The sequence below is a fragment of the Apus apus genome, chromosome 2 (assembly GCF_020740795.1).
Source record: "Apus apus isolate bApuApu2 chromosome 2, bApuApu2.pri.cur, whole genome shotgun sequence".
Taxonomy (NCBI): domain Eukaryota; kingdom Metazoa; phylum Chordata; class Aves; order Apodiformes; family Apodidae; genus Apus; species Apus apus.
The window spans coordinates 131282933-131427111 of record NC_067283.1 but is presented as its reverse complement, the minus strand read 5'-3'; the positions used below and the strand labels follow the sequence as shown (position 1 = coordinate 131427111).

The 144179-nt window shown below is 38.9% G+C and overlaps 2 protein-coding genes and 1 long non-coding RNA gene across 4 annotated transcripts; 1 reads left to right on the top strand and 2 right to left on the bottom strand.

Moving 5' to 3' along the window:
* Positions 1 to 37643: 37643 nt before the first annotated feature.
* SLC26A7 (solute carrier family 26 member 7) lies at positions 37644 to 105016 on the bottom strand. Its single transcript, XM_051610959.1, has 18 exons — positions 104827 to 105016; positions 91791 to 91901; positions 87323 to 87495; positions 78845 to 79009; positions 70606 to 70758; positions 69488 to 69570; positions 67709 to 67856; positions 65511 to 65624; positions 62442 to 62519; positions 60894 to 60989; positions 54284 to 54390; positions 52163 to 52229; positions 46884 to 47000; positions 45050 to 45098; positions 42357 to 42457; positions 40496 to 40550; positions 40306 to 40409; positions 37644 to 37679 (listed from the first exon to the last, which is right to left on the bottom strand). Exons 1-18 carry the CDS (start codon positions 105014 to 105016, stop codon positions 37644 to 37646), a joined length of 1947 nt encoding a protein of 648 aa, XP_051466919.1.
* Positions 105017 to 128651: 23635 nt separating this feature from the next.
* OTUD6B (OTU deubiquitinase 6B) lies at positions 128652 to 141976 on the bottom strand. Of its 2 annotated transcripts, none has more exons than XM_051611677.1 (7): positions 141829 to 141976; positions 139678 to 139832; positions 135342 to 135437; positions 133623 to 133935; positions 131999 to 132060; positions 131271 to 131377; positions 128652 to 130741 (listed from the first exon to the last, which is right to left on the bottom strand). In XM_051611677.1, exons 1-7 carry the CDS (start codon positions 141917 to 141919, stop codon positions 130657 to 130659), a joined length of 909 nt encoding a protein of 302 aa, XP_051467637.1. In that variant the 5' UTR covers positions 141920 to 141976; the 3' UTR covers positions 128652 to 130656. The 2 variants fall into 2 exon arrangements, with proteins under 2 accessions (XP_051467637.1, XP_051467638.1); XM_051611678.1 differs by lacking the exon at positions 128652 to 130741 and adding an exon at positions 130748 to 131146 and having other exon boundaries at positions 141829 to 141939.
* Positions 141977 to 142042: 66 nt separating this feature from the next.
* On the top strand, positions 142043 to 143552 carry LOC127381043 (uncharacterized). The gene is made up of 2 exons (XR_007888641.1): positions 142043 to 142380; positions 142618 to 143552. It is a non-coding gene; the product is annotated as an uncharacterized LOC127381043 (long non-coding RNA).
* The last annotated feature ends 627 nt before the right edge of the window (positions 143553 to 144179 follow it).

The window sequence follows — 144179 nt, the reverse complement described above, 5'->3', positions numbered from 1 at the left end:
CCAACATGCCATCAGTGCCAGACAAAATTTCTGTCTCTGAAGTTCTGGCAGAACTCCCCAGAGAGGCAGCAATCAAGCACCTGTGGCCTCCAAGGGTTAGTACCACTGCTTCAGGCACACAAAAGGGGGTTTGGACTTCCAATTTCTACATTAAATCCTTCTTCCAGTTGTCATTCTCAGCTAGACTGTGTGAAATTTAGGATTTTCCATCCAAGCCCTTAATATGTTTCACCACCAGAACAATATGTAAATGACATGGAAAGCACTATGTGCAGGCCTCCAGATACTCCCTTACTGATGAAGACCTCACATCTACTATTGTCTGAGCCTCCAGAGAGATACATGACACAGCTGGGCACAGATCTGTGCTGGAATCTGCTAGTGCAGCCATAACACATAAAAAAACCCCGTAATAATTGTGCCTTCAAGTCAGAACAGCTCTACATAAACCCCTGATTACCAAACCCAGGACTCATGATATCTGAAAGCATTCAAAGTGTCCATCTGCCCAAATTTGGAGAAATTTTGAATGTTACACCTCAGTTTTGGCTGAAGGTGTTTCTGTCTGGACAACAGAATACTGGGAAGATATTAAAGGCAACAGTCCTATATATAAAAGGTAATACTTCAAAAACACCTTATTTCTGCTGGAAGCCAAGTACATTTCCTCCACAGTTATCTCCAGTGAGAAATACTCTGGATTTTTTTCTCCCCTGAAATGCAAACTTATCTGTTGTAAGAGAAAGCCCAGTTCACTTTGAAGTGGCAAGTGTGCTTAAATTTGCTGCAGGCTTCAGTATCACTGAGGGTCCTAAAGCCTACAAATTATTTTTATTCATTTAAAGTGAAATAGAAATTAGAAAAAAAAAATAATTCAATGCAGCTAAAAAGAAGACACTGGAGAGCTTTGTAACCTCCTCACTCTCCTTGTGGTGTTCTATCTAATAGGTTCTTCCCCATCTTTTCTGGAGAAAGTTCTCCTTTCATTCAGATCACAGTAAAATTTGACACCTGGTCTGGAAAAGGCAAAAAATATTGCTGCCATAACTCCACTGTCTGGTGTGAATTAGGGCTGTTGGTGTGTATTCCCCAAAAGAGTGGAAATTTTTCTAGGAAATGCTTGTCACCACACATTTGGCTGAAGTACTTGTGCTACAAACCCTTATTAATTTCCACACATTTGTCTCACTTTTTAAGGACATTCTAATGGCAACAAGGATGACATTGTCATGCGGAAGCTCAATAGCATTCATAATTCCACTTTAAAGTCCAGTTATTAAATAGAGAGTAATTTATACTAGGGTTTGTTTAAAAAAATAAAGTATTTATCAGCCAGGTTTGGATCTGCTGATGTGGGTGGGAATTTTGCTAGTGTCTTCAGTTGCATCCAGTATGGTCCTTATGCTGCACACCATATGTCTTGCTAACCAGCACACAGTCCCTCACCTCAAATTGCTAACACCTCTCTTTTTGGAAGGAGAACTAGTGAGACTGATTCATGCAAAGTACCCTCATTGTTTATAATGAAGATTAAAAACATAATTATTTTTAGGAGCTCCTCAGCAATAGGAAATTTTAGACTTCAGAGAGAGGTGCCAGATGATCTAGACCTTGACTTCAGAAAAAAAGATTTCCACAGGTACTGCACTCTCTTCTGCTTCATGTCACTGCACTTGCCTCTCACTGACTCCTGGCTGCCATTTTAAAGAATATTGAGGAGATTATTTCAGACATGCAGAAGATGGGGTGTGATTCAGTTTGAGATCTCAGCGGGTTGTAGGGACGAAATTGGCGATCGTGAAAAATCTTCCTACACATTTTCCATATATTTCACATGTCATCCCACAAAAGGAATTAAAATAGAAAAGTATCTTTTACTGAAGCTGTGAGAAGTAGAGGATAGAAATCAGAGAGGTGAGTGAAGTGTGCCAGAATACCTCCATTTTACACAAGTGATTCCAGAAAAAGCAGGGAGCAGTTGTCTCCCACACACAATATTCCTTAAAACCTATGCCCTTAGACTTCAGAGTATGATAAAAACTTATGACACTAATACAACACTTTCATTATTTATCATGTGCAAACAGTGTGCTCAGGATAGAAAAAAAAATCAGAAATAACAAGACCACTCCCCAAGAAAGCCCAGGAAAACTAAAAGTGGAAACAACAGCCAACAGTAAAATAATAATAATTAATAATAAAAATAATAAACAGCATTTTGGTTTGTGTGAACTGGCACATCATTATTACTGGAGTTTTGGACAAGGTAGGAGCAAATATGAACAGGAAGGAGATTTGGAAAGACTCAGGAGTTTGCCCATGTACTGCCACGAGGAAAGAATTTCATGTGTAAAAGGAAGCATCAAGATGACCATGTGAAAATGACTTTATTCTGCAGTGCCTTTGAATACTCCTGAAAAATAGAGCCTGAACCACACCAACCTCCTAAAACATCCCTAAGTTAGTTTACAGTATCACACTGGAGCATCTAGGATGGGCAACCCTATGTATGGAGGCAACCAAAGATCTCGTAGAGGGATCATATTAAATCTCAAGCAGCAGCATGTGTTTGTCAAGATCCAGCTTTGTGGTAGCAAAAGGTGCTAAATTTTAGAAATTCAGTGCTAAATAGGGAAGGCTACAAGAAGTTTTAATGTCTTACATTAACTTTCTCTTGAACTCTATTCAGCTCTGCCTGACTCTTTATGCAATATGGGACATATTGATATGTGTCAGTTCTGTCTGGAGGGATGTACCAAAAATATATCAATCTTGGTACATTATGGGACTGAATTGAATATTAAATTGTTATTCTACATAGGCAACACATTGCCTAGGTTGACTCACACATACAAAAAGAAACGTCTGACTTAATTTCTGTGCTTTTTGTGTCAGTTCTGCACATTTCTGTCATTTTAAGAAGAATCTGGTCTGCTTTCACATCTGAAGCTTGATTCTTGTGAAAGGGAAACAGTGACATCCTGTGGTTCAACTGTAGGAAAAGTGTATATTTTATCATTACCCTGTCTTGAACGGAATTTTTCTTTTTCTCCATAACTTAACAAAAGCAATCTAAATTTTGGCTCTGAAAAAAAGTATTTATTAGATAGTCCCAAACAGCACTGCACAAGTGCAATAAGCTTTCTGTATTTGTAGGATTACATGTATCAGGAAATTGAAGACATTTAATAAATGTGACATTTGATTTTTATTTTAATGCTAATCAAAAGAGACTATTGTAAAATAAATAATTATTATAACAGAAAATAATTTAGACTATGATAATTTAAAAATAGATGTGAAAAATGGCTTTTGAAAAATGAAGTCACATCAGGGCTAGTATCTGGCCCTTTCTTTCATAACACCTTTAGGACTTAAAATCTTTGGAAATACTTTGATTACTGCTGTTACCAGAATGTATTTGAAGGAATAGACCTTAATCAGGATATGATGGCATATCTCCAAGGTAAGTGGAAAGCACCAGCAAATGTAATAATTGAGTGAAGAACGGTGATATTCATGAAGAAAATAAAAAAAGAAGTAAATTATTCTGATATATTGATTTAAAAGGTAATTGCCTCACAAGACCCTTTAAAACTATATTACTTTGATCATTACAGAGCTTCAGATGACCCTGTGCTGATAGAAATAGTATTACTAGACAGAGCTGCAACAATTTAAGGTAATGTATCAAAAATTATGCCAACTGACCCCCCCAAAGACCTTAAAATAGTATGAAAAACATATTTCTATAGGAGAAAACTGCAGAATTTCTTCTCCTTGGCATAAATTTAATGTCATATACTAGTGACAGCCTTAAGAACTCGTCTTAAGACTATTTTTTTTTTTCAGATGTCTAAATGAGAAAGATTACTTCTGCAGTTTTCCTCATACCCAATTCACACTCTGGATTTTCTTCCCAATATATTTCGTGTTATTTGCATCTTTCTCAACTGTTATGTTGTCCCTCACTTAAATTTAGTTTTGTTTCTATTAAGATTCCTAGAGACACACAGTCACTGGAACTGTTACATCATGGCTCTGTAGTTTCTGCTACAGCTCTTGGTGGCAGGAATACAAAGAGCAAATGTTCTCTTGTCCCCTGACTTTCCAAATACAAATGGCCCAGTGGATGGGTGACAGTGATGAAGAATGAAGTTGGGAAAGAAAACAAACCTCTTCAGACAGAAAGGTTGAAATGTGTTTCTTGAGCATAAGTGATTTTCTCCAGGGCTTCGATTTCATGACTTTTTTCCCCTTCAATGCAAATAACCTCCAAAGGCAAAAGCACATTTATAGAAAAGGGGACACCTCGACTTGATGTCAATGCCATGCAGGATGCAGACATCCCCGATGGAAGGTGAAAATGCCAAAGCATAAGCTATAAAGAAAGCATTGTTACCAGTGGATTATTTGTAACCTTTTTATAATTCAAAAAGCACACACTCGGATAGGTGCTTTTTTCCTAATTTAAAGCTAAATAAATAAGTAAATCCCTCCACACAGCATGGAGAGTGTTCACTGAGATTGCTAATTTTGGAGACAAAAGAATATGCCATCTAACATTTGCATGTATTTCATTATGTTTGAGTGGCATATGGTGATCCATAAGCTTGCTGCTAATATAGAGCCTGTGTTTTTTAATTAACTTGATGGTCTCAAAAAAGGTACCCATTCTCCTGAGTAAGGTATAATCTCTTCAATTTTGAATATTACCTGGTCTCACACCAGCACTGCAGTAGTCCTAAAATTACTTCAGACTCTAGAAGTTACTTCAGAATAATTTTTAAATGTAGGCTTGTAAAATTATTGTAAAGAACAAAATAAAACTATAACCAAGGATTTCCCCAAAGAAAAATGAAACAAAGAACATTGCAAGCTAATAATTCAAATTGTCAATTAGATTTGACTCAGAGGAGTTTGAAAATTAAGTTTTTAATTTCTATATATTCCTTCCACTAATCTGTTTGTGAACTTTAGACTATCAGCTGAGAAACAAAAAAGAAGAAAAACTAGGCTCTTTTGAACCAGAGATTTAATAACTCCCCCAGGTCACAGTGCTCATTATAAAGGGAATGAAGTGCTGGTTCTTGGGCAACAGAGCAAACATCTGCATCCTGCAACAAGCCAGGTGCTCTAAATCAGGGCAAAACCAAAGCAGCCCAAGCAGCAAAATCTGAGCATGTCCTCTGTCTCTCCAGCCTGCCTGGGTCCCTGCTATGATTGTGTCTGCAGCTGGAGCGACCTCCCAACCGAATAAGCACACCTGGAAACACTGATGGGCAGCAGCTGTTTGGCACCCACAGCAAAATTCCCAGCAGGCGTCAGGTGTTTGCCTGACTTTTCCTAGGGGAGCTGGATGCATGTGCACTGTGCAAGCTTTAAAATGTCATTGTTAGTTTGCGTGTCAGTGAATAACATTTAGGTCTTGAATTGAAATGACAAGAAAAAGGAGAGTTCTGTAAGAGGTTCTGTTATTGGCAAAAGTGCTCACTGCATTTTTATTGTGAATTTCCTTTCTGTAAATCTTTCGAGCATCTCCCCTTGTGCACAATAAAACTTAAACTTATACACAGCTGAAAACTGAGCAATGTATAATCTCCATTATATTCTCTCTCCTGAACAGTGCCTTACCAGAGTACAGAATTGATTTTCACACATTTCTTCAAATAATTCTGTATAATAGCAGTCATATGAACTGTTTATCTGCTCTGTTCTTCCAGCTCTGCATTTGCTCATCAAATCCATATAGAGTCTGCTTCCTGACTCCCAAAACGAAGAGAAGCATTCAAGACAGTCACTGTAGTAGATTTCTGTTTACACAAAGTTTTGCATACCTAAATACTTTTTAATACCAGTAGAGTACATCTAGGACATAGCCCTGAAGATATCTTCATGAACAAAAGCTTTAACACGTGAATGTTTGCAAGTCAAAGGCAGAGAAAATGCCACCAAAGGCTGCTTTTATGAATGGGGATCATGTGGTTCTATTTTACTCCAGAGGTTTATGCATCTGGGAGCTATGTTGCATTGCTTGAACAGTACATTTTTGCTTTGATATTATTTTATTCTCAGCTTGGTCCAGGAGTCATGTTACTTTCTTTCACTGAATGAACAAAGCATTGGTTTTGCTCATGCTGTCTATGTCCCAGTCCCTAAATGCACAACAGGTATCTTTCAGCTTCCTACAAAAACACCCTTTGGGTAAATCGCATGTAAGAAAGAATGTTCCAGATTTGTCTGGGTTGTCTCAGTCGTGTCCTCTTTTTACCCCCACACTGAATCTTAGGATGCAGGAAGTCCATAATCAACCAGAAATCCTACACTGTGTACATATGCCATATGCCTGGTTCCCCAGTAGTTTATAGACTGTAAAGATGACAGTGTAAGTGCAATGTGCACTGAATCCATCTGACTGGCTGTGTGTGCACAGCTGCATAGCACATGCACTGTACATCAGACATGCTGAGGTTGGGATGCACTTCCAGTCCATGTGTAGGCCATCTGAGTGGTGCATGCACACATAACTCTGGCCAGGAAACCCTTGTCACAAATACGGCAGTTCTAATCTAATCCAGGAGCAGATTTGGAAACAAGTGCCAATCACTAAAACTCTTCCACTTCCTCCCTTAGGCATGTCTTTGGCACTGCAGATCAGAGATGTACTGCCTGTCCACATCCCACTGTAGAGAACCATTATGTTTATCTTTCTTCTAATGTTGCTATCCAAGAGGTTTCTCTCTTTTTCCTATTTTTAATTTATAGTGACTTCACAATTTATTAGCTCTAGATCATATTTTAAAACTGTCTTTATGAAAGGAAATACTTAATGTATTTATTTGCAAGACTGTATTCAGCATTCTCAGGGGGCTTTTCCAACTCCATGTTCCTAACCATTTGAGTGATGGCAGCAGCCAAAAATGTAATGCTTTTATGCAGGGAAACATGGCCACTACTTCTCTTGCAGTACCGAGACCAAGATCAGTCATTGAGAATCAGTTACATGCCACGTCTCCAACAGAGCTTAGCTGTGTATTGGCAAAGCCACTCTGAAACCCTCTGTCACACTGAAAGCCTCCTGTGAATGATTTGCCTTGTCTTGGACCATTTGACTGGATCTCATGATATGAACACTGAGCATTTGTTGCTTACTGTCACGCAGTGCTCTCCAATTAGTCATCCACAAATTAGTGGTAAAACTAATGTTTTACCAATCTTTTCTGCTTCTCTGGTTTTGTTTTCACTGACGAGAAGGACCTGCTTGTTATGGATGGTTGAGTTTTTCTCAGAATTTCTGCTTTTTCTCAGCATGTTGTCTACAGAACTGGATTGTGGTTTTAATGTGATCTCAGCTCTGCTTCTCTGTGCTGTGAAAGAGATTTAGATTTGATTTAACCTTTGCCTACACTTACATGTGACTTTTGGATGAGACAACTTTTTTCTTAAAAAGTATTTAGCACTACAGATTATAAAGATGGCTTTCAGCCTTAGTGTGACCTAAGAAAAAATGTATTTGCCACAGTTACAATTATCCATCAGCCTTTCCAGGAAGTAAGTGCCAGCAAAGAGTGTGGCACCTAGATTCATGTCACCTGGCCATCTTACAAATTTAATTTTTAAAAACTTTATATGCACACACAACTACATATAAATATGCAACATATTTCAAGAACAGTCAAGTAGTTTGGTGTAACTTAATGAGCACTAAGCTGATGTTACAGTTGTTGCTATAACATTGCTATAACCCATCCTACAAATTCAAAACCATTGAGAAGCTAGAGCTGCTAAGACACTTTGGACTGTCATCCCTATCTCCTTAAGTCACCTGGCTGTATTGCAATAGGCCATCTGATCACTCTTAATAAGTTAAAGGTTTGTACTAAAGAGGCGTTGATTTGCTTTCAGAGATGGTACATTGTCTCTCAGCATGTGCCACAACCGTAGTAAGTCAAGGGATAAAAACCAAGATGCTTGTTTTCTCCTTTTGGCAGCAGAGCTTTGGTAATGTTATTTCAGTGTTAAGAGTAGTCTCAATAGCTCTATATCTTTGGATTTTTGTTATTGTAAGAGTATTTTGAAAAATGATATGCACATTTTCTGAAAAATGTTGATCTGGTGTAGCAGGAGATATCTTAAGATAATGATGCTAACAGTGCTGTTGTTGGATACATATGCAGTAAGTGTTGATCAAAGAAAATAATTACTCTCTTAAAATTATCTACTATATTTTAATGCAATTTGTGTCTGTCCAGCAAAGATTATTATCTGGTAACACCTAGTTTTATGAGGAAGTTCTCATGAAGTTCAGCAAAGTCCTGCACCTGGGAAGGAGCAAGCCCATGCACCACTATATCCTGGGAGCCATGTAGCTAGAAAAGAGCATTTCAGAGAGGCACTTGAGGGTCCTGAATGTGACACAATGATGTGCCCCTGTGACAAAGAAGGCTAATGGTATCTTGAACTGTATTAGACAAAACATTACCAGCAAGTGAAGGGAAGTGATCCTTCCCCTCTACCCACACCTGGAGTCCTGCATCCAGCTCTAGGCTCCCCTGTACAAGAGAGTCATGGAAATGCTGGAGAGAGGCCAACAATGGGGCACAAATATGAGTAAGGTACTGGAGCACCTCTCCTACAAGGAAGGTCTGAGAGAACATTTTAGCCTGGAGAAGAAAAAAATCAGGGGGAACTTCTTGATGTGTACAAGTACCTGAGAGTGCAAAGATGATGGACAAAGGCTCTTTAAGCAGTGCCCAGGGACAGGACCAGAATCAATAGACACAAATTGAATCACGGGAGGTTTCCTTTGAACAATAGGAAACACTTTTTTACCAAGCACTGGCACAGATTGCCAAGAGAGATTGTGGAGTCTCCATCTTTGGAGATATTCAAAAGTCTTCTAGACATGGCCCTGGGCAACTGGTTTTAGGTGGCAAAGCGGTCTCTAGAGGTCCCTGCCAACTTCAGCCAATCTGTGATTCTGCAATTCTGAAAAAAAGGTCGCTTTTTCAGCAGGTAAACTTTGCCATTTTTAGCATCCCACACCATCCACTTTAATCGAGTGGGGCTGTTCGCAACAGCTGTAGTTTCAGGAAGGGACAAGTCAACTGAGGACAATTGTCTTTTTGTGGCCTCAGCATGGCCTGATTATCTCATTGCCGCAGCCAGCACTGAAAGGGGGTAAAACTGAGCACCATGTGGGAAGTCAACAGAAACAGTCACCATGTCTGTGTAAGAGAGCTCAGGTCTCTAGATCACTGTAGCAGTTAGTCAGGCGCACACAAGGACCACTTCAGTGTTTTTTTCATTGTTGCTTCTAGCCCTCACATTGCTGGCATGTCTGCTTGCTCAGAGAAAAGAGCAACACTTATGTGCTGTGAGCATGATGCAAGTAATCTGAGGGAATGGGACCCCAGCATAGAGAACATGCTGTTTTACTTATATATTTTTTCATAAAAATGAAAAAACCTTACAACATCATGTATGCCACTGATGCAGTTTCCCTTGGATTAAAAACAGAACATTAGACACGTATTTAATCACTTTTGCTGTCCCTGGGGATGTTAATATTTGGCACTCTTCCACTTTTAATTAAGAGTTGGTTCTTTAGTTCTTAAATAAAACTAGTCAGGAAATTTCCATGAATAGTTTGACACAGAAAACACATTTTCTGCAAAGCTGAACTTTACTGCCAGGAAATGTTAATAATATTCCTTGAAGTTTCTGAGTCTTCACTGGGCAACATTGACTCCAAGGGAAACATTTTAGATAGTTAAAGCACTTCAGACCAGATCATTTAAATTTTACTTCATGGTCACAAAAGTCACAGCAATGCCTCACAGGAGTTTAGTGCAGATAATGCATGCCCCAGTTCTTTCTGCAAAACCTTTCTTCACTGAGCTACACCACAGACATTCCTAAAGCTGAAACATCAGACAAGATCCAGTTCAGCTAAAGAGCCCAAATCAGAGTGGAAAAATGAGAACACTGCATTTGAACTGCAGCTCCCATGAGGAATCAGAGTCCCTCTGTCTCCTGAACCAAACTGTTCAAGTCAACAAGCCAAAATTAGACGTTTTTATTTGGAAATGTTCAACCATTTAACTTTGATCAAAAGAACTGAAAGGATCTGCTGAAATGTATTTTAACTGGTTCTGTAAAAAGATTGATATTAATTGTTTTCCCCCTTTTAAAAGTAAAGACAAATTTCCCCTCAGGACTGTTTTTCAGCCTCTGTGTATGAAGCAAAGGGTGACAGAAACCTGGCCTGACCCAGAAAGTCATCTCCTGGATTGCTAAAGTTTAAGGCCAGGGTGGACCAATATCTCCTTAGTCTGTTCTTCTGCACATCCCAGAGTACTAAAGTAAAACTTGTCTTCCAGAAAAACATTCAGACTTGTTTAAGCAATACCACTGGGGTTTTTTTGGTATTGTGTTGCAGCAGTTACTTGCCCTCACAGCTCAGAGTATGTTTCATGTTTTCTTCTGACTTCATCTGGCCAGAGCTTCCAGATATTTCTCTTGCTGTGGCCATATCTGTTTGATTAAGGATTACTTCAACATCCATCTTTTCACTCGAATAAACGCACCAAGCTTCCAGTTTGTGAAGAGAATGTAACTTCCCTAGTTCTCAGATAATTTTGGTGGGTTTTTCCCCCCCTCTTTCTTCTAGTCCCTTTTTTCAGTTGCTCAACATCTTAAAAAAGCTGACTGTAGAATCATGGTCTGTGTTCTCATATTAGTCTTACAGTGCACACACAGAAGGAAAGAAACTCCTCATTTCTACTTATTGCTGCCCTGCTTGTATACCTGAGGACTTTGTAAGTCATTTGGCCTCAACATCACAGCAGTAAGTTGTCATGAACTTTAATGAGTTTCCATGTTCTATGTCTTATGTTCCCTGCCTTATAGCTACAGTTCCTTTCCATAAACTTCATAAACTCTACTAGGGCACTAACTTTTTATAGAGCACTACAATTCTCCCTTGACGAATTTAACATACAGGAATAAACTTCATATATTTGAACCTCCAAAAAGTAACGTGAACTTTGGCCTCTTTTTCCATGAAATATACAATTCTCTTGAGAGAAGGATTTTTATGAGGAAGTGCTGATGTGCCCATTCTTTCTTCCCTCTCCTCCCCACTTTTTTTTCACAGAACAATGCAAATCAGCCAGATTTTTTATTTTTTTTTCCCCTAGTTCATTATTATTATTTTTTTATTTTATTATTTTATTATTTTATTTTATTATTTCGACAAGATAATATGATATGCAGCTATGATCAACTCTAGAAGAAATTAGAAGAAAAAAAGGCTGGAAGGATTTGCCATAGGGAAAGTAGAAGAGAAGAGAGGAGAGCCTGCAGAAAGACAGAATAAGAAGGAATAAGTATAAAAGATACAGGAGCTCACCAAGAGAATTAGATTGGGGAGAAAAAGAAGAAGCAGATATCTGTAAAGTCAGAGCTACTCAGATGAACAAAACTCCCATGTATCTACTCGGAAATAACTGCATTGCAGTCAGTGAAGGCAGAGGAGTGGGATGCACTGGGGTTCCTGGTCTGATGTTTCAGATGGAGGTGGGAGTAGAAGGCAGCATTTTGAATTCCTTCCAGATGGAGACCAGAGCAGCTAGCAAGAGGCCTGGAATCCAGGCTGGACTACCCCTGGAAAAATAAATGCCAGAGGTTAGGCTTACAGAGTTTTGGTTTTGTGTGTGTGATTTTTTTTTTCTGGAAAGAGGCTTTAAAACCTCTGATTACATCTCAGTGGCCTCCAGGGCAACTCTGACTTAGGTTACTGACAGCAATAACTCCTTCCATGCCAACCTTAGCAATCCAAGCTGCTTCTAAACCTCACACCTTGAAGCTTTTGCTCTAATAAAGCTGCCAAAAAAATTCCCACTTAAATACAAAATTTCACTAAATACTAAATATCACTAAATACAAAACTTCACTTCCCATTCATTTGTGCTCTACCACTGTTAATAAAAGCTCTATAAGCACATCGAGTTACAGGTGAAAAGAACCCAGTTCCCCTCCATTGCCCTTTGTTCTGCATCTGATAGGGGTGAAAACCAGCAGCACTGTGTAGCAAGTTTGGGGACAACCAAATACTGTGTGATGAAATATACAGAGGCAAAATATTGTTTTTATATACCTGCTTTTCAGCTGAAGTGACACAACATTGATAGAAAGCTAAGAGTGACACTCCTGAGCTCTCAGTAGTCAGAGTATTTAAAGGACACACAAATAAAAGATGGTGTTGGAAATTTTTTCATGCTATGCACATACAAGGAGCTCTCTCTGCCACTTCACTTGCTGTAGCCAGGAAGTGGCTCTCCAGAGTTTATTACATCAGATCTTCTTTAATGTTAAAGGAGCAGTGTACTGTTTATATGTTGACTTCGTGTGTGTGCCTGTGTCTGTGTGTAAATCTATACATAAAAGGTTAGTGTAAAGCTTGGGATAATAATTTGAATATTAGGCAACAGAAGAAAACAAACAATCCACTCTGTTCACTTAAGGTGCAGAAGAGCATGACAAGGAGCAAGACCCAAAGCCATACTTGACACCGGTTTCTGGATGCTGGCTCTGAACAGTCAGAGGCCATTATTACATCAGATAAGCCATGAGCTTAAATAAAAGTCTAAGAGTTAAAAGGTCAGAAAGGTAAAGAGAATCAGGGCCACTGCATGCTTTATAAGTCAGTAAAAGAATTTTAAAGCCATATGCTGCTTAACAGGCACCAGGGTAGAGGGAACATGAGACTGGAGAAATATGATCTGTAGATCAAGTCCTAGTAACAATTCTGGCAGCAGCAACATTCAAAACCATCTGCAGCCAGTTTAGCAAACAATCTGGAACACCACCAGGAACAAATTAAAATAGTCAATCCTGGAAGTCATGAAAGCCTGTATTAACAAGAGCCTGAGCAAATGAAATGGTGTTTTCTTGGGAGTATCTTGCAATACTCTTAAACACATCAAAAGAATTTTTTTGCTCTCACTTTCATGTAAAGACAAAAAAGCTAAAAGGAGGGTCATATGCGTAAGCAGAAAGAAACACATTTCAGCACTGGAGCTCCAAAATAATCAAAATGCCACAGATTTCACTGGCAGCAATATTAATACAAGTCAGGAAGAGTCCTCCTGTACAGTACAGGGCCTCAGACCCGGATATTTCACTACATTTTGCACCACATGTTGAGTGCAGGAGCTGGGAAGCAAGTGTGCTGAGAAATCCCACGGAGAGGGGTGTGGGTGAGAAAACTGGCTAGCATATGTGGTGCTCTGACATATAGCAACTGAACTCTCACTACATGGATCTCATTGTGCAGCACCTCCCAGCAAGTGAAAAAAAATGTGCATGTGTGTAAGAGGTTAGGAGTTTAGGATGCAGTGCCAACAGGAAACAGAAAGGGAGAGAGAAGTAGAAAACCAGACGGTTGCTGAAACTGCAAGGGAATGCACCTCCACCAAAGCTATCCTGCCAGGAGCACTGCCTTGGCATTTGTCTGGGATGGCAAATTGTCAGAGAAGAACATGAGAAAAAGTGTCTTCCCAAAGGCCCACACACTGGACACAGCACAGTCAGGGATCTCTGTTGTGAGCTAGATTAGCTCTTTTGGAGGAGTTGGGCCTGCTACATTTCACTCCAGGCATGAGAGGCAGTTCCCACTCCAACTGCTCTAGCACCAGCTACCGGCTCCAGTCCAGCACCAAGGGCAAAGCTCTTCCTGGTTACTGCTTCAGCTCACCTGGGGAAGGAGGAGAAAGTTTTCAGTTGTGTGTTTTCCTGGATTTTTTTTAATCTAAAGGAAAGCTGAGTTAAATCCAAATTCCTGGCACTTCACATTCTTGACGGTTTAGCTGAATATGAGGAGTTATGGGAGAGCTGTTTTCACAGAGCAGTTTGACCCACCAGCACAGATGGAGACACAGAATGTATACGATCTGGGCCAGGTTCTCATTCAGACGTTGCAGAATGTGAACAGGCAAGCTGCATGCAGTGTGTATGACAAGGAACAGTATCATAGTATTAGCTTCTTTTTTTCTTTTTTTTTTTCTTTTTTTTTTTTTTTATAACAGCCGGGAGGGCAACATGAGAACAAAAAATTAACTTCAGATTAATCCTGCTGTGACTCTCTTGTTTTAGTCACTCTCGTCTCATCTTTCTTACTCTGGAATTAATAGATACTAAAACAGAGTTTTGCCAAGTTTAATTGCAGATATAAGTCCTATCTTCTTTGCCTTTGACTGCCAAAGGCGAGACTGAACCTTGGGTCCTCATACTGAGGAGGGGTTGTGTGTAGTGGTTCCCATTGCAGTAGCAGAGCTGTGATGAATCTGTTTCAATCTCAAACCCTGCTGCTCCTTTACTTTGACCACAAGAAGGATGTCAGACTCCCAGCTCAGCCAGAGCTGGTCTTATACCAGCTGGGAAGAGCCACACAGCTCCTGCTGGGTGATTGTTTCATTGTCTTTCTCTCTGTTGGTTATGTCATGGCCACTCTTATTTCAGCCTTAAATCTGCAGTCAGAACAAAATAAAGTAAAATAAAAGATCGATTTATAGCTAAGAAGGCACTTTCTGACAGGCTAGGGCAGAGGAGGGGAAGAAAAGCTGGCACCTATAAAACATTATTTCAATTTGTGTATCGAGACTTTTATTAGCAGAGCGGATGGCAAGCGGCACTCCAGGCTGATGAAGTTCACAATAAAAAAACCATAGAGACTGTTCTCTGGCTTTTTGATTGTCCTTTCTAAATCACCCATGGTATGGATTTTGGAATTAAGTGGTTTAATAGCTGACTCAACTGAATGGTTTTGATGATGGTTTTATTCAAATTAAGGACAAGCTGCGCCTGCAGTGTGAGCGGCAGAGAGGCTGGGGAGGGAGAGGCAGCCTCCCCGGCAGCAGCGGCGCCAATGGAGACGGGAACAACAGGCTGCCAGGGAATATTTGTGCCCCCACTCAGAGTCCAGCAACCCCCCAGAGCTGGCCTGGCTGCCAGACACCAGGCAAGAGCCTCTGCAGGCCCCTTGCTGCTCCTGGCTGGCCATGCAGGAGGTGGTGGAAGCAGCAAGGGCTGATGAGTGGGAAGGGGGGTCACCTTCACCATCCCCCAAGGACACAGAGTTGTCTGCTTTGCCTTTCCCCCATGGATGAAGGGAGCAGGACAGGGCTGTGGTTGTGGGATTTCAGGGAACAGGCAACTGCCCAAGCCCCGTCGCAGCATCTTCAGCCATGCTGCAGGGGAGAGACCCTGGTGAGCTGGACAAAGGGGAAGGTAAGACATGCATCTCTCTGAGGCTCTGAAACACCAAGGTTGCTCAATCCTACTAAGTAAGAAAACAAAGATAGGGTTAAATATATAAGGGGGGTTCTGTATCCATTCTCAGTTGTATCCCAGCTCCTAATTTCGTGCTTAAACTTCAATACATTCTGATAGGTCACTATAGCATAGTTAGTATGTGACAACAGAAGCCCACAGTCACTGGGGTCCATACCAGAGCAGACACAGAGAGCAAGAAGTGTGCCAAGAAAATGCCTGTTGAAAGACAAGACTCCAGTTCATACACCCTGTCCCTGTTCTTGTCCTTCTGTCCTTACTGCAGGAGCAGGAGGAATGCAATATTTGGTCAAAAGGGTCACCAAAGACATACACCTAAACTTTACCATTGTTTGCTAAAGCATTATCCTGTATAATCAACAGGAAACCCTAAATTCCTTTTAAGGCCCCCAGAGCAGACTCTGTCTCTTGCCAGAGAAAAATATTTTTCTGGAGATCTTCAAAGCCCCTTACCTCTCTTGGTCATGTGTTTAGGGAACGCAAGCACTGAGTTTAGCAGGACTGTTTCATTAGGCACTCACAGCATGGATCTAGGTTTGGCAAACAGTGACAGACCTGTTAAGCCAAATATTTTGCAAAATATTGTTTTCAAACTTAAAAATTATTTATACATATTTTTTTCTAGATCTATTTTTATTTAAAACTATGGAGGACTTGAAGACAACAAAATAATCTTGTGAAAATAGAGATGAGTACCATTTCTCGTTTTTGCTGTAAGGCTCACAACCCACCATAATGTCAAACAGGCTATAGGAAGCAAACATTTTTCCACAGCTGCTAAAACCTGAATAAATTGATTAAAGGAGTAGAAACAGAGATAAAAATGCTTAAGCACTTCTACCCAATGTAATTGTATTGTTGTGTTCAGGGCAGAAAGGCCCACAAAAATTTGGAAAACTAATAAACCACAATATTTAGGGCAGATTCAGTGGTTTGTGAGTTACACCAAGTCCTCAGGAACAAGACATAAAATAAATTGGGAAAAAAAAAAAAAGAAAAGAAAGAAAGGGAAACCATAGCTAGAGAATTTACCATTATTCTTGAAAAGGATATCCTGTCTACGGCTTTTAGCACAAAACAGTCAGCATAAAAAAAACCTGATTTTTTCCTACCTGTATTTAAAGAGAAAAATTTTCATGTACTTTCTCTATAGGTTGAGAAAGGATGAATGTACTGTGGATGTTTTTAAGGGGGAAATGGATGACCTAAGTAAGATTTGACAGGGCTGTGCCCCACGTGTTGACCAGGAGAGAGTGTCTCCTCCCACCTCAGAGGAACACAATTCCTCAGTTATCTTAAGAGATAATTGAGATTCTCACACCCCTGGGAGAAGGGCACCAGAAACTTCAGTAGGAAATTCGTGGGCAAAAGTTTTAAATTATTGTGATTCAGAATTTATAAGCTCTCTGGTTAAGAAATATCCTAATCATGTGGTATTTTAAATGGAAAATTTGTTCCATGGAGGAAATATCCACTACTTTCTAAACCTTACATAGTTTTCTGATCCGTAGAAGGGGCAATTATAATTTGAACTATTCAGAGGTTTGCTGTCAAGTAACTGCACTAAATCCCTCTCTCCTGTGTACTGACATCCATCACTCAAAATAATTGGATCACCATCAATCACCCGGTAAAAGAAATAGTACTGCTATTGCAATAACGTATGATCAATATCTTCTGCTTTGAAGATAAATCTCATTTCAGTAAATGCTTTGCCTCTCTGACAGCAGGAGAGTGTTACTCTATGAAAATACTCTGTTTCATTAAGATTATCTATTCATTACAAGTTTATGGCTGTTCTAAGAATGGTATGGTCAGGAAGGCAATTTCTTCTGTAAAGCTGAAGCCAACTAGCTCTGTGGTAGAAAGGGGAGGAAGACAGAAAAGCTGCTTTCCCCTGTCCCTGGCTTCAGGTGCTGCCTCCTGTTTATACAACTCCTCACACTTCCATTCCCATCAACTCTTCACACTGGGTATCTAAGAGGGTTACAGATACATTCTGACCTGTACTTATATCTCACAGGCATATACATCTTTAAAAATGGATTTTTTTCCCCCAACCTTACTTTGCTTCAATATAAACTAAAACAATTAAAGTTGTATCTCAGAAATTGCTGCAAATAAAGTCTTTTGTAATTAATTTGGAATATTTTGTATGTGTGTAGAATCCTTACTATTTTTACTAGAAAACAGAGAACAACTTGGAAGAAAAAAGTAATTTTAGAATCAGGAACAAGCTTATCTTAAAATAATAATTTGGAAGACATTTCCATTTTATTCTTTTCTCAGATGCTCTAAAGATTCCTCTGTCAAGAGAGAATTCTCACCACCTGAACAGAATGAAATCCTACCCAGCCCAAAAAACAGTGGCTAAAGCTTCATTGACTGGATGGGGTAAGCACTATTCTCCAACAATTTTAATTTCCATCATTTTAATAATTTCCCTGGCAAATACTTCCCAGATTAATACCATAGCTTTTCTGTTTTCTTATAAAATCTTTTTTGTTGTAAAATGTTCTCCATAATATTATAGAGTAGAAATATTTTCTATAAGACAAGCCTCAGTTAAAACCTAAAATACATTTTTTCCCCATAGTTCTTTCTTCCTTGGCAGGAGATCTGTATAAAGCTTTAAAAAAAAAAAAAAAAAAAAAAGATTAACACCATAAAATCAAAATAATTTATACAAATGGAGGTGTCCAGAGAAGCTGCAGTTTTGAAAATTTACAGCAAGTGAAAAGCTGTGGATCTGGTATCCCAGCTCTCCTTCCAGATCATGAAATGGGGGTGATTCATCATTCCATTAGACAATTCACGATATATCTCCAATTACTTCCAAGATATAAATGAATATAAACCTTAGGGTACTCTGTGAGATTTCAAGACAGCTTTAATTGATTTCAGTGGGAATTGCATTTTTGTATCTAAGGGAAAAAATCAGCTGTTCATATTTAGAATGCAGAAACTCAACACACTTAACATTATTTGTTTCAAGAATCTGAAAGAATGGTCAGCATAGGTTTTTTCCTCAAGAGACATGAGGATGCTGCAGCTTACATGGGATATAGAACAATAATTTTAAAAGGTGAGTATTCACATCAACAAGAATTTTTCAGTGCAGATGAACTCCATATAGTAGGCCTGCATTTCAGATCAGAAAGTGTTCCTGAGTTTACTCTGGTTTAATTTTGGGCATATTCTGAAAGAAATAATAAAGCATGTTGGAAGAATTAATAGTAAAGGGCTGCTGCATATTTATACTTATTTGGAGCAGTTTGGTAGGCTGACTTGTCGTGCCTTCATGGCCCTCTGCAAGGAATGGCAATGCATATGTGGTAATGAGCACCCTTAAGGGTTGAGGGATTTCAGCTGTCTCTGGGGTGAGCACTGTGTTATCCAGCTGTTTTGTATTTAATTCAGTCAGGGAATGAAGAACCTGCATGTCATTCAGTTCAAAATACTCTCCCAACTTTTTTTCAGGATGGGGAGCAGCAGCAGCAGCAGCAGCAGCAGCAGCAGCAGCGTTGGAGACCCCTCTCAAGAATTTACTAAGCCATGCATTTTTGGCTATGGCAGGACAGCTGCAGGTCATGCACAGAAATGTGTGTGTAGGGAAATGCTAAAGGGGTAAACTGTACAATAGCTAGGGAGATTAGCACTTTTTAGCATATGTATTTGTGTATTTTCTTCTCAGAAGATGCCAAGTCAGTGGGCACCAGGATGGCAAACAGTTTTTATTTCCTGCTGAAATGTTTTTCTCAGCATATAGTACAGTCAGTAGAATTATTCATTGATGTCAGTATGGTTAGAGTCTGTTGGATATTACCTGAAACAAGTGCACCCTGTTTAATTTCAGGCCAAGAAACTATTTCATTCTATGTTCTTCTTGCAAGAAAATCCAAACAATATTTTAGAAGGAAACTTTGTCTGTCTCATTTTATTCTCTTGCATTTAGTCACTTGACTCTCTTTAGCTCACTGCTGTCTCACAAAATCTCCTTTGGGCAGTGTTAGCATAGTTAAAAGCTCAAAGATTTATGACTCAATTGTTTAGCTCACTGGCAGTAATGCGTCATGACAGAAGCAATTGTTGGAACAGGCAGCTATGATACCATTCTTTTATGAAAAACTGTAGTTGGAGATAAGGAGGGCAAAAGAAGTCTCTTGTGAATATTATTATCCTCTGGAAATTATCCCAAAAAGATTTGCACTTTCTCTATAGACTATGGCTACAGTTCATTGATCCACAGACTATCATCCTGAATAGCAGATTAAAAACAGATGGCCATAGATCTGCTCTTGGCTACAAATCTCAAAAGAAATGAGAGGGAGTAGAGTGGTGACTGACCACAAATGAAAACATAGAAGGGATTTTTCTTTCTTTCCTTTAATTCCCTGTTTGGCCCCTCTGTAGTTTTACACAAAGCCAGTTGTAGTTAAAACTCAAATAATATCAACACAGAAAAGGTATGTGAAGTATACTGAAGTAGATCAAAATTATACAAAGTAACCTAAAAATACACTACAAAGTCATTTATGTGAGGCCTTTGTGAGGTCATTGTGCTGCAGCACTGCATTGTCAGTGAAAAAAGTCTTTATATAAACCAAATTGAACTGATGGTAATCCTGTTGCTTTAGTGGCTCAGGTCAAGTGAAGAGTAGGTATAAATTATGTGTCCTATTAAAAGTGATAAATATATACTACAAGGTAAGGATGAACCCCTGAATATTTTAACTGTCATATCAAAATCCCTGTTCTCATTTAATGTATGCACACACCAAAATTTTTAAATATAGGAAGTAATGCCAGTCCTTGTGCATATAAGTGCAACCTCACAGACCAAGATTTAAAAAATATTTTTAATTTCCATTTATTGTGCAGTGCTATTCAATTTTGACCAGTATTTTCCTTTTTCTATGCTCTAATTTAACTGAAATAGTGAGCTGAAGTTCAAAAATTTCTAATGGAATAAAAAATCCAGAAAATTTTAGCACATACTCATTGAAGTAGTCTATTGCAGCAATCTATCTAGTCTTACTTTATTCTGACCACAATAACATCATCCTAGCAACGTACAACTCCCTCAACTTAAAACTAAACATTCTGAGTTTCCAGTTATGATTTTAGATATTTTGTTTGCAACTTTTGTTATATTAAAATGTTCCTTAGACATAATAAAATATTAAATACATTTGAATAGGATAGGAAACTGAACCAATTTTAAAAGCTATATATATATATATATATTACATTTTTCATGGTACATTTTCTCAAAATCAATAAAATAAATATTTACAAAATAAAAAAATTGCATTTTTATGAGGAAGCTGTTCTAAAAATATTTTTCAGGCAGTGTTGCTGTCAGATGGTAAGTGAATTCCCATACAGTTGCTTATTTGGTTTTAGCTCAGCTTTTTTGTACTCATTTTCAAACACAAATCAAATGCAAACAGTTTTCAGCAGTAGTCTACTTAATACAAATAAATTAATGGAATCAATAATATTAATTACAATCGTATAATTATGCATGAATTTTATAATCAATATTATTGTTAGAAGCATCTAGTGTAAATGGTCAGAGCAATCAAATGGCTTTGCTTCTGTTCTTAAATTAAAAATATTTTTATTTTTCACATCATTCTTAGAAATTACATTAAAAATGAGCATAACTATGCATACTTAAACTCACTATTAATGTAGTGCGTCTGTACAAGTCTATTTTTCAAATGTTAGTAAACATTAGATGCAAAATAGTGCAAAACTTATCTTTTTTCAATATTGGATGTCCATAAAATACATGGATTAATTAACTGGGTTTCCTGTTTATCATGGTTGGAAGATGAAAAAAAAAAAAAAGAAAAAAAATTGTCAGTTAATGTTTGTGGACCAGCATCAAAATATTGAAGGTGTCATCCCTTCACAATCTGCCTGTGTTAGTATCTCCTAGAATGGGTAACAGCTTGGAAAAATGAAACCACAGAAGTTTTGGTCAAGACAGCTCTTTCTTCTGAATTAAAATCTGGAACTCATAAGCAGCTAAAACATCGGATGCAACTCAGACTGAGTCTTTGGAAGGATGTTAAGGATTTTCAGCTGAACAGCCACTTAGGCTCTTGCCTCCCATAAATTAAACTTACTTTTCCCCAGTACATTATAATTTCATTTACATTATTGTTATTCTCCTACCAACATGGAAGGGTTTAATTCTAATTTACATCAGGCTAAATAGACATTTTTCTATAAATATATTTTCTCCTATAGAAAATGATTTTGCAATTAACATGAAGCCTTACTAAAATAATTCAACAATATTGATCTTTTAAATTAATGATACAAACATTCAAATGCAAAAGTTTAAATATATTTTCTCTCACTGGTGTACAAAAAGCACTTAATGTTTTATGCACCAAATAATTTTAACTGGTGGAACAAGGATTTGGTTTGGTTTTGTTTTTGTTTTTAATCAGAACTGCTTCTTTTCCCTCCCGAATCCATCCTAAAAGGAAGAAAATAAAAGGGTTTTTTTCAGAATAAAATATAAGAATTAATTTGTTCTGACTTACTTATCCTCTCTTTAATCATTTCTGTTTGAGAATGCTACCTTCTAGACAGGGCAGGGAATATCTCAGATGTACCAGCTCTTCTTCAGGGGTAAATTCCTGAATCCAGCACTTCTCCAACTATATTTTTTGATTACCAATAAACTGATCCTTGGTGTCTCAGGGATGCTCTGCATTTTCTGCCACTGCAAGGACTAGCTCCCTTCAAATTTCAGATGTGACTCCACAAACCCACTTTTAAAAATTCTTAAAATTAAATAAAACATTAACCTGCTGTCCTGGCTTGAACCAGGATGAAGATAATTTTCTTTTTAATGATTTTTTTTTTCTTCAGTGAACTTTCTTTTAATCAGCACACAAGTTTTCCAGCTAGTGGACCGATAATGCCTGGATGTTTTTAGTTAGTGCTGAGAGACCAAGGACACTTCACTCTACTTGTCAGATTTGCTGCAGCCCTCCTGTAGGAAGGAGCAGACTGGATGGATAACAAAATTGGCCAGAGATATTCCATCTATAAACATATGTAATATCTGGTATAAAATCAGGGATCATGGAAGTCAAGCCCTTCTTCTCTTCTTATGTCCATGGCTGACCCTCAGCTTCTGTGATCTGCCGATACCTCTGGAAGTGGTCTGGGACATTTTGGAACTGTTCACAGCTAAGGATAATACCATGGAGGTTGCTGGGGGTGGGGGGAGTTGATAGGGGTTTTATACATTCCTGCACATAGTTGTATATATTTGTATGTATTTTCTTTATCATTAGTATTTAATTAAAGCTGTCTACTTTAGTTTTCAATCCAAAAAGTCTCTCTCCTTGTTCTCTCTCTCTTTTTCCTACCTGGATGGGAGGGAATCAAGAGCATTGTTGTAATTGATTTAATTGCCAATCTTGAGTCAAAATCTGACACCTGCATAATGAATAATCACTATTTTCTCTCTGTTGGGACTGGATTTTGGTGTAATTTACACTAACAAAAATTTTCAAGGAGTCCTGGTGGAAAGGTATATCACTTTCAACATTATAATCCAGCACGTAACGTAGTTTTTGGAATAGAGGAGACTAAGAGACTGCCCCTTTTTTGGACTACTGCTTAGCACATGTGTACATGAAAATTATTACTTAGATGGGATGATGTTAAGCTCTCAAAAACCATAGGCTGCTCCAAAATCTGGAGAGAATTCTGACTCATTAATCCTATAAAAAAAAAGAAATATTTTCTCATCTTCATGAACTAAATTAGATCTACAAGTTTAGGGGCGTAAGCAAAGAGGTTAGCCACACTTGCTGGACAGAGTTTGGAAGATGGGTACCCATAATCCATTGATTCATCTGTTGGCAAAAGAAGTCCAGTCCTTTGACTCAAAATACTACACAATTTGGAGTTTAGCTACACAGTTTTGAACTCTGCGGAGGAGCTGGACAGTAATGAAAGTCTTTCATTAAAGCAAATGTCAGCCAAGTTTGCAATACGTCTTTGATTAGTAAAAATGGCTTTGCATGTTATGCCTTAGAGTGCTTCCTCAAGGTCCCAGTTCCCTAATTTTCTAAATGTTGGGCTATTAACTCTCTATGTACTGGCTCGTTGTCCATGGTGCAGTAATGAGCACTCCTCCTCCCTGACTGTGCTGCTTGCCAGATGCAAAAAAACATTCATGACTATCAGTTGCCAAGGCCCTGGTGAGACCTGGAACACTGCATCCAGCTCTGGTGTCCCCAGCACAAGAAAGGTGTGGACCTGTTGGAACGTGTCCAGAGAAGGGCCACAAAAATGATCCGAGGGCTGGAGCACCTCTCTTATGAGGACAGGCTGAGGGAGTTGGGGTTGTTTAGCCTGAAGAAGAGAAGGCTGCAGGGGGACCTCATAGTGGCTTTACAGTACCTAAAGGGGGCCTACAGGAAAGATGGGGAAGAACTTGTTACAGGGGCTTGCAGAAACTGAAAGAAGAGAGATTTAGGTTAGATATCAGGCATAAATTTTCAGTGTAAGGGTGGTGAGACACTGGAACGCTGCCCAGAGATGTTGTGGGGGCTTCAACCCTGAGGTGTTCAAGGGCAGGTTGGGTGGGGCTTATGCCTAGGCATGATATGAGATCAGTCTTTCCTTTGGACGATGATACTATTTCCAATGGACAAGATATATACTGTATTTTGTGGAAGTTTTTACCCAATTTTATATCCAGGCTCATGTAGGGTAGCATATGAAATTCACATGGAAACCTTGGGTGGGATTCTGAATAATCCTGCCAAGCCTTCAGACCTTTCTGAGCCAATGTCTGGCTCTTAACAATTGATCCAATTGTTAAGAATGGAACCAAAAAAACCCTCTCCAATAACCCAGACTCAAATCCAGAGTGTTCATTATATGAACAATGAATGTGAGCAATTAATCAAATGATCCTGTTGTTAATATAATTTTGTATCACCACATTGCTAAAGATAGCCATTATTTTTCCATAATTTACAGTGTCTGACACCCTGCAAGGCCAGGCAACTCTTCAGCCAAGAGTGGCAAGGAAGGTTAACTAGCAGTTCCAGTCTCCAGACATCAGCTGATATCATTGATTACGCTGTTGTTTAAAGAAGAAAATGAGGAAGCCACATTAGTTTTAGTTTTGTTGAATACTCATCATAGCGAAGTGGCAAAGAAAAAACAATGTCTATTGAAAACAAGTGGAAACACTGGAAAGGAATAATTATTCACAATGATTAGAATGAAAAAAGTACTAAGGAGGTTGGGTATTTTTGTGTGCTGTAAAAGATGTGTAGACTGCTAAGTCCAGGGAGGAGTGAGACATATTCAGGCTACATTTTTTGGTCTATAATACAGACATGGATGCTTAGAATTACACCTACCTTCCAAAAAACAGAATCCATCTTACTAGCCAGAGCCAGTAAGTCATAGCTATGCTTTCAATGCCAATGACATGCTGGTAAATCTAAACTGTCTGAAGAGGGCTCCTGTGTCATTCTATAGACAGCCCAGAGAGTCAGACAGCCTTTGCTTCACACACAAACTGTTCCCTTGCACTTAAACATCTGATAGGATTGCCAGTCCATTTTAAACACTATAGTAGCTGGTCAAAATACGTCTTGTTTCTTTGGGAATGGGTTGTGTGACCAACTTCAAGGAGAAGTGTCTACACTGCAGAGTCTATCAACAAAGCCAGTGAAAAGTAACCCACTGCAATCTCTGCATGCAGATCAAGGCCTGGCCAGGGATAATACATTAATTCTCTCTGGGACTGAGACAAATGACAAAGCAGAGAGAGGTTTGCACTAGGTTGTTTTTTTTGCTGTGTTTTTTTAGGAGGCAGAATGGCTGTGGACAGATCTGCAGTAGCCGTTGAATTTATACTTAAGCAACTGCCCTTTTTGAGATAATGCAAAAAAGCTCAGCCTGGTGAATTTATAATATTTTTTGTATTTATTGTATTTATGGAAGAACAAATGAAATAATGAGAGAGTCCTAAACAAGGATTTTTAGGAATAGAAGTATTTTCAACACTAGGACATTTATTTAAAGGCTTTTAGAAAAACCTCTCCCCTCTTCTTTTGGCTTTAGATCTGTTTTGAAACATAACATGACTATTTTGCCTTTCAACCCTCCCACTGTCACTGTTTTTATCTGGAACAATCTTTCCTAGGATAGGAGTGTCCTGTACAACAGGCAAAGAAAACATTTTAACTTGTTAAAAAAAAAAATAATCCAAAGGTTTCACTGTGGAATGAGAAAGGGTCTGATGACATTTTCTAGCAGCCAGCAAATCATGCTGTCATGCATAGGGAAAAAGCCACTAAAATATCCCCAACTAAAATATCGCAGAATTATGTAGAGCTCAATGCTAGGGAGCCATCTGCCATGTGAAAGCTCCACTGATTTCTAAAGGCATTCATTGCAGGCAGGCTTGCAGGACTGGACGCATAATTTGTCCCTTTTAGAAACTGTAGCTGTCAAAAAGAAGCCTTCATCAAAAACGCTTGAGTGACAGAGGCTGCCTGAAAAAATGTCTGTGAATTCAATTGGGCAAAAAACCCCACCACACACCCGCTAAAGGAGCTTGTGTGCTGGCTGAAAATGCACCACAACTACAGGTAGAGCTGAGCTACCCGTGAAAGGTCTGATCCTGCCATGTGTTTGCATGGAAGTCTGCGTGCTGTCAGGGAGTCTTCTGTTCATAAAGTGTGCAGATAAGTTTCCTCCTCAGTAATTGTCCTTTTCTGAATTGTAGGCCCTTTAAAACTAAAGGTAAACAATGCCAGAGCACATGGAGGAAATTTTGACATATGCTACACATATATGGAGAAATGTGTGTGAATATATATAAATTTTATATATAGAGAGATATATATGTGCATAATATTTTAGCATTACCTCTCATTTTATTAACAAATACCTGCTGGGAATGATTTACTGGGTCCTGCCATGGGACAGGGGGACAGTCAAACAGCTTCTCAGGGCTCTTGTTTTAACTCTGTGTTTCTGGAAGCACTAAACCTCCCTGTAGAGGAAACAATCTGCAGAGAGGCAGAAGGGGATGTGTTTTACAAATTGCAGCCTGATGAGCTCTGCAACAACATTAAACACCCATGGAGAGTTCCTATAATATAAATACTAAATGAAAAATCTTTTATGGCAGTAGTGAAAGCAAAGCTTTTGATATATATATATAAACTAGATAAAATGCCATTAATTTTCAGCTTGGGACAGACGGTATATTTGAATTTACAGACATGCCAAATGGTAATTTTGGCTTCCAATCTTTGAGATGTGGCTGATCTATTATGGGTGATAACAGCATATGCTACTTTCTGAGTCAGTTTCTGTTATGTCATGAGAAGCACCACCACTAGTAACGGAAAGCATTTTTACATTAGCTAAATTACCAAATGAGGTTCATAACCTAGAAGACAGGTGGGCTCCAAAGGTAGATTAAAGGTTTCACACAGATGTCAAGTTCAATACTTAGTAAATAAATCAATGAAAGCAAATCTCACATGACAAATCAACACGGCTTGTAGTTTGTTCAGATTTTTTGCTTTAGTGATGTCAAAGGGTTGTGTAAAGTGACAACTTTCTGTAGCTGGTTACACCTGAGAGCATTAACAAAGACATTTGGCCTTTGTGGTTCTGTGTCCAAACTTGCACGTCCCAGAGAGGTTAGGAGCTGCTTGAGACGCGTGGAGCAGTGACAAACAGCCGAGGGACCGGAGCATCTGAGTGCAATTTGATGGAGCAGATGTTGCATCCCGGCAATCCACAGCTGCCTCGAGGCTTTGTCTGGTGTCAGCCCTTTCCTGAATGAGTTTTCATAATGAATTTATCTGTTAATTGACACATAAAAATCTATGCTAATACAACATTAAGGTCCTATCTTAAATTTACAAATGCCAGAAAACTTGAGGGAAAAAACAACACCACCTAAGCTTGACTCTTACCAAAACTTACCTACTGTTTTCAACTGGGACAAAACCACTGATGCAGATGCAGTTTACATACAACAGAATTGAGATTACTTTTTTTTTTTCTTTGTTTTTGGGTTTTTTTGCAGGTACTCTCCAGAGAAAATGGTATTTCTGTAAAAAGATCCTTTTTGACAATTGCACAGCAGCACCTCCAAAGCTTGGTAAAGGTTTTGACAGTTACTGCTGACTTTGGGTATTAGAACACTTAGGTTGCTTTTATCTGGTGCCCAGACTTGTGGCTGTGGTGGCACCAAAGTTGTCTCACCAGTGACCAGGTAAAGCAGTGAGGCATTTCCCTTAATCCCTGCAGAAATATAAAGATGGTCCCATCGATCTTTCAGTGTTTTCACTGTTTCAACAGCTTAGAGTTAACAAAACATAGTCATGGTTCTCATTTCAGATATAAATTAGGGCAGCTCCTTCAACATGAGAAATCCAGACACAACCTCCTTCTAAGGTTGTTAAGATTCAAATACACCTTTTTACCTCCAGGGGAATACTCACTGCACTGATGTGAGTATACCTCCCACCAAAGCTATACCAAGAAGAATTCAAGCCTGAATTGTGCTGTCTGGGGAAAGGAGAGACTCTGGTTGTAGTGCCTGGGGAAATCATGTAGTAGGGAGCTCCTGGGCACCAGTCCCTCTTCCTGGGACAATTTAAATATTCAATGTTAAACCATCATTACAAAGAACAGACCCCAGGATTTTCATCTTTGATCATCAGCCCATGCCCTCTGTTGCCTTTGCCCTTGGCCCCACTGAATCTTGTTGCCTTTCCAACTCAAACCATTCTATGATTCTATGTTTTAGTGGGATTTATGGTACTTCAGTTTGTTCCTATTGATTCTTCTCCTGTTCCTGGACACCATTGAGAAAGGTCTGACTCTGCCCTTTATACACCCCCAATCATGTATTTATACACCTGGATAAGATTCTGCTGAGCCTTGTATTCTCCAAACTGATCAGCCCCAGCTCTGTCAGCCTCTCTTCCCATGTCAGGCTTCATGGCTTTTCATGGACTCCCTTCAATACCATCAAGTCCTCTACTGGAAAGCCCAGACCAGGACACAGTAAATCTCATTGATCTGGCAATGCTCAGTTTAAGCTCTCAGACATGCAGCCCAGGCAGGCAGGGTGTTGCTTCTCTAAGCTGAGGAAAATGGGGAAGACAGATTCAGCAGCTGTCTAAACTCACATAGATGTCCCTCATAAACACTGCAATAATGCCCCTGGCTACATTAACGTTTGGTTGCTCTGTGCTAAATGGGTCACCATAGTCCCCTGTGTGGTGTCCACACAGCTCCAGGGGTACCCCAGTGCAGCTGTGGGGGTGCAGGGAGGGTAACAGAGACATCTTTCTACTGCACTGGCTGCTTTGGCACTTCCCTGGTGGGCAGAGTTGAGGCGCACACCAAGGCACAGGGTGCCATGTGCCCATGAAACTCTATCAACATTGTTCACAGCGAACCATAGACCAGCCCTAACTGGTTATTCTATAATATTTTTCTAGCTTCAAATTAAACTTTTGACTGAAATTTTTCCCCTTCACCTTTCTCTCTTTTGGTTGACACACTTCTAGTCCTATTCTAAATGTTCTTGGACACCTGCCACAAATGGAGCTGCCACTACCCCTGCTGGTTCTTGATGAAGTATCTGAGTGGTGACATTGATGGAGAAATGACTGAAGTGCTTTGAGTGCAATGTTTTCAACGACTGTCCATAACATGGAGGTGGTAATGCTCAGGATACACCTGTTCCTCCTTATGGACCACCTGTCTCTCTTGAAAGGTGTAATCTGTGAGGTTGAAAAGAGGCAGATGTGAGCTTACTTATACATGTACTTCCTGGTTATATGGATGAAACACTTACAAATGCTGTGTTTTGTCTGAAAAAAGTCTTATTCTAGGAAAAAAAAACACACCTCACCCTTTTATCACTAAGAAGTAATTGAAATGCTGTTAGAACCACGTTAGCAGGATCAATGGCAGTGTGAGAAAACTATCCCTGTGTGAGACAAACTGCACTTCTGAAGAAAATGACCTCGCATGCTGATCAAGGGCCTGCCAATAGCAATTGGTTCAAGTTACTATGGTCTACCTCTCCTTCATCCACCACCCCCAAGCAGCCTGACATCCCAGCTATACCACGTGCTTTTTCAGCTTTTTCGTCCATGCACAATATTGTGCAGTCTCATTCCCTTGACCCCCCCCCTGTACTCTCTTCCCACTCCCCATCGCCCGCCCCAGTGCCCTTGCCCTCCCAGTCCCACACACGACAGCCTCAAAGCCCACCAGCATCTTAACCCTGGTCTCCAGCTCCGCATCTGCACAATCTCACATGTAGATTGGTTACTACTACACTCACCAGCACTTGTGCTATGCAGTCTGTAGGGCAGACTGTCTGCCAGTATGAGAGATAGAAAGGGGAAGGAGCAAACTAAGAAATCCACTGGACTGCAGAGCATCATGAGTCTCCTACAGGTCACCAACTCTGTTTCATGGGATTGGGAACTGAAGAGAAGAGGCATCCTGCAGGAATGTGAAATGAAGGCAACAGTGGAGGCAGGCTAGCACTGAACTTGAGCTTATGATTGGCAGATTTAAACACATTTTTACTACTGAAAATATAATTAAAATGATCACAAATTGTAGAATGCAAATATTCTAAAACCTGTTTAAAATCTGGAAACCCTCCAAGACCAAAAAAGTACATTTTTTTTTTTTCCTTATCAGTTAGGATTGCTCTCATTCTTTCAAAACATGTCTTTCTTTATGGAAGTACTCTGAATTAAGAATTTGGCTATAAGAACCATGCTAAAACAGAATGGAATGAAGCTCCAGAGATTTAAAATCAGTCACAGAGAGACTAAAGTGAAAAAGGAATTTGAAGCAAAATGCTGAGAGTGTTTGAAATTAACAATTTTTACTAATGTATAAACTAACTACACTGGAGTATCAACTAACAATTCCAGTACTGTGGCCAGTAAACCCTCTTGGATAGGTAATGTCATTATTCCATTTTAAAATATATTCTAAAAGGACTTTTGTAACAGAGATCTAAACACAGCAGGTCCACAGAGGCAGAATGAGAAACCAGTTAATAGATGTTACAGCAAAAATCTCTAATAGCACTGATAACACAGATGGGCTGGATCCTCAGGCAGACATGATGTTCACTGTCTGATGTGTGATGTATAGAAATAAACACTCCTCAAAACTGCAGGACTGACAAAACACTACACTTCTCCCTCCTTCATAGAGAGTGTGCAGGATGGATGTGATCTGCCAGTTACCTTATTCCCAAAATTGAATTACCAAGTATCATCTGCTTCTGTTCAGGAGAAAAAAAATATAGGGATCTTGTTCCCCCCAGCCCATAGGGGATTTTACAATCTATCCCAGCAGTTTATAGATTGAAGAGGTTTAATGAGGAACATGTTTGTGTGCAAGTCATCAGGAATAAGGCAGGTAATTGCTAGTGGAGGTATGTGAAGTACAGTGGGGCTGTACAATTGCTCTTTGGGTAATAATACTTTCCATTTCTGAAAACTCTCTCCATATGCGGACTACCAGAGATGAATTGTTCCTTCAGTTGCTATGGCCTGTTCAGGCTTCAAATGTTTGAAACAGCAAGTGAAGTCCCAGGCAATCATGAGTTTGGTTTAGAGGTCATTCTTTGAGATTATAAAGCACAGCTACCCAGATTGCACAGAAAATACAGTTCAGTGATGAAACAGGTCTGTTCCAGTCCTCTGTTTTTAAAATCACATACTTTTTCTTTTAGTTTAGTGGCTCAATCACCCCAGAAGCTGCATGTGGTTCAAGTTTGAAGTCATCCAAGGGATATTATGTATCACATGTTATGTGACCTCAGTGCCAGGGAGAGTTATGGAGCAGATCATCTGGAGTGCCATTATGCAGAACATGCAGGACAACCAGGTGATCAGGTCCATTCAGCATGGGTTCATGAAAGGCAGGTCCTGCTTGGCTAAACTCATTTCCTTCTGTGACAAGGTGACCCACTTAGTGGATGTGGGAATGCTGTGGACATTGTTTAGCCAGACTTTAGTAAATCGCTTGACATTTTCCCACAGAATTCTCATGGAAAAACTGGTTACATATGACCTAGACCAGTGTATTCTTCTCTGGGTAAAAAACTGGCTGGATGGCCAGGTTCAGAGAGTTGTGCTGAATGGAGTTAAACTCAGTTGGTGGCCAGTCACAAGTGGTGCTCCCTGGGACTCAATACTGAGGCCAGTTCTCTTTACTATCTTCATCAATGATCTGGACAAGGGGATTGAGTGCATCCTCAGTAAGTTTGCAGATACCAGCAAGTTGGGAGGGAGCATTGATCTGCCTGAGGATAGGAAGGCTATACAGTGGGATCTGGACAGATTGGATTAACGGGCCATGGCCAATTGTATGAGATTCAACAAGGCCAAGTGCCAGGTCCTGCACTTGGGTCACAACGACCCCAGGCAGTGTTACAGGCCTGGGGAGCAGTGGCTGGAAACCTGTCCAGCAGAAAAGGACCTGGGGGTATTGTTCAACAGCCAGCTAATTATGAGCCAGCAGTGTGCCCAGGTGGCCAAGAAGGCCAACAGCATCCTGACTTGTATCAGAAATAGTGTGGCCAGCAAGACTAGGGAAGTGCTTGTGCCCCTGCAACCTTCACACTGGTGAGGCTGCACCTCAAGTACTGTGTTCAGTTCTGGGCCCCTCACTACAGAAAAGACATTGAGGTGCTGGAGCAAGTGAAACAAAGGGCAATTAAGCCAGTGAAGGGTCTGGGGAACAAGGCTTATAAGAGCGTCTGAGAGAAGTAAGTCTGTTTAGTCTGTAGGAAGCTGAGGTGAGACCTTTTTGCTTTCTACAACTACCTGAAAGGATGCTGGGTATCTTCTCCCTAGTAACAAGTGACAGGATGAGAGGAAATGGCCACCATCTGTGACAGGGGAGGATTAGATTGGATATTAGGAGAAATTTCTTCTACCAGAAGGGTTGTCAGGCACTGGAACAGGCTGCCTAGGGAGGTGGTTGAATCACCATCCCTGGAAGTGTTTAAAAGATATGTAGACGTGGTGCTTAGGAATATGGTTTAACACTGGACTCAGTAAAATCAAAGTAATGGTTGGAATTGATGATCTCAAAGGTCTTTTCCAACCAAAATGATTCTGTGATTTTAAGATCATTGAGTCTGTTAACCTAGCACTGCCAATTCCACCACTAAGCTATGTCCCTAAACACCACATTTTTTCCTAATATCCAAGTTAAACCTCCCATTGGTGCAACTTGATGCCATTTCCTCTTGTCCTAACACTATAATGCCACTTTACCTGTGGACTAGGAGAGATCTGGCTGCATTTATCCCCATACAATGGGGATAAAAAGTATTTACCATCACCAAGTCAGTCAAAGCAACAGCAGGTAAGACAACTTGTGCAGCACTGTGAGCCATCCCATTGGCTCTTCTCGACCACTTGAATGTATCATGCACAAAAAGTCTCTTTATTATAGGAATGAACATTAAAAATAAAATTAACCAGTCATTTATCTGCTTTTGCATGTCATACTCTACTGAAATGCCATGGAGCCTTATGGCAGAGGATTCCCCTTATGGAAAGAGTTGCTCCCCAAACTGCTTTTCAAGTCCCTGGTGAGAGCTGATCTTGGACTTCGATGCTCCAGATCAGGGAAGGAAAAGAAAGAGGTTGCTCAGTCATCTCTCTCCAAAGTGGTTTCCTCACCATTGTGTGAGTGCAGTTGAGAAGCACAGCTCTAAGAAACAGCCTTTATCATTAAGAATATCATCAAGGATAGTTAGCTGTATAGTAATGAGGAGTTTATGACACTGAAAATTGTTTATATTTTTGCAAACCACTGTAAAATAAAAAAAAGTAGAGGTTGCATTAATTTTGGTAGAGACAAATGATTTCATAAATGAATAGGCTTGGAAAATTAAGCTGCTACTTTCAAGGCCAAATTTTTAAAGATAACTCAAGCTATTTTCCATCAATGCCATCAGTTATTGGGGAGGGGGGGGACAGGGGGGAGGGTTTGTCCATAATTTCCTCTCTACTGGGGAAAGCCACAGACTTTATATAAGCAATACCATCAGTACGTGCAAACTGGATATGAGGTGCACCACCTGTAGATAGAAATAACAACTAAAAAAGATGTATTCAAATAACTGTGCATGCAAAAAGGCAATATTGAGAAAATTCGCCTGAGATTTCTGTATCTCTTACAGAGGTAAAAACATCTCTTAGATGCCATACTTCACTAAGAATTGTGAGGAAGTCAAACTTCTGAATGTAATGCGATTTCTCTTCTTTCATTATTAAGATTTAATACATCTTGAGGTTGGAGAAGGCAACATATCTTATTACAGACTGGTTAATACAGAATGTAAAAAAGAAAAGCTGCTAAGTATTGAAATGATGAGGACATTTTCTTCCTGCTACATGTAAATTGTCTCATATTCCAATTTATTCTTCTGTAAATTTATTGTTGCATATGGTAATATACAGAATTGAAACAAGAAAAAATATTAAATGCATTGTAAAACATATGGAAACATACAGATTATGTGATCTTTACTAAAAATCCATCTTAATGATGAAAGCACCATTTAGCATCCACTCTGGAACTGCACTCCTTCATTTATTTATGAGGCAGTACTTTCTGCAGACAAGGAAAGTGTCTTCCAAAAATAGGAGTGCCATATTTTCAAGGCATACTGTGTATTTTATTTTTGCAACTAGTAAATGTCAAACAGTATTCATGCACAGTATTGACGCATTGATGTTTTCATTCAACAGTGAAGATACCTTTCCTTGTTGCATTATATATTTATGACACACAGAACTGTCAAATAAATTTTATCAAAGCAGCTAAAGTCAGACCTTGTGACACTTGAATCATCGAATCAGGGCAAGTAACCTTTAAAATGAAAGACATAAGATGAGAACTAGAAACATTTAATTTGCATAAATATAATGTTAACAGTCTTTTCCTTATTACATATTTTATGCCTAATTTGTAATTGTCACTATATTCATTTCTTAACATCAGTTTGCACTCTATCTTTTTCCTCATTGCGCGCTTTGTTTTGAAACGTGTGAAACACAAATTCTGTAGGAAACATATGATCGGATCCTCATTTTTTCATACTCCAATTAGCACATCTCACATTTTTCAGAAAACTTTTCATTCACATAATGTACTACCTAACATTTAGAATTAATTCCTAAAGATAGTGAAAAATTCTTAAACACATCAAGGAGCTGCAACATCTCCAAAAATCTGGGGCCATCTCTTGAAAATAATCCTATATTAAGGCTTTCCTATTAAGTGCAGAATAAACCAAAGTGTGCAAAATTGAAACATTGATTGTCATAAGCTAGATGATTTGTTTGGAATTTAGGAATTTAAAATCTGAGCACCTACGTGTACATAGAGGAATTGAAGTGAGTGGCTAGATTTTCAGAATTGCTTGCTACTCAGATTGGTAAACACATTCTTTTCATTAGTTGAAACTTTGTAGTGAATGAGACACTTCCTTGAGCCTCTGCGAGGGTGCAGTCTCTCTCACACCTTTAGACACCAATAGGAACAAAATGAAAGAGCTCAGCACTTTGCAGGACTCTGCCCTTGTTAATACTTCACGAGCTTATGTATAAGCACAATTAATAAAACTTTGCATTGCTCTGAAAACTCCATATGGATGTGCAGGTAAATAAGACTGGAAGGTACTATGATGAATGCTTTCCTCAGGAAGGTACAATAACACAAACTTTTACCGGCTGTAATTCACCTCCATGTGGATGGTGGGAACCTTATTTTATAATAACAGGAGTTGGACTAGATGATCATTGTAGGTCTCTTTCAACTGAAAGCTGTTATTTGATAGGACGTAGGGTAACAGTTTCAAACTGAAAGAGGGTAGATTTAGGTTAGACATTAGGAAAAATTTATTTCCTGTGAGGGTGGTGACACAATGGAACAGATTACCCAGGGATGCTGTGGATGCTCCCTCCCTGGAAGTGTTCAAGGCCGGGTTGGATGGGGCTTTGAGCAACCTGGTCCAGTGGGGAAGGGACTCTACAGTCCATTCCAACCCAAACCATTCTGTGATTCTATTCTAGTCTAGTCTAGTTAAGATAAATTGGGAAGTTTTTTGTTAAGCTCCTGTATATTTACATAGTAATTCTTCCTGAGAGTCAGAGGGAAGCCAGTGGACAGCCTATACAAAGATACTGATAGTATCAGTATCAAAGATACTGATAGTAAAATTTAATCTAGAAGGTTTAGGGTGTTTCCTGAAATCTTCACCAAAGAACTGAGCAGTTTGACAGTTGACTCTGCAAGAGAAGCACAGCAGTGCCAACTTCGCAGACAGGAACTCAAGCAAGACACTAAGCAGTGTCCAGTCCAGCAGCAGAGTGACCAGTGAACTCCTAGCACTTGGTCACCAGTGCATGACATCTGATGGCATGTCATCCTAGTCACTTGAAGACAGGCAATATGCAGTATGACATCACTAGTTTTAGTAAACATCAATAGCTCAGAGGGGTGGTGGTGAAGAAGCAGAAACTGCACAAGTGCTGAAGTAATTTTCACTCCTAGGCCAGTGGTAAAAAATAAATTACTCTCCCTCACCCACTAACCATGGATCTGTGACACAGTTCTGGTCTGACAGAACTTAAATTCAGCACAGGCATTTTAGAAGCAATTGAAAGGGCAGGTGTCATCATGCATCCCTTGAATGCTCTCTTCTGCTGAGAAACAGCTGTCCTAAGTGGTGCCACTTGCTGGAAAGGTAATCTAATTAACAATGTATATCTACAGAAAAAGAGACATGCTGGCAAATTATAGAAGGTAAAATACATTACAGGAATAAGTATTCCAAAGCCTAGTGTTGGAAGGTTCAGAAATTTAGAGTTATGATTAAATATTTTAAGGGAAGAAATGTATTTCATTCCCAATTCAGCCCTGAGAAACAATCAAGCTGTAATCACAACATTAAGACATTTTGAATTTGTAATCTTACTTAATGAAATACTTTTTAAATGACACCGAAATTCTTTGAGCTAATGGGAGACAAATGTCCATCTCAAAACATCCATTTAGCTGTGGAAAAGTTACTCCTATTAAAAGCAGCGGAAAGTGGAAGCCATTTTGATTAGCACTACAGAATTGTTAATTTGATGCAGACAAAGAGGATTCTATCAAGGGCTAACACTACAAAGAATTTTAAAAACATCTGTGTTATTCCATTTGCAAGATCATTCAGAACAAACCCAAAAGTCTCATGGTAGATACTATCTTTGCTAAAGGCCTGCAACTTACCTGTCAATTTTCAGAAAAAAACCAACACGCTAAAAAAAACAACAAACCCCAAACCAACAAAAAAAAAACCAACCTAAACAACGCCAAACCCAAAACATTTATCTGTCAAAGAATAAATACTGAACTTAGTAGAAAATCTACCATTTATTCATTTACTCAGTTTGCAGTTAAGTAGAGATCTCCATTCAGCTGTGACATATACAATTGATGCCTCTACAATTAAAGTACAATGTAAATAGCTTCCAAAGTGTTAATAAATTACTAAAACTGTTTGAGGAAAGTAGTAATCAAATGTTATAGCCTTCTCTGAATATATAGCACTCCCACTAGCCTTGGCAGGCATTAAAAAGCACACAAAACCAAGTTCAAGAAATGATAGAACATGTTAGCTGTGATATGATTCTGTTATTGCAAAAGGCTGTCTTGAGCAGAAGAAGGGATAAGTAAAGCCATTGGAAACAATATATACTGATATTTGGCTTCCTGCATATACTGTGTCAATTGCAACATACTGGTTTTAAGAATTCATAATGTTTCATTATTACATGCACAAAACTACAGATGCATGTTACAATTAATGTTACAATAGAAGATACCTAAAAGAATATACCTTTACTGGTAAACACAGTCAGTGCCTCCTGTCTGCTTTCTAATAATCTGTACCTAAATTTATATAAAAATATTATATAAAGCCACCATAGAACAATTGTATCAACATACTCTGAGTGGTGGCAGCTGAAAGATTTTTTTTTTCCTGAATGGCAGATCTGTCATTACTGAATGTAGCAAACATACATGCCACACAAAAGATCATCTATGAGATCCTCTGTGGAAAAAAGCTAAGAAGAAGCTGTGATGTATTTCATTCTGAATACGAGCAGATCAAACTAGCCATACTCAGTGGGTTGACATCACACTTCACTCTGTTCATTGAACTTGCTGTAATTCTATATTAGGAGAAACAGAAAAAATATATTAGAATGGTTTCCTAGAATACAATGTAAACTTAGCAGAAGAAGCATTGCTAGCATTGAAAATATCACTATTATGAAGACTAATAAATAAATTTAAAAAGTTATTTATTATGAGGATTAACTACATAAAGCAACAGATTAGTCTTATATCAATTTATCAATGTAAAATAAGAATTGTAAGCCATTATCCTTGGAGGATGTAGATAAGAGCACCTTTGCCTATCCAAACAGCAGCAGAGACTAAAAGGAACCACAAAGCCCTCTTGTCTCTACCTTTCTGCAAGTGAAAGCCTATTTGCTGCTACAGGAGGGAAGCTAAAATGTGAATCAGAATGAATCACTTTCCAAAAATCTAAAACTCCTTCATCTTGTTCATTTCTGTCCTATCCTATCTCATTCCATCCTGCCATTTTTCCTTCAGGTAAACACTCAAAATTCTTGCTGACCTCATTTAGAATCATAGAATGGCTTGGGTTAGAAGGGACCTTTAAGATCACCTCGTTCAAACCCCCCTGCATGGGGACGCCTCCCACTAGACCAGGTTGCTCAAGGCCCCATCCAACCTGGCCTTGAATACTTCCATGGAGGGGGCATCCAAAACCTCCCTGGGCAATCTGTGCCAGTGTCTTACCACCCTCACAGTAAAGAATCTCTTCTTAATGTCTAATCATTATCTTAAAATGGCACAGGAAGAACACAGACTGTATTAGTTGCAGTGTGGTGCAGCTACTGCTGCCACATTGCCCTTTCACTCCTGTCTAGCTTCTCTTATCTTCAGGTGTTAAAAGCAAGCAACACATAAAAAACCCCAAATCACATGCTTTGAATACTCTGAAGAGGCATCAGCATACATTTAAAATTTGAGGCTGATTGCAAGCCTTTCACACTAATCTGCTAAGCCATTGTTCAGTGTTTTGATTTGCCTAGCAGCTCTGGTAGAAACATGGGACCAGTTCCTAGAAAAATGGGCTTCTGAGCTCTACCTCCCCCTTTTCACTTTGGACATCTGTCCTGTTATTTCCGTGTTCCTGCTTCATAAAATGGGAATGCTAGTACCTAACTATCTTACAAGAATGTTAGGAAGGTTAATTAATGTCTATAAAGAACGCAGACATTTTATAACACTATAATCTTCCTCATTCAGCTAACCAGACCCAGACAAAATACACAAGTCATCCTCACTATTTTCACCCTGCAGTTACTCTTTCATTAAATTATTTTTTGCAAAAAAATAAAACATAATGTAAAGCTCTGAAAAGAAGATATTTTTCTGGTCAATCCACTAGATCTACAGTGCCAGCTCAACTTACCTGAGTAAATCAATGGAAAGTAAATAAATGGAAGCAACTTTCCAGTATCTGAAGGGGGCCTACAAGAAAGCTGGGGTAGGGCTTTTTACATGGCTGTATAGTGAGAGGACAAGGGGCAATGGTTTGAAGCTTAAAGAGGGGAGATTCAGGCTGGATATTAGGAAAAAAGTTCTTTCCTCAGAGGATGGTGAGATGCTGGCATAGGTTGCCCAGGGAGGTTGTGGGTGCCCCATCCCTGGAAGTGCTCACAGACAGGTTGGATGGGGCCTTGAGCAACCTGATCTAGTCGGAGGTATCCCTGCCCATGCAGGGGGGTTGGAACCTGATGAGCTTTAAGGTTCCTTCCAATCCAAACCATTCTGTGATTATATGATTCTATGAATGTCATTTTGTCCATAGGCAACTCTAATTGAATTAGTAATATATGAAATGGAGGAAAAATAAACCCAAACCACAGACAGTGATGAATTTAATGCCTCTTGGAGAATGCTCTGAGCCAAGCTCATGTTTGAAATCATAAATAAAACAATGTGAAAGAACACTACTTGTAACACACAGCCTGTTACTCTGGGATTACAGCAGGGCAGGCTCACACTGTTTATGAGGAAAGCCCAGGCTTACAGCCTTTAACAGGGATTGCAAGAATTATCACTGAGCAAGGAGTAAATACATGTTCAAACCTCAGTTTCTGTGCCAAGCTTTTTTCTTCCTTCTCCTTCTAGCTCTCTCTCCCTCCTTCTGCAATTATTCTCCCTTCTTTCCATCTGTGAGCCAACACAGCACACTACAGTGCAGGTGGAGGCAAGTTTCTAGCTAGAAAAAACGTGGTAAGCATCCAGAAGTGTTTTGATCAGAGCAGTGCGGTGCTGCGTGTAGTAGCTTCAAGCAACCCAGGCTGAGGAGCAGAGGAGCAGAGTTTCAGAAAAGGAGAACTGGATGTGAGTTAATTTGCCTCACCAAGAAGCTATGTTAAGTGTTTCTAGATGATGATATGCTTTCCAGAGGAGAATGCAGCCAGATTAATGCACCAGAACAGAGTGCCACTGGATCTAGTGTAGAAAACTGAGGAGTTGTTGCCAGAGGAGAGACTGTGATGGGAAAAGAGTGAGAGCAGTAAAAACTCAGTAACTGCAGTCCAGAGGTTGAAGACAAGTCATAGAAAATAGGCAGATCAAAGATTTCTACACAAAAGGTCCAATGGGTAAATAAGATTTCCCCAGACTTTAGCAAATTGCTGTGAACATCCGAGGATCCCTCCAGACTTCACCTACCCCTGCTGATAGTCTCACCCTGTGAATTTGAATGGCATCAATTGCTGAAGAAATAGATTCAAAGAAGACAGGGTTTTCAGAGTCAAGATTTCCACCGTACTGCATTGCCTTTATCAGGGAAGCTGCAATAAAACAAACATGAGCACTGATAAGATAGTGAGGAAACATAAACCATAATGTTAAAAATTTGCTGTAAGCTGATACTTGCCTTTGCAGTGTGCTAGCAGCACATCGATGTGGCTGTTTTTACAGTCCATGTAGATCTATAGGTGTGAAAACATGGAATTAAAAAAACTGTTAAAAATACCAACAGAGACTAAAACATGTAAAAAGAACATATTCAGATCAGGTAGAGAGCATGGAGTGCTGCAGTTGAAGCTATACTGCCAGCAGCCACCAGAGCGAGCCCTCCTATAAGTCAAACACAACAAACACACACCAATTTCTCCCCCACACCTTCAAAGTACCTGAGAAACAAATCTGAAATTAATTAACAGTTATGCATTTTTACTATGTTTTTAGGTGGCTTTTTTCAATTCTCTTTTTTCAGTAAGTTTCTCCATCTGCTCTCTACATGATTACCTACCAGCCCTTAAAGGCATAAGTCTGACCTAGGAAAGGTTGTTCTTTATTCTTCAGGTTTTCTTTAGTCTTTCATTGCAAATGTCTTTGAAAATAACTTCACAGAGGCTAAATATCCAGTAAAGTAGAAAATAAATTTTTAAAAAATAATTAAAAAAAATTAAAAAGTGAAAATAACTAGAAGCAGAGAAGGGCCTTTTTCTGGCAGATGAGGATCATCCAAAGCAGTCCCTTCTTCAAAAAATGTTTAAACAATCCATGTAAGGTGGAATAATTCTGAAAGAATTCTGAGAACCACATGAGAATACTTATTTTTAAAAATAAACCAAAACCCTGACTCCGTCCTAAAATGCCCCCCAACTCCAGCAACAGTGGTGATATTTTGGGAAGGAGTGTAACAGTGAGGACACATTGAGGGTGTTTCTCCTCTGGCTAATTCAATTTTGGACAAGACCTTCACTTAGATGCTGCACTCCTGACCTGAGCACTCCACAGTCTGTGCTGGAATTACCTCTCACAAATTTGACAAACACTTCTTTGATGTAATTTGTAGTTCTGAGGCCTCTCAGGTCTTTTGGAAATCAGTTTCATGGTATTTTTTTTTTTAATTAATGTTTTATTGAATGCCGCATATTTTGAGGGGAGACATAATAAATAATAACTCCCACTAACCTTATTTTTCCAGTTTCTTTTTCACTACATCCTCACCTATATACCTGGTTTTAATGTAACATTTTTAAGGCAACATCTACTTCACTGCTAATCACTGCAGTAAATTGAGAAAATGGTTGGCACAAGAAAAGGCCTGAGCTGAGACACAAGTTCAAATTTAGTCTTCTTTCTTACTCTGAAAAACTGCATGAGCCAAGCCTTACACACCCACTTAAACCTGTACCCACTGCACAACTATTAAATGGAAACAAAAGAAATAGCTTTTGAACATAATTTGTCACCCACTGTATAGAACTGTTCATTATGCAGTTATTTGTTTTAGTCTTCTGAGAGCTCCTTGGAGCTCCTGCAATGCCTGAGGAACCCAGCCTGCTAGGTACATAATCCACAGGAGAAAACATGGAGATCATTAAAACCTGTGGCTTAGCAGAAAGCAGGACATACAGATAAAATCACAGAATTAAAAGGAGAATTTTAAAGGGGTGAATCCACACATGGCTCCCCTGTGACTGACATAACTGAGTCAAATATGACCTAACACAGGTTTAAAATTAAAAAAAAAAAAAGTTCAGAAACTAATCTCCATTATATACAGATTCTTACATTAGCATTGAATGTTACCCAAAATCTTTAGAATTATTTTTATATAATTCTATATATAAACACAGTGCAGTTTAATACCAAATCTGTCTTTGTCTTTTCCATGAGTGACAGGTTTACCCACTGATATAGGTGGGTTGACTAGAAGCTGGCCCAAATAACTTGCATGTGTAATTATGTTTCTATGTACAGAATTTGCCAGATGTCATGAATACCTGAAGCAGCACTGAGACTCCAGTGTAGTCAAAGAAATTCAGTCCACTGCAGTCTAATATCAAAATACATCGCTCACTGTGACATGACTGCAACGACTCACCTATACATTTGATAAATGAAAAACTTTAATTAAAAGGGTAAATAGTTAAGAAAAGCATAGAAGAATAATGATATTTCAACAAAATAAACACAAACTATTGCAATAAAATGTTTACTACTATGTACTGGGATATCAGTCAAATAAATGGCATATTTTAGAGGAGGATATGAAGGACTTTCAGAGCAAAGGGATGAAGTGACAACAGACAGAACATACTATTAGTGAGATGTTTTAGACAGGAAGAGTCTCTCAAGAATTAAAAACTGCTTCTTCTGAGTTGAATTTCTAAATGAGTGAGGATAATATCTTGGCTTGTTTGGATGAGTTTAGATGGGATACACAGAAACTGTATCTCTCTCTTTGAAGTTTTGATATGACATTCATTTCTGTAGTATCTAAATGCTTCCCTGTGGCTTAACTAGTATCTGCCCATAAGAAGGAAAAAGGTGTAAAGTGGAATGTTTCATTGTTCTAAGGTTTTACTGTGGTGCTTTTTGTTTGGTTATTTTTCTGTATATTGTCATGCATTGCTGCTGGAGAAAAAATATTTTTGTAAGATTTGCAAAGGTCTTATACTCATTCTTCAACCTCAGGCCACCTTGTTCTTAAACTAAACACACTCTGTATTAAATACATCCTGAAGTGCCACAAAGGTAAGTAATTCCTGGCTTTCACAAAGGGAAGAGCAATATATGCATATCTTATTTGCATTGTTCTGTCAACAAATGTTAGTTATCATAATGCACAAAACTAAAAAAAAAAAAAAAAAGAACAAAAGGAATTATGAATATAAAGGCAGGTTAAGCTAAATGGTTCTGACATGGTGTAAATTTATAATGGCGCTAATTCCTTTCTGATGGTAGTCTGAGAGCCAAAGCCTTTTGGACTTGCTCCTCCAGAAATTTACTGGAGTCTTTGTACTGTCCAATGTACATTATTAGAAACATACCAAACAAAACCACACAATTTAAAAGGAAACCTCCTGCCTGGCATTACTATGATGGAAACTCAGAAAGGAACCATGAGATCTGCTAGGCTGCTCACTGTAATAATTTCTATGCATCTCCTCTGCCCCTGAAACAAAGTAACTTAGTCTTTCTCCCTATTACTTGTGCTACCTTCCTACCCAGCTGGCATCCTGCAGAGCAGTACAGGCTGCCTGGCTGCTGGATTATGGGTACAGACCTGCTCCATCTCTGAACCAATGGTGAGGGCACCAGAAGCTGTTTAATTTGGTGCTGATACAGACCAACAGCAAATTGGTATTCCCCAGAAGGACAAAGGAAAGATTTTGAAAAAGATGTAAGTTGCCATGCTTTCCAGGATGACTGCCATAAGGATTAACGATTATGTCCTCCTGCTCCTCTCCTTCCTGAAAATTTAAGCAAGTCCAATATTTTGTTTTTCTTTTTACAAGCATTTTTCATTTTTCTCTCTGTTTTTTATTACAAAGCCCTCATGAAGAGTCACCGTAGACTCCTTGGTAGAAGGAACAACAGAACATTAAAGTCCTCAAGGCATGACCTAAGTGACCAGAAAAGAGAGTTTAGTGCTGTCTGTCACTTCTGTAACATAAGAAACCACTCATCCAAAAGACAACTGAAATATGTACTGTCAAGTTCTTCTCACAATAGAGTGCTGTGAACTCTTCTAGTATTTTACAATATAGTGCTGTAAAGTCTTTGGTAGCAGTTATCAGTAAATTGCTGCAAGTTACAGCAAAGCACTCTGTCACCCCTAAGTAAACGAAACACTGTAGTATCATAAAAATGTCAGGAGTCTAGTTAATAAATGTAAACATTCAGACAACAGCCTCCAAATCAGATTCTCTACTGTGGTCTTAATGCTTTTGTGTGTTAAAGTATTTTAAATGAACACAGTGCTTCAATTCCATCCACAGTGAAGTCATCTGTATAAAGTATCTTCTGCAAAAGGTTGCTGCAGCTCTGCCTGGGGAATGTATGTGTTCTGGTTTGATTTAAGTGTCATAAAATGTGGGAAGAGTGGAATATCCCGCTTAATCCTTAATTGAAAGCAAACCCTGAGGTTTTTTTCTTTATTCTATAGTGTATTGATATACTGTACAATATTGGTTGCCACCGTGTCACTGATAATTCAGTTGACATATTCTGAGATTTTCTCCAAAGTTGCTTTAAAGATCACAAAGATTTACCATGGCTTTAATCTGATCCTATTTTTACTCTTGTATATTAACATGCATATCCTCCATGAATGCAAAAAAACCCCTAAGAGCTTAGCAAGAGCTCTTAGCCCTTTGTGGGAAGACCAATCCAGGCAGTAAAGTCCCCATATGCCCACACTGGTTCCTGTGAACTAAGAAAGGACTCCTGCAGAAAGGGTACTTCCATGGGTTCCCCAGTTTTGAAATCTCAAAAGCTCAGTCAAGAACAGAATAAAAATAGGACCCATTAGGCCAAGGCTAACAAAGTTTAGCACTGTTCATGCTTCAGTGAATGTTTGGTCTAACAGAAAATATTGGTTTCCAGACAACTTGGTTTCATTTAGAGATAAAAAGAAAAGTGTGGAGCCATTTTGCACACTTACATCCATTTTTATCATTTATAAACTCACCATGGCAATTTCCATTGGAAAATGAAGAGAGCAATGTGTTCTGCTCACACTGAAATCAAAGCAACAACCTGTTAACATACCAAGGAAAACTAGTCCAATGCATAGTAACCAGAGAAAATGAATGCAATATACAATAATTCTGTTTCTCAATATCAAAGTTAACTTCTCTCCAAAATAATGTTCTGTGTAACAGCCTTTTGGATAGATAGTATTTGCTGAGTATGTCTCTCAGTATCCTTCTACAGTTATACCAAACTGGTATTTCACTTTGGTTTTTAGATGATTCAAGTTATGTCATGTTGGGATCCACTAGAAAGCAGATTATGAACATCATGATTTTGGGAGAAGTAGAGGTTGTGTAAGAAGTGTTCCTGAAAGATGTTCTTGAAAAGATAAACTTTAGCCAGTGATTTTATCAGATTAATTTTCGATTAATTTTCTACTTGCTGCAATCTCATCTGCCACACTAATATTTTAGTGAGAGCATTTTTACATATATATTTATTAAGGAAGTAATTTTATGTGGAGAATTTTTTTAATAATTATTTCAATATGAATGTTAAGTTCTCAGAAGAAATATGCATTAAAACCAGAAATACAGTACAGAAAGAAAAGCAAAAATGAATTTTTTCTTAATTCCCACTATGGGCTACAGAAAGATCTTTATTCCACTAAAAAAAAGTTTAAAATATGCACAGTATTATAGGGAGCTGTACTGCCAAGTACCTTATAGAAGAGACAAAGGATAAAATCTCCTTCCTAAGTAACTTATAAATTAACTAATTAAATTACCGTATTAAATTATCACACTTATTACATTAATTCATAAATTAATTCCATGCAAATCCTAAGTAATTTGGGGGGTTTGTTATCATAGTAATCCAAATCAGTTCGCCTAGCAGAACCAAGGAAAAAAAAGCAGCACAATTTCTGAGCTGAATTTCTGGACAAGGAGAGGCCAGTCATTGAAGTAGGTATGGGTAGCAGAGCTCTTTGGCAAGAGACAGCAGATGTGATAGGCACAGGTTGCTGAACAGTCTCTTAACATCCCATCTAAGAAACAGCTGTGAGTTTCTCAGCCCAGTTTGCCAAAGTGGATGAAATTACCTACAGTAAGCATTGTATGGCATTGGAATACCTTCATCAGAATGACAGAAAAAATAGAAATTTCTTTTTTTTCCCTTTTTGGGGAGAGTTGTAGGAATTTGCAATAGTTAGGTGCAGATAAACTCAAAAAATTCTATACTTATAGAGATTTTCTCCAAAACCAGGATATACATAATTTGTATACTGTTTATTTTCCAATACAGTCAATGTAGGAAACAAAAAAGCAACGCTACCTTTTAGAAAAACTTTAGCCAGTTTGTACCTTCCTCCTAATTCACCTAGAAGTATGTATAGTTAGAAGTAGAAATGAAGTGTCTCTCTCAAGGACTCATTTCCAGAAAAAAAGTGACTTGTTATTCAAGTAGGCTTGTAGCTACTCATAGTCCTTTTAAACTCACAACCTTATATTAGCTGAGGTAATGTAAGTTCTGCCAGAAATCTTAAACAGTTTTCAATCAGTGCCTTAATGTCTCTTACAGGATATTATGAAGAAATACTAGAGACATTATTTCCAAGTGATAATTAGAAAATAATCCATATTGAATTTGATTACAATCAAGATTAACTTAATTCTAAAATAATAATTTGCAATATTGTCTTTTTATATCTGTTTCAGTATCTGATTCATTCTCTAAGAAATGCAAGGAAAGTAATCATGATCTTCAATACTGTCACCATGATTACTGCAGCACATGGCACATCCTACCTTGTTTGCATCTTCACATGCCTGGCTGCTCGTGCTCTCCTTCTGGATTATCTTTAGCAGGTCAGCATGAAATTTCCTGGCATTCAGAAAGACTAATGGGTTGTTGACTGAAACTATCTTTACTTGTTTTAGTGATTCCTGTGGAATGAAATAAATATAATGCTGAAAAAATTATCATGGTTTTGCAGAATAAAAAACAAACTAATTTCTTAAAAAATCCTGAAAATTCCTGTAAATCAGCCTAGAAGGGGATTTGAATTGCAAGAATTATTAGACAGATAAATGTCTTGATCAATCTTCACATACAACTAAAGTAAAAAAAGGAAATATAAGTAAGCCATAAGAAAAATTATTCTTTATTCAAATTAGCATGAAAGAAAAATAATATTCCTTCTTCCTTATCTAATAGTAAGAACTATTTTCTGGTGAATAATAGTAGCACTGTTTCAGTTGGTATGCTCCTCAAACATAGGCAAGACTAGAGTTACAGACAGGGAATATCTTAGATAAACACATGTTGGGAAAGGTACACAAGGGTTTGGGGCAACAAATCCTGAAGGTGGTTTGGAGAATGCTGAAAACATTCATCTTGGTCAACTGAAGCTGTCTTCAACACAACAGGAATATTTCTCCATAGAAATACTTAGTAGATTCAGATCAAGCTTGAGTGACACATTTAAAACTTTGCCAGCCCATACCTACAACCAGCACAACAAACAGTCTCCATTAGAACCATCAGCTGCCTCCAATCCTGTCTCTGCACCTCCTTGAATAAGTATCAAACAGTTCAGCAGGTAACTTCAACAACACTGTGTAGCTCAAAACACAGATGTTATAGAGCAGGAGATTTCTGAAGGACATCAAATAAACCTCATAAACCCCCAGGCATCAGTGGGAAACATTTCCCACAAAACAAGCCTTACACTTCTCATTCTCAAGGTGAACTTATAAAACACTTTCTTGAAGGAATTTTATTTTAAAATATCTGATTTTATGGGAGGATCAGGTCTCAAAAATTAATTATGTGTGACAGGGGGTAACAGGAAGTACAAACCAAAAATTTGCAAGAGAATATAGGTTCAAAAAGCCTCTATTCTTCATAACAGAAGTCAGAGACATGTATCAAGGTCACACTCAAATGCAAGTGGAGCAGACACAGACCATTTTTAAGTAGTTCAAAAGTGTATGGGATTGCATTAAGATATGCAGTTTTCTCAACAGCCCTTCAAGCAAAGCAGGGATGGAAATCTTCACCACAAACCACACAAACTGCCTCCTTATTGTAGACTGCTATTCAGACTATCCAGACAATCTCTTGGACACCACCAAAAAAACAATCATACAGACTAAGGAAACATTCCAAACACCCAAAACTGAGGCAATGAACCCCAGACTATGTATAGGGACTTTGCGCAATTTACCGACTAATGTGACTGTGGTAAACATCACATCACCAACAAACCCTGGTCAGTCAAGGGGCAAAGCCTAACTGGCAATTCAACTGGCTAAGTTCATATGCAAGAAAGCTCTAATATAAGGTCAAAATAGAGGGCAATATATGCTTGAAGGGAGAAATACACCAACATCCCACAGATTCCAGTAAAACCAATGCTATACGCAGCACGGTATGCAGACAAGTGGGCACTTAGGTGCCACACCAGACTGCAAAGATGAAAACTAAAAGAACCCAATAGAACTGATGTGCAGGTATCAAAGCCTGTGGTGATCAAGAAGTTAATAAGCTTCCAAAAATACAAGCTGAAAAACCTGAAAGGCTCAAATCATAAGGCCAAATCAAGCAGATGGCAGACTTAGGTACAACATTTGTCCAGGATGGGAAAGGACAACTGTGCCGAATTTGGTTCAGTTATTCCTCGTTCTGGTTTGGTTCTAGTTCCTTTCTTAATAAAAACTGTTCTGAGAAGAATGGACATCCTCTTTGTTGAGATCTCAGTAGGAAAGAAGGAATATTATCACAGGTGACTGATCCCCGATGCTCCTTTAGAACGATACAGGCGATTGCCCCGTGGTCTCTGCACAGCACTGTCTGTGCTCAGGTAACAGTTCAGTTCAGTGAATGCCTGTGATGCAATGTGTTTCACATAAACATCTAAGTACCCTCTTGATTTTTTCCACATTAAAATGTCTTTCCTCCTATTGATGAACTAACCCCTACAAATCCACAGACTTTAATGGCAGGGTAGATCATTAAGCTTGCATATTTTCATGTTTAAAGGTCCTGTTGTTTATGTCTAAGCTGTTATTTACCAGAAGAACATGGATCAGTCTAACATTCATACATTAAAAATTACCCTAAATGCCTGCTGCAACCCAGTGACTCTAAATTCAATTAAATGCATTTTTCTAAATCTTAAAAATATTTTCCTTATTTGTTTTGTGTAATAAGTTCTTGTGTAATTTGCTTTCTTAACAAAACATCATTTCCCCCACTGTCTGCAGACACTAGTTTGTTATTACTTGGTTACTGGCATTAACCTTAATGATTCAGAAAAAAAGCGCAGGGAAACAGTTAGTCTGAAAAAAAGACACAAAGGGATTTGTGCAAAATATTTTATTAACTGATAAAAGAAGAGCAGGCAAATCAAATTTTGATTACCCATCTCTGACAAAGTTAGTCCAACATTCTTCTTAAGAATAAGAAGTGATACAATAACTGACAGCTGGGCCAGCCTCAACAACAATGCTTTTAATTCAGATTTCAGAGTCCTCCCCATTCTCATGTACCTTTCACATTCCAGCATTTTTTAGCATGCCAAAACAGTAAAAGCCCCTGAGCCAAGTACAGATTTTGAGGCCAAGATAACTCCGATAAAAAACATTTGCCAGAAAAAGTAAATTCTTTAGAGGAGAGCTCTTAAAAGTGAGGTAATAACTGCTGAGCATGTTGCTTACTGATGCATAAGACCCTTCATAAGCATTAGGAAAGGAAATAAGACAATAGTAGAAGCTGCCATGGTAGAGAAAGCAGGATGTCCTATTGATGGGATTCTGTGCTGGAAGGACACATGGTTCTATTTCTCTCTTGGCTGCTGACCTACCATTTCATCTCAGAGTAGGGAGTTCACCTCTCTGGGTCATTACCTGACGCTTCTTACCATAGGCCTGACCACAAGCAACTTTGATGGTAATTGCAATGAAAGAAGCCAAAATAATTTGGGTAGGTTTAAATTTGTGAGAAGCCAAATTTTAAAAGCACAGACTTTCAGAAAGATTCTTCCATCCATTTTTCATGTGAGGGTACCCTTGTTTGAGGATAGGGTGGTGAGATGAGTGAAGTAGCCTGTGACAACTTCATGGTGCTGTCCCTCCTTCCCCAGTCACACAGTGTCCTCTGGGACAGTTCAATCACAAGAGGTTGGTGGCAGAAATATGGTCAGAAAAGAGATTGTGGATGATGAGAGTATCAAAGGACATTCAGGAAATTAGGAAATATGATAAGAATATAGGGATCATAGAATCACAAAATCTTAGTAGTTGGAAGAGACCTCAAAAGATCATTTAGTCCTACCCCCCTGCCAGAGCAGGATCACCTAGAGCACACCACACAGGAACTTGTCCAGGCGGGTTTTGAATGTCTCCAGCAAAGGAGACTCCACAACCTCTCTGGGCAGCCTGTTCCAGTGCTCTGTCAACCTCACAGTAAAGAAGCTTTTTCTGATGTTTACATGGAGCCTCCTATGTTCCGGTTTGCATCCATTGCCCGTTGTCCTATCACTAGACATCACTGAAAAAAGCCTGGGTCCATCCTCCTGACACTTGCCCTTAATGTATTTGTAAACTTTGATGAGGTCGCTGCTCAGTCTCCTCTTCTCCAAACTAAAGAGACCCAGCTCCCTCAGCCTTTCCTCAGAAGGGAGATGTTCCCCTCCCTTAATCGTCTTTGTGGCTCTGCACTAGACTCTTTCAAGCAGTTCCCTGTCCTTCTTGAACTGAGGGGCCCAGAACTGGACACAATATTCCAGATGCAGCCTCACCAATGCACAATAGAGGGGGAGGAGAACCTCTCTTGACCTACTAACCACACCCTTTCTAATACACCCCAGGATGCCATTGGCCTTCTTGGCCACAAGGGCACATTGCTGGCTCATGGTCAGGCTCATGGTCCTGTCCACCAGGACCCCCAGGTCCCTTTCTCCTACACTGCTCTCCAGCAGGTCAACCCCCAACCTGTACCAGTACATGGGGTTGTTCTTCCCCAGATGCAAGACTCTACACTTGCCCTTGTTGAATTTCATCGTTTCTCTCCAGCCTGTCCAGGTCTCACTGAATGGCAGCACAGCCTTCTGGTGTGTCAGCCACTCCTTCCAGTTTAGTGTCATCAGCAAACTTGCTGAGGGCACACTCTGTTCCCTCATCCAGGTCATTGATGAAAATACTGAATAGTACCAGTCCCAGTACCAACCCCTGAGGGACTCCACTAGTCACAGACCTCCAACTAGATTCTGTCCCATTGATCACAACTCTCTGATTTCTTCCTTTCAACCTTTCCTTTCATGATCCATCTCACTACCTGACCATCAAGACCACACTTCCTCAATTAATCTACGAGGATGCTGTGGGAGACAGTGTCAAGTACTTTACTTAAATCAAGATAAACCACATCTACTGCCCTACCATCATCTATCCACCTAGTTACTTCCTCATAGAAGGCTATAAGGTTGGTCAAACATGACTTCCCCTTGGTAAAACCATGTTGACTGCTCTTAATGACCCCCTCATCCTTGATATGCCTAGAGATAGTGCCAAGAACAAGTTGTTCCATCACCCTTCCAGGGATGGAGGTGAGGCTGACCAATCAGTCTATAGTTACCTGGGTCTTCCTCCTTGCCCTTCTTGTAAACTAGAGTGATATTTGCTATCCTGCAGTCCTTAGGCACCTCTCCTGTTCTCCTGATGGCTATTGTCTGCTCAGATGGCCCTTGCCCTTGCTGCCATGTCATTTGCTTAGAAAAGAAACTTTTACAAAGAGCAATTCCTAATTTAAAAGTAACAAATCAACTAAGATAAACAGATCTGAGAGGACTTGCCTAACTTTGCAAACCTGCAGGAAAATATTTCCATTTGTGATGCCCAGACTAGTTTTGTATTTACTGTCATACTGGCTTTAGATTTCAAGCAGTCATTTCATAAAAATGTTCCCTTGACTCACTGATTACAATCCAATAAGCAACTAGAGAAAATAAACAAATCTGAATTAGCACAGCAAAAACCAAAGCAAAACAAACAAACAAACAAACAACCCTCTAACAACTAAAAGAAAATTAGATAATTTAACTTACACAATTTTCTTCTGTTTTGTATTTGTGTTCCGTTTCTTTCACACTTTTCAAATTCAGTGTCTTTGCTCTGTAATCAATACACAGAGAAAATGTGTAAGGCATATCAGTAGTTTTGAATAGAAACAGGAAGAGATACACACCTAAATTGCAGTGTAAAAGCTAAGGGAAATTTCTGCTAAATAAAATCTTGATTTTAAGTTTTGTTACTCTTGAATAGCTGGCCAGAGAGCTATTCTCAAGTCCAGATAGCTAATATATAAACTACAAGTTCAAAAGTACAGGAGATTACTTTATATTTTTTTACCTGCAAAATCATAATGTAAGGAAGCAGAAAAGAAGATACTGAATAGCTCTGGGTCATGAAAACTAAGGGTGTTTCATTTTTCATTAATTTTGACTTATCTCTCTATGATGAAACAGAACATTGCACTCTAGCTTTCAAACTGAGAAACTTAACTGGAAAAGTCAGTATCCCTCTGTTCTCTACATGGTCATTGGAAAGAGGAAGTTTCCTTGAAAATACAGCTCAGTGTACAACCTTCTCACATCATTTTCAGGAAAGTATGTAACTGCAGAACAAGAAGACTGTGAAACTAGCTGTCATCTGAGCTCTGTGCCTTAAACTAGGCAATGGAAATAATCCCAGAATACAAGTATTTAATAGATGCACCAATGTGTAGGGAGTATTTGTAGGTACTGGGGGGTGGCTAAATGAGGCTTGCAAAAGTCAGCTGTCCTCTCCTATTTGCATAAATCAAGCTGTAGCTGCTGCTGGTTTCAATACACTCTGATACATAATGTGTACCATGTCTGACACTCAAGCATCAGAACAGAAACTTCCCAATAAATCATCTACAATATTTTTCTTGCTTCACTTTTGCTGACAGTTTTACCCACAACTTCATGTTGTCTTGCTAACCTCACCTGCACAGCACAGATTTTAAGGCTGTTAGCTCGTTCAGTGCCTTTACACTGCATGGACAATCAAGTGCAACCTGATGAAGAGCACAGAAATCCCTGGGAAAAATCTTATCTACTTTAATTAGTGCAGGTCCAGAATGAGGTCTCTGTCAGGTATCTCACCCTGAATGCTGTGGCAGAACCTCAGACACCCAGGCACAGGGTGTAAACAATGTGAAAACTTGCCTTTTCCTTTACTAGCAGAATTTACCAAAATTTTAGCTTGCTCAGTAGCAGAAGGTTACTAAAAAAAGTACTGAATGATTCAAGAAGAAACCATCTTCCATAATTTGTAATTGCTTTGCAATTTTGAGCTGTTTTCATGATGGTTCTGCAACTTAGTCTATGAGAACAGAACTATGCACAAATGGTTAACATCATTGACTTTAACAAGCACTAAATGAAGCTGTCTATATTCTACTTAATTTCAGTGAGATTCATTGTTCATGCAAACAACTGCTTGCAAGCACCAAGTAATTTGTAGGACTGGTGACCTATGTATTAATTTTGTAGCACAAAATGATCATGAACCCCAACTGGTATTTTCCTTTACACACAATCCAAAGTAGCAACTGAAATATTTGAAAAAGAATATATGAACTTGTGCTAGCTCTAGTTTCTTTGTCCTAGCTTTTCCAACTCATACATAGAACTTATAACGTACTTTTCATTAGAATACTTGTGCAGTTACGCCTCATTAATATGTATTAGCAGTGCAAATGGCAACTATCAGCTCTTGTGCAATATATGATCTAGGAGTTTATAAAGGTGTTTAGTTACTAAGGCTTTGCCAGATGCTCTTTCTCCTTAAGGAGTAAATAAGTCTTTAATGGGAAAAAAAAATATATATAAAAAATTGTAAGTTATAGATCTTCCTGTTGATCTTATGCTATCGTCATGTAAAGAATGAGTCATAGACATTAAAGAAACCACAGAATAATGGCATAGTGCAAAATGTTTTAGAGATCCTTAGCCTACAGTAAATGCACAGGTGTGACTTTTCCTCTTGAATTGCCTCATCTCGTAATTTTCTGAAACTAAAAACCTGAAGTTTCATTGTGAAATTTAGTGTCCTGTATGGCTATCCTGATGATGAAGCGATGTGCCAGAAAGAAAATATAACAGTGTGCTGCTAGAACATTTCAATAAATGACTTCTCACCTGGCAAAGCGGAAAGTCACAATTACTACAGTGCAGACAACGCCATACAACAGTCCCACGTTAGCAGCAAAGCATATTGTAAACACGTAGGTACTAACCCATATGCTCTTTGAGGAGAGAAACAGAAAAGGTTATTAGTTCTAATTTTTGTAGCAATATACATTCTATCAATCAGAAATAAAGATTTCTTAAATGATAATAGTTTCTCAGAAGTGAACATTTGGATCTTTGAACTGGCAAATACAGAAGACTGACTTAGCAATTAAAATAATGTCAATCCATGGGAGAACACACCTAACATGACAGTACTCAACCCAGTGTTCAGAGAGGTTCCTTTCAGAATTACTAAAAATAGAATGTGTAGTTGCACTAACATAATTCAGCATTAACTTAATTGTTTGGTAAAACATATCTTTCATTTTTCACATTGCAATTATTTGTCAGCTTCTTCACTGCACACATTTATGAGGTACTTTAAAGGTCACATATAGAGAGCTCTTCTGTTAATTGTAAAAGTGGGAATTACAATTTGCAAGGAGGTTAATTAAAAATGGTATTTATCAGAGCACAGCTGTCTAAACCAAACCTATAACAAATAACAATTACTGAAGAATCGATTTCTTCACATGGAAATTGTGAGATTTCAGAGTATTTCCCCAATACTTAATTAATAACATTTTTATTTCATTTTAAACACAATATTAAAAAATATAAAGAAGCATATCTGAAACAAGTGACTTTGAAAAATAATTTTAAATATTAAAAAAACTCAAACATTTCAAATTTTATTCTTAAATATTTTCTGAACAGAAACAATGACTTATATTCACATACTAAAATTAGATATATGGCTGAGAGATACCTGGATTTTACAAGGCAGAGAAGAAAAGTACAAATTACATTATTTTTTTACAGCAACCTAATGTCAGAATGTATTTCTTTCCTTGAGGGAGCCTTAAGCAAAGGCTGCCACCTAATCTTTGTATAAAAAGTGCTAAAGAATGGAAAGTATTTACACTTCTCTGGATATACTGATCTCCAGAGGTGCCCATTTCAACAACCACGGTGTTTCTTGTTAATGTTTGCAGAGGAACAGGTCACATTACAGTGGCACAATCAGTGTTCAAATTATCCTTTCTGATGCTCTCACTTAGGTCAGGAAAGTCAGAGACAATAGAACACCCTTAGACTGACCACAGGAATTTTTCTCGAGCAGATTTCAGAACTGTTATTTTATGAATTATAAAATGTAAGTCATACCACACTGATTTGTACTTCACAGAGTGTTGCATGACACTACCAAGAAACATTTTCCTCCCTCATCCTCAAGATTTTAAACTTCTGCAAAAGGTTTTGGTGTCTCTTCAATGGCACAGCTGCTCAGCCTCCAATTACATTTTATGATATCTTGTAAAAATTGTTGCGTATGTATTGGCAAGGAATGCCTTTACAAGTAACAAACATTCAGTTCTGACTAACCAGTGAGAAAGTAATTCTAAGATTTACAAATCCAATTTATTTATGAAGGTGTTCACTAGACATGAAAGCACTAAGAGAAGTACCACAGATCTGAAAATCAGGTGAGATCAAGAATTAGCCCATCCTGATTTGGCTGAACCATTGACAATGCCTGAGATCAAGAAATCCACTTTAACTGCAGACCTGAGCCTCAAAACGTTTAACTAAATCACTGCTGCAAAACCTGCAAAATTCTTCTATCTCAAAAAAGAAAACAGAAAGCATGAAAACCCAATGCAAAGTCTACACAGGAAGAATCGAAGCCACATATGTTTGGGTACTGCTGAGTACTAAGCAGCCTAGTATCTCACATCTTAACAGTAACCAGACACTTCCATTGCTGTGGGGCATGAGCCAAAACAATCATATTCTCATCTGTCAATCACTATTTCAGTGCTTTGTATTGGCCTGGAGTCAGTATTTTTTTGGTAGGTTAGCATCAAAGTTGTAGAAAGAAGTTATGTCGATTTGATAGACTTTTTATTTAATTTATGGGTTGTTGCAAGGTTCAGCAAAGAAGTCATAAAAATATCCAAGTTTTCTTTGGCAACTTATTTGAAGATGGTTATTACATACTCCAGAACAGACAGAATCTAATAATTCTTCAGATCTCAGCAAGAATATATTACAGGTACATGTTATTCTCAAAAGCCAAAACAAGATAAGTTTAAATTATGCTTGTACTATATTAATTTAAAAAAAAAAAAAAAAAAAAAAAAAAAAGAGGGAGAAAAGAAAGAAGTAGGAGATATGGATTTATGCTGAATCCTGCATATATCAGAAAGTATGGGAAGAACTGAGAGGTACTGTGACTGTATATACAGCAGCTGCATCCAAAACCCTGTGGACAGAGTGTTTCCACATGGACCTCTTAATTTCATAAGGTCTACACATCCACCATTGTGGGGAGTGTGCAATGGGAAATTGGTGGGGGGAAAAACAACACAGGTGAATTGAAAAAATAATAGGTGAAGTGGGAGAATACTCTCTGAGCCTATGGCTAAACAATGCAACACTAAAATACTATCATACTAAATGTTTCTGTAGCACTTTGAAACCAGATTAAAAACTTCCTTTCTTGTTGCAAACTGAGGAGATGATCAGCTATTGCCTGCATGTGTACAGTTCATTTCACTTGGCATTAACTTCACAGGTGTTTCCAGCTGGGTGAGCTGTCAGCATTCCCACCACAATCAATAGAGACCTGGTTATCAGAGTGAGGGGAATTCAGGATGTAGTTCACCTGACTCCTGCCTGATTATGTTGTGGCCTACTCAGGAAGAGGTGAACCATGTCCTCACATGACTTGACTGTCCAGCTCAGGAGGTCCATGCTGCAGTCACCAGCGTATAGCCAACAGAAGAATCTTATAAAAGTCCTGTTTATTCTGGGGGTGCCTTGTCAGAGAAGATGCGGGAGCCCAGGAGGAGGCTCTGGCTCCAGGAAAGCTATGTAGCATGCCCATGCTCCCACATCCTTCTGCAAATCACTGGTGTGTGCACGCATCCTCAGGGCACCCTACATCAAAACTTACAATTCAAGTCCTGAAGTGAACACCACTACAGCCACAAAGCAGGAACTGCTAAATAGTAGAGTGATATGGTAGTTCTTTAATACCACTTTTCACAAGCATTCCCTACACAATGGTTAAAAGGTGTTTGTTTGTACAGACTGTGCTGGTCACAGATGGACTGATACAAATATTAATCTTTTGAAAGAATGTACATGGTGGTCACACTTTCAATGGATTAAGCATTTCTAAATTCCTTCCCACCCCACAGAGATTAACTACAGCAAAGCTAATATAACTCAGGGTAGCACAGTCACTTGTGCTGGAAGGACAGAAAATCTCTGCAGCATGTCATCAGCTGGAAGCATGAATGTAAACTTATTATCATAGAAGAGATGGCTTCCTCCTCTTTGGAAAATTGTTTAAATAGCAAAGCTCTCTCATGAATCAGGGCCCCTGTGCGATGAATACCTGAACAAATCTAGAATTTTGTCTCCTTCTTGAGGATGATGTTAAAAAGTTCTAAAAATACAAGAAATTGCACCAGTAAGCTCAAAAATTCCATGGGAAACCCTGGGTACCCTACTCCAGTCTATTTTGACAAAGTAGATTGAAAGGGTGGTGGCTCTGTGTCTTAGAAACTCACACTGGCAAGATCCTGGAGGACAATTATCAAAAGTGAGACCCTTCTTGTTGGATCTACTTTAGTTGCTGAATTAGTAGCATTTTTTACATCCTTATATACTAATATATGTGCATATACTTACAATTCATACATCCCTAACTACCTCTCCTGTCACATCACCATGCAGGGAATGCATCATTTTCCCCATAAATTGTTGCCATTCTTTCTACTTCACAAGGCAGGCATACAACTTAGCTCTGCCTCATCTGTGGTCATTTCCTGGTGAGGTCATTTGTACAACTTAATTTTTTTTTAATTCTCTTGAAATGCCATATTTCTCTGTTGAATACCCCAAATCCCAGTTATATAATTAACTTGTGAAAATTATCGGTTCTCTATTGTCACTTTTCACTTAGAAAGTGTAGCTCATCTGGGATGCAGAGAGAGGACAAATAGTATTATCCACACAGTTATTACATTTAACATAAATAGTGGAATAGAGCAATTATTGATCTGAAATAGCTGAAGTAATCCAAGATGTAGAGACTGACCAGACCTTAACTGAAGCAAGAGACGTTTGAAGTCCTGTGAATGGCAGGAAAGGGCTCCCTGGAGTAAGGGCAGTGGGGTTCTAGCTGGAAAGAATTTTACTATGATTTGAGAGGTGGGATGTTAAAACAGGGCATTCTTGAAGGCTGATAAAAAAACAAGTTGAAAGAAAACTGAAGCAACTATAGGTTAATAATATTCAGCTGATAATATTTAGTATTAGCTACTTAGGCCTGTCAGCCTAGCTACTCCTTTGAGTTCTGCTGCTCCTAAACATTAGAGCTGCAAGAAAAAGCAATCCATGGCTGAAGGGAGAGATGTCAGAGACTCACAGATTATCCTGAATTGGAAAGGACCCAGGAGGATCACTGAGATCAACTTCTGAGCTATACCCTTCAAGATGTACCTTTTACATTTAACAGGATTATGTTTTAGAAAGACTGAATCAACAAATAAATTTACTCATCCTGTTTGTGTTCAATGAGAAGCTTAAAGAAGTGCAAAGAAACAAGGGAACAAAAGCCATAATACTCCATTTCCTCTCATTTGCCAGACCTATGAGCATAACAAACCTGACTTCTATGTTACATGACACACCCTTCAAAGAATCAGTTCCAGAAAGGACAGCAGCTAATTATTTCCAAATGTTTTTTTTTTAGAGTTTCTATCTTCAAAACACTTTGGATAACCTGGGTAATGGAACTCATTAATTGCCAATGTGCTGTCGATCACTGGGTTGAAGCTTTTCAGGCCAAAATCAACACCAGTGTAGTTACTCGAATCACTGAGCTTGCTGGAGCTCCTCAGACCAGGCAGCAATGTAAGATCAACATTTATAGCCTAACTTAAATGATGCTATTTAAAACAATATGATTTACCCTGTCAGGCTAAGGACTGATGGTGCAACTACTTGAAGATAAATCATTGCTCAAGCATATCCAGACAAAAAGATAAACCCAACAAACTCTCCCACTCAGTAATCTTTCTTAGAAATAATTACAGATGCCAGAGATGTAATAAATAACTACTCATCCATTATTTTCTGCCAAAACCACAAAAAAAAAATCCATCAGGCTAGTCTATCTATGAAGACACATAAAGTCTAGTGAGCTTTCAGACTATCCCGCTGAAAAACTTAACTACTTATTACCTCAATGCACAGATAGAGAAGCTATATATCTCTCCTGTAAACACCAATTTTCTGAAGTCCTCTGTCCCCAAAATGATTCTTGATCCACATCATCTGCCTCTTGGGACACTGGAAATCTAGGTTAAGCTGAAGACCAAATACAGTACAAGTGGTAGAAAACATTTTCAGAATTATGCTGCTTGAGGGACATAAGATTTTGTGAAAGATAGAGCTTTTCTTCTGGATGATACAAAAAAAACCCAAAACAACTCTGATCTTCCTTGATGAAATGTGAAAAATCTCACATACCCAAAGTTGATGTTGTTTACTCAGCTCTGCTTTCTGTATTTAAATGCAATACTCTAAAACCCCCCTATGTTTTACTCAGTCCAGACTTGCCATTACTGCTGTAGAATACTAAGTCACTGGTAAATTCAGTGAAGCCCAGTATTACCTCCAGTAGCCTATATCTTGCACCAGAGAGGAGTAGGATATAGACAAAATTCCTTTTTTAGTATATGTTAGCTGTAATCACATAAACAGAATTTCTGAAAGCTTTATGGGATGTCAATATGTTTTTATGCAAGTAGCCAGAGGTTTTGGCTCCACTAATTGGCCAATATATTCAAAAACTCCCACAGAAGAGAAATCTAGGAGTCATCCTAACATGGAATATTCTTTAATATTTGCTAATGTATGTCAGGCCATTTAGACTTCACATTAAATGAAGTTTTCATAATATGCCTCTTTCCATCTGTCTGTTTTTTCTGATGTATTCCTCCTCTTATATTACAGAATCTTTCATTATTATATAAACAATAGATACTCTGTTTGCAAAATCTGAAAGTGTTAAGGCAATTTACCTACAGCACTCTAGGAGCTGTGTCTTTCTGCATCTCTAATATTTCCAGTTCTGTTTTTTCCTCTATGGTCATTCCATATCCCCAGAGGACAAAGATAACAGAATCTCTTTAATAATACCACAATAGCCAAAGCTTGCTAACCAGCTCAAGAAGACATATCTGCTCAGATTATCCTGATCTGTCTGTATACATATCTTTAGCATTAAATTAGGTTTGATTCTTTATCATTTGCTAAAATTTCATTTTTTAATACAATTGATATTACAGGTGCTGTTATTCTGACATCAAAAATTAGCTGAAAGTACACAAAAACCCTTGTATTTGTCTCTTCTAGGGCCAGAGAACTATTACAGTCTATTTAGCAGGCATTTGTTAAAGGATCTCCAGAAAACTTCCTTAGATTACTTTTCACTTACCCAGTCTATTTTATCCACATTCCAATATTTTTTTAAGTCACGAAATTGCATTAACATCCCCTTCAAGCCCACGACAATAATGCTTGCCAGCACACACTGCAAAGATATAAAAAACAAAAGCCATTTGTGAAACTGGTAGTGAAAACAAATGTTCTTTCTTCAATTTAGCAGTCAATATTATAATTAAATTATAAAAAAAAAAAATATTGTTTCAAAAATGAAATAAGCACAGGCATCCTTGTGGCACAAGTGTAACAGTATCAAACACTTTTTTTTTCTTTTTTTCATGAAAGTAATCTATAGGCCACCTAATTGTGAGTAAATGTCAGAAACCAGCAATTCCCAATACTCCAAAGGCATCACCAGACCAACTAGATTCTGCCATAGTCTGGGGAAACAAATCAGCACTCAACTTGTACACATTAAAGAATTTTAATTCCCCTTCTTCACCACCTCTAGAAAAGGCCTCTAGAGGAAAAAAATCCAATAACTTTCAGGCAAACAAAATAATTTCTTGTTCTCCAAATCAGAAAGCAGGAGGAGACAGATGAAGAAACCATCTGGAGCCAAAAAGGATGGAGTACAAAGCAATGGACTTGCATTGCACAAGTGGGGAGAGCTGAAAAAGCATAATAAAAAAATAAATAAAATATCAAGAAAGCAATGTATAAAAATCCTTTTTAACAAATACAAAGAATAAAGCTTACAAAAAACAGTCAAAATTTACATATAATCCATATAAAAATGAAAGGACAGCAGTATAGAAAGAAAAATGACATATTGTGCACCCCTCTTCAAGTGTCCTTACTTTGCATGATTAAAATAAGCTATAAAAGGATCTGTGTTTGAAAAGTGAGAAACTTCATGTGACAAACATAAACAGTAGCACAAAGTAAATTTAAAACAAAGTTGAGTTAAAATTTCATGTACAAGCAAGGCAGAATTATGTATAATTTTGGAGCTCTATTTTGTGTCTTTGACATGCCTCTAGTTAAAATTAACTATTAATTTGTAATACCAAAAGCTGGATATAGCTTATGAGAAAACACACCATGCTGCTTTACACAGTCTTAGTATAGAAGATAGATTCCGTGGCAGAGATAAAAGAATATCTCATCATCTTCCTGTAATTGAATTAGATAATTATTTACAGTAATTTGTGTCAAATTTATTTGAAAAGCAATGTATCATATTTATAACTGGGGAAAAAATTTTGGATCTTCATTCATTTCTCTCACACTTTGTCAATTTACAAATCCACAGCAACTGGGTGTATGTTTTTCATAAACTATATGCCAAAGCAAGCAGAAGAGAAACACTTTCTTGTATACTTATGTGTTAGCCTATATATGTAAGAATACACATGTAAAACGTATCATGTTGTCACCTTGGCATTTTATAATTTTGTGGCTTGCTGTGCCCTTACTCTTCTTTCTCACATTGAAATTAAACAGAGCTGGTTTAGAGGTAGTGCTGTCTTTTTAAAAGTAATTCAGTCAGTAGGAAATGTTTGACATAATCTTTAAAAGAAGAATATAAGTACCATACCATAGGCAGCCAGTACAGCATAGGTCCAATTGCATAGATTACCACAAGAATTAATACACAAGAGATAAGGCAAGCCACCTAAAACAATAAACAAGAAAAACAGAACATTCAGTGTTAAAAGGATTAATCATCAAATATTGTAGACAAAGTCAAGTTTCAGATGTTGAAGATGTTGGCTATGAAGGTATTTCTGGATTGCAGATGCATATAATTTCAGTTCTAATCTCCAGTGATTGCCTTCAGGCAGCTACAGTGAAAACACAGTAGGAGATCTTCAACATCTGTGCTTGCCCTGCTGACAGCACACAGGCACAGACCTCAGCAGCACTCACACACTCAGTTATCAAATGGAGTGCCTATTATTTATATATGTATGTGGAGTGCATATTTATAGCCAGGCACCCTATGTCACACTAAATAACAGATCCGTCATAGCACTGAGCAGAAATTTTAGGTGAACCGTTTCATCATATTTGCACAAGAGAAGATTTCTAACTTCTTTTACTGGGAAAACACTAAAAGGAAACTATCAGGTTAAGTCAGAAACCACCAACAATCATGTGTGAATATCAGTGGACTTGACTTTACAAAATGTAGGAGCAACTTATATATATATATAGGTGTGTGTATGTATATGTATTTAAAATTGCAATTAATTCTTGTGACATCAATCCAGGTAAATAAATAGTCTAAGAATTATATGTTTCTTCACAGGACTATATGATATTAATCTGATGGGTAACTACAGTAAAATTGCAGTCTCTCATTCCATTCTGCTCACAAAGTAGAGTACTTCTGGTCTCATTAAGATACAGTCCAGATTCCCAGAAGGTTTTTGACGATAAGTAGACAGATGCTCACTTTATTTTTATATTGATAATATGTTTCTTTACTCAAATAATTAGGTTTCATTTTAAGAGACAAGTTGTTAAAAACAAAACCAGACAAGTTGTTAAAACACTAGGAAATTAAAGCCATAGTGTACTTAAAAATACCATCAAGAAGGATAGACAGAGTGTTTACAGAAAAAGGAACACAAAATCTGTTAGTAAAGTCACAGGAACCTTTCCCTCTTTCTGCCTTCCCAAAAAGCTAAATAAATAAATAAACAAAAACTTAAATTATTCTATTTGAAGGATAATTCTAGCCTGTGATACAGTCCCTCACTTCTGTTTTCTCCCAGGTAAAGATGTCATGGAAGAATAAGTGACATCACTGAATCCCGGGTATAGCTGCTGCTCTGAGTGGCTCTGAAGAAAAGGCTGCTCTGGGCCACTGAAATGTCTTTGCATATGCCAAAGTGCTGACTTCTCTCTGTGTACGCAAAGCAACTCCTTGATCTTCTTTTTGCCTATGATCTGACCAATATTTATTAGTCACATTCTTCTCATCTCTTCTTTTTGCCCAGATAGCCCCCGAAGTAGAGGACTGAGTACCTTTCCAAAAAGAAGGAAGGAGAGAGAATTTTATGTTACTAAGTACTCCCATAGTGCTAATGCATGGCCACACTCTAACTTTTTGATGCAGTCTCTGCTATATTCTGAAACCAATGGATAAAACCAAGCAGATGCTTGTTAATTGTATCATGTACTTCCTACTTTGAAATCAAACTATGGTGTGGGGCTCTTTTTCCATTTCAAATATTGAATAATCTGCTACTGGGGCCTTTACCTACAGGTACCAGAGTGAAAGTGCTCAGGTGCCCTATATACCTTCAGGTTACAGGTCTTTAGGTATAGGTCTTTAGGTTGCCTTAAAGCTTCTGTGGAAAAACCATGATACAGTACAATTGGAAAATGTACACACAATATGTGAAAAGTTAACAGAAGAGGATGTCTGGGAGGAGAAGGCACATGCTATGACATTGAACCCAATTCAGTGAAATAGCTAATAGCAAAGTGGCAGGTAAGCTATTTGCATACACATGTTTTTTAGGGTTATTATTAAAGAAGTTATTGACTTCAGACCCCTGTGTAGGTTAATTTGGAATTAATTAACATGTAGAGTTTTGAAATAAAAACCTGCATTATTTATTAGCATGGTGGAATCTGCATGAGAAATAATTGCAGACCATGGTCAAACAGAAACAGTACCTACAGACTGCATTCAGCTCTGTCAGTTGTACCTCATTACCTCTTCCTTTGTAATGAATGGACTTTATAGGGAGAAGAACAACAGTTATAAAAAGACAATAGCAATAGACTCCAAAGGACATAACATTTATATGGCAGGATGCCTCTGATGGACCCTTGAGTTTCAGAGGAAGGAGGGAGGGGCAGTGCTTACAGGGCTGCCCCAGGGGTGTCCCAGCTGCAGGGGCTCATGTGGTGCCATCCCACCCAAAGGTCACAGATGAGCGGTTTTTGCTACCTCTCTTGTTTACAAGCACAATTTGTGCAGGTAACAGCCTCACAGCATCACAGTCATCATTTTCATCAACTGCAGTTCCTTCTTTCTGAGCTACTGCAAAAAGAACTTGTGGGTTTAGTTTCCAACAGTAGGAAATAGCCCCCAAAATCCTGAAAAATCTGAGTCTCGTCTCTGTGAGTTCAGTGGGTAACATGTTACAAAGCAGAAGCTGGGAGATTACTTGTTTTTCTTATAAAAAGCAGCTCTTAAGGTTACTTTCACTATATTTTTGAAAATCAGATAGAAGCACTAAATTAAATCTGATTATTTTTCTAAAACCTCAGTTTAGCCTGTACCATTAAATCTGCTAAACACCATTAGAGGGCACTTCAGTTACAGTGCTAGCAAATTCACGTAAAACTGCAAGGGTTTGTGTGTAGTTTCAGTCTGAAAACACAGCTCCTAACCTTCTTACTACCACAGACTTGAGAGTTTATATTGAACAGGTGAAAATGAGTAAGTAGAACCATCAGCTTTTCTAGTAGGACATTTTCTGATCAAATGCAAATCCATGCAGATTGTTTAAACTGACAGAGCAGAGTAATTTCCAAGAAGAGAAGAAAAGGGAGAATAGGGAAATACAAGGGGAAAATAAGTGCAAGTTCCAGTGAGCAGTATCATAACCTTAATTCTCCTACATTCTTCCCTCTAATCCCTTACCTGTGTTTTGGCGCCCGTGCTGTACAAAAGTGCCGTCCGTCCCATCGCTGCTGCACTTGGTATGCAAAAGAAAAATGAAGGAATCACGTTGCTGAGGCCATGAGCCAAAAATTCCTGTGAAGTTTTTAAATAGAAGATGGGTTTTTTTGCTATTGTTCTGACATTTCAATGCTTCTCGCCAACAAAGGAGTCCCCTATCTAAATCTTAGCAAAGACAATGGATGGCCATATTTTTGAGCAAAAAAAATCACATATGCACATGATAAAACATCTCCCAACATAATATATCTTCTCAGAACTCAGAATGAATTTGAATGATAGAGCTGCTGAACAAGATTCATCAAAAGCAGGAGTCACATTTTGTTCACAAAATAAATGGCATTGCTAAGTTTTACGATGAAATTCAGCCAAAATATTTACATCTTGATCCACATCTGCTTTTCAACAGGCCAGAGTCTCAAGTAGTGGGATCTGGACAGTGTCCAGGTTGTTTCTGGTTTATGATTTTACTGGAAAAAGACAGCCAATGATTTTTTTTTTTCATTTAGAGCATGCTTTGGTGAAAGTGAAGTATGGTAGCAATACTATCTGCATGCTGTCTTTCATTACAAACATATTTGGTGTTTATTCACAGTCAAAATGCAGACATGTCTGAACAAAGATTTATAGAAGAAAAAGTGGGGAATCCACCTTGTATCTGCAGCCTGAGCTGAACAGTGTTTTCTATAAAAGCACCCCAACTTGGCAACCCAGTGTCAATCCTCTTCCCCAGACTGTAATGAGCTCATTCATCTGCTGAAGGCAACATGTAAGAGAAGACCTCAGTCCTGCTAGAAGTGTTTAGGACACAAAGGGTATTGTATCCAGCCAGGGCAACACCTGATCATAAGTTGACCTTAACAGGACAGCACCACCTTAAAGCTCCCCAGCCAGCCTTGCACACCCAGGTGCTGCCACCCCATGCAGAGCCTTGTGCCTGGCCCCTGATAGCAATACAGCCACAACACCCCACTGCCACTGTCATCTCTGTTCTGGTGGAGGGTTTGCTCTTTTGCTTCATTATTCAATGCAGACATACATGTCTTTTCTAACATCTCAGTAATCAAGCTGTGTAAGCTACAAGTTTTCCAAAGGTGCAGAAAGACTTACAAGTTCCTGTGTTTGGTTTAGTGCCCTTGAGACAATGCAGTGTATCACCCTGGGAGCCTGAATTAAGCTCAAAGCATTTTTCCTCTGCTCCCTAGAAAATGTGGCTTTGAAACATTGATGGAAACTTATGGCACAATGTATTTATTCTGAAAAATATTTGAGAGACCTGAGTAGACAAGAACATTCCCACTGTAATTTCCAATAACATATGAGTTGTGAGACATGCGCTGACATAGCAAGACTGACCTGTCTAGATAGGGTGGTTAAATAGGCATCTAGCAGCAAAACCAACTGTTCTTCATTCGACCTTATGTCATTTATTCCAAATCACTTAAGACAAAGGTGGGCTCAGCATTTTCATCACACAGCACTATTGCCAGTTATTTAGAATAGAGCATTTCTTACCACAATGCTTGAACTATTGTGTCCACAGATTTCCAGTTGGCGTGGAGTTACCCACCCACAAAAGCCAGCAGTGGGGTAGTACAGAAATTAACATCCCACTTTTATTTAAGCATGTCCACTGAGCAGTGGAACTCTGCACAGAAAGTTCCTTGGACTGCAGATTTGGCAGTGCTTTTTGAATCCACTCTTCTTCTTTTATAAAAACAAACCTTTATTCCGGATAAGACTTCTAATTTGCATAAGCTTCATTTAATAATCTTAGATATGTCCTGGGACTATAAGTATGTGGTTTATTTTTAGAACTGTGTTGTTTCTTTAGCCAGTGGCTGATTTAACATCTTTGCTGGTCTTTAAGAACTCAGCTGCCATAGAAGAAGCTGTCTCATCTTAAAACACGGAAAAAACATTAACACGCAAACACTACACAAAATGCGGCATTGCAAGATGATCCTTAAAGATGCACTTCCCCAAAAGGAGTAGCTCAACCAACTACAGTGTTCTGCAGAGCTGATTTGGACTATGCTTTGGTTTTATTGTAGCCATTGGAAGGCCTCAGGATGCCATATGGACATTAATCTAAAATACATCTCCAAAATGGTGAAGAAATTCCAATTATTGCTGATAGTAATGATAAAGAGCTTTACCTGGTTGTCATCCACAGTGTATTTAAACTTTTTAGCAGAGCCTTGGGCTAGAGCTAGTGATGCTACATAACCAACCAGTGCTACTCCAAAAGCTTCAGTGACTACTTCAGGCAGGATGTTCATGGGTGGTGTTTTCGGTGATGGTAACCTATAAAAAATGAAGACAGTCCTTTTTGCAAAGCCTAGTACATAGCATTGATATACCTGCAATTCATGAATATACAAAAGAAAAAATATTTGGATGCACAGCTCATTTTTAAAAATACTTGTGAAATTACATTTTTCAATATTTTCTATTAAAAAGGTCTTGGTCCATGGGGAACTGCAGGGGACAATTTGTACAGGAAGATGTAACAGTTTAAGATGGAGTCTTCCACTTGCAAACTCTGATTTGAGAAATTATGAAAAGATCCTTATAAATTAGCTCACTCACTGACAGATAAAATCAGCAACTATTCCCTAATTTTGTAATAAGTAATAAAAGAAACTCTGTAGTGTATTTTTTAAATATAGTTGGCTTTCCTGTAAAGTTTACTTTAAACATTTTAAACAATTTAGTATTCCTGTAGGTTGTGGACATTTATTCCATCTAATGAAGACCTTCCAATGGGGACTATAATCAAATGCCCCAGTTAAGAACCAAATCACCCCCGACTATTTCTGTGCTCCATGAAAAGACTTCAGTCTCTCCAGAGCTCAAATCACACCACCTAAGAACCAAACAGAGCTCTGAAGGTTTGTAAATGTTCTTCACTGACAAGGCAGTCAGGTGCTTCAGATAGGTGCCTAAAAATACATAGGAATTACTGTGGCTGGTGCTTGTGTTTTTCAACACTACAGAATCTTCTCATGTGAGGCTAGACAGAGAATAAACTCCTGATTAAAGCTGCACCAATATAATTTAGCTGTTCGTCCAATACAGTTTAGCTGTTCATGAGACATACCAAAAGGGGGATACTTTACCCTGATTTAATCTCGGGTATATAGCATGCAACTGTATACTTAAAAAATTTTCTTTCTTAGCAACTTCCCTTATATTATTTCTATCAGTGCAAACTGCCACACATGCACTCATGTTGTCTTGGACTACTTAGAGTATACCATGAATCTGTGCAAAATTTGGGGAAACCCTACCATTTCCAAGTGGGAGATTACACAACAGCTGTACTATTCCTTACCAGCTCTTAGAGTTTGAACATTTATCCTAATATCTAATCTAATTTCTCTTTCCATCTAATTATAATTAATATTTTTCCTGTCTCTATAAGTTCATGGAGAAAAACGTATCACTATCTGTAGTCAGAATGTTCTTTTCAGATTAAGCATATCTAAATCCTTTACTTTTCCTCAGAAACCACATTTTAAAAGATTAATCTATAAGTGAGTGGAGAAGAACAAAGTGTATTATCTGCAAGCCTTATCTCATTGCAAGTTCTATCTATTACAACAAACCAAGGCAACCATCAAAAAGCAGGTTGCAACAATCTTGTGGAGAGTGTGCTGTCCTCTTGTCATACACCCATCAGTCATCATCAGGTATTTAGTACTTATATTTTATTCCATCAATTAACAAAAAAGCTATGAAAATACACCAAAAAGTCTGCATAGAGATACACTTTGTTAACATGAGGTTGAATTGTGAAGGAGTACTTGAGGAGACTGGAAATGAACATAATAGATCTCTGCCATTTCTTGTTTCAGAAAACTACTTTGACATCTTGAGACTGTTCTCAGAAGTAAACATATTTAAAAGCCACAAATTAATAAAAAACACATTACCCTTTAGGAATATGTCCCACGACTTCTAGCCCATAGACGTATTCCATGTCAGCATAGTAGCAGGCAATGGATGTAGCAATTATCTGTTGATGCAATACAGAAAAAGATGGTATGTTTCTGTTGCTTTTAGCTTCTCACATGGTCCCTGTTGTTGCCATACTTAAACATATGGCAGTGGTCACACATTTACCCTTACATCAATCAATAATAAAGGGAAGTATATTACAAAAATTTTTGCAAATGTGGAAGAGAGGCAAGAAAACCCAAGCTCTAGTTATTTGCTTAATCCTTAAAGTAAGGATTTACAATGCAATAGCTAATTTCAATTTAGCCTATGCTATATGAAAGGAAAACTGTAAGAAGAATTACAAAAAGCAATAGCATAGGTATTCAAATCCATTACAGGTAGATAACAAACAACAAGCCACTATTACCTAGCACAAGCTTTGCCTGGAGTTTCAGTGTGCCAGCTACTTTTCATTTTCTATTTCAGACTTCTTACACTTTAATATTCTAGGCCTCATGTTCTTCTGCTTATGTAAAAAGTAGTAAACACATGAAAAATATAAAAATTGGGAATGTATGTCACTTCTTTCTTAATTATTTATAGCAGCCTTCCAGTACCTGAAGGGGGCCTACAGGAAAGCTAGGGAGGGACTTTTTGCAAGGGCTTGTAGTGAGAGGACAAGAGGTAATGGATCAAAACTGGATTTAGGTTAGACATTAGGAAGAAATTCTTTAGAGTGAGTGTGGTGAGAGACTGGAACAGGTTGCCCAGGAAAGTCGTTGAAGCCCCATTCTTGTAAATGTTCAAGGCCAGGTTAGATGGGGCTCTGAGCAACCTGATCTAGTGGGAGGTGTCCCCGACTATGCAGGAGAGTTTGAACTAGATTATCTTTGAGGTCCCTTCCAACCCAAACCATTCTATGATTCTATGATTTAGCCAGACTGTTTCCTGTTCTTATATTTAACATACAGCCATGAAAATTAGCTCTGCAGTCAATAAGTGGCAGGTGTGGCAGTGGTTAACCATAAACAACACAGTAAACTGCAGCAGACTGGTTGTACAACCAAGACCTTTGGAAAGCAAAAAGTCTGGTATTTGATTTTGTACTTACCAAAACTAGATCGATGGGAAGAACAACTTTAATGTTTCTCTTAAATTTTTCGTTCAGTTCTTTAACAAGAACAAGGACCACAATGCTCAGCAAGGAGAGAAGTAAAGCCTCCAGCTGAACTGATCTGATATTCTCAAATACGTAGACATAAATCTACAATGAACAACAATAAAAATCACAGATAAAAAATACATAATTCTGGGTCATACTCTATGGCATATTCAACATAAGTTCAGATGACTCGAAGTATCCATCAATACTGCAGGAGCAGAGTAATCCAACAAGGTGACCTTCATCTCAGATTTTGCAAGGAAGAAAATAACCAATTTACTATTGCTAAGACACTAGCAATAGTATTTCACTCTATTCTTGAAAACACAATAAATGCAGTGAATATTTATATATATACATATATTTTTATATATATATGTATTTACAAATGTCTACTGGTAGAGGCAACCAAGAAAATTCCAGTGAAGTGTGACATGTATCTTTTTCATGAAAGCGTTGCACAAAAATGTTGAGAGAAGCTTATATGTATAAAGATTTATTTTCTGTGACATTAGCTCATAACGTTCATCAACTCTATTAGTAAAAGTTACTTCTGAGGAAGAATTTTAAAAGACAGAAAGGAGAGAGAGGAGGAACAAAAAGGCAAAGAAAATGCAGTAATGGCTGGATGGGAAGAGAAGCAACAGGAGTTTTCTTCAGGGCATCCTCTCCAGTGCATGAGTGGATCCATCAAAACATTTTTCCAGAGTAACTGTGTAGCCTCAGCAGGGCACATTCAGTCTCCCTGTGGGCTGCTCTTGCCATCAAACAAACAGTGCTGCATGGAGCATGCTTTGATCAGGTCCAGATGCCACACACCCTAATTAGCTGTCAAGCTTTATGTACGTGTGTCGTTGGCTACTTAAATAACTAATATTATCTACTGCAGCCCGTTTCTTTCCCTAGCATAAACTTCTAAGTTAAAAGCTGCAAAGCAAGAGGTGAAAAGAGGGTAGCAGAAGAAGGGGTGATTCACACATCAGAGGCAAGTGCTTTCCAGGGAAAACTCCATGACAAGGTGCAGGAATTGCAGGTGCGAGGGGTGGGGCGCACTGGACCACCAGGTTCCAAGTCCTGCAGAGTTAAAAGGGAAAGAGGAGACTGAAACAGAGCTAGAGAGCTGCAAATGGGAAGCCTTCACCTTTTCAAAGGTTTAGCTGTGGTGCAACATGCTGTAAAACATGGTCAGAAAAATATAGTTGGGTCTATGATGAAGAAAGGAAATAAGACACTGAATATAAGAAACACATGGAGCAGGAATAGAATGACCAATGGCAATAAGTAACAGGGATCACTGATGAAGAATACAATGTTGTGAGTAACAGACTCAGAATAATCCAGTTGCCTTTGCACTAGCACACATGACACAATTATCAGTGAACTGTAAACTCAGTTCTACTCTGAATTTGAGGGTTCAGAAGATGAGGCATAAAACAGTATGATAACAGATTAAGAGAAAGTGATGAAAAAATCATAGGTGGTCAGAAGGGGTGAAGAAAGTAAAGAGGCAACTTCTGTCCCAATGAACAAATAAATAATCAGGCCCCTATCACAATTTATTTTCAGGCTTCCTGAGTAAAAGCAATAATCTATTGCCTGGAGGAACAAAGAGGCATGAAGACGGATATAATACAAAAGCTTACTAAAGCTGCAGAGCTAAAGAAAAACCAAGCTCAGTCCCTTGAATTCTGCATTTATATTCTGAGAACTATTGTGTAGTCTGAAATGAAGACTAGATAGAGAACAGAAGTTAAAATTTAGGAAGTAGCACAAGTAACTTCTTTTTAAACCACAATGTTAAAGATAATAAAGTCAAGCAACTGAGGTTTGAAATAATAATATATTATTAAAAAGTGTTTTCTCTGGCAACAGTTAAGAAGATCACTAAAATAAATGAAGAGTGACAATTGTAGTTTTATCAAAACAAAGATTTAAAAGTTTCTGCCCCAGAGAACCTATTTTGAAATACATGTATAATGCTAACAGGATTTGACAGTTTGGAATTAAATACATATACTTTTATTTGACAGGAAAAAGTAGTAGAAAAATTATCTTAGGAAGGAACCCTGTTCCAGCAGAAAGGTAGTCAATATGATGATAATTTTTTTCCACTGTCCTGATTCTGTCACAGCTTGAAGAGATTATGCTCATTTTGAAGAATTAGTATTTAAAAATAACTTCCTAATTCTTCCACTCTCATCATTTCTAAAAATATTTTCATAATCTATAAGGGGAAAAAAACAATAAAAGCCCTTTAAAAATGGCTATAGGAAAAAAAACAAAAGGCAATTTTCTTCATAAAGAGGAAAATTTAGTCCAGTCTTTTGAAATTCAGCCCCTTGACTTTTGATTAAAGTTGCACCATATAATCCAGCAAAAACATTTATCAGAGGCTAGGAAAGCATTTTAAAATCAACTTGTCAAATAATATGATCTCTATATGTCATAAATCTGAAAAATGGTACTCAGATCATGGTTTTTAACCACATAGTTTTCCACTGCAATCAGACAGTATGTGGGTTGTATGTTGAGTGGCTTGGACTGGTCTCTGTACCCTTAATTTTCCAAGAATGCATTTTCAAGAGAGCACAGGACTTGGCTCAGTGCCCAAGCAGAAGCTGTGATTAATTAGGACAAAGGAAGGCAATCTGGAAGACTGTGTTGCAAACTATGCCCACAAACTCACCAAAGCCTGAGCTAGACAGAAGGTAAAGTGGAAAGAAAAGGGAAGAAATGGGTTGATTTCTGATTGTTAAAGAGATATGGGCTTGTTTTGAAATGAAGTGTCTGTTGAAGTGTCAGCATTGGCTATCTATGTTTATGGCATTTAATTTAATTTGCCTAGACAAAGTGAGACACGAGATTCAGTGAATAAGTACAATTTTAGTGAAGGTAAAAAAAAAAAATATGGATAAGCTTTTGGAATTCCTGTCTTTACAACTAAACTTTACTAAAATTCACTAAACTAACTAAAAAAAGAAGTTTCTGTTCAATTTTAAAAATATATAGCCAGATCTTGGAGACCTTTATCACAACTTTGTCAGACTTCACAACAAATACTTTAGATGAACTAGTGTATTCTTTGCTGTTTCTCTTCAAATCCTGCCTGTCAGTATGTAGTCTACATCAGCCAATGAATGAAAAAGAACAGGACTCCCAACCTTCGTAGCTCCTACGAGTTCAGTAGCACCAAGAGCCCTTTCCCCAAAATGCCTGTAGTACAATGAAAGAAATCCAGCTGTAATATCTAAATATTCAATTAAGTACTACATCAGACTAAAGAACTTCCACTGACTAGTCTGTTTCTGGGTAACTATTCTCTGAAAACCCAAACCCACCCATTTCAAGGTATGACCAACAAAGCCAGGAGACCATTTCACAAACCACTCATGGGGTCTTCAGAAAAAAAAGAGCATGTGGCTCTTAACATGAGTGCAGTTAACACACACTACAGCCATCTTTCTATACTATAAAGTATAGAAAGTTTTACTGTCCAGTCAGTTACTGTACCCACCCGAGGTGACAGTGTAAATCCTAAATGTGAGCACCTACAGCTCAAGCTTATAACAGCACTGGAATCTGACTCAAAAGAAATATGTGCGAAGGTTTTCACCACAAACATAATTATGAACTCAGTATTTTACACATTTTGATGATGCACTTAAAGAAGTAGTTTAGAAATTATGTAGCAGAATTTAGTTTGAAATTGCAGCGTACAAAGCATTTTTTTCTGTCATTATAGAATTAGCTAAATCTTTAAATGCAGCAACAATCTATTAATTGTTTGCCTCTTTATTATTTTTAGCTTTGTGTAAGGATTTTTAATGGAGATTGCCTGGCAATACTATGAGGAGTCAGTAAACTTTTTGGCAATCAACAAAAATTTGCACAGAAGTGAAAAAAGGCAATATCCTGATTTTTCACACATATGTATTTGGACACCGAATGCCTTTTTCTTATGCAAAATTAATGGTTTTGAATTCCACTAAATTTTCACATACTTTCATAGGGTAATAGCAAATGTTCTAATGGTTTATATTCTAAAAAGAACATATATTCTGATTAATTAATTAAATGTTCTGAGTTATTTTTTTAATATATATATGAAAACCCCAAACATTAGTTCTAAAATGAGTGTAGAGGCTGAAGCAAACAAAAGAATCAAAGGAACATATTAGTTAAAACACTTAACACATTTTAAAGTGTAGATTACTTCCTTGTGTTTTCAAAAATGTTTCATTCTAAAGTTAATTAGACAAATGCAACACACCATGTGAGAAAAGTACAGGCAACAGCTCTGAACAGTACAGGGGACAGACTTGGGTTGGGGGGTGCAGGACGCGGGGAAAGGACAAGTAGCATGAACATGAGGGGTTTTCTCATCTAAGTGGAAGCACAGAGGTTTTGCAACAGACTTGCAACACAACCACAAGAGAACCGTGTTGTTCAGTGGGTTTCTTAAAGCTGCAGCTCGTTTTGCCAAGCTGCATTTTCTCAGAAACTTGTGGGAGGATAAATGTATGTACACAGGGGATAAAGGGCAAATTTAGGTATGTTTTGCTGTTTTCAGATGCTAAGTAAAACTTGATGACATTTTTCTTGTCCCTTGTAAAAGTTAGCTCTCATGTGCAGTGCTTCCCCATTGTTTTTCTTCTTCAGCCTCACCTTGCCTTTCCCATTTACAAAATGCAGTGTGCAGTGGGCAGCTCAACTGCAGTGTTACAAACCATGTATAGGGAATCACAGAATCTTAGGGGTTGGAAGGGACCTCGAAAGATCATCTAGTCCAACCCCCCTGCCAGAGCAGGATCACCTAGAGCACATCACACAGGAACGTGTCCAGGCAGGTTTTGAATGTCTCCAGCAAAGGAGACTCCACAACCTCTCTGGGCAGCCTGTTCCAGTGCTCTGTCAACCTCACAGGAAAGAAGTTTTTTTATTATATTTACATGGAATCTCCTATGCTCCAGTTTGCATCCATTGCCCTTTGTCCTATCACTGTACGTCACTGAAAAAAGCCTGGCTCCATCGTCCTGACACTTGCCCTTAACATATTTGTAAACTTTGATGAGGTCGCCCCTCAGTCTCCTCTTCTCCAAGCTAAAGAGACCCAGCTCCCTCAGCCTTTCCTCAGAAGGGAGATGATCCATTCCATCACATTTGTGGCTCTGTTCAGGACTCCTTCAAGCAGTTCCCTGTTCTTCTTGAACTGTGGGGCCCAGAACTGGACACAATACTCCAGATGCAGCCTCACCAAGGCAGAATAGAGGGGGAGGAGAACCTCTCTTGACCTACTAACCACACTCTTTCTAATCCACCCCAGGATGCCATTGGCCTTCTTGGCTACAAGGGCACATTGCTGGCTCATGGTCATCCTCCTGTCCACCAGGACCCCCAGGTCCCTTTCTCCTACACTGCTCTCCAGCAGGTCAGCCCCCAACCTGTACTGGTACATGGGGTTGTTCTTCCCCAGATGCAAGACTCTACACTTGCCCTTGTTGAATTTCATCAAGTTTCTCCCTGCCCAACTCTCCAGCCTGTCCAGGTCTCACTGAATGGCAGCACAGCCTTCTGGTGTGTCAGCCACTCCTCCCAGTTTAGTGTCATCAGCAAACTTGCTGAGGGCACACTCTGTTCCCTCATCCAGGTCATTGATGAAAATACTGAACAACACCGGTCCCAGTACCAACCCCTGAGGGACTCCACTAGTCACAGACCTCCAACTACATACTGTCCCATTTACCACAACTCTCTGACATCTTCTTTTCAACCAGTTCATGATCCACCTCACTACCTGAGCATCAAGACCACACTTCCTTAGGGAAAATTAAGATTAATAAATTCCACTATGTGTAAACACAAAAACTCCATGATCTCACTTGCTATAAAGAATCCTTTTCACTGGCTTGCTTTACTTTCAAGTCTCCTATCACACTTTATTAAACATTCTTATTCTTGCTTTGCCAACCCAAAGGCTGCCTGAGGCGGAGAAATCAGCTTTGTAAGTGGAAGGTGTTTTGGAATGGAGGAAGAAAAAAATGTAAGCAAAAATTCCAGTCTTTAAGTTTCAAGAATTTGGAGCAATAAATATGTTTGCACACATGCCAAAATTGCTTTTCACTTTCTAGTTACATAAACATGCTAACATATATCTAATTGTTATAATTTTCATATAAAACTACCATGATAGAAAAAGATTATTGTAAAAATCTGAATTTGGTGCTTCTTGCTGAGATACTGGACCTTTGTAAAGGAATCCATAAGGCTGAACAGATACCAAAAACCTTTCAAAATGTCGCATGGCAAAATTGTTCTTCTAAATATGGGGACTTTTTATTTTTCTTTTAAGCTGCAGAGAGGGGTTTCTGTTTGTTCCTTTGTTTTCACACAATTCTTTGGAGCAATTCAGAACGTTAAAAAAAAGAGGACATTTTTTTCTTTGGAATACGTTCAAAGGGGTTTGAACTAAAAAGTGAAGTGAAAGGCAAATAACTTGTTTCAGATGCATTAAAAAATATAAGGAATAGGGGAATAGATTTATTTCAAAGCATTCAAATTACCTCATTTATGATATCATCAGTACACCAACGTGGAAATATTTCCTTTTATCACTGCTGGTTTTTATTATTGTTCATAGTGTGTATTTTGATTATGTCTTGGCTGTGGTACTTAACACCAGTCATCTCTATAAGATGGCAGTATTCCTATATGTAAGTACAGTCTCTATGGAAACACCATGCAAAAGAGGCTAGTCACAGAATCACAGAATATTAGGGGTCGGAAGGGACCTCTGAAGCTCATCGAGTCCAACCCCCTTGCCAGAGCAGGACCAAAAAAAACAGGGCAGATCACTCAGAAAGGCATCCAGACAGGTCTTGAAACTCTCCAGAGGAGACTCCACAACCTCTCTGGGGAGCATTTTCTATTAAGAAGTATTTATCAAAAGGTTTTTAAAGAATGAAAAAATATTTTCATATATGATAAATAATTTGTAATAGTCTTGCAGGACAACGAAGTACTCATAAAAAAGGCTATGAAACTTTCAGGTATGTCCCTACAAGATTAATTTCTTGTGTTTATTACCTGCCCCTAATTCTCATTAAGAAGTCGGTCCTGTAACAAACTTGGCAAGGAATGGTATAGATTATCCATACAAAATGTTACCAAATTTATAAAAGACTATGAAATAACATTCTAGACAGTAACATCTCAACACAGAGTTCACATTAACAAATTTCCCAAAATAGCAGGAAAAAATGATGAGCAGAGCAGTGCAAGAAAATACAGTCAGTGTTTTTAAACAAGGTGCCCCGATTTAGTGGTTCATTCGATGTAGCCTCACTTCACCTGGCAATCACTTCATTTAGTGCCATGAATGCAATGTAAATATCACCTCAGCAATAAGTTTTATTATGAGCAACATATAATTTTAACAAATACTGTTGTAATACCATTACTGCTTCTGCCAAGAAATTTCATTCACAGCACCTAAACTCAGGGTTTGCTAGAATAAGTTACCATAAAGAATATGTTATCATAACTTTTATGCCAGAAGAATATGCAACTTTGGTCTTTAAGGTTTCACCCAACAATATCTGCTTTCCAAAGGGAGTAACCATAACACTGCATGAAAGACTGCATGCATTTTATAAAAATTACCTTAAAGCTGTACACTTGCTGTGTTTATGGCAAAGTAATATGTCATAAAGCAATAACTATCACATCTAGGGTAATTTTTACATTGGAGATCCACAAATCATGAGTCATGTTCCTTTTACCACATGATGGTCAGGTTTCATTCAGCAAATAAGAAAAAAAATATGTTTAGCATGACATTTGGAATGTACCACAATATATCCTCCCCACAACATGATCCAGAGTTAAACCTCCCTCTACAAGTGTGCAATTGCTCAGGTTAACAAATGGAGTTACTGATAGTGTGATACATATATTTTTAATTTATTACTGTTACCCTCTCCAAATAAAACCCTTTCCTGCTAATCCTTCATCAAGTTTTCCTAACCTGTTCTTACAAACAGACCTAGCAAGATGAAGATTTTTATATTACATCTTCTGTTCAGTCACACACATGCCTAACAAATTTCTTGCACTTAAGTATAGCCAAATAGCATAGTTTTTGAAGAAAATGTTGGCTAATGGAATAGCCCATCTCTTTTAGTGAACTCACATGAAAAAATCCCAGTGGTCCAGATATATAAGGCATTTTCATTCCCAGCAGATACTTCACTTGTGAAGTCACGACGTGTGTAGCTGCTCCTGTTGTCATTGCGCTTATCACTGGTTCTGTTAACAAAAAGGTGGCACTGCCCAACTGCAGCATGAACATGGCTACCTAAAAGGGAAAGATAAAAGTATCAGCAGTTTAATAAGATGCAGCTTCCTGGTGATAGGACAATGAGCCAGGGTCATTGTAATAAATTGCAAGGTAAATGAGATAAAGATAAAAAGTGAAAGTCCTTCGAAGGGTGACTCCAGCTGAAAACAGAACCCACTGAACCTCTATGGGTTTACCTGCATCACCTTACTCACAACACTAGTTCATCAGACTCTAAAATTAGTTTAGTTACAAAAGCAGGCTTAGACAAGCTGTCTTAATGCAGTGCTTAATATTCTCCCTTGCTCCAACATGTGATCACAAGAAACACTATAAAAACATCAACTCAACACAGCAACATGAAGTAAAGCAACTTCAAAGGTGAGTGTGGTGCTAAGACTCATTCCTGCTCCAGCCTGAGTAGGTTAAGGGCTGTATCTTGGCCCATGTTACCAATTGCCAACATGTTGACATCAGGACTCCCAAGTTACTAATTTCAACAGCTCTCAAATTTATTAGGTGCTAAAAGTACAGAGATATAAGTCTCACAGTGAGAGCTCTATCATCCCTCAGATGCCTGCCCTTCCCCAGGCTGACCCTGCACATGTGGTTCAATATACTGGGATACTTAGTGTCCTCATGCTACAATATAATAAAATCAAATAAGTCAAGTGTCTCCAGTTCATTACCTCTAGTTCTACTACATCAGATTCATACACTGAAGTTTGTGGCTTTGCAGGTATTCATTTAAGTGAGCAACAGAAGTTGCTGCAGATGATAGAGGATATAAAAACACTTTTCTTCTTTACAGAGAAGCAGGGCTATTTATATAGTTACGTGTTCTGTATAAGCAAACCTTATAAACATAGCAAAAGTAAGCTATTTTAAAGACCTTTAAAATCTACTTCCTGTGCACTTGAGAAATACTTGAACTAATTTAAAATAGAATATCTGTATACAGTCAGAAAATTTAAAACAGAAAGAAAAATTCAATATCCAATTTCATAAACAGAGTCCCATATACAAACTGAATTTCTCTGTTGAAAAAAAAAAAAAAAAAAAAAAAAAAAGTAGACTTTGATTCAGCTGTATTTGACCCTGAAGATTATTTCAGCTTTGTTGCAACTTTTACAGAAGATTTTTCTGAGTATGTGCAAATAATGAAGTAATAATATTCCTCTCTAATCCAGGAATCTGAACTACAGTTGAATCTACAACTATTGCAGATACTTTGTGGAAATATAAGACCAATACCCAAAATAATACTGTGTACTACTTTGTTATCTCCCTGTATCTTACACAGCAGTCACTCTTTTCCTCTGAAGAATGAGATTTGGCAGGTCTTTATTCTTCAACAAGGTTGTTATATATCTACAGGTGCTTCTGCATAACACCTAACCCTTTTCTGATTCATATTTAGATACTAAGTTATAGTTAAATTATCTTTTCTTCTGCAGATTCATTAGATAAAAAAGCAGTTTCATACTTCTATAATCTTTTGCTTTTGCTATTCTTCTGCTTGAAAAGTGACATGCTCTTGGCACAGGGTTGTTTGTTAGAGTACCTTCTGAGAGGATAATTTTGTGTTTACCTTACTAAATATCATCCTTTTGGAATATATCACAGCCTATTTTGCTTATTTTGGTTTGTTCTGAAGCTAAAAGAATAATTCCCAAATGTTTATGCTTGAATACCATTCATTTTTTACCATAAATCTCACCTGTATGCAGTGACTTACAAGTATAATAGCACAAAAAAACCAAAAATACCAAAGGGAGTGGCTTTTAATCTATCACAAAAACCTCTAGTGAGCAATTTCCTCTTCTATCTGAGAGATTAAATCTGAGGGTCTTTTTTCTCTTTCCCACTAACAGCATCTGAATGGCTCTGTAGTATGAACAATCAAGAACATTGATTGCCATTTAAGTTTGGATCCCAATAATTATAATTACTATTATAACCTCAGTGAGTAGCAATCTAGCTAGTCAGGCCTAAACCAAATAATTACTAACTTCAGATATTTTGTTTAGCTCTTTGTTTTAATAACAGGATGCCTAATCATACATTTTAAACATTGTTCACAGTAGCAAAGTTCAATAAGAAACAAATTCTCCCTTCCACAATGAATTTTTGTTTGGTTTCCAAGATCAGTTTGTATTGTACGGATGTGAAATTTCTAACTTTGTAACCACTATGTTTCCAGAGAATAAGATGGATGTTTATTCAGCTGTGGATTCAAAACCACAGAGACAATTCTCTGAAGTACATAATATCACAGAGAAATATTAGCTAGTACTAGCATTTCAGAGGAAGTTGTTAAGGTGCAGAGAGCAGCTTTCCAGCCGCCCTTCCCCAGGCCTGTAGCATTGCTTGGGGTTGTTGTGACCCAAGAGCAGGACCTGGTACTTGACCTTGTTGAACCTCATACAATTGGCCATGGCCAATCAACCCAGCCTGTCCAGGTGCCTCTGTAGAGCCTTCCTACCCTCTAGCAGATCAACACTCCCTCCCAACCTAGTATCATCTGCAAATTTAACTCAGGGCACACTCAATCCCCTCATCCAGCGCATCTAACAGTGAAGCAACCAAAACAGAAAACATCTGGAGAAGAGGATTTAATTTTCAGTATGAGTTGGTATGGGAATCTCCTGCTGTCCTTGCAACAAGAGTAATGGACAGAAACTGCTTAGATGAAGAAAGGGCAAAAAGTGATTTTGAAACAATCCTCTCCAATCTAGTTGCATGTCAGTTTTCTTCACAGATATACTTCATTATTTTTTTGCAATTATAGAGGCCCAGATCAACTCTCCAGTTAACCCTCTGGGCTTGGGAACACACATACAGCTCCCACCTTGGCTGCCACTGCTTTTTACATAATCACAGAATCACAGAATTTGAAATTAAGCTGAGTTGACAGCATATGATTGCATCACATTACATTATGTCATTAAATCTTTCACCCACTAAGCAATAACCAAAATGTAGAAAGCTCAACATTCTTAAAGACATTTCTAATACACTACTTTATCCTTGCTGTGGTCATGATGTTGGCTTCCCATCTTAATTTCTGGAGTCTTTCAGGCTGCAGGGACTCCTCATAGCAGCCTTCCAGTACCTGATGGGAGCCTAAAGGAAATCTGGGGAGGGGCTTTTTACAAGGGCACATAGTGAGAGGACAATGGGGAATGGCTTTAAACTGGAAGAGGGTAGATTTAAGTTAGACATTAGGAAGAAATTCTTGGCTATGAGGGTGGTGAGACACTGGAACAGGCAGTCCAAGGAAGCTATGGATGCCCCATCCCTGGAAATATTCAAAGGCAGATTGGATGGCACTTTGAGCAACATGGTGCAGTGGGAGGTGTCCCTGTCCATGCAGGGGGGTTGAAACTAGATGATCTTTAGGATCCCTACTAACCCAAACTATTCTATGATTCTATATTGTATAATTTTTCTTCCTTCTTGGTGCAGAAAAACTACAGACAAAACAGACACTGAAGTGACAGAAGAGCAAAACATAAACTACAAAAAAATGCCAAAGGCAAATAGTTTTCTCTTTTCTTTACTTGCAATAATATGAGGATTTTCTTACACTGTAAGAATATATATATATACTTACTTTTCCTGTAAAAGGAAAAAAAAATCACATATTTTAGAGTTGCATCCAGAATTTTATATTTTTCAAAATTTTTTTATGTAGGGGTGAGGGAATGCTTCAGGGAGAAAACAATCACAGTAACAAAAATTGTTTGAAAGGTGCATGCCTACAGTTTTTGTGCAGCTTTTTCTGTACATCCCTCTATGTTAAAAGTAGAATAAACTATTTTGAGATTAATTTTGCTTTCATGAAGCACAAAATCTTAATTAAATTAATGTGAATGAAATAATGAGCTGTTATAGAAAGAAAAAAAAACAAACACAACAAAAATACAGGAGAAAGTGAGGGAAAGCAGCCTTGAGTTTATGCACAGTAAAGGATAAAAGATCATGTAAAGAAATTATAAATGAAGTGATTAGACTAAAGTGATAGCAGGTGGGATTTCTAAAAAAAGTTACAGAGAAAAATTAAAACCAAAGTTTAGAATGGAAGAAAGATAATGCAAGGGGAACATTTTTCTTTCAGCTATCTTTACTGCTCCATAATTTTACACTTACAAGTACAAGAGAATGTGGATTTAGCCAGGAGAAGAGAAAATAGTAATTGCAAAAATAAAAGCCCTTATGTTAATTAATTCAAGCCCTTTTGGTTCTTACCCACTTTCAATACCTTCTTCCCATGACAATGTGCTCAGTTTATAATTGTTAAAATTCCACTCTTACTGTGTAGTCAATCTAACTTTATGGCCAGTAAAAATTTTTATAACAAAACAGGAACCTTGGAAACAACTAATCTCAAAATTTCTGTTCATATAAATGGAAAGGTTTATATCTTGTTACCTGCTGCATGAATTTAGTTTTGGAGAATGAACTTGAAAACCCTCAAAACCCCACATTCTGGAAGGTGTGGAGTTTTTTCCCCGTTAAACCAAACAAAAATTGGTGATGCTCTTTCGAACCATTTTCTGCATGGGTTAAGAAAATGAGGTCAGCCCCAGGGAATACCTCTTGGAAGGAAATAGTACAGACTGTGAGTCTTTCATTTGGTATCTTCTATCGGTTATCTCAAAATTGGAGGCTGCAAAAGTGAAGATGCCTATGGACGGTGTAGAGTCAGACACAGACAGTCCAGCTTGATTGGGCCACCAATTTATACCATTTTTTGTCCCGTCTCAATAGATACTATATTTGGGAGTTTTTGATCTTCTGAATTACAGCTCTTCAATTCGCTGTGGGTGGCTGGAGAGTGTTTCGCAGGTTCTGGTGGTGTGAGCTGGACTAATGTAGCACGTGTAGTAATTGTGGCAACCAGGAACTAGCTGTGAGATCCAGCCTAGCTGTCTTTTTCAAGATACAGAATATTAGCCTGCAAGAAGCTATTTCCACTGTGAAAAGAAAATGAACTCTTTTCCTGATTGTCACTGTATAATCAAGACTCGTGTTTATACTTCCTGAATGACTATGTATAACATAGAATAGTGCGGTATAGTTTTCCCCAGAGGGAAACAAAGATTTGGACAGGATTAGCCTTACAAAACCATACTTTGTATTCCAGTGTCCTTCACTATCAAGAATATGATAATAGACCATGTAAACTTTTTTTCCAGATAACCAGAAAAAAATTTCTTTCCAATATTGCACATTGACCCAGTAAAAGTGTAGAATACTGGAATGCAATAACCAGCCATTTCTCATTTACAGAAGAGTAACACAACTGACATCTGTATTACCGTGCTTCTTAAGAGACCAAAACTTATTTTCTAAGATAAAAAATATTTTTTTCTTACTTTGAACTGCTAGCAGCTTTCCTCTATTTATTCAGCAAATTTCATGTGGAATTTCAGTTTAATATGCTTGTGTTTTCCACAGACACATACATTTATGCAAGCATTCTTGGGCATATAAAGCATTAACAGAAGAAAAAAACAACTAATCTTAACCAAAGGCTTTTTTTTGAGGATTTTTTAATCTGTAAATGCATAATCAAATCCTAATTAAAAAATCATTCCATAGGCATCTGTTATGTTCTGCCATTTCCACTCCCCATCAATACCTCTGAGGTATTTAATATCAAGGAACAATTCCATTATTTTTATTAGCATTCCATGCCCTGTTTTACTTCATAATGTAGCAGTTACATGAACATTTTTTTAAAAATCTGCATTATACTTTTCATTCTGCTTTTAAAAATGAAATAGTGTCTGTGAATGTATTAAATTAAATGCTTTTGGCAATATCAGTTTTTGGTTTATGTTTAGTTATTTTCTGTTTTAATATTATCTTATCTTCATCAGGATGCCTCTTAGGATAAGTAAATACCTTCTTTGATGAACACTCAGGATTCTGAAATTAATTACTTGAAAAATGTAGGCAGCTAAGCCCCAAATTTCAAATCTTATCAAATCAGATCAGAAACCAGTTTTAATTTCTTTTGTGTCTTGACAGCACTGAGATTCACAGCCAGCTCAGAGCTTGCCTCGCACCCAAATGCACACTCATGTTCTTCACAAAACACAAAGCACACAGGAGCAGTTCATCTCAAAACCACACTTCTTCCCTTTGCCTTCCCTCTGTGACTCACTATATATTTTTTTTCCTTTTGTTGCTTTACTGTTATTTGCTAATTAGAGTACTTAGCCAGGCTACTGGAAAAATAGTACCAAATTGCTCTTTTGACCAAGGAGGCTCAAGTCTTTGCCTACACTTTCTAAGAAAGAACCAAGTGTTTTGGAGAGAGACATTTCATCCCTCCTGTTGAAGGTGCTAGAGGTATGCAATAGTAATAGCATCAGCTGTTTTTGAGTGATTAGTGGCTGGTTAGAGCACTTCATTTATTAATTACTTTTTCAAGTATAAAGAAATAGCATTATGGACAGACACCAGACACAGGTCTGCTCCCTTTCCAGAGAAGTACCATCCCAACTACACTGACAATTCTACTTTGTATTTCAAGATGTCTTCAACTGAAGATTCTTTCCCCAAAATACATCATATTGTTCTTCTTGTCCCAGAGTACCTCATCTGCTGGAGGCTATTCAATAATTTTTAGTTGATTCTGATAAGTAGAAGCAGATCACTGACTCAGCTCTCCACTACCAGCAAGATGTGCCCTGTCACTTTATCTGGGAATTGAAGCAACTATCAGTCAGGAGACTGGAATTGCAATAAGAAACATTAATTCCCACACTTAACACGCCTGGGATGATGGCAAAATTTAATTACAGTTTTGATTCAGACTTTCACTTGAATAGCACAGCTCAGTAGCTTCAAGGCGCTCCTCTAGGAAACAAGTATTTCAATCTGGTCTCTATTAAATTCCCATAAGGCATCAGTGGCAGCAGTACGTGCACAAGCTGTATTGGTGTGACTCTAATGCAAGTGACATTACTGACCAGGGAGAGGAGCCCATGCAAATGGCACAGGTCCCTGTTAGACCTGCTTTGAAGATGCAAGCAGTTCTTCTCATTCCAATCAGCATTAAAGAGGACATCAATAAGATAAGTCAGCTGAAGGCATGTAAAAAAGCAGAACTTTTCAGAATGGAAGAGGAAGAGGTCCAGAGGATTTACACACCTAATGGGATTCTGCAGCAGCTAAGCAAGAAATTAGATTTTGAAGTTAGATCACATCTAGGCACCAACTTCTCTCTTAAAGGCATTCTGGCCTTTAACACTCAAGCCTCTCTGGGGATGATACAGGCGACTGCCAGGCTGTGAGCACAGCATTTCCACATGAAGAGCTCTGTAAACGCCCAGAGGACTCTGCTGCTACAAGCACCCTGCACACAATACAAGTGGATTCAATGCTGTTGCACACCCTGGTGCAGCCAGGCACAACCTGCATCAGCTCTACTCCAAATGCTGTCTGTAGGCCTTCCCTCATGCTACCCCACGTCATAATTCTCCAACCAATAAAAGAATGAAAAAAATGCAACAGGAATGACCATGCTTCTTGCTACTCCCCCTATGCCGCAGTTCCTGCCCAGTATGCAGGGGACTGGAGATCACTCTGGGCTTATTTTCTGTGTGGTAGGGAGATTCAAAGCACCAAATGCAGTGGTTCAAGCTTATTTTCAGCAGCCTGGTACCAAGGAGGTTTTGCAAAGTCGATTGTTGGAACATTTCTTCCATTGTAATATTTACAAGGAAAGAAGGAAAGTTTCTTTGAAGACCTAAGTAATTGGCAGTGGATAAAGGAACTTAGAGGAGGAAAAGAGAAAAAGTTTAAAAGACTTCTGATCATTTGAATAAGCTTTAGAGGATCATTTGGAGACATCTGTTTTATTCATTTATTTTGCTTTAACGATGGGTATGTGAACTCTAAAGAGAATTTAAAGAGCTTTTCTCTACTGTTTTTAATTATTGAATATTGTATAGTATTTCTCTCCAAGCCAAGAGCAATAGAAAACCTGAGAAATATGTCAGTGCTTACTAGGAGTTGATTCATGTTTTGTTTCTGAAGGAGAAGGGAGCACCAACAGGAACTGAATATTGTATTAGAGCTGACTGAGTGTGGTTTTACTTCCTTTTGCAACACACTAGGAGTATGTGTACAGATGATTACTACATCTCAACAAGGGAGCAGCAAATTCTTATAACACATTAGTTTCATAATTCACAAACAACAGATCAGACCCATAGTTCTTCTCAGAGAAGTGAAAAAAATCATAATACAGAAGTCATAGCTCTCACAAGTGTAAAGCATCAGTAGCAAACAGAACATGTATTCGCCACTGACCTGAATGATTCCTCCTAGAAATGAAACTGCTGCTGCAACTCCAATCCTCTGCATTTCAAACTCTGAGAGACCCAAAACTCCTGAGTTATTGTTTGCAGTGAAATTAATGTTGACTGAAGGAACAAGACGTTCAACTGCGTTGGCAGATATTAAGGAAGTTAAAGCAAAAGTTCCTATAAAAAAAGTCACACGTAAGTCACCAAAAATTCTCTATCTCTCTGTACTCATGACTCCTGGTGTCTTTTTCAAAACTTGGCCATTAGGAGTAAAAGTGACATTTTATTCATTCATGCTATGCTAAGAACAATTTTAAGGCAATATTTGTATGTAACATACATTTTTAAATATAAAATACAATTTGTATATATGATTTTTTTTCTGTGAGAATATTCATTTAGACGTGTTAACAAAAGAGATTCAAACACGATTTACAATTATTTCAAGTTTATCAGAAATGCTTTTAACTCACCCTGGTGTGATGAAACAGCTTCTTTTCTTAGGATCCAAAACATTCACCATTCAAATTTCTAGGGCAATTAATTCACAGTGTATACATAGTACCTAGCTCATTATAGTTAGCAGATACGTATGTTCAAAAACTCAACACTCTGCACTCTAATAAATAGAAGTAGAGGATGAGATAAACATTTATTTACTGAGAGAGGTAAAGCAAGATTAATGACACAGATAAAAAAGGATGCTAATTCAACATTAAGAAGCACAAGCACAGCATGTAGATCTCTAAGGGCATAAGAAATGGTCTACTGTGTCAGACCAATGATCCATCTGCCTCCATCTGTGGTGATCAAAGGTGCTACCCAGGGAAAGCACAGAAGCCTGGCCATTCTCGGCAGGCCATTCCTCTCATAATTCCCAAGCATCCATAGCTGTTGTGTTAGTGAAGTGCATCCTTATCCGGTCCTTTTAGATTTTGTTTATGGAATAACACTCATGAATTTGTCAAACCTCTGTTTGAACCATTTTGTATTTTCTGCCTTCACAACGTCCTCCGGAGCAGCTTCCAGAAGTTCATCTGCTATAGTATTTTCTTTAATCCGTACTTCAAAAGTCTTTTAAAGTGATCTCTCATCAGTTTCACTGAGCTCTCCTTATGTCTTCTGTTGCAGGACCTGGTGAATACAGTCCTACTTTCACCTTAGCTTTCATGGAGTAAGCCTCCCAGCATGAACTCCTTGGAAACCTATGAGGGATAACCACCCTGAAAAATTACCAATAAGTCCTGTCTTTTAACCTGCTAATAATTAATAAAATAACTTTTCTTCTATCACAAGGGCAACTTAGTTTCTTTAGTAACCTTTGGTATGGACCCTTATCAGTAGCTGTTTAACCATTCCAAATTCGAAGTTTTTCCCTTTTCAGTGTGATTACTGACACTCATACTGTACTCTAGGAATGTAGTGAGGTAGGGTTTTCCTTTACAGGAGTCACATAAACTGCTCCCAACAGACTTTAACTATACGTATCTTTCAGTAGAATTTATTTTTATTATAATATATAATAATAGGGGTCTGTAATTCCCAGGAGTCTCTCCAGAGCCCTCAGGGCAGATTAAATTACACACAACTGAGAGTTCTGTGGCCTTGTCACAGAATATCCGTGGGACACCTTTTGTAGACCAGTTTCTTTCCCAGCTTCCTGATTTTGATACATTTTAAAACTTTAACTATCAGCTTGATCGTCCTCTCCATGGCACACTTAAAATTCCCTTTTTTAGCCTCCTGAAATTCCCGCATATAATTGACCTACAATATCGCATGGCTTTCCTGCTCACCTCAATTAATCATTTTTTCAAGTGCCAGACTTCTCCCCATGACAGTCCCCTTAATTTTCCCATTGAACCATGAAGGGATTTCTTGGGTGATACTTTATTTTCTGAAACATGACATACATTTTATCTGGATGTGTAACATTTTTTTCTCAAGCAGCATTCAGCACAGCTGTAGTTACTTCACTTTTCAATTTTGTTTTGATTGTTTTTTTCTTTTAAACCTGTTCTTTATTTTTTTTTCTTTATAAAAATATAAATTACATAAAATTGGATTTGAAAACAGTTTACATAACATTCTATCTGAATTCAAAGATCTATATGTAGTACTATGACAGATGAAGCTGTCTCAGAGGGTGCTCCAAGATCAATTATACCAAAAACAGTCTAGAAAAAGGTGTAGGGATTAGTTGCTCAGGTGAGTAATCTTTTAAGAGAGGTCAGCTGTGTCACAGAGGAGACATTTCAAGTGAGTTAAAGTTGACAGAACTGGGCCACTGACAAATTTTACATTTCATATCAACATAGAATCATAGAACAGTTTGGGTTGGAAGGGACCTTTAAAGATCATCTAGTCCAAACCACCCAGGAGTGAGCAAGAAGATCTTCAACTAGATCAGGTTGCTCAGAGCCCCATGAACCTGTCCTTGAATGTTTCTGGGGATGGGGCATCTACCACCTCTCTGGGCATCCTGTGCCAGTGCTTCACCTCCCTCATTGTAAAAATTTCTTCCTTATATCTAGACTAAATCTAGACTCTGACTTCAGTAACAAAGGGCACTTTTATAGCCTGTGTACTTATGGAGAGTCCTGCTGACTTTACAGAAAATGCCGGTAGGGAAAGAGATTTGTCAACAATGTACGGGAGGAGTTACTGAGCATCTGGGGATCTGAGGCAGGCAGCAAAGCTCCAGCTCAGCCTGCCCTCCATAATGTCTTAACTGAGGCTGGTGGGAGGCGTGCAGGAGACACTTCTACTAAAAGGATCAACAGCATATGCCACACATGTTTTTTTAAAAACATCTTCACAACTTCAGGAGGACTGTTTTGTTTCCTTCTTAAGATTAAATTCTGGAATAAACACCTCTGAAAGGAACAGGTTTCAACACCAGGGACTGTGCAGGAATCTGCAGCCATGGAGCTGTGGGATTCTCAGCAAATATTTTCCTGAACAGTTTTACCTCCTGAGGATAAAATATCAGACTTAACTACTTGTACTTACCCATTTTATTATCCGCTTTCATTACTAGAATTTATGTCAGACAGATATTTATTTGCTTTCCTACATATGATCATAGAATGGATTCTTGCTTCCTAATAATCTTACACCAACAAACTGCTGACAATATACTGCTAAATTATTACTTTTTAAATATAGGTTCATGTTTTAATACATGTAATGAAAAAAAAGTTTTTTAAAAAGTATACTAATCTATCACAAATGTAAAAACTATTTTCCAATTTCTAAATTTTCACCTTTTTTTAAAGTTTCTCTTACATCAGCTGAGTACATGCTGTCATTCATTACAGCATCAGGTCACTAACAGCATCCACAGATCCTTCTCAGACTCAAAAAACTCAAATATTTTCTGTACCTTTACGGAAAGAAACACTTTCAGCTTTACTTTTGCTGCAGGACACGCTATAGCTGTTTGGTAGTTTTTAATAATGTAACTGAATATTTATGAACAAAAGAGGTGCTCAAAATAGTGGCTAACTTCTTCCTAAAACATTTGTCAGTGCATACACTCCAGCAGACTCTGCAAGGTTCATTTTGTGTGATTACCCAAACCCACCTTTCCTCCTTTCACAAGTTTTTCCCCACAAGGCAACCATACCTTCTCTCTGCTTAAATCTTCTGACGACCATGGAGGCTACTTCCCTTTATCCGGTCCTACTGTACTTTACTACTGAGCCGGGCTCATTCTTCCTGCAAACTTCAGAGGCCACCAAGTGCCCACTTCTGCACACCAAAGAATCTGTGGTTCAATCTCATTAGTTTTATATCCAACTTCCATCTGTAACTTAGGTTCTTTGGAGTCAGAAGCAGAGCACTCACCAACCTATTAGATCAATGACATTCAACTCTTGCAGCCGCTGTTGACTCCTCAAAGGGTAAAGAAGCAAATCATAACTACTAGAATAGTAGCCAGGGAGCATCTTTTTCTGCCTACCTGGTTGATCAACAAGTGGACAGGAGTTGTATTGAATTCTAGCTTTAATACAATAGCAGGTTATAGGCACAGAAAGCTTTATTTTTTTTTTTTTTTCTGAGAAATGCAGGGTTTATGTTTTAGACGTGTGAGAAGTAATGTGTGCTTTCTATAGCTTAAGAAGCAGTCAAGCCTTCTTCATTCCTGCTTGGATATATCTTGTTGGCTGAGCCCTTTGTAAAAATTTAAGCCTGAAGCAGATTTCTAAAGCACAGTTAAAATACAACAGCCCTTGGTAAACTACATCTACAAAGGAAGTGTCAATACAATATTAAATTATAATGGCAGAAGTAAAGCCAAAATTTCGCCAGTACTTAAACGAACAAAAAATAGTGGTGAAAAGAAGCACAAAATCACCTTATTTCTCTTTAGCCTTAGATAATGTTCCTTCCATTGATCTTATAGCAAAAGAATAAATCAGTTTGCAGTACCTTTTTTCTGAAAATGATTTTAGCAAATAGACACTTACCTGTTGCGACGTGGCGTCCCATCCCAAAGATGGCATAAACAATGACAGGGAAGAAAGAGCCATATAAACCAAAAACTGGATGGACTGAAGACAGAACCGCGAAGGCCAGCCCTATGGAATGTTAAATGGAATTACTTGAGTAAATGAAGATAAAACTCTGAATTTCTTATTTTATTTTATTTATAAGGAAATGTCTGCATTTTTATTAAGAGCAGGAAGAACCTCATCTTAAGTTATAAAAACCTAGAGCATATGCCAACTAGCATACAATGAGGATCATGAAGAACTGTGGAAGGTTTTTAACTTACTGTCTGTCATCACAGTGCTTACACTTTCTTCGAGTCTTGGTCACAAACAGAGCAAATGAGTCACAGGTACAATCTACCAGCTCTCATATTTCCAGGTTGTCTCCATCACTGGTTTCAAACTTCTTCTTAATAGACCACCCTCACAGGAGGAGGCAGCAGAGGAGGCAGCACTGTTGCTCTCCCACCCTCACAAACACGAGATTGAGACTGCCAGGGCTCCAGGCAGTCAGATGGTTATTTCTTACAAACAGTTCAAAACCTGTAATTTTGGTTTGGAGCCACTTCAGTCTACTTTCTTCTGATTTCTTAAACAAAAAATATTTCAGAGTTAATTTTCTTTAGGTGCCTGGGGATTTTAATCCTTTAGATATTAACATTTATTTCATTACATAAAACTGTCAGTCCAGAAACTGAAAGTATTTGACTCCATCTTAATTGAGATGGAGAATGAACTGAATTGGTTAAGATTTAACTTTATAGACTTCCTATTGACCTTCATTGCTTAGCTATGAGGACAGCATCTACCCTTTTCTCAGGAAGTCTCAGGATATGCCTAGACATCAGCTTTTAACAGCAGAAATTCCTGTAAAACAGCAGCTTTGGTAGTTGTTCAACTTCAGATACCTACGATAACAAAGAAGTCTGCATTGTCTTCTTGTAAGTCAACAGAGACTCCTCAGACTGTGCTTCAGACCAGCAACTTCTACTGCCATTTCACAGTTTTTACTCCTAGAAACTAAGAGCAGGAGAAATTGTCTGGCAGAGTTGCTCTGTAAATCATAGAATCAAAGAACGGTAGATGAGTTTGGGTTAGAACGGACCTTACAGATCATCTAAATTTAATCCTCCTGACATGGGCAGGAACACCTCTCACTAGACCAGGTTGTTCAAAGCACCATCCAACCTGGCCTGAAACACTTCCATGGAGGGAGCATCCACAACTTCCCTGGACAACCTGGGCCATGGTCTCACCACCCTCACACTAAAGAATTTCTTCCTAATGCCTAATCTAAATCTACCCTATCTTGGTGAATACCTTGTCATGTAATAGGGAAGACAGGGTTGGCTTGTGTAACACACAAAGTGACATTCTGAAGTTCACTTTCAGCCCAAGTCACCAATCTAAGTTAGTGTATACAGGTGTGTATTGGGAGAATGACCAGTATGATCCGTCACAGAAGTGATTCAGATCTATGAAATGGAAGTTGTGTTCTGTGTACGTTTGAAATCCCCAAAGAAAATTAAATATGTAGGATTATTTTTTCTCACCAAACTTTTCTGACTGCTCCAGAGAGCATTTTTTACCTGAAACATTGATATATGGGGTTTTAATAATATGGAGAAGCCAAAGAACATCTTTCCTTATAGGCTTGCAGTGGCAATTCTAAACATCTTGATTCAAGAGCTGTCCTATTGAATTTCAGTGTGTAACAAAGAGCACAAGGTAGGAGGAAGCAACAAAAGGCCAAAAGGCCAGAAGTGTCTAGTTCCCTGTGAAGCAGACAAGGCCTGGCAGTTCATGTCTTCTTAGAAAAACATCATGGTGAAGATTTTGCTGAGATGGATCTTACATGGATTATCTTCATCCACATTGTTCTCAGCAAAGTTAGCACTATCAGTTCTGACTTCGAGAGTAGATACTTAAAAACATGTCTGTTTTAAAACTTTGATGCCTTCTTTTAAACACAAATGGTATTCATTGCTCTTTTGCCATTTAATTAGTGTGATCTACTGATCACCACCTCTGTCCTTTTATCATCCAGTAATCATGAATCAGAAAGATCTTTGAAATTGTAGTTCTACATCTATGTTCACATGGTCAATAGATGTAAAAGAAGATTCTGATCCAAGTACAACACAGAAGGGTGTGCCTGAGAAGAATAAAAACAGCACAGGAAAGAACTGGACAACTCTAGCTAGACAAAAGAGCATGGTTAAAAAAAAAAAAAAAAAAAAAACAGAGAAAAGAGAAAGATAATAAAGGCTTGTTCAACACTGAAAAACTCTTCTATTATAACCATTTTTGGAACAAAACAAACAAACAAACAAACAAAAACAACAAAAAACTTTGGAATTAAATGGCAGTACAGTACTACTCACATGAATATTCCAATCTTGTAAAATGCATTCTGCAAGGCAGATTATTTTACTCTCCAAAAAGTAAAGGAACCAGCAAAATCAGAATTACTTCAGCCACACTTTAACAACATAATTGAAATTAAGTGACATCTGGTGGACAAGCATAAGGGAAATACACAAGATTCAGTACTGAATGCTGAGCCAGATATGTACTTTATAAGCACTGTTGGGAAAAGGACTATAAATCCTGGTTGAGATAATCTGCAAAATTGTCTGTGTTTAAGATACCCATTAAATGAAAGGAATTCTCTAACACTGAACGAGAGAATTACAAAAATAGAACATTTTCATCTGAAAACATTCGTATTTCCAAAAATTCTTATTCACACACTGCAGTTATACTTGCATCAGTGAGTTCCTATACATGCTCTCCTCCAAACATTTTCCTCCAAATGTTTGGACTGCATCAGTTATTACAAGAGAAGCACAAAAACTCCCTCTTCTCTAGGAAAGTTTAACAATTTTGAAAGATAAGTTTTGAAATACCAGGTTAATTTTGCAGAAAACAGATTATGTTCCAATAATTTTAAAGTTTGCCCTTCAATTGTGTTAATTTTGGACTTCGAAGCTTTCCTTACAAAATCATTCTGTTCCAGAGGAGGTTAGCTTAGAAGCTGTACGAAATAAAACTGAAGTACAGTAATACACTGCAGGCTAAGCTAAAATATTTCCAGAAGAGGGACTACAAGCTCTTTTACTATTTAATAATTCAAATTATTCCAGGATTAAGAACAGAATAAACTGTTCCCTCCTCTCAACATTTACAAGGAAAACAAGGGTTCGGCTACCACAAATTATTCTGGCTGTAAAAGCTAATTCTCAGTTCTCTGTATGTGTTTACGTGGTTTTTATGTTTTCTAAGACCTGAATCTGAAACATTTGACAATTATGGCCAGACTGTGTTTGATCCAGCATAAACTGTACATGTTGTGCAGAGAGAACGAGAAGCCCAACCCAGTCCTGGATTATCCACACAGAAACTGTGTCCACATCTCACTTCAGCTCTCTGAACAGGGCTGAGGGGAAAAGAGAGGCCCAATCTGAATGAAACCTTATGGTCAGAAGGACTGGCTGACAGAAATCTGGCATGAGTCATGCAAAACAGTGGAAAAGAGGTTACCCTGCCCAGCAAACCCCAGCATCCAACAGGAATACTCAGAGACTCACTGCTGAGAAATATCTTGTTTACAGACAAATAACCTAAACATAAATCCAGTCCTTGTTTTTCCCTGTTCACATGTAGACCTTTCACAGTCTTTGTATGGAGTTTCTACAAACGGTATCTCATTTTTCTCATGGTGAGGTCATGGCAGTCAGGACAGAGCTAAAATTACCAGCATTTGATTCTAGTCTTGGCTCTGATAGCATTTTGCTCCCATTACTGAAGTATGTCAATGGTGTGCAAGAGTAGTGAGGCATTATAAAACAGAATTAGTGAAGGCTTCAGGCTTCCTGACTAGGCATATAATGTTCTAAAGGTTCAAATACTTTGAAAGATATAATCAGTAGTAAATTTCAACTCATTTAATTAATTTTCATATTAAACTTCGCTACAATGCATTCCATATGCTCGGGAACCAGTCAAAGGCAGGAAACATTATTTTAATTTTTTTCATTCCAAATAGTAATAAAACTCAAAAGAAATAGATTGTAAAGTAAGGATCCCAAATAATCTTCACTGGCAATACAGAGAGGCCTCCATGGCACTGACATGAGGATTTTCAAATAAGAATATATATTCCATGGAAAGAAATGCAAACAAAAGAATGAACAGTAAGTTCAGATACAGTGTATTAATATTGTGGTTCTTTGTTTTAACTACTCCTTATCATGAGATAACATTGTGCAGCAGTTCCATTGAAAACCATGCTCTCTGACCTCATCTCTGGTTAGCACCAGATACAAAACATTCCTCTGGCACGCCAGGCTGAAAAACAAAAGATGTGGCACCACTGTTGGTCCATGTCAAATGCAGGTAACTACAAAATAATAAACTGGATACAAAAAGAAGCAAAGCCATCTCCTACGAGGCGAAAGGTCTCTGTGTAAATTTATAGTTTCTGCTGGCTTTAGGTAATGCCAAAACTACAGCAACTGAAAAAAAAAATATTTTCCCTAGAAAGAGCTAGGAAACACCAGATTATGGTCAACTAGCTAACAATTTTCTGCATCTGGAAATCTCATGATACATATGTATGTTCTGAAGCAAGCTATACCATGTCTTTGGAAATATGATATGCTAACCAGAAAAAAAATGCAGAAGCAGGAAAAGTAGTAAGTCTATCATTAATTTGAGGAATTTCAACATTCGCATCATTTACTATTTACTGTAAAAAACTATAAATTTAAAAGTTTTTCTGGTAGGGTGTAAACTTAAATAACTTTCTGTTATTGTAACATTTTATTCTTAAATGTAATTATTTTAAAATAATCAGACTCCAAGTTTAGGGAACCCAGAATGACACTACTACATCTTATCCCACTCAAAATGTGGTTGTGGTTACTCTCTGATGCTTCAGCAGAAGATTTCTCCCTTTGTTCACGAAGCTGAATTATGTAGTAAGAAAGGTATTTCCTGTAGAAATATCCTAAAATGTAGAATTAACACATATTTAATGAGTCTCTATCAATCCTTGGACAACCAACAAATGAGACATCAAATAACTCACGTTGCAGGCTTTAATTTCTAACTCCAGGATAGCTATATTTTACTGGAGAAAACAAAGTAAAACAAACAAACAAAAAACAACACAGAAAACATTGATAATGATATATTTCATAACCATTTTCCTGTTCAAACCTACAGTCCTGAGAGATTCTTTGACACTGGCTTGTTAAAAGCTATTGACACAAAATTATCCTTCGGAAATAACGTCATTTACCTCCAAAAGCTGGAAAGCTGTGGTCTGGTTTTCTTAATGGTGCACACATACACCTCATGCTTGCAGGATTTCTTTCATAATGGCACCATTTGCTGGAGCTTCTATCTGACTTATTTAAAGGCAAAGTATCAAGACCTTAAGATCAGTCCTTAGTTCTTCTGCCCTTTGAAGCCTGAGGCAAATGAAGAGTGCAAAAGCAAGTTGTGAGGGCAGATTCTGAAAAATGTACCATAAAGCTTTCAGAAACCAGACGTTGAGCTAGCAACCATTCTCTCTTTTGTGAAGGATGCTTCAGTGCAGTTCCTTCCTGTGCAGTCTCAGCTGTATTAGTCGTAGCACCTGAATTCACAGAATTTCACAGTACCTGAAAGCAGCTCTCCCAGCACACCATCTGACAGCTACATCCAAGCTATATTTGAGAAAACACTATTCTGTTCTGACACTTTGCAGATCTCCAGATACTGACACTTGTATATCGATGTTTAAAAGACAGGATATGCAAGTAGCATGGCAGATGAAACAAGTGGATTGTGTGACCCATTTATGAATTGTCTGTTTGAGATAGCTTGACTCCTGTTTGCATAAAAAGCCTGAATACACACACAAATAGACAGGGAAAAAAATCTAGTCTTTTCTTTTAATGGAGCTCCTGGAAAAAAGCTATGACTCTTGACAGATTCATTAGAGACGAAACGTTTAGACCTCTTTAGAATGAATTTGACATGATATCTTAACACCACAGAGATTTTATAAACTATTATACAGATCATTCTATGAACTATTATACACTCTTCAGCCAGTTCATCTGAAGAATCTTGCCACCTCCAAAAAAAAAGGAGGTATTTTGAAAGTGGATTATAGGGAAATTCTTCTGCATCTCAGTAAGAATAAAGAGAGAATGAAACCCGTACGTTTCTGGCAAGCAGCTAACAACAAGGTAGTATTTTGAGAAGCATCCATGCTGTGGAGAACCAAAGACCAATCATGACTGATGACAGGCCTTAATCAAGATGAAATAGACTGCTTGAAATCCATGAAAAGGGCATCCATTTTGACCAAGCATTGGCCAAGGATCTCAGTACTAACAGCTTTCCTGATCTCTCTAACATGGAAGATGATAGGTGAAGTATTTTCTTCTTCCTTCAGGGGATCAATGTTCGCTGGGTCTGTCAGTCTCCATCCATTTCACTTAGGCACCCCTGGGTGCAGGGGTTGGACCTCTGCCCAGCCTATCTGGGCATACTAAGACAAGTGTACCTGGACATTTGGCTCCAAAGGATTCAGAGGTCACTCAGAAGCTCAATTCACATTTCTAGTAGTCTGTTAGACCAGGTTTGTATTAGCACATATGTAACTTGGAAGAATTCTAACAGACGTTTGGAATGAAATATTGCGTGCACAGCAGCATCAGTGCCTTTCTCCTCTGCTGGAAAGTTGAATAAATATGAAACATTGCCCTACATTTACCTACTAACATGTTACATTTCATGATCAGCTTACATCATTATTTTTTGTATGGGAGAACTATAACAGAGTTCAGCTGGACACTCTCTTCCACAAATCATTTACGAACTACATGGATTCTCCAGTTCATTCTCTAGGAGATATTTCTGGCTCTGTTTCCAAATGTGCTTATTCAATTTCATCTACACATGCTATTTGTATGCCAGATATATATTTACAAGACAGCTCTACCCCTTAATAAAATTATTAGCTCCAGTTAGTCTGCTGAGAGTATTTTTATGTCTACATTTATGGTCAGAGCTTGAAAAAAAACTCTGGCAACCATCACCCTCAAGAAGACACAGCTGGGGTTCCTCCATGAAAAGCTAAAAAAAAAAGGTTTTGGCTTTATTCCTTCCAAAACACTGGGCACCAGTTCTGGAATTCACAAAGGCAGAATAGTTCATTCTTTTTAATGGCAAGGTCTCCAGCCAGCATTAAAGAATTAGTTGTCCAGCAATAAATCCAGCTTGAGATTAACTTAACTTTAATTAAAACATACAAAACACACCGATCCTCAGTGACTTATTATGGGGCTTGTGGAACAAAAAAAGGAGTTGGCAGGAATAAAAACACTGATTTCATCAGATGCCATCTACATATTTCACATTTAGAGGAAATATGTCTCAAGGGCCCTCCACCCCCCAAAAAACAGCCCACCAAAACCCACTTGAGCCAAAGTATTTCTTGTTCATGATAGGTCAAAGGAAAGGCAGCAAATATATTAACACCATAAATTTTGTATGAAGTATATCCATGTGCTCAGCTGGCTACAAAAAAGATCTTTTTTTTTAAATTACAAACACTGCCATAGTGTTTATCAAATCTGATAAATTTGAAGGTTCAAATCTTGTACTATCATGCTTCCACTTGGGCAAAATTTGAGTATATGCAGTAAAGCACCTGGACAGGTGTTGATTTCAAAACAAATAGCATAATGTTTATGAGTCCAGCCAAATAAAATCACAGAATCATATAATGGTTAAGTTTGGAAGCGACCTTAAAGATCATCAGGTTCCAGCCTCCCTGCCATAAGCAGGGACACCTCACATTAGACCAGACTGCACGAGGCCTCAACCAGCCTGGCGTTAAACATCTCCAGGAAGGGGGCTTCCACAACCTCTTCAGACAACCTATTTCAGTGCCTTATGACCCTAATGGTGAAGAATTTCTTCCTGATGCCTAACCTAAATCTCCCCTCTCTCAGTTTAAAACCATTACCCCTTGTCCTATCACTATCTTCTCTGATGAAAAGCCCCTCCTCAGCTTTCCTGTAGCCCCCTTCAAGTACTGGAAGGCCGCTATAAGGTCTCCCCAGAGCCTTCTCTTCTCCAAGCTGGATATCCCCAACTCTCTCAGCCATTCTTCATAGCAGAGGTGCTCCAGCCCTTTGATCATCTTGATGGCCCTTCTCTGGACCCTCTCCAACAGCTTTGTGCTTTTCCTGTAATGAGGACTCCAGAGCTGAATGTAGTACTCCAGGTGGGTCTCATGAGAGCAGAGGGGCAGAATCCCCTCCCTGGCCCTGCTGGCCACATTTCTTTTGATGCAGCCCAGGATGCAGTTGCTCTCTGGGCTCCAGCGCTCACTGGCAGCTCACGTTGAGCTTCTCATCTACTACCACCCCCAAGTCCTTCTCCTCAGGACTGCTCTCCAGCCATTCTCCCCCCAGACTGTATTTATGCTTGGGGTTGCGCTGACCCAGGTGCAGGACCCTGCACTTGGCCTTGTTGAACTTCATGAGGTTGGCACTGGCCCACCTCTCCAACCTGTCAAGATCCCTCTGGATGGCGTCCCTTCCCTCTAGGGTGTCAACCACACCACACAGCTTGGTATCATCAGCAAACTTGCTGAGGACACACTCAATCCCACTGTCCATGTCTCCAACAAAGATGTTAAACAGCACTGATCCCAGTACTGAACCCTGAGGAACATGACTTGTAACTTGTCTCCACTGGGACATTTAACCATTGACCACAACTCTCTGGATGCAGCCATCCAGCCAATCTCTTATCCATTGAGGGGTCCACCTGTCAAATCCATGCCTTGTCAGTTTGGAGACCAGGATGTCATGTGGGACAGTGTCAAATGCCTTGCACAAATACAGGTAGATGACATCAGTTGCTCTGCCACCATCCGCCATCTCTGTAGCCTTGTTGTAGAAGGCCACCAGATTGGTCAGGCATGACTTGCACTTAGTGAAGCCATGTTGGCTGTCACCAATCACCTCTTTATTCTCCATGTGCCTTAGCAGACTTTCCAGGAGGATCTGCTCCATGATCTTGCCAGGCACAGAGGTGAGACTGACCAGCCTGTAGTTCCCTGGGTCTTCTTTTTTTCTCCCTTTTTAAATATAGGGGCTATGTCACCTTTTTTCCAATTGGCAGGAACCTCACCAGACTACCAGGACCTCTCAAATATCATGGACAGAGTCTTTGAAACTGCATCCAGCAGCTCCCTCAGGACCTGTAGATGGACCCCATCAAGTCCCATAGACTTGTGTACCTTTGGGTTCTTGAGATGGTCACAAACCTGTTCTTCTCCTACAGGAACTTAGCATGTTAACAACTGAATCCAGAAAAGCAGAAACAGCATTTTAGATTGAAAAAAACCCCACACAGTCTTAACTTACTGATTGATATACCTAAGTTCAAAACTTCCCAGGTTTTTTTGAGCAGCAGCAGCAAATATTGAAAGGAAACACAAACTTGCAAAGAAAGTGTATGTGCCCTCTGCCCTGTTCCCTCTTATGACAGAAAAACATGGAATTTAGTACATCTATAAATGGAATTATGTGAAAAGGAGCTAGATCTTCTTATCCCAATATTTTAATGGAATATTTTTAGAACTACTTCCAATTTTAAGTTTAAACATATTCAATATATTTTATAGTATTTGTTCATGTGCTGCAACTCTGTTTTACTTCAAAAGTTTTTCCTCATAAAGACTCAAAGATGTTAAGGGTCTTTTCCACCCCAAAACATTCTGTGATTCTGTGTGAAAAGCTTTCTCAGGTTTTAATGAACCTGTCCATGCCGTTTAAGTCTTCTCCCAAATATAATCTTTGTTGTTCTGATCCTTCTCCTCTCCTTTTATTCTCCTACTGAAGTCTGAAATCATCTTCCCTGAACAGAGGCAACAAAAAGTACTAACTATTTTAGATAATGGATCAACAGTTAGCATTACCTGTGGTCATCAGCTTGTAACCTACCTAATGATCTCTTTTTTCAACTTAGGCTAATTGTTTTCCAGCAGATCTTTAAAACTACCCTGAGAGTATCAGCAGAGCTGTCTTTAGAATGCATACATAAAACTTAAGCAAAACTCAGTAGCTGTCCTGGAGCCTTGCTTCAGAATTGAGTAGCAGAATCGAACGCTCTGGTATCCTTTATTGCTATACATGTAAATATTATTTGTTATCATAAATAAATCTATTGCTTGCATCTAATCCAGTCCCTCATCAGCAATGCAGACTTCTAACTTGGATACAACAGTATACTCACTATGATCCAATCACATAATATCATTCCAAATTTGACAGAATCATCAAAGGTACTTGTTACTGGAGCTTTCAGAATACTGAGATGACGATTACCCATCTCAGCCCTTGATTTAAGTGTGTTTCATTTTGTGTGTTTAGCCTCAGTTACATATCCATGCACTTGGCCTTTTTCTACATGGACAAAGTCATCATCCTTCAGAAAAACTGAGACGAAGTGTAAATATTGTGCTGAGGCTTCACTTTAGACCAAATACTTCAGTAGAAAGTATTATGTCTTGGTTTTGTCACCTTTTTCGCTGAGGCTGAATAAAAATTTGTAGGTTTGGGTTTTTCTGGAAGGGTCTAACTCAGTTACGATGCTGAATATCCCTATTAGTAGCAAACAATTGAAACCCATATTCTTTGCACCATAAACTGTCAATACAATATTGCATTAGTCATTTCTGTGTTCCAAGCAAAAGCACTTTTATGTTTCTAATTTCCCTCCCAATCTATGTTTCTATTACTGGACAACGTAAAGAGGTCCAAGATGCTATAATGAAAACTGCAGGGTGCAAGTAATGTCACCACCTAGTGAATGACAAAACAGAAATTAAGTTATTTGTCTAAGCAGAAGTCTCTCTGGTCATTAAGGGCTTGCAGAAGAGGATTATAGTTACCAAAACCTCAAGCAAGATCTTGGAAGAAGCTTGAGAGGAAGGGTTGACATTGTCTGAAGTTAGGTGACTACATTAGGAATTTAGATTCCAGAAAGAGTAAGGCAACTTTGGGTGTTAAGCAATGTATTTAACTCTTACATTACCAAATTTCCTAACCAAAATGTTTTGGATACATTTGTCTTCCCTAACTATATAATGGCACTGAGGTCACCCCTCAGTCTGCCTTTCACTTCATTACAAAATTTCTTCTTTATTTTGTGGGTGGAAGGAAAAAGTCAAAAGAAAACCTTCCAAATTTAGGGTCTTTTCCCTTCATGCTCTGTAAGAAATGGGACTGTTATTTTCTAGCATAACCCTCTCTGTGAAAGCATTGGAGTTCTGGTAACTGGAAGGCTTACAACACTAGGAAAAGAGATAAAAGCAAGCAAAGTCTAAATAAATATGTTGTGTTCAAGTTAAAGCACCATAAATGTGATAAAATATTCTGGTATCTGTCTCTCCTCCTTTTCATTCCCTAAAATAATTCTAAAATCTTGAGCAGCAGTGAGGAGAGAGACAGGAAAAACAAGTCAGCTGTAGAGTATCAATGTATTTATTTTTAAGCAGCATAAAACAAGGAAGAAATTATTCTAGACTACTTAATAATCTAGAAATTCAAAACCAATATATTCTGTCTCCACTGGATCTTCTCAAATTTATCTGCTACATTAAATTACTTCTTGGTACAAGACTCAAACGAGAAAATTCTGGCTAAAACTGCCATCACTGCAGAAGTGCTGTTTAACTTAATATTTTTGGTTAATTTAACTTAATATATTTGGTTAATTTCAACATACTCCTTAGCAGCACTTTAATTACAGTTGTTGTATATGCACATACCAGCGAAACAGGATACTTTGCAGTGTTATGGTATTAAAGTACTTAAAGTTAAATCATGCCAATGCAGATGTTCCTTATTACTTTAAAAGCACAAATACTTACACAAATTAGTTGCTTCCATCTCCTGCATGACACAACTAAGGGAGTACTTATATTGTAACCACATTAGTTAGATTAGTTAAGCATAGCTAATATGGGAAATTGATAAGAAACAATATATATAGTTTAATAAGGGAAGGAGTTAAAGTCCATCTGAGGCAGATAAGACGCTGTGATTTGCCCAAGATAAATATTGCCAAGAGAAGGTGACACTGTCAAAGACACATAAAAAACTTACAAAAGCATTTACTTCCCAGTAATAGTAACTTTACAAATCCAGATTCTGGGAATTTAGGTTTCTGTGCAGGTTTTGGGTTTGGGAATTTTTCCTTTTTCTCTCTTTTCTTTTTCTTCCCCCCTTATCCCCCCCCACCCCACACTGCCAAATGGAGTCTAGCTCCACCCCTACTTTGCACTGCTGCTTGAAAAGAGATGTGGTAGGTAATGTAATACAGAACTAAATCAACACAGAAGCTGAGGTACACAAGCAGCAGATACAGGCAGATCCTCTCCGTGGGAAATGTCCCTGGCAAGAGCTCTCTATGCACAGAAAGTTGCTAGGTTTTTTCCACAGGTAATAGTATAATGCCAATGTTCGAGAATAGAATCTCTTACAATGCATCTTTCACAGTATCATGTAGATATATTTTGTTTTCCACACAAAACAGAGAAAAAGAGTGTAATTTTTCTGATAAAGCATTGTACATAACCATAAGCTGTGTGAATAGAATTACTGTTCTCTTATCTTCTAACATGAAGTATTTGAATAACTGGCAAAGGGATGGGATATATAGTGAAGTTCCAGCTCACAGAAAGTAGCTGCAACCAACACAAGATGTTTCCATCCATGTTTGTACATCCACTATATTCACATAAGAGTTAAGGCTATGTATACTTCCCTTATAGTTAGATTAAATCAGCATTAGATATTTAAGCATGTCTTTGTTTTAACCAAAACTTTACAATTTATAAGAAAAAAACAAGAAAGAGAAGAAAAAAAAAGAGACCACATTAATTCAGCATGGCCAGATTTCAAAATAAGAATCTGAAATTACTTAACTGTACCTTGAGTCACCTGTTGGATGGCTAGCATCATCCCAGAAACTGCATCAGGAATCAAATTTTCCTTCCAATTGTAGACAGGCACCCATTTCAAGATGGGCAGCCTTCTCGTACACCAGACTTTGATATCTTCAAAGCGAACAGCCTGAATCTTCCTCCAGACTGCACTTTTATTCCTTTTTGCTCCTGTCATCCTTCCTACCCCCCAAAACCAGTCTCTCTTTCACAACAGAGCACGGTGGAGGAATCCCCCTTATTTGTGACAGTCTCCAGTTTTCTTCTAAGATTCTGCAGTTCTGAAACTACACAGAAAAAAAACAAACAGAAGCATGTAAGATTGTTGCAGCTGCTCTCTAACTACACTCAATAAAAACACTTATTAAATGTTTCAGTCATATAAACAGCTACATGAAATGCAAGAACCGCTTATAGCAAAGATCACATTTTCTGCTCTTTGCAAAAATGTTGTCTAGTCTCACGTTAGTTTCTGATTCATTCCAGTAACCTCCTGCTTTATATTCCCTGTAATGCTTGTGCTTTTGGTCTCAGTCCAGTGGCAAAATGAGGTATGACTGGGTGTGTGTGCAATATAGGCTGGGCTATGCTAATAGAGCGGGAAGTGCCCAGCGGAGCAGGCATCTCCCTGCCAAACCCAGGAGAGCAGTCTTGCCTCTCCTGGGGGGAGCTTTTCTGGCTGTGGTTGGAAGGTATGAAGTCCTCAGTAAACCTGGTGCTAGAAAATTTGTTCTACTCCATCAGCATTTTGTCCTCTGATAGTCAAAAGCTTATTTATGTAGCTAATGCAAAACATCAGGTAGCAGTAAGTCCTGCTGAAAACATAGATTCCCTCTGCAGGCTGAAGCCTCAGACTGAAGTGTAACAAGCTCAAAATGCAGTGAAGGACTGCAAGGTATGGCTCCATGTGGAAAGTGCATAAAATGTGACAATCATTCTTCTTCAAAGTTACTCCTTTCTGCTCTTGGTACTCCCCCCAGCAGACATGCTTTCAAAAAAATCAGTTCACCAAGTAACTTTTGTTCTTACAATAACGTCATGCATCTTGTGTACGATACAAAGTGCTCATACACAGAGTGATAAGAACACAGAAGATATGGAGCAAGGACAGAGTGGCTTTCCTCTATTTGATTTTTATCTCTGGATGGCAAAGGAATTTAAGTCAAAATGTAAGATCCATCATACGACTGAAGTGTCTTCCTAATCACTATTCTGCAGTAGGCAATATTTTTTTTTTTTTCCATTTTATTTATATCAGTTAATTTACATTCTCTAGTTCAGGTTAAGATGAACAAAACTGAAGCACTGCCCATCAAGAGTAACTTTAGGAAAATGAGACTGTGTTTCAAATGAAATAGGGGAAAAAAGCACAAAGGCAAAATACACCACAGTTCATTCTACTGAGTTACATTCAGGTGACAACCACTGTTTTGTCACTTAGAAGTTCAAAGGGAAAAGACAAAAAAAAATAAAAGTAAAAATAAACAGGAAAAGATTGCTTAAGGCAGACCCATACTCTTCCAGGCATACTTATGCTTTGCCCTGCCTACCCTTTAACCATGCACAGTTTTTAAAGAGCAGAGGAAACACAAGACAGGGTTATCTTCTGTTCACTGAAATAAATATCTAAGTATTGATTGGTTTTTTGTTGTTTATTTGGGTTTTGTTGTTGTTGTTTTTTAATATGGGTTTGTGTTTTGGGTTTTGTGTGTCACCCTGCACCTGAAAGTGCAGCTCAAGGACTTGATAACCAAGGTTTTTATGATTGCCAAGTGTTTCACATCATAGATTTTCCCAACTTTCAGTGATCAGAAGTGGAGAGGAATCCTTCTAGCTACAGTGAGCATTACTCAGTTATCAGGGGCTGCTCAGTTTTTGATAACATGTTCAGTGCCTCTAACTGCAATAACATTGACTGGGGGGGGGGGAAAGTCAAAATGCATTTCTACACAAAGATATGTATGTACAAAAATGTGCCCACATATGGGTAATTGTATAAAAGAGACTACTCCGACAAAAAACCCCCAATAAAATCACTGTTTTCTAGAAGCTCTGAATATTGTGAAACAGTAAAAAAAAACCCAAACAAACACCCATTGTAAAACCAAAGAACCATCACGAAAAAACACAAGAACTTAGTCTCCATTCTTCAAACTTCTCACATCAAAATGCTGAAGCTGTTTGAAAATGTCTGTAATTGAGATTTTCCCACCTCATATTTGCAGAGTCAGTAAATCTGGACAGATTCATCAATCCCAGATTAGTATCTGAACTCCCAGGATTACCTATATCAACAGTCTTTTGTTCCTCACCAATAACAAGGGATGCTTTCTCTCTATGGGTGTGTGTATGCATGAGTGCAAACTTCTTACAACTAATACTTAAAAATAAATTATGTTAGACACAGACAGAATTGCACATGCAAAGTCTCAGAATATGGAACTTGTTCAGTAGCTTTATTTTACTCCAGCAATTACTTTGATGCATAAAAAATTGCATTATAATTAAATCTGGAGATGATAACATCATTACTAGTCTTGAAAAACGTTGTTCCTTGTTGTAACTTCAAACTCACTAAAGTACCCTTAGTTAGCAATGTCACAAAGCAACACACCATTGACAAACCCCCAGACAAAAAAAATAAAAATTAAGAGAAACAGATGCTTAATCTGTACCACACTACACAGTAGTCCAATATTTTAATCTTAATGAAACATCTAAAAACACTTTCATAAAACACTTCAGCTTCCTAACTGAAACATACATGTCACACACGCACATGATGTATAAACATTTTCGCATCAGATGGCTTTCAATAACTTACAATCCATAAATTCCCAGACTATGCAGACTTGTCACACTTCAAACTGCATCACAATGTACCGGAGCTATTAGCACTAAAAGAATCCCTCCTTTCCTGAAACAGGCACATAAAATTCAGTTTTCTGGAACACCAAAGGATAAGCATGAGGAAATTTTGTTTCTGTACATTAAAATAAGTGTATTCAGACACACACTGTTATAAGGTCAGAATTTTTATTATTAGCTCTTTTGATGATCGTATATAAGTAAAGCCTATTTTCAAGTGTATTTTTTTTTTTGGTGGGTTTTTTTTTCTGAGAGATATGCAGAAGTGATTTGAGTAGTGTATATATGTACAGTGCTAAAAAGATAACTACCAGAAGTCAAAATGCAGAGAGTATATAAAGGGAAAGAATTATTGCATCATAGATCAGATTTGGTGGGCTTTTAAAACCTGCTTTATAATGGGTTCCATAAAAATGGGTAACTTCTGTGGGGACAGTCTGTATTTTCATCAGCTCCTCTAACATTTACATACATTGGATGTTTACATACTTGGTGGATTCATGGATATAGGAGGTTTGATTATCTAGCTGGCTTCTAAATATTAAAAAATAATAATAATCTAACACTTTGCTCCAACATGGACTTCAAAAAGAAAAATTTCCAGCAAACTCAGAGATAGAAGCCCTAATCCCCACTTTATATGGAAACAGCTTCTGTAGGAAATCACTGGACTCTTGCATGAGAACTGCTTCAAGTCTTCACACAAACTGACAAGAAACTTTAAGAACTCTATTTATGTTCACATATGCTCACAAAGTTAAATGAAGTTATTTGTACTTTAGGCAGGCATAGATGACATGATAGAAATAATGTGACTTGCTCTGTATAAATTTTCTCAGGAAGACCAACCACTTAACAAATATCTGCAACATCCAATATTAAACCAATTTGGACTAACTAAACCTGTATTCCTGCTAATGTACAGCAGTTGCTCCCCAAGAATCATCCAAGTCACTTCTTGTTCTCCCATTTGCCTTCACTGGGCAAGGGAAAGTACTTGCTATCATTAATCCAAAGCTACATGGACCTTTCTGGCTGACAGGCCACCGCAAGAATATGTATTGAACTCTGAATGTTTACTGAATATATAACAATTGAGCTTCCCATAACTTTTCTTCAGAGGGGAAACTAACTTCCCTTCATCTTTGTCCTCTATCCTGATCAACAGTTTCTATGAACTTGGTTTTGATACTGCTATCTTTCTGTCAAATACAGACAACAATGGACAAAGGATTAGGAGGATACAAGGAGGTGAAAGTCTTAGCAGAAAAAGACAGGCAAAAATCTTGGTCACAGAAAGCTTGGGTCCTTAGGAAGAGTGGCTAAAATTCCAAGACAAATCTTACAAAAAAAATCTAAGTTTGTTTGACAAAACACAGTTGGATGAGAATGGAAGCTAGATTTAAAATAAGGGATGATAGGTAGTAGTTCAAAGAGACCAAACTATGCAGTGCTGACAAATGGAATAGCACCAAAATCCACACCCTCAAAAAAGAATTCCTGAATTTTAAGAATTTGTAGAAACAACAATCACATGTATTGCATGAAATATTAAACTAGACCACAGAAGAATCATCTGTTTAAATATTCAAATTATTTATGGCTGAAATTTAAGTAACTTCCCCATCTGAAATTCTGGTGCATTAAACCCAAACATAATTCACAAAGTTTGTTAATATATATTCCACAGATAGCTAAGTGTGCTGTATGCAACACATTTATTTTCAGTGATATTTAATTTTAAAATTACTCCTGATTTTTATCATCAAATACTTAGATGTGGACCTAAATCGAAAAATATATGATTCTTGCCCTTTGTAAAGCAGATTTAGCTAGACTGCATCACTTCATCATACAGGATGTTTAGGAGCCACTGCTTCAAGTCTTCACCTCCTTTGCCACAGAGTAATCAGAATTATCACAAGATAAAGGTGAGCATCCAGGCAACGCAGAAGTCAGACCTGACTCAGGTGGTTTGGGGTCGACTTTAACAATTTTCTCTCCGTACGTGCTTTTCAGGGTCGTTTGAGTCTCTGCGTCACGAAACTGTGTGAAGCAAGAGTGACATCGAGTGGCCTCCCGCGGTAGTTTTCTTCGATTATTGCAAGGTCCACCAGCATTGTCCAGACCTGACCCTACCTCGTGACGCGATGGTTTTTGAATAATATTAATTCCATAGTTCAATAACACAATATGTTAAAATCAAATATCTGTAGCATCAGAAAAAGGTTCACTCACTACATTTAAGATGTATTTACCAGTCAGAAATCTAACTGATGGATTAGCAGGGTATTGAACCACAGGAGCTCCTAATTCTGAGGGCCTGCCCTCAGCTCATCAAATGAATGAGAAATGCAAGTGTAGAATAGGCAAAATAAATAAATAAATAACCTGATGATGCAACTCTCCTCTTAAACTCCAGTCACCATCCCTGTGAGTATTTAAAAGAAATACAGATATAGTGCTTAGCAACATGAATTAAGCACTGAACAAGTAAATGAGGTTATGGTAGGGGGATTTAGGTTATGGTTGGACTTGATGATCTTCAAGGTCCCTTCCAACCAGGATGATTCTATGATTCTCATTGAAAACCTTGTAGCTGTCTGCTAATAAGTTGCCACACAGGTACTAATGAAGAAAAAATAAATTATTGAGGCATTATATTAAATAATTTTAACACATCTAAAATGAGCATAAGAAACCCAATAGTGTCTGTATCTTAGGAAAAACACCTGTAAAGAAAATGTCATTTTTTCCTTCTCCCTTAAGGTTGCTTTTAGCAGCTGTTTGAAGGTTACCTTGAAATGTATCTTTGAACTCCTAAAAAAGGCTTATATTTTTCATTTTCAAATGGAGATAAATGTCATGGAGTGGACTGGAAACAGATTTATGAGCTCATACATTTGAGAATGCATCTTTATAGCTAAAACACATACACAAATATGTATATACATACACTGACATTAAACACAGAAATGTTTTGTGGTAACCCTTAGTCTTGACACAGACTCACTCATGCAAGAGAGGTGCTGCTTCAGGTCTCAAAATCAAAACCGCGTGTCGAAAAACACTTAGATCACAAGCATCAGTTTGTTCATATTATTTCATTTATCCAAATGTTAAGGCAGGGTGCATGAACCAAGTATTCTGACATCTGAGTGCACAAACCAGCCTATAAGCCACAAAATTAAAGGAGACCATTTAAACTTTGGAAACCAGCAGATTCAAACTGAAGTGACTCCTTTCTCTTGTGTACCTTACTGGCTGGTGGGTGTTTAGCAGCCTGTGGAGGAGCTGAGCAGCCATACAGAAAATGCAGCTTTTTTCTGCTTTCAGTTCTAGCTTTGACCGCTGGAGAACGAGGTTCAAAACCTCTTCTTACTCCAGATCTCCTTCAATTTCCAGTGTTCTGAGCATTTAAACACACCTTGAAGAAGTATCCCTCCTAGTGTCTGAGACCTGATCTGTAAACAACAGTGCTGAGACCTGGATCTCCAAAGGCTCTGGAACACCAAGACACTGCTGCAACAACCTTTTGAGTAGGACAAACAGTAGATAGGTCTTAAATGTAACTGTGTTCAAAAAGTGCAACCCACTGTTCCCAAGCCACCACAGGGTTCATATATTAAGTTACTTTTTACCTGAACAAATATAATGTTTTCTTAAACCACAGAACATTTAGGTGCTCACTAATTATCGTTTGTCTCATGAGAGAATTGTTTGGCAAAAAGTATAATGAAACAACCATTCCTGAGGAACTTTATCTTCAGAATCATAGAATAATTTAAGAGGGGAGGAACCTCTGAAGGTCATCTCATCCAAATAATTCCTCAGATAAGGGATAACTTCAAAGCCAGGTCAAGTCGCTCAGGAACATTTTGCAAATCTCCAGGGATGGAGATTCCACAAGCCCTGGGGACAAACTGTTCCTGTGCTTTACTCTCCTTGCTGCATTTCCCCTCTCCCCACACTATGAATTCAAACACAATTTCTCTTGCTACTGCTTGGGAGCATTGGCTCTTGTCCTTCTGCTGTTCAACTCTGACAAGAGGCTCATTTTCTTTTCTCTATTAGCTTCCTGTACTTCCTCCTCAGACATGAGACTCCTTGCTTCAGTTGACATAACTTTCAAGTGGACTCGTAAGATAAGGCAGCCTTATTAGAAAAATAACCACCCATGAAGCTAACCAAAATAGTAATTGTCTTTTGTACCAATAGATGATGTAAATTGATTCCAAGCCTTCAGACACAAAAAACATATTAAAGGTGCTAGAAACTTCACTGTAGTGGAGCAGTAACAACGTGACTAAAACAAAGCCATTCCTGTGTCACAGTAATTCTACTGCCTGTGAGAATGTTGAAAGCAGGAAAAGCTTCACAGCCATCAGGATCATGGAAAAGATTCGGTTTAACAGTCACATAACAGATCAATTAAAAAAATTTCAAGTAAGAGAAAAACAGTGCTGAAATGTAGTATCAGTGTCCTTTTGCTTTGAAAATGGTGCAGAAAGAGTCACTTCCCTGAAGAATCTTCTGAGCTACCATTTTTTCTCAAAAACATGCACTACATTAAACACTGTGGGCAATGGAGCAAGTTTTGCACATTCTCTCTAGAGTGTTACATCATCTTATAGCAGAGGAATGGATACTAAATCAAAGATTATCCCAATTTACACAGCCTTCCTTCAATAGTAAGTTTTTGTTCTTACACTCTTACAGAGAGAACATACCACTCTCTGAATAACCAGCAATACCTTGTCTCCAGTCACTTCAGCAGATAAGATCCTTTCTTTCACATCCCATTATAATCTTACCACACTTCTTTCCCTCCGTGTGAAAGCATCTAAATGCCTTGCTTCTATCTACTCTTACAAAACACTGCTGCAGCAAAGTATTTTACAGAGACACATTCAGTGCAAGTTTTAGTAAGAAAAAGGTGCAAGTTTAGAGTGTCCATCTACTTTACTGATTGGCTTAATTTAGCCATCTGAAATAGATACTTATCATCTCCCTGAGGAAACTAAGTTAACAGTGCATTTATAAGGCAGCATATTAATCCAGATCTGTAGGCTGTAAATAACAGTGGTAATAGATTTTACAATATAGGATGGCAACTATGGTCATTGAAAAAGGAAAGACTATGAAGTGTAATAATTACAATTTAGTATTTAAATAGCTAGTATCTTGCTGCCCTCAGAGGCAGCAAACCGATGGAATTCCAGAGCCACAGCCAAGCAAATTCATTAAGTCTATGGGACCACTAAAATAGTTTCTAAAAAACCTGATCAAAAAGCATCAACAAATTCACATAGTCCTTTGTTTCCTCGTTTTAATTTAAAATATTTGAAAAGGTATTTTATGAGACTAGTACCTTGTAGTCTGCATACTTTGCAGAAAGTTTCACATTAGGAGTGCACAGTGTGTACTAAATAAATAGCACAATGCTACCCTCATGGCTAAGAAGTCAGAGAGAAGACAAAAACTTCTGTGCTAATAACAATCTTAATTGTAACATCAACTTCTACTGGTTCCAGAGATATACAGAGGCATAAGAACATTACTTTCCTAAACAGTTTTACTACTAAAACGGAGAGTACCTCAGAGAATTCACATAATAGTTGCACTGAACTATACTTGTTATTTCAATAGTCTCATCCGTACTTGGGATGTAGAGAACAAAATACACACAAAGTACTTACATTTGAAAGAAAGTATTTTAAACTAACCCATACATGTGTCCACAGCTTATTTAAATAAAGAAATACATTTGAAATTCCCATAATTTAGAAATAAGCGAAACTAAACCCCTCTGTATACTTGCCAAGTGCTCTGAAATCAGGAACCTTTTTGCTACTTCTCCAGCACTTTCTTCCCAAGTGTCAGGAATAAAAACAACCCAGTCTATGTACAGTAACTCAGAACGCAGTGACTTGTATGCCAGGTCCTTAAGAAGCCATGAAAATAGATGAAAAAAGAGATGGCTCATTCAAAGACACCATCCAGGCAAGTCCACGTATTTTATTCAAAGTTCCTACTACACAGATCCATAGACCACGATTCCCAAGCCATAGTCTGTTTTAATTTGCATTAAAAATACAGAATAATTGAGATGACAACCCAACCAAAAGCAGCTACTTGCTCCTTGTTTTTCAACTGTGAACATTTTATACAAATGATTACATAAGAAAGCAGTACTATGTACCATCAGACTCACATGGCCCAGACTCTATCATTTGGATGCTTTTGCCCCGTTATTAGTCTATAATTACTGCAGAAAGATGTCTTCTAGGTGATCTTGAGCAATGTGTCCAATCCTTATACCTCTGCTTCACATGCCAATTAAAATATACTCCTGTTCTCTTCTGATGTGATTGCTAATGACCTCCTCAATGAAGCAAAGGATGTAATTTTGCTGCTTTCTTAAGTATCAGCAGTTACTCAGATTAGACAATTTAATATTAAATAGAAGTAAATTAGGTAGTCTCAGTAAAAGCCTTACGGTTTTGAAGCATGATCCCCTTCTTGGGGTTCTAGGTAAATTATCTACATTGCACAACACAGTATGCCTTGCTTTCCTTAGGAATAGGAATAAGGCAGCAACTGGAGAGTGGAGAACAGCTGATAAAAATAGGACAACATGCTTGGCATGGCTTGAGGGAGCAGGGAGGAAGGCTAAGACATTTGGCCATGGCCTGCTGAAAGGAAATTCATTACATCATCTTTATTAGATGTTTGGAAAGTTTGTTAGAAACATGCTCTCCAGGCAAGAGAAATACATCCACTGATACTGGACAACTGTTGCAGAACTTCAGTTGTTTTCCAAAATAATTAGTATCTGCTCTAGATAGCTCCAAATCTTATGAAATGGTCACCCCTCCTTGTCACAATGTGGAAGCAGACATCCAAGACCATTCCATGCTGGAATTTTACATTTTTAAGACGTATTACCAAAAGAGAAAGTCACTGTTTGCTTATACACACATTTTTCAAATACATTTTGGAAAATAATCAGGAAGACTCTGCTTTTCATTGTATATGCATTTAAAATTTCACATATAATCTTTAAAAATCTTTTTTTAAACATTTTCTTAGCCTCATTTTCTGTAATCCCATAAACAATGGGAACACAAAACCTACACCTTACTGGATTAAAAAAAAAATATTTAAAAAGGCAGTTATGGAAATATTTGTCCTGATCCCAGTGATTGCTTAATTGACTGTGGAGTGCTTTGTTAAATAAAAATGCACTTGAGCATATGGCTGGGTAGTTTGCTGATTCAGGCGCTTAGTAGTTGCTTTTGTTTAGTTCCTTATTTTTACAAATGACAGAAAGCATTTTCTTTTGCCTTTTACTCTAGTTTCTTTTCTAGTGCTACTTGTGAAACATAGACTTTTTAGGTCTTGTCTTGATTTTGCCTTGTCTTTCACTGATTTACAATTCATCTTCCTCCTCTTATGCAAGATTTCTACATTCTGCATCTCATACTCCATACAGGCATTTCCCTTCCATCCCCTTAAAATCTGTCTTGTGTGCTCAAACACACTGATGCAATTACTGACTGATTTTTTTTTTCTACCACAGATCTGTTTTGCACCTTCCCAGCTTAGAATTATTTCCCTGAAATTAATCCTGGCTTTGACATCATATGTAGCGTTATCTCTTAGACTAGGCAGCTATGAAAATAGTCTGACTAATCTTCGTGAATTTGGAAATACTATCTGATTGTACATCAAATATTGCTTTCTAAAAAACTTAAAAGGGAATGCACAACTAGGGTCACCTGGCCAATTCTGGTTTTGTACTTCCATACATCTGGGCACCTTCCATAGCCTTCTTAACATCCTTTCAATGTGACAAGGATATGAATTTAGGATGCTGTATTTATCTTTTTATTCTACCTGAAAATCAGACAAGAATTAACCACCCTCTTGAGGAAATGTTCAGATTCAGGAAGGTATCAGAATATTGAAGTATAAAGGAAGTTCATCGTCTCTCAGCCATTCTCATTGTTCAAAGTGAAAAGATCATCCCCAAAGCCTCCCTTGGCTCTATCAAGGAGCCAAAAGTCTCCAGAAATGCCTGCATTCCAGTGATCCTTTATTCTAAACAGAAAACCTAAAGAAAAAAATCTGCACCTGTTTATGGAACTTTTATTTACCTATTCTTAAGCCTTACAAGTATCTACTATTGAAGCAGTAGATTTAGTAGAATTATTTCAAAATAACTAACTTTGGACCACTTGAAGAAGCTTACTAAGCCCATCCTTAAATTCAAGCATATTGAGAATGTCACTGAAATTACTGACTAATTCTATACTTATGTTTAGGAATATGTCTCCTGACAAAGACCTTTGTCTTTGCAACATCATGGTCATTTCAAAAGGGTGAGGAATAACAAACAAATGTAATTTCAGGGGAGAGACAAATGACATAAATAATCAGTTTCTTAGCATAAAAGAAAGTAACTATAATCTTGCTTCAACATGAAATCATCCATAGGAATAAAATCAAAGGCAAAGTATAAATACAGAATTTCTAAAGATAAAGTAATTCATGCCTTCTCGGTGTTTTCCATGAGGTATAAAAGCCTCTCCTTAGTTTAAAGTTGTACCAAAAAGAAGAAACAAAAAGCCCCAAACACTTCAAACCTGATCTTTTTTCTTCATTTTTAAGAATGTATCTTCTTCAATATCCAGACAGCTATACACTACGATTAAAAAGCCAGGAAAAGTAGGACTTATAATGAAAATCCTGAAAGTGATTAGAAGTAACACCTTATGCACATCCAAACACTTTCTGCAGCTTCAAAATTCGAACTCAGTCTCTAAACAAAAAAATCTTTATCACAGTATCAAATTACAACACATGGAAGAAGCCAGTCATAAAGCAATCATGTATAAGTTATTTATGGTTTAAACAATAAAACCATTAATAATGTTTAATGTCATCTGCTTGATCTGTCTGTTGCTGGATTTAACAGACAAAACCACCCCCGCTACAGAGTTACGAGGAATAATTACATATATTAATAAATTACTAATTTGGAATTAATTTTGTCTCCATTTGGTCTTCATTTTATTTTGAACCACAAATGAGGTACTATCCTCAGAAGCTAATTAGCAATTATTGTAAACAATACAAAAGCGAGCAATCTGATAGATCTACCAAGTGCATTCCTGCTTGCTCTATGGCACAGGCACAGTAACCAGTCTGTGACCCTGCTGAGTAGGAGCACAGCACTGTCCCTATAGGTAGCAAGTGTACATTTCACTTTATTTTCATTTTCTTCTGAAAATAAGAAACATTGCACATACTTTCTGAAGAAAACTTTAATGCAAATACTTCAAAATACTTAACACAAATCTGTACCAAAAATACTGCTGAATTCTTATTCTGTCAAGCATCCTGTAACATGTTAATTTTTTTCCAAATAGTTTAGAAGGCACAAAGGCTTTCAAGGCCCCAATTTAAACTTTGTATTTTGTCTTCAAGGCTAACATTTACATGTAAAGATCTTTAGGACAGAGACCACTGATATCTGCTGTGCCATATACAACACTGAGCAAGGAGTGGACAATAATGTTGCTGCAGAAAACAGAAGTTTTCTGAGACCACAAAAGTGACTTAGATTATTTTTAATTTAGGAAGAACAAATTAACTTATTATTTGTACTACAGTACTATATAAACTGGGATTGGACTCCATGGAAAACATCCATACCAACAAATGAAGGCTAGAAAAGAAGCTTATGCATTAGACCCTTCAGTGTCCACACTGCTTCCTTTTTTGCTGACTCTGTGGATCTTTTGAGCTGCTCCAGGTAACTAAGCAAAGCCTGGAGAAGGGTTCACTTAAAAAAACACACCCAAAAAGCAATATGAATAAGGTTACATCAGTTCTGTCTTTTTCTGTATGCCAAGTCATTCAATGGTGTATCCCAGTTTTTCCATCCCCACAAACCCCTAAAAATCCTCACACTGCACTCCAAAACATGCATACCTACCTTCACTTCCATCCTATGAAAACATTGACCTGATGAGCTGGGCCAACAGTGCTCAATTTATTTCAGAAAACTTTAAAATGAGAGGAGCACACACATAATGATGCCTGTTTCTTAGACCAACAGGCACACCACTCAGGGCCCAGAAGAGAGCCAAAGGAACTGCTGTGCCACTCAGCCTCAGACAGGCTGGTGTGGAGAGCAACACAGGTACCAGGCAGCCTGTGCCACTTGGCTTTACAGCCACAGGCTGACTACCTGTATAACAAGAGGTGTTTTCAGTCCTGAACAGCCCAAGGTTGAAGACACAGGATGGAAAAACTGAGTGGCAAGAGAGGAAGATCACACTGACTCCTAGCATTGGCTGCAGAGACCAGCTGCCCTGCTGTACTCATCGAGGTCTAGCCATGTGATGCATCCAGTAATCCAGAAATTACTAACTCCTCACTTCAAAATTCAAGATACTGTTCCTCATAGAATCATAGAATGGTTTGGGTTGGGAGGGACCTTGAAGATCATCTAGTTCCAACCCCCCTGCATGGGCAGAGACATCTCCCATTGGCCCAGGTTGCTCAAAGCCCCATTCAACCTGGCTCTGAACACTTCCAGGCAGGGGGCATCCACAACCTCCCTGGGCAACCTGTTCCAGGGTCTCACCACCCTTACACTAAATAATTTCTTCCCAATGTCTAGCCTAAATCTCTCCTCTTCCATCTTAAAACCATTACCCCTCACAATAACACTACATACCCTGGTATAAAGTCCCTCCTCAGGTTTCCTGTAGGGCCCCTTCAGGTACCAGAAAGCTGCTATGAGGTCTCCTCAGAGCCTTCTCTTCTCCAGGCTGAACAGCCCCAACTCCTTCAGCCTGTCTTCACAGGAGAGGTGCTCCAGCCCTCGGATCATCTTTGTGGCCCTCCTCTGGGCTTTCTCCAGGAGGTCCATGTCTTTCCTGTGTTAGAGGGCTCCAGAAGTGGACACAGTATTCCAGGTGAGGTCTCACAAGTGCAGAGTAGAGGGGCAAGGGATATTATATGCTATCCAACATTCAGTTCAACATTTTAAAAAACCTAACTCCATTACTATCTATAGCTAACACACTAAGAGATTTCAACTGCCTGAGCATGGGCTTAACACTGGATGATCTCAAGAGATCCCTTCCAACTGAGACAATTCTGCTGTTCTCTGGCTCCATGAAATAGATTGCTTGCCAGTAATCATGAAGCAAGCACCACAGAGACCCCATAAACTGATCCTCATATTTTTCACTCTTTTTTAGTAATGTTACCTGTGTCTACAGAAATGGAAGCAGAAGACACATCCAGCTGGGAAGTTGTTTAAGCTTGTGTAAGGCTTCTGATTAGACAGCTGTATAATAAACCAATCAAATATTAAATACTGCAAGTCCTCTTACCTAGGATCATCCAGAATCAGAAAAACAACAAACTTTAAAATCCAAATTATTCAGTACTTTAAAATGTATTTACTTTCATAGAAATGTATGCTCATGATGGATGTTCAGGATTTCCTGTTTCTCAGTATTGCACATCCAAATGCTTCTTTGAGATTTACAATTTCATCTCAATTTCTCATCCCACATGCACATGTAACCCAATTCTCTTTCCTGACGCATGATTCACCAAATTACAGATAAACCATTTAACCTCTATGACCTTATCTTCCATAGCAAATCAGTAGCCTGTATAATGAGCATAAAAACACACCTGTGTTCAACCAATAGCACTGAAAAACGACATCATTAATTCACAACAGCTCATAAAAACCAGGCTTGTGTAAGAGCACACCCTTTATAACTCAGTCATAAACAAAACCTGAGGTTATCATATCAAGCTGCTGTTTTGAAGACCTTTATCTTTTCTTACATTCACTGGCATGCAAAACCTAGGTGCTAGTGCCTTTAAGAGACTGTGTAGCCAAGGGCTTGTAGCAAGAGGACAAGGGGTAATGGATTAAAACTTGAAGAGGTGAGATTTAGACAAGATATTAGGAGGAAAATCTTCACTATGAGGGTGGTGAGACACTGGCATAGGTTACCCAGGGAAGTTGTGGCTGCCCATCCCTGGAAGTGTTCCAGGCCGGGTTGGATGGGGTTCTGAGCAACCTGGTCCAGGGGGAGGTGTGCCTGTCAATATAGGGGAGTTGAAACTAGATGATCTTTAGGATACCTTCCAACCCTAGCCACTCAATGATTCTATAACTAAAAAAGCCAACTGTGATCTGTTTGAAATCTTGGACTAAGATATTGTTACAGAATGTCAAACTACAACAGAAGAATTAAAAACGTGGATTTTCTTTTCCTCCAAATTTTAGATTTGAATTACTGCTCCTATTTTTTAAATGTAATTGCTCATCTGATTTCCATTATAGAATGCTTAAAAAAATTAGCAAACTGACAAGCCTATCTTGCACAATGATGCTGCAAAAACTGACTTGAAGGCAAAAATGAAAAGGATATTGTTTACTGATGAAATCTAATTATCTCATTTTATGCTAAAGTGCTTGAAAATACCCTGAGATAAGTATAAATGCTGTACATTTTATCTAAATAATAATCTTCAAATGGAAAAAGTAGAGGAATACACAATTACACAACTTGATTTTTCTGCTGTTACAAAGATTACCTGTTCCTGCCAACACCACGCTGACTTCCTTCAGATATGAAAACACAGCAAGAAAAATACCTTAAAAAAATTCCTCCCTCAAGCAATACGAACAGAAAGGTATTTAAAACACCCCAACAAATAGTGAAGTTCTCTTTGTTGCTTTCCTTCTATAAGTTAGAAGAATTTCGAGGCTGGGAGTATTTCTTAACCTAAAATCTTAGCACACTCCAGTGCAGCTCTCCAAATGAAATAAAAACCTGTGTATTCACTGTTAGAAAATATCTGAAATACCTGTTTTTGTTTGAACAACATCCACAGCAGGACCATTCATAGCTAAGAGAAAGAATTTTCATTTGTCTTTTAGTACTTAAATAAATGACAATAACATATTAAGCAGCAAAAATCCTACTTGCCACTTTGTCTAGCTTTATTATCAAGCTTAGCAGCTTTTCACTGATTTCCTTCTATCTAACTTGGCGAGGTAACTTCAGCTTGCATGGTATAAATCATTGGCAAGATTAACAATACATATTAAGATGATGTATATTTTATTGCTGCTCAGCTAAACATGTCAGCTAAAGTGATTATGGCTATTAAACTGCATTTATTTTTCCATAATTTCCATAATGTGACTTCTTAAGTCACACACATTTGGAATGAGGCATATCCACCTCAGTCTCTTTCAAGAGCAGTTTTTAACTGCATTACATCATTTAGTATGGGGTTGAAAGTTCATTACCCAGAACACAAATAATTTACTCCCAAAACTCTGTAACTTTAAAAGAATCTAGGGAAAAGCTAGGATTATCAGTGCTACAGAAAGTAAATATAATTGAAAGTCTGTCTTGAGGACTGGATGGCTGCAGGAGATGGCAACGGTATTTAGGACCTTCCATTTCCAAGTCACCCTTTTCATTACGTACTCTATGAGTAATAATCAAAAGAGTTGTTACTACAAACTATTTGACATTACCTCCCTGGCCTATGTCCAGATACTGCTGGATAAAGTCCATTTTTTAAAATAAAAATCATCATATGGTTTGGGCTCTTACTGGTAGTCGCAGCAGAGGCAGTAAGAACTGCACGCGCAGGGACATTACCTACTCTGAGATGGAGAAATCCTTTCAAAAGAGGTGAAAGGTATATGAAATGAGTGATTTCAGTGTAAAAATTGGCACAGTTTGTGTCCAACTAACAAAGTATTTGATAGCACATTTAATAAAGTCTGCCAGAAATGTTCCTTACTTGGGACTGATGCTCTGTGATGTAGATAGGGTGAATTACAGAATTTCAAGGCATCCACTCAGCAGGATAGCTAATGCTGCTATCCAGTCCAGTCTTATATAGCCTTCATTTAATGAGGTGCAAGAAATAGAAAATGCTTTAATGAGATACGCAGTGGCTGTTAAATTGGAGGGAGGTGCAATCATATAAAGATCCTTGGAAACACAAAGGAAAAATACCAAATTGAAATTAAAGTGGAAAACAAAGGGTGCATTGTTCTTTATCTGCCCCAAAGTGGTAAGATCTCTTTGCATGGGATGTATTTACCACCGCCATGGTGTACAGGTGACAGCTCTGGGAGGTTCAAGCAAGGACCGAGGTCAAATGGGTGAAGTTCTTCAGTAACAACTTCAACAGTCCCCAGCCCCAGAAGAAAGGCACTACAGTCTGTCACTGCAATGCTTCAGCTTTGTTCCAACGAGTGAAGTGTGTGTTTGTAGTGTAGTATATGAGGATGAATATATGTGTGTGTCTATGGATGAGTGTTTAGTGTATAAAGATACAAAAGGACAAAAGAAAACTATTATAGATAATAGGCAGGGACTCGACATGTTTCTCCTTTTGGGGTAGACGATACGCATGATAGTGAGAGGCTGATTACAATAGCTCAGGGGTGAGAGAGAGGTGCAATAGGGACAGAATTGTAAGGAGTTTCAGAGTAAAATAGCCTTATGATCCCTGAAGCGCAGCAGCAGCAGCAGCAACAATGATCTCAGGAATGCTGGAGAGGTGAGGAGCCCAACGAGACATCATCACTCTCTGGACCGAGGTCTGGTGGCAGAGCCACAGCCTGTTGTGGTCTCAGAGAGTACCGATTTCAGCTCTTTATTTGGTCTTCTGTTCATCTGTCTTCTGTCTTCTTTTCTTCTCTCTTCTATCTTCTAGCTGCAGCAAGCAACAAGCAGCAACGACCACCGACAGTCTTCTTTATATTCTTTCTGCAGGGTGGTCAATAGCTTTTGATTGGTCTTTCACTCAGTCCTTACAGTCTTAGTCCATTCAGCTCCCAGGGCCTATGTGCAGCTCTCGATGACAAGTTGCAACATATTGCCATTTTCCCGCCAAAGGCTGGGTCCTGGCTGCAAACATAGCGGGGTGGGCTGGCCCTATCTGTCCTTAATTGTGTAGGTCCCAGACTTCCAGCTCCAGTGCTAATATTCTGTAGCTAGTAAGTCCACTCTGAGGGGCTGTCATGTGGGACAATGCAGCACATATCCCACAACGCAGAAGATATATTGATACACAGATTTCATATACACAGTTTTCTCAATAGGCCCACATAGTGTTCAGATGCCTCAGGTCAATTATTACCTAATTCAGGAAAGCAATCTGTGTACTTCCTACCCTTCCCCCGACAATACCTCCACCGTTAAAGGAACATTTACTTGAAAAACTAAACAGCTCTACTCCTACACAGAGCCTGAAGGATGTTTCAACAAAAATGTTAGAAGCTCAAAAATGGTCTGACCAGAAAAAGACACCATAATTTTTGTATTGTGTCCTTGCACTACAGGGGGAATATCACTTGTTATGTCAGGGAAAGCTACCATTCATTTAGAAATAGCAGAATCTGCAAAATCCAAGTACACAATCAGATGTGTGACCTCCAGTTTTTTCTCTATAAAAAATGAACAAAATTTGTACTTGATGGTCCCAACTAAACCATGAAAACTAAAATGTAAAGTCCTTAAGACTCTTTGCATTATTGTCATTACAGACCAGTACCATTTTTCAAGTTATGATTTAAAGCATTCTTTCATTACATTCTCAAGCTTCTTGACCCTTGCAGGTTTTCTCAAAGTTCTCCATGTCAACCTTCACTCTACAGTTGTCAGCAAAAATTGGGATAAGATGTTCAGAAGCAGACGGATAACATATTCAAGCAGCAGATAAAGCAGACAGCAAATACTGCAACTAAATCAGTGGCATAAAACATAGTATGTCAAATACTGATAAAAGTTTTGGAGACTAAAATAAAGTTTATAAAATCCATCTAAGTAATCTGTAGTTCTACCAAGCAGTGAGGAAGGTGCAATGCAGGCTGCCTGTGAAGATAAAATACAGCTCTCACTTTTGGGGAGCTCACCAAACACTCAGTGTTTGAGACTGTTAGTTATTTGGTTTAACTCTTTAAGAAATGCTTGAGGTATAAAGCCACACACAAGTGGCCATTTCAGTGAAGCCACTGAGATGAGGGACACCAGAGCAAGGGATCATGCTGGCGGACCCCTTCTGCAGCAGCTAAACAGCAAGGAAACCCTCGGCAAAACCCAGGAAGCGAAGGCGAAAGAAACTGAGAGAGTGGGAGGGAGGCAGTCCCAGCCCCTGTCCCTGGGTGGGGAGTGAGAGCTTCTGGGGAGCAGCAGCTCTGACTCACTGTGGGTGGAGGCAAAGGGACTGTGGCCTGACCCCCCTCAGGTAGGAGAGCAGCCCCTGGGAAGCACGGTGAACAGGAGCAGGCAAAAAAGGAGTAGGCAAAACAGGAGTAGGTCAACAGGGCGTGTCACGGTAGAAGAGCATGGTGCGGCAGCTGGCACGGAGCAGGGCACAGGCCCCCTCTTGGCTCAAGGTAAGAACTTGGCTAGTGATCACCTCCCTGCCCGAAGACGACCTAGCCATGGTATCCACTCGGGCAAAAACTGTTGCCAGGAGGACAGTGGCAACCCAGACAGAGGTCCCTCTCAAGAATGCAGCTGTCCAGGACTCTGGCTGCACAGAACGTTTCAGCCTGTCAGTCACATCGAAGGATAGCAAAGAGAACACCTGCACACACTGTGACCAAGCGAACGATTTACTCTGCCTAGTGGCTGAGCTGAAAGAGGAGGTGGAAAGATTATGGAGTAGCTGGGATTGTGAAAGAGAAATAGATTGGTGGAGTAATACCCTGCCATCCTTGAGACAAAACCTTAAGGTGGAGGCTTCACAAGAAGCAGAGGATCCTCTGCCTTCCTGTCACCTGGCTGAGGTAGGCAACCTGAGAGAAGAGGGGAACTGGAAGTGGGTCCCTGCTCGAGGCCACAGGCAAACCCACTCCCGGCTTCCCTCACCTTCTCAGGTGTCCTTACAGAACAGGTACATGGCCCTGGATCAGGAAAATCAGGTAAATGAGGTTACTGACAAAGGTCTGCCCAAGGAGTTGCCAAAGCAGTTTGCCCCATGCATTAGAACTGCCTCTGCTAAGAACAAAAGGAAGGTAATTGTTGTAGGGAGATTCTCTTTTGAGGGGAAATGAGGGCCCTATATGCCAGCCAGACCCAGCCCTCAGGGAGGTCCTCCCTGGGGCCCAGCTTAGCAATGGTACTGAGAAATTCCCAGGCCTGGTGCAGCCCTCTGGTCACTACCCGCTAGTGGTCATGGGGGTGGGCACTGATGAGGTTGCCAAGGCAAAACCCAGGGCGATGAAAAGGGATTTCAGAGAACTAGGCCGAATGCTTGCGGGATCAGGAGCACAGGTGTTCTTTTCCTCAGTTCCTTCGGTGGCAGGAAAAGCTGAAAGGACTAGGAAAACACAACTGATAAATGAATGGTTTAGAGGCTGGTGCCATTGGATGAACTTTGGGTTTTTTGATCGTGGTGATGTTTGCAGGGCACCAGGTATGCTAGCAAACAGTGGCATAGAGCTATCAACAAGGGAGAAAGGATTTTTGGCCAGGAGTTAGCAGGGCTCATTGAGAGACCTTGAAACTAGACTTGATGGGGGTAGGGGACAAAACTCCTGGATGGTTTGATTTCCAGGACACCGGGCCTGCTGGCATTGGATGGGAAGACCCTGTCCCGCAGGGGACAAAGGGTCCTAGGGCAGGAGTCAGCAGGGCTCATTCACAGAGCTTTAAACTAGATTCAGAGTGGGAGGGGGTTGTAGCTGGGTTTGAACTAGTGGGGCATTGTTCTAGTATTAATGAAGACCAGAAGACCTCCGGCCTCCCAAGGGTGCCACCAGGGTGCTCAGCTTGCTCCCTGCAAATGCCTGCACACCAATGCAGGCATCATGGGGAATAAACAGGAGGAGTTAGAGGTCTGTGTGCAGCCTAAGGGTTATGATCTGCTGGCAATTACAGAGACATGGTGGAACAGCTCACATGACTAGAATGTGGTCATGGATGGCTATGTCCTTTTTAGGAAGCACAGGTCAGCAAAGTAAGGTGGTGGAGTTGCTCTTTATGTGTGAGAGAAACTAGAATGTATTGAGTTCTGTCCAGGGGCCGACGAGGAGCAAGTGGAAGGTCTGTGGGTATGAATTAAGGGGCAGGCTGGCATGGGTGATACAGCTGTGGGGGTCTACTACAGACCTTCTGATCAGGGCAAGGGAGTTGATGAGGCTTTCTACAGGCAGCTGAAAGCAGCCTTGCAATTACAGGCCTTGGTCCTCATGGGGGAATTTTATCTACCCAGATATTTGCTGGAAGGCCTACACAGCAGCCATTCACAGTCTAGGAGGTTCCTCCAATGCATCAATGATAACTTCTTGATACAAATGGTGGACAAACCAACTAGGAGAGGAGCACTGCTGGATCTTGTACTCACCAACAAGGAGGGTCTGGTTGAAGTGCTGATGGTCAATGGCAGCCTTGTCTGCAGTGGTCATGAGATGGTGGAGTGCAGGATCCTGTGTGGGAGGAACAGAATACCCAGCAGGACCAGAACCCTGAACTTCTGCAGTGCCAACTTTGGCCTCTTCAATCAACTATTAAGAGAAGTCCCATGGGACAGAGTACTAGATGGTAAGGGGGCTCAAGATAGTTGGTCAACATTCAAGGACCACTTCTTCCAAGCTCAGGATCAGAGCATCCCAATGGGTAGGAAATCAAGTACGGGAGCCAGGAGACCCACATGGTTAAACAAGGAACTGCTGGGCAAACTGAGTGGAAAAAGAGAATCTATGGATCATGGAAGGAGGGGCTGGCCACTTGGGAAGAATACAGGACTGTTGTCAGAGGATGCAGGGAGGCAATTAGGAAAGCTAAGGCCTCTTTGGAACTAAACCTTGCTAGTGAGGTCAAAGACAATAGAAAGGGCTTCTTCACATACATTGCAGATAGAACTAACACTAGAGGCAATATAAGCCTGCTGCTGAATGAGGTGGGTGCCCTGGTGACAGAGGATATAAAGAAGGCAGAGGTACTGAATGTCTTCTGTGCCTCTGTCTTTACTGCTGAGACTCTCCCCAGGAGCCTCAGATCCCTAAAACCCCCGAAGAAGTCAGGCTGAAGGAGGAGTTTGCTTTGGTAGATGAGGATTGGGTTAGGGATCAGTTAAGCAATCTGGACATCCATAAATCTATGGGTCTGGATGCAATGCACCCGCAGGTGCCAAGTGAGCTGGTGAAGGTCATTACTAGGCCACTCTCAATCATCTTTGGTAAGGAGTGGGCAACAGGAGAGGTGCCTAAGGACTGGAGGATAGCAAATGGTTTGGGTTGGAAGGGACCTTAAAGATCATCTAGTTACAACCCCTCTGCATAGGCAGGGACACCTCACACTAGACAAGGTTGCTCAAAGCCCCATCCAACCTGGCCTTGAACATTTCCACGGAGAGGGCTTCCACAACTTCCCTGATGTTCCAGCATCTCACCACCCTCACAGTGAAGAACTGCTTTCTAATGTCTAACGTAAATCTATCCTCTTCCAGTTTAAAGCCATTCCTCCTTATCCTACCACTACATGGCCCTGTCAAGTTCCTCCCCAGCTTTTCTGTAGGCCCCTTCAGGTACTGGAAGGCTGCTATAAGGTTTTTCTGGAGCCTCCTCTTCTCCTGACTGAACAACCCCAACTCTCTCAGCCTGTCTTCTTAGGAGAGGTGCTCCAGCCCTCTGATCATCTTCAGGGCCCTCCTCTGGACTCGCTCCAGCAGGTCCATGTCCTTCAGCCATTTTTCCCTGGGGACTGTCATAGGCCCTGTTGAACTGCCTGTTAAAAAGAGGAAACGGGAAGGACAGAGCATAGACAGTAGGCAAAAAACACCTCTAGTGACAGTTTTGCCTCAAGACAAATGGTTGTGAAAGAAATTCCCCTCTCCATGGTGTTTTAGCTTTTGGTGTATTTATTTAATATATACAGATATAACAGGTTATGAGAATTGTACCTATCATTGCGTTTTATATTATTTACTTATTTATAAAAGTCCTTAAAGTCATGGAATATTTAAAGAATTTATGACAGGCCTGCTCTGTCCTTCTGCCACCCACCTCCTACCCACTCTCTGGTGCTGGCTGCAGCTCACACCACCAGAGATGCATAGGAGAGCAGAGACTGGCTGCAGACTAAGTGAAGGGCATCAGGAGGAACTCCAAACGCCATGTATGGCTCAAAGAGGAAGCTGGTCTCTTCCATTACCCTAGCAAGGCCACAGGCCCTACAAGCACTGCCATGGCAACACTTCAGCCTCGCATGACACACTCCACATCACCCCACAGGTTCCTTGAGAGATCAGGGCCTACCTCTGTACCCATGGCTTTCAACAAGTAAGTTCTTCCCTAAATAATACTGCACATAATTTATTGCAGACCACCAAGCTGTTTCCCTCCCATTCATGTCAGCACTCCTACTGGAGACTAATCTCAACTCGTTTTACAAAAAAATTACCTAACAGCCCTTGGAAAAAAGAGTGGTTGAAGAAACTGTCCATGAACTGCAGATAAAAGCAAGGAAAGCTACTTAAATACACAAAGTCAAAATAAGTAGTTACTCAAATTAAGTTCTGCAGGGAAAATGTAATCTGAACAAGTTAAAAGCTAAATTCTGAAAAAATCCTCAGTTTAACTTGATAATTTTTACATATGGAGAAGCTCAATAGTATTTTCAAATACAGCTTTTCAGAAGAATTGAAGTTTAACTGCTAAAATGCTGAGGATTTGTTCAGAAACAACATCATTTTGTAAAGACTTAAGCTTTGCCTGCTTGAATAGGAACAGGCAATTGTTGGAGAATTCTTATTACAGTAGAACTTTAAAGCCATAAAAAGTAAACTAATAGACATATTAATACTAGGAAATAAGTGAACAATCTAAGTGCAAAATAAAACGTGATAATAACAAGATCTGCCACAAATAAATCAATTTATTACTTTTTGGCAAGTCCCAAACAGCAGGAGCAAGGATCTTTCCCTCACTGTATTAAAACATTATTTTGCTTTATACAAACTGTAAACAACTTCAACAGGACAAACTGTTGGTACAAGGTGTTCCATGATTCTGGCATCTTTTCTATCAGTTAATCAAACAAGAATGAAAACCCAATGAAGAACTTTTTTCACAGGGTATTTGTGAAATCTAGCATGTGCATTTCATATTGCATCAATTCTAAGCGACACAGATAACAGTATCTCTTGATTATTATTTTTAGTGAAATTCAGAGTGGTATTATGAATAGAGACACTTTTTCCATGCTGTTGTATCCCATTTTGTTTGAAATTAAAAACATTGCTTTATACAATCAAGGCAGTAAACCAGCTGCTATAAATACAGCTATATTTGCTATACTGTATCAGATAAATAAGCATGTAAAAACTCCTTATCTGGTTAATACTTTATTTTCCTGGCAGGCACCAGCCTAGAGAAGTCATATTCAAGTTCTGTTTATCCAAACCCCTCTGCTATAATTGTCTGGTTTTCTTCCCCCCTCTCTTGCTCAAAGTGCTTTAAATCAAACATAATCTGATCCATAAAGCGAACATTTATCTCGCCGAGTAAGAGCAGATTTTTCTTTCTCATTTTTAAGTCCTAGGAATGTCAATCTGCTGGCTGGCTTTACACAAGGACTACAGGATGCAGAGTCAACTCATAATCCTCAAATCAAGGCAAAGGTGTCTAAACTTGATACGAACAAATTTTCTCCAAACACAACTCATTAGCACTAACATAAAGACAATTACACTGTTGTTGACTAGGGCTTTTTTTTTTTTTAATGCATTATTGCTTTTGTTTCAGTATGCTGTTCATTTTGGAGTCACATTTACAGTGACATAAAGACAAAAATCTACATTTCTAATGTAAAAAAAAAATCAAGCCATATTAAAAAAAAACATCTTTCAAGTGTCTGTGCATCATAAGGAGCAATGACAATAAACTTAGCTCTTCTGTAGATCACCTTTCAACTTACTGACAAAAGCCAAGGTGGTTATTTTTACACCAGTATGCAACCAGCTGTTTTAAACATTATAAGCCATCACACTTCAGATGAAGTGATTAGATCAGCAGATCCACAAATGATCAGTTCAGATGAGTTTCTCCACCTGAAGCGAGGACACCAAGCTTTTTGTGTGCAAGATTTCTGTACCACCAAAATGCACAGATGAAAGACTATGTACAGTTAACTTTCATCAATGTTATGAAGTATAGTCATAAAGAACAATGCTCTTCCTACAGGTTCAGTATTAGGAACAGCACCCCACCTTAAGTTCCTACTGTCAACTAGAACACCTCAAACCTTGGTAAAAATCTTAGATGAAAGTCTTTAAAATAAAAAGACTGTGCAAAGCCTTCAGTCAAGCAAGATATTCTACTACTAGATTTGCCTCCAGTTCTTCTCTGCCCAAATAAAGAAGGGGATCACTATTACAGCGATGGAGCTAGATCCTGATAGCACTAAAGAAACACCGTAGAGGATATTCCATCAATCAAAATAAATTATTTTAAATGCCTTAGCTCGTCCATGATCATCAAAATCTGCCAGAAATAATGTAACAGGAACCTTCAGGTAACTTTAATACTTCAGCAGAAATGCAGATTAACCAAAACATTTACTATTCTGTATTTTCACTGTGGTATAGGATGAAGTTCTGTTAAAAAAAAACCCACTGGTCTACAGCCACCATTTTAGGGATCTTCTAAACATGATTAATATCAACAAGTTCAAAATACTGTTGTAGGAGTTTGTTTTGTTTTAAATCAAAAGCTATTTCTGATTTATAGACAAGCCTTATATGTGTTTTTTTCATTTACACTCCATTCCATGTAGTTTTACTATCCAGTCTGTCTGGGATTTGTCTGGAGCCCAACACGTTAAGATGCAACTGTTATCCATGTGGATTTATGACTTCTGTATGCTAGCTGCCATTTTCTGTAGCAGTGTCTGTTAGAATTTTTACAGAATTGTAATGTTCTCCTAATCCATAAGCATGTCTCATATACCTAAAAAAAAAGAAAAAAGTTACAGAATGAATGTTCAGTTTAACTAAAAGTATGTCATGGCAAGTATTACAGCATTGGAAGATACTTAAATTCAAATTTTAGCACAGGAAATATGTAGGGTCATTAAACAGGAGAGTATAAATACAGACAGTTTTTAATTCTGTTGACTTTCAGGCACAGATTGACATAAACTTTCAAGAGGAAAAAAAGTTTCCTGCTGTACCTTGTATCAATTTCACTATTATTTTGCAATTATCTAACAGGTAAAGTGATCTTGCAGCATTATTTTTAAACAGTGACTGAATCACACTTCAGATAGTTTGTTAACATTTTAAGAACTCTAATTACAATATCCTTCAACTAAGTGTATTGATCACAAACAATTTCTGACCTGCAGGATCTTTACTGAAGCAGCATTTCACCATCAGATCATAAGAGAAAATAAAAGAGCAGGTGAGAATCAAAGCTGAACCCTCACTTATAGAACTAAGCACACTTATTTTAAAAAGGGATAAAACTACATACTTACACAAGTATAATTGGTTTGCCTGAATATTCTTCACCAACAGTAATAGGAGGGGAATCCATTTGCACTACTTCAATAGGTGTTTGCAAGATGTGTGACAAAGCCCTCAGCTTTAAGGCATAAAAACAATTGATGAATAGGATTAAATCAAAAGTATGGAGGAGAGAGGAAGACATGGCATTTAGTATTAGAAGATGAGAGTTTGGGGGTAACATTTCAAGGACTGTTAGAAAATAAACTATTAAGCACAATTATTTTAGCTTTTTAAACTTTAACTGAAAGCTCATAATTGTTTTGATGATACAACATAGGTAACACTGGTCGAGCTTCAGCAATTTGGTAACTACTCCATAAAACAATACATAAGACAAACTGAACTACATATTTATTTTCTCAAGCTCAAGTTCTGGTTTACATTACAAAAATCTAACATTGCTCTGCTCTAGTTAGCTTTGCTGACATCTAAATCTGCATAATAAAATGCTTTCTCCTTGGAAAGTCTTAGCCCACTCGTACTGTCAGTCTTGTCAAATACATGAGTACAGCAATGCACGATCAGAAAAGCTACTCACTTGGAAAAACACTTTATAACCACAGAAGAAAGTTCTTGATAAACTATTTATAACTATGTTCCCTTATGCCTTCAGGTATGTTTTTCTTAAGCCCTTTTTTGATGGTATATTCAGCCACTTTAGAATTTCACAAATAAATATTACCAATTCAATACTTACTTCAAGCTGACCACCCCATGCAGCTGTATTTGCTATATCATCACAGTATTTTTCAAATTCCTCTGCAGGGAAAAAAAAAAAAAAAGACAACTTTTAGTACTGCTCTTACTTGATGAACGAGCAACTGAGGAAAAAACGTGACTGCACAATGAAGAACTAGAGCCTGGAAAGTCCAAACACATCATACAGAAAAGTGTGTGTTCACTGAAAAGAAGGAAAGGGAAAGGACAGGAGAAGAAAAACACCAGAGGTAAAAAAATCACAAAACCCAAACCCACACCTATTTTAGAAAGAAAAAATTAGACTGAAGATGGGAATAAAGACAAATATGGGAATCAAAAGTACAGGTTAATATTTTAAACTTTTCATTCAGGGAACTATTAGCAATAAGCATGAAATTACATACAGTTTTCTTCCTGCTAAGCTACAGAGGATGTTGGTTTGAGACTAGAAAATAATGTGATAGCAAGTAGTATGCTACGTTCTTAGCTACACGACAAGGCTGTTTTAAAAATCTTGTAATTGTGTAGTTCAACTGTTGTTTTGGGGTTTTTAAATATGCAAATTAGCTGCCTTGTTTTTAACCTCTGAAGTATTTACTCCCAATACTTCCTTTGTTAATAGCTAAAGGAACATTTTGCAGATAGATCATGTTGTACAGAAAACAAGCTTTCAAGTTTATGAATTCCAACCCCTCTGGCTTCTGAACCCTATGAATAGATTGATAAAGAAAGAAGAGATTTGCTGAGGATTGCTCAGAGTTGGTTTTCATGCATTTCCCTTATAACAGACTTAAGAGACATAAGAAAACCACAATTCCCTGCTGCTCTGCAGAACTTAAATTCAGTCTTCTCTTGGGGAACATTTATCCTGTAACAATTATGTCTTTCAACAGGGGAAAGACATCTCTTCACAACAGTCCCTGGTCACCAGATGAAATCCACAGCAATACTATTAAATGAATGCAGTAGTAAGTTAAAAACTTACATCATTTGCATGGTGTTCCAAATACACAGTAAGAAATGAATAAACCATGTATTGACCAAAGAAGACATACAAAAAATTCCATTTTAACTGCATTTATTCTGCTTACACCATTGCTCCACACATTCCTTTTTATTTTTTCATTTAGTCTCTCTGTAGGAAAGGGCTTCAAAAGATGTAGTGAAAATAAAGGGTAGAACAAGAAAAAGCATCTATGCAAACTACTATAAAACAGGCTTGCTTAAGTTTCACACTCATTTTTAAGTGGTTTCCTATGTAAACTGAAAACACCAACATATAAGTTGACAAAAATCATCCCATATCTTGCAGATGAGCTATTTATAATACAACTTAAATCACACCCAGAATATTATTGCTTTCTAGTAACCATCAAGTTCTGATTATTTATTTTTTAAAATGGGGAAGAATGTTTGCTAATTAAAAAAAAAACACCAAAACATACATTACAAAGATTCAGGTGTACCAAGTTTCATAGTAGATCCATAGAACACAGCCGAACCAACAAAGTAAAAAAGTTCAGGAACAAACACCACAACACACACAATTCAGCTGTAACTGAGATCAAGAATTATGATAAATAGTTGTAACAGTTTTTAAAATCTCATGCCGCAAGTCTTACCTCTGCTATACATGTCTCCAGTACTAGGGTTTGTAAGAAATGGCAGGAAATCATCAAAGTGACTTTGCATATACTTTGCTGTTTGGTTCCTTAGAGTTGCAACAGTCCAGGAATTCTGGTGATCCTTGAGCTGATCTTCAATAGCTCTGTACATGCAATGTCCATCTGAAGGGATCTGTTTGATCTCTAAGTGCCTTGCTGCCAATAAGGAGGCAAGTTTCTGACTTTCAAGATGTCTAGCACCCGTTAAGTTTTCTATCTCAGCTTCAGCTATCCTTTCTTCTCTTTCTTTCTCCAAGGCAGCTTTTTTTTCCTTAAATTATAAACACACAAAAATTACAACAAATGTTAAAATTTAGAAGATGCCTGCACAGTTCTTGGCCTTGTGCTTTCTTCTAACTCTTCAAATGTTTTCTAAGAACATTCCTATCTGTGAAATGTTCTCGTGAATCAGGGCTACCAAATCTTAGGAGACCTCCTAAACACAAACTTTAGCAAACAGTAAGTGACCAATGTATCCTTAACTGCCTCTGACACCACACCCAAAATCGTGACAGAGGATATCCTAATTGTATCAACCTGCCAAATAACACTTTACAACACCTGCAAAAAGGCTATTAGTAGTAATTTCTTCAGGATCACCTATTTCACCACAATGGCAAACAACTCGAGTATGGGAATTCTAACTGAACAACAGAAAATACTGCTCTTTCCTGATAATATGAGATCTACTGCTTACACGTATGACTGGATGACAAAGTCTGTGTCATGAAACTGAAGCTCCCTCAGCCTAGGCATCATACATCATAAAAGACTGCTCCTGACCTGAAGGTGGATAAGAATGCATCCAGAGAATACTAGAGGGGGTGTAATGATAATAATATAAAGATTACATTAATAGAGGGCTTTGTAAGTTTACACTTAAGTTAATAAGGGAATAAGAGTCAAATTAGGAAAGTGAATAAAAAAGGAAGCAGTACAGTGAACGGTATTTTCACTTCCACATTTAAAATTCACCACAAATCAAGGCCAGGCTGTTTTAGGCAACCACAATATAGGAATACTAAACTACAGAGTGTAGTTTGCCTAGACATGGTGCAATGAACTATGAACATCCTTTTAGCGTGTTTGTTACAAGGCAGCTCTGCACTAGTGATCATGTAACAGGAGACAGACTGCAATAAAGCAGTGCTCCTCTGGACCTGAACCACCATTCATGCAGGTACAATAAGAATGTTATTACATCACATTTTAACATCCAAAGCTTAACATGATTTAACCCTAATAGCCTGGAGAGCACCTAGTGTTTCTTAACAACTCAAAAATTTAGAGGAGTCTCCATATTAATGTTCTTCTGTTAAATGTGTAAAGTTCTGCTACTTGCCTGTTTTCCACATAGTATTTTACATGATTTTAATTAAATTACCTTATTTCTGTATTAATCTACATCAGTTGTTTTTTATGGCTCCCATCTCCTGACCTGTTCTGATTCCCAGCTCATGGCTGAGGATAAAAAAAGTACAACTATTTATAAAATGCTTACATATCTGTAGGTAGAAGCTTTACAGATTTTCTAAGCACCCAGTTGGTACAGCGACAATACTGAAACAGCCTGGCACTGTCCCCTGCAAAATTATTTAACTTTGATTATTACAGTGAAGTTTAATTGTATATACCCTCAATCAAGTATTTGTATAATGTTTAGATGTTAAGTCATACCCGCCTCTTCTGTGCTTTTGATATTCGAGGATGCTGAATCTGTTGTTCTGCTCCTTCAAGCTCTAAATTTGCAACCCCATCAGCTATAGAACCTGTCTAAAATGGAAATAAAAAAGTTAAATGGTCATTAGTATAAATGATAACCAAGATATGCATCTCCTGAAACAGTTTTAAGTTCTGTTCCTAGATAATTCCAGGGTATATTTATGAAGTTTACCCACAAAGAACTGTGTATACCACAGAACTAAACTAAGCATTTCCCACCCCAAACTACTGTCATACATTTTATTACTTTTTCTGTAGTCTGAACTAGATCATAGAATCATAGAATCCTAGGGGTTGGAAGGGACCTCGAAAGATCATCTAGTCCAACCCCCCTGCCAGAGCAGGGTCACCTAGAGTACATCACACAGGAAGGCGTCCAGGCGGGTTTTGAATGTCTCCAGCGAAGGAGACTCCACAACCTCTCTGGGCAGCCTGTTCCAGTGCTCTGTCACTCTCACAGTAAAAAAATTTTTCCTGATATTCATCTTAAACCTCCTATGCTCCAACTTGTATCCATTACTCCTTGTCCTATCACTGGTCATCACCGAAAAAAGCTTAACTCCATCGTCTTGACACTCACCCTTTACATATTTGTAAACATTGATGAGGTCCCCCCTCAGTCTCCTTTTCTCCAAACTAAAGAGACCCAGCTCCCTCAGCCTTTCCTCATAAGGGAGATGTTCCACTCCCTTAATCATCCTTGTGGCTCTGCGCTGGACTCTTTCAAGCACTTCCCTGTCCTTCTTGAACTGAGGGGCCCAGAACTGGACACAATATTCCAGATGTGGCCTCACCAATGCAGAATAGAGGGGGAGGAGAACCTCTCTTGACCTACTAACCACACCCTTTCTAATACACCCCAGGATGCCATTGGCCTTAGCCACAAGGGCACACTGCTGACTCATGGTCATCCTCCTGTCTACCATGACCCCCAGGTCCCTTTCACCTACACTGCTCTCCAGCAGGTCAGCCCCCAACCTGTACTGGTGCATGGCGTTTTTCTTCCCCAAATGCAAAACTCTACACTTGCTCTTGTTAAACTTCATCAGGTTTTTCCCCGCCCAAGTCTCCAGCCTGTCTAAGTCTCTCTGAATGGCAGCACAGCCTTCTGGTGTGTCAGCCACTCCTCCCAGCTTGGTGTCATCAGCAAACTTGCTGAGGGTACATTCTGTGCCCTCATCCAGGTCGTTGTTGAAGATATTGAACAACACCGGTCCCAGTACCGACCCCTGAGGGACTCCACTAGTCACAGGCCTCCAACTAGATTCTGCCCCATTGACTACAACTCTCTGACTTCTTCCTTTCAACCAGTTCTTGATCCACCTCACTGCCTGATCATCAAACCCATACTTGATCAACTTATCTACAAGGATGCTGTGGGAGACGGTGTCAAATGCTTTACTGAAATCAAGATAAACCACATCTACCGCTCTACCATCATCTATCCACCTAGTAATTTCCTCATAGAAGGCTATGAGGTTAGTCAAACATGACTTACCCTTGGTAAAACCATGTTGACTGCTCTTGATGACCCCCATCTCCTTGATATGTCTAGAGATAGTGCCAAGGACAAGTTGTTCCATTACCTTTCCAGGGATGGAGGTGAGGCTGACCGGTCTATAGTTACCCGGGTCCTCCTTCTTGCCCTTCTTGTAGACTGGAGTGACGTTTGCTATCCTCCAGTCCTCAGGCACCTCTCCAGTTACCCATGACTTACCGAAGATGATGGAGAGTGGACTAGCAATGACCTCCGCCAGCTCCCTCAGCACCCTTGGATGCATTTCATCCGGACCCATCGATTTATGGATGTCCAGATTATGCAACTGATCCCTAACCCAATCCTCATCTACTATGTCCTCACCTATCTTGACTACTTCTGGGGTTATATGAATCTGGGGCTCATGGGAAAAGCCTGCAGGAGTAAAGACAGAGGCAAAGAAGGCATTCAGCACCTCTGCCTTCTTCATATCCTCTGTCACCAGGGCACCCACCTCATTCAGCAGTGGGCCTATATTGCCTCTGGTATTAGCTTTGTTGGCTATGTATTTGAAAAAGCCCTTTCTACTGTCCTTAACCCGACTTGCAAAGTTAAGTTCCAAGGAGGCCTTAGCTTTCCTAGTTGCCTCCCTACATTCCCTGACAACATTCCTATATTCCTCCCAAGTGACCAGTCCCTCTTTCCATGATCTATAGATTTTCCTCTTCCACTTGAGTTTCCCCAGCAGTTCCTTTTTTAACCACGCTGGTCTCCTAGCTCCCTTACTAGATTTTCTACCCATTGGGACACACTGATGCTGTGCTTGCAAGAAGTGGTCCTTGAATATTGTCCAGCTATCAGATGTCAGCATTGGAAGCACGGACATGTTTCAATGCCAATAAAAACAATGAGAAGTGAAAGAAATCATACATCTCAAACCAGAATCCTCTCAGGCAAAGCTATGTCCAGGCTAAGGATTTTAGCTAGAAAGGGCCTCCATCGTAAAGTTCGTGCAGTCCATTTACCAAAATAAAAACAAACTATTGAAACTAATCTAAGATACACGTTGAGAAAGTTTGGGAGGTTTTTTGGTAGCAGTGAAAAGGGCCACAGAAGTGGCTCTGGTAAGAAGCTGAGAAGCTCCTCCTGCTCCAAAAGCCAGGCAAAGAGCCATCAGAGACAACAGATGCGCCTCAGCAATTAACATATGAAAGAACAGCTGTAACACCTGAGCAGAGAAGGAGGGGGGAGAAGAGCTGTGCTGGGGAAGCAGAGCTGTGCTGGTGGTTGGTGAGGGAGAAGGGGAAGAAGGTGCCCGAGCAGAAGTTTCCCTGCGACCCATGGCAAGATGGCAGCTGTCCCCCTGCACTCATGGAGCAACGTGGTGGAACATTCCCTGAAGGCGCCAAGAGGGGTGAACTTGGCCAATGGACTTGGATTTTGTGGCAAGTGGATTTGCTGCCTGTGGACTGATACTCTGATTACGCAGCTTTGGAAGACCCTGGTGCCAGGGGAGTTGGCTGTTTCCAAAGCAGCCCGTGACTCTGTGGGAAGCCCACGCTGGAGCAGCTCCGGACCTGGTGGGAAGGACTCATGAAGGAGAGGTTCATGGAGGACTCTCTTCCATGGGAGGGACCCCGTGGGGCAGCAGGGAAGGACTGTAAGGAATCCTTCTTCCTGAGGAGGATGACGCAGCAGGAACCAGCAGCCTGTGAACTGACTCTAAACCCCATCCTCTGTCCCCCTGTGCTGCTGGGGGGAAGGAGGGAGAGAAACTGGGAACAAAGTGATTTGGGCCTGGGAAGAAGGGAGGGGTGGGGTAACATATGCAAGCCCTGCTCTGTGTGTTGTGTCCTGTGTGTGTTTGATTAGTGTGAAATTAAATTACTATTTTTTTCCCCAAGTTGAGTCTGTTTTGCCACGGACCTTAATTGGTGAAGAGCCCTCCTTGTCCTTTGTCTCAACCCACGAGCTTTGTCCTCCTCATCCCAGAGTGGGGGGGGGGGGCAGGGACAGTTGAGCGAGCAGCCACGGGGCTGTTCCTTTGTTGTCGTCTTGGGCCCCAACCACGACACAGGTGAACAGAAGCATTATGATTAATGTTTATGCATTAATCATCTGCTTAAGCATCTAATTTAAAACTACTACAGAAGATTGTTATAGGGTCTTAACTCTTTGTGGGAAACGGTTCTTCTTCCTTCCCACATAAGTCTAAACAAAACACCTTTTAAGTCAGCAAAGCCCTTCTGCTGATTTTTCCCAGCTAACAGACGAAAACCAGGCCTGCTGCTCAAGGACAAACAAAAGCAAAACAGGTATGAGACAAGGCAGGAAGGATGGGCAACAAGTTATGCATTGCCCCTGCTAGTTACTGCCCTACCTTGGGGCTCATGGGTGCCAATTGGCTCTGGACAGGACACTGACTGGACACGGGGGTCACTGGGGTATAAAAAGGTGGTGAGTTCAGCAGGTGGGACCGAGACCTGATCCGACGCTTCCTGCGTGGGACACCCCCCTGCTGCGGAGCCTGGCGCTGGGACTGCCAGGCCTGCTTGCCTGCCCTGGGGATCGAGCCTGAGCCTTCACGGTGAGCGTGCCGGGATTCTGACCCCTGGAACACCGGGTCCTTCCCGCAGCCGTCGGAGCCAGAGTCCCCCCCAGGCCCCCTGTTTTGGTGGCAGTTACCAGGGAAACCAAACCGCTGCCACCAGCGGAGAATACTTTGAAGTGTTACTTCATTAAAATTTGTAAAAGTTTAAATATCCCTAACACAAACTGTATCTGTACAACTTCAGTTAAAGTTAAGGCACCTACCTTATTCTGCTCAGCTGAAGCTTCCTTCAGCTGCTTTAATTCCTCCTTGTGCTTCTGCTCAAGTTCTGCCTCTAGTTTGGCAACTTCATCAGACAGCTGTTTTCGTCTCTTTTTATCATTCTTGGGAACAGCATTTTTCATGCCTTGAATTTTTGCTGTAAGAGAAGTTGTTTAATAGAACATTACCTCTAAATATAGATACTCCACAGTCATCGCAGAAAAACAGAATTGCAAGTCATACATAAAAAGTTACAAATATCAACATATCAGTATGTTTTAAGGGTTTAGCTATGAGACTGTCTGTTGCAATCATCACATTTTAAAGACGCTGTTTTTCTTAAAGGATGCAAACATATTTGAAGAAGAGAAAAACTTGTGCCAGGTTACTATTAAAAATACTTACAAACTTAATCAATGCAGCAGATGTTAACCTGTCACCTTCAAAAAAATTAGCTGGGCAATAAGCTCTAAAATCGTCTGGATCCATCCAGTGTGCAGTGGAAGCTACAACTAGATCTGCCCCAGTCTTCTTCTCCAGGCTGAACAAACAGCCTGTGCTCTTGTGTGAACACTCCCTGCTAGCTCTCCTCACTTTTGTATTCACTGCTTTACAGCTATAGCACCATTTAGTCAGAACCCTGCTCAGTATTCATCACCTGTACATTTTCCTATCCTTCACCCTTAACTGACACAATTGAGCTGAAGATGATGATAATAAAACTCTTCCAGAGGACGCAGCAAGAACAGTCACACTGAAAGATTTATGTTTGGCATTCAGCCTCATGGATGAATCGGCTGAGTTTGTCAGACAGAAAAACAGTTTTGTTAATAAAAATTAACCTAATGGGGGACAAGGAAATCCAGGACTTGGGAAGCACATACAAATACACAAGGAGAGTATATGAGGGGTGGTGGAGATAAGAATCATGAACTGGAAGAGATGCTGGATTCTCAGAGGCTAAAATGCACCTTATCTTAATTTTTATGAACATACTAGGTTTCTATCTGTCAAACAGTTAACCGTTACACTTACCAGGAATGTATTTTTCAAGTAGGAAAATGTCTGCCTATAGGCCACCTGCCTCCCCTAACTGGGAAGACTGGGACTCTGTCTTCTGTATATCCCTCCCACCTTCTCACTTTCTCTAGGTGGAAAAACCCCCTGTTCCTCAGCCTGTCCCCATCAATGTGTCACGTGCTCCAGCCACCTAACCACAATGCTTGATTCCCACCCCTCTTTCCAATTTCAAGCAAATCTGAAGGAGGAAAAGGCATCTCAAAACAGTAAATTCTTATAGACTTAATGACAACATACAGCCCAATAGTGTCTCTCCTCATCTTTAACCCTCTGACTGATGAAAGGCTGCAGATGGGCCTGCTTCCTTACATACCAAAAAAAGACAAAAAAGGCCATACCAATATATCAGCAGTAAGAAAGACTTAACAAAAATGCTATAATCGACTGCAAAACTCAATAGAATCCAACTCACTGACCTACTTTATTATATTAATCCACTGTAATAAGGTAGGTGAAATGTGGCTGATGAACAGCTCATATGCAGCACTGTATGACCACACAGCACAGATCTATTATAGACACTTCTCTGTGCCTGGACATAACGTGAAAGTGCATTTCAGATCAACCGCACCGTGAACGAATAAAAGCAAGTGCCTGGGCAGCAAGGAACCTCACGCAGGCTTTTCAATCTAAAATGACTTACAAAAAACCTCACCTTCTCTAACTTAAAAAACAAAGCAGCGAAACGCGAACATCATGTTAACGCAGTGTCACGGCCCCCAAGCGCGGCCGGGCTCCCGGGGTCGCAGCAAGGCGCAGTCAGGCGGGATGACACGCGGGACGAGCCGCGCACCCGCCGCCGGGCGCCGGAGGCTCCGACACCTCCGCCCACAGGGAAACACCTTCCCCACCGGCGTCCCCGCCCTCGCCCGGCAGCGCCGCGGCCGCTCCCTCCGCTTCCAAAGCGGACAACGCGCCCGCCACCCTCCCGCCCTCCCCCGGCTGCTCCCGCTGCCGCCCGGGGCTTCCAGAGGAAGGGAGCCGGGAGGCCGCGCTCCCCACGGCCAGGCGGGCGCCCGGGGGAGCCGCTCTCCCCTCCCCCACCCCCGCCCTTCTCCGGGCCGCGCCCTCACCCTGCAGCTCCCGCTTCTCCCTGCGCTGCCGCTTCACCACCCGCTGCAGGGGCCCCTCGGCCGCCGCCTCCTCGTCCCCGGAGCCCTCCATGGCCGCCGCGCGCGCAGGGTCCCCCCTCACCCCCGCCCCCAACGCCGGCGGGAGGCGGGAGCTCGAGCCTCACACTTCCGGGAGCCCCGCCCCGGTGCCCGGGCCTGGCGGGCGGGGCCGCCCCGGTGCCCCGGCCTGCGGAGAGCGGGCGGGACGGGCCCCTTGTCCTCTGGCGTAACCGCGGAGCTCCTCGCTCGTCCCTCCCGCCCAGTGAGGGGCTTCCGTGCGCGTCTCTTCACTGAGCAGCAACGGCACGTTTAGCGGACGGGAGGCTGTGGTGCCCCCTCCCCGGGAGCGTTCAAGGCCGGCCTGGGCAGAACTTCAAGCCGCCTGGTCGGGGGGGCGGTGTCCGTGTCCACGCGGTTGGAACGCGGTGATCTGCAAGGTCCCTTCCGACCCAAACCGTTCTGTGATCCCATTATCCAGCTAGAGGCAAACCCTATAAAACAGGAAGGCTGGAGGTGAGTAAAGAATTGGGTTAGAGTTTTCACATGATTTTTCATATTAAGCAAAAAAAAAAACTTAGCCTGTTCTCTTTTATGAACAGTGCCCCCTGTGTGCCTGTTTTTTACCTGAAGTTACTTAAAGCTAAAAAATGCCCAGAAAGGCTCCCGATTTTCCAAGCTGTGACGTTCGTAGTTCGTGTCGTCTCACCACTGTGAAATAACGTCTTGTAAAGTGTTGGATTTTTGTTACAGGAAAAAATGCCTGGTTGGGATGAAATCATCACCTCGAAGTGGGAACTACAATTTCTTCCTGAGTGCTACCGTGGAGCAAAGTGCTTTTCTGTGTAGAGCTGTCACCAGTATTGTTTTGTGGTACATTCAGTTTATCTGGGCAAAATATAACTTATAAACTTCAATATTTTAATTGGGTTTAAAATTAGTAACATTGAGCAAAAACTTTGGCAATTAAAACGGTAAGTTTGTGCTTAAACCATTAGGACATTCCTGTAATACATCCCTGGAGATACTTAAAAGATGTGTTGATGTGGCGCTTGGAGACACGGTTTAGTGGTGGACTCTGCAGTGCTAGGTTAATGGTTGGACTCAATGATCTTAAAGGTCTTTTCCAACCAGAATAATTATTGGATTCCGTGAAGTTCACTGTGAAGTGCAAAGCAAGGAAACGGATCTGAAGCATAATTGTAAGATGATGGATTGAACTCCTGCTGCATAGGACCACACAATTTTTAGATCTCCTTTACAATTCTGATGAATTGTAAATAATTTTCAGATTTTTATATCAATACTTGGAAATATACTTTTCCCTTACCTCCACCTGCTTTTTCCAGCCTGTTAGAATAAAACAGATCACAGAGCAGCTGGTGAAAAAAAAAAAAAAAGTTTCATCCAAAAAGAACGTGCAGAATGGTTGGCTTTTAGCTAGGAAAATAGGTTAGCACTGGAAATTGCTAGGGTGGACCTACAAATGTTTCTGTATAGTACCAGCAAATTCAGAATAAAGAAAATCTGGGTTAGATTTGACTCTACTAATGTATATATGTGTTCTGTATCAATTTGTTAAATATATATCTTTGTCATGTATGTATATATGAATATGCTGCCGTTTAATACATATTCTTTAAAATGCTGTATTTTTACAAATAATAAATACTAGTTTATGCCTTCTGCATTTGAGTTTATTTTAGAACTTTGTAAAATGACAGCAAAGAAAACAACCATCAGTTTTTTACCACAACAAAACACTGTAATTAGATGTTCAGACATACAACCTAATGTGTCCTTCAAGCAGGCTGAGTTCTATAGTGTTTTGGGGGACTCCAGGCTTAAATCTTTTAAGAAAAAGAGGTAGAAGAGGCTACTTCCCTTCACTGCAACTATGCCCAGTCAGAGGGGACGTCCCTGTAGGGAACAGTGGTTTTAGTCCAGACTTCTGCCGTATCTTTAGCAGTAACCCAAAAGAGATCCAAAAGAATATAGAATAAATACCAGTGGCCAAATAAATAAATACTCAGGTGACCGAGTGTGAAGTGCTAAGTGATGATGAAGGTAGGTTGATTAAAGTGTTCTTGCAGTACATTGGTCTCATTTGAACAAGGCATATCTTAATACACTTGAACTCAAAGTTAAACAGGAATGGAGCTTTCAGGGTGCACTAAATATCAGGGAGCACATTTTAGAGAACAGTGGTACAATAAATGCTGGGGAGGTCATGCTGCACAGCCAGCAAAGTATTAATTTCCTGCAACCTAGAATAAATGAAAGCTATTAAGAAGAGCACTGCCCTTGCTAGCAGC

Coding starts and splice junctions, on each gene's coding strand:
- SLC26A7 (XM_051610959.1), bottom strand. CDS start 105,016: ATGACAGGAGCAAAAAGGAATAAAAGTGCAGTCTGGAGGAAGATTCAG. Junction 65,625..67,708: donor ACACTGTGGATGACAACCAG/GTAAAGCTCTTT, acceptor AAAACTTCACAG/GAATTTTTGGCTCATGGCCT. Junction 54,391..60,893: donor ATGTGGATAAAATAGACTGG/GTAAGTGAAAAG, acceptor CTCTCCTCAAAG/AGCATATGGGTTAGTACCTA.
- OTUD6B (XM_051611677.1), bottom strand. CDS start 141,919: ATGGAGGGCTCCGGGGACGAGGAGGCGGCGGCCGAGGGGCCCCTGCAG. Junction 135,438..139,677: donor CTTCAGCTGAGCAGAATAAG/GTAGGTGCCTTA, acceptor TTTCCATTTTAG/ACAGGTTCTATAGCTGATGG. Junction 131,378..131,998: donor CATGGGGTGGTCAGCTTGAA/GTAAGTATTGAA, acceptor TATGCCTTAAAG/CTGAGGGCTTTGTCACACAT.